This window comes from Dromaius novaehollandiae, chromosome 2 (genome assembly GCF_036370855.1).
Source record: "Dromaius novaehollandiae isolate bDroNov1 chromosome 2, bDroNov1.hap1, whole genome shotgun sequence".
Classification (NCBI taxonomy): Eukaryota; Metazoa; Chordata; class Aves; order Casuariiformes; family Dromaiidae; genus Dromaius; species Dromaius novaehollandiae.
The window spans coordinates 148,297,841-148,442,019 of NC_088099.1; the positions used below are offsets into that span (position 1 = coordinate 148,297,841).

Sequence of the window (144,179 nt, forward strand, 5' to 3'; positions counted from 1 at the left end):
AAGTGAAGAGCACACACAAAATCAAATGATCACACTCGGGCATCTTTACAGCTTTCCCGTCGTATGGAGTCTGCCAGGATTGCTTCAGTCTACTGTGTTGCTTGAAGACATCTGTCATTTTCTTGGACTGATTTCTTGGATCACCCTGGCTAAATGTCTCCTAAAGGTATATTTTGCGAGGGAACGTATTTGTGGTACATTTTTCACGCTATGTTCCTCATTTTGAGACTTGGGGTTTTTTTTTAATCATCCTTTAACCTTTACAACTCCCACACGCACTCTCGTTTTATATACACTTGCAAATTTCCCCGCGGGAGCACGTAGTGCTGCTGTAGCACACCGCGCCCTTACGCGACGTGAAGGAAACAGAGCCCTGTGTTTTCCCCTGCTGCCGTCACTGGTAATGCCACATCCCTGGCGACTCAGGGAGCCTGCGAGAGGAGCCAAGGCCTCTGAGAAACGTCCCTCTGAAGCAGGCCCTCACTGCTTATTCAGGCATTCGGTCTTTTAGAGCAACGGCTCAAAAATCAAGCACAAATTATCCAAAGTGTGCTCAGGTCGGCAGGCACACAAGGTACTCAAGTGGTCCCGCTTTCGGGAGGCCGCAAGTGCCCCAGTGGAGCAGCGCAGCGTGGCCTGCCTGGGCTGCAGCCCGTCTCTCCTGCAGGCCAGGCGCCAGCGGCTCCCAGGCCGGCAGTGTTTGATTGTTTCGGCACGAGGAGGCGAAAACCAGAACGTCGCAGGGGATGAAATGGGGCTTAAATGCCAGAGAGGCCGGACAGCAGTAACTGCCTAACTGGAGGCGCCTCACCTGCGCCCTTCCTTGACAGAAATACCTAAATTTTAACGGCTGGAGCCCTACAGTTGAGGCTCTCCCACAAATGAAAAAACGGGTGCACAACAGCACCGTCGCCTCAGGGCACGCAGCGCTCCGCTGCCGCCGCCGCCCGACGCAGCTGCGGAAAGGCCGTAGCGGCCGCCAACGGCGGCGGGAAACCCCGCGCAGCGGGGCGGGGCGGGGCGTGCCGCCGGAGAGGGGCGGGGCGTGCCGTGCCGCCGCCGCCGGAGCCGAGCCTCCTCCCCCCGCGCTGCGAGCGGCGCCCGGGCTGCCACATCGGCACCGCCGCGCCGCCCCGAGAGGCGCTCCCGGGAGCAGAGCACCGCGCCGCGACCGCAGCCGGAGCCCAGCGCGCCGGGACATGGAGCCCCGCTGCCGCGGTTGCTGCCGCCGCCACTGCCGCCCCCCGGGACTCGCGCTCCGCCAGGGCCGCTGCTGCTGCGACCGCCGGGACAGCCGGCGCGGAGCCGCCGCCGCCTAACGCCGCTGCGCCGCGGGGAGGGAGCGGAGCGGAGCGCCGCCGCCGCCGGGGCCCCTCCGCCCGCCGAGCGAAGCGCGGCCGCCGCCTTCCCGCCCCGCCGCCGCCGCGGCCCCGCCGCCGGGAGCCGGGCCATGGCGGGGCGATGAGGCAGCGGCGGCCGCTGCGCGCAGGCTGCTCGGGGAGGCGCGGAGCGAGGGGGCCGGGCGGATGTGGGGCGCGGGGGCCGCGGCGCTGCAGCTGCTCGCCCGGGCCGTGAGGCAGGCGGCGGCGCAGGGCGCCCGGCAGGACGTGGGCCGCTGGCTGTCCCGGGCCGCCGGCGCGGCGGCGGGCGGCGGCGGCGGCGGGGACGGCGGCGGCGGCGGCCTGGAGGCGGCGGGGGCCGGCGGGCTGCTGCTGGGGCCCTACGCGGAGGCGGGCGCGCTGCCGCCGGCCGGGCTGCTGCTGTGCCCGCTGCCCGAGGCGGGCGGCGGGGCCGCGCTGGCCGAGGCCCGCGGCTGGCGCTGCCCCTGCTGCCCGCCCGGCACCTGCTGGTGCAAGAGCTGCCTGAGCGTGTGCGCCCTGGCGGCGCTGTGCTTCGCCTCGCTGGCGCTGGTGCGCCAGTACCTGCGGGACCTGCTGCTGTGGGCCGAGAGCCTGGACAGCCTGGCCGGCGTGCTGCTCTTCGCCGTGGGCTTCATCGTGGTCTCCTTCCCCTGCGGCTGGGGCTACATCCTGCTCAACGTGGCCGCCGGCTACCTCTACGGCTTCGTGCTGGGCATGGGGCTGATGGTGCTGGGCGTCCTGGCGGGCACCCTCGTGGCCCACGTGGCCTGCCGGCGGCTGCTGGCCCGCTGGGCGCTGGCGAGGATCCAGGGCAGCGAGAAGCTCAGCGCCGTGGTCCGCGTCGTCGAGGGCGGCAGCGGGCTCAAGGTGGTGGCCCTGGCGCGGCTGACGCCCATCCCCTTCGGGCTGCAGAACGCCGTCTTCGCGGTGAGTGCGCCCGGCTGCCGGGGCCCTGCGCTCCGGGTGGCTTTTCAAAACCTCGTCGCGCGGGCCGGGCAACGGGGTCCTCCCGCTGCGCCGGGCCCTGAGCTGCCCCCTTGGAGCTGCAGTGGAGGAGGAAGCCCAGGCAGAAGGATGGCTTGTAAAATAGTGACCTGTGCAGTGAGGCGGCCCCCTCCCATGGGGAAATCTAGATTTTGTTCCCCTTAAAAAAAAAGAGGGGGGAGAATAACTAAAGCAACTGCACCAGCTGCTTTTGGTGGTGACCCTCTGTGCGTCACGAGGGAAGGAAGGAAGGAAGGCTCTCGAGGTGCCCCGTTCATTGGCACTGCGTTAGGAATCCTGACCGCTTTCGGGACTGTAGCGTTAGAAAGACGCATCGAGATGCCGTGCAGCAAACTTGCTCTGCAGGAGAATTTCAAGGGGTTTAAAATACCTGCGTTTTTAAAGTGGTTCGAGCAGGAGAGAAAGTTAAGCGAGCCTGCCAGATCTCTCTGAATGTCTTAATAACATTGTAAAGAAAGAAGTGGACGGATTAAAATTCTTTCTCTGGTCTGTGGATGTACATAGCAATGCATCCAGCAAAACTGTAAGTGGTGTTAAGTTCATGTACGTGAAAGAGGGAAAATATTTTGAGAAGAGCAGGAAAGTACAAGCTCACAGCTGAAGAGGGACTCAGTAGACTGGAGGGGTACTGAAAATTAGTTTAAACCTAAGTTTGGAAAAGCATTGGACTTGCTTTTCTTTCCTACTTTTAAGTTAGTACATATTTTAAAAATTTATTGTTTACAATTTATAATCTTATAATTAATCCCTGATCATTTTAAAGAAAAAAGTAAAGAAGAACACAAAGTATGCTTTTTTTGAGTTCATGCTGATCATTAGGTTAGTTTCAAACCCTCTGCTCTTCCTGAAGGCCTTATCTAAAGAATCTGTTTTTGGCTGTGTATTATGCCTCAGTTAGCTGTGCAAATGTGCAGAAATCCTTACAAAGCACACCAGCTTGCAAAATGTTTTTAATGTCTAATAGTAACTCATATATGTTTTAACATAAGAGATCACACAAACAAGGGTTGTGGTCTGCTACTTTCTTGTTAGAAACTTGCCTTCCTCCATCTGCGGTCCTGATTCTGAGTATTTTTGAAGCACTTGCTTAATTTTGACAGTTTCATCTGGTTGAAAATGAGGAGGGCAACAAATTCTGAATTTGTTGCTTAAGAAAAACTCGATGTAGCTCATTCACACAGGGTTTTTAAGGTTTCGCACACACATTGACTTCAAATTGTAGCACAGTTTAAAATTGCTGTGTGTAAAACTTTTATTTCAGATGTGTGGTGTGCTTTGGCATTAGTCTCAAGAGTGGCAATGTGTGTCCATAAAAGGTGTAGCAACTTAAGGGATATTATCATTTCTTTTTAAGTAGATCCTTTAACCATTTGTGTGTTAGGAATGGAGGAACCTTAGCTGTTTTATTTATTTATTTATATTGCTGAAGGTTTGAGGAAGCTCAGATTTGTAAGGCGAGTGCGGTGAGAGGGGAGGGAGCAGGCCGTGGTGTCTGCGAATCCCTCCAGAATCAAAGTGGCAGGTTCTGGTTTAACAGAAGACACTTCTACTACAACGTGACCCTTTTAAAGCGGGGAGAGCTGTTGTGCTTGGGTTATCTGCGGCTTGTTGGTGTCACTTGAAGCCATCAGCAAATTTTCTAGAGCAATATTGGGTCTGGTATGCAGCCAACCTGAGAATTACCAAGTTAAAACATTTTCCTTCATTTTCCTTTCCCTAAGTATTCTGCTGTGCCCACTGGGAAAAACGATTCAGCAGAGTATTCAGGCCTGTGTAACATTAAAATAATGCTATAATCAGTGGTTTATATTCTATAAATACTGCAAACTAAGTAATTTTCTTCCCAAGTGAAAGGTTTCAGTATAAAAATAACATATATGAAAATGAGATGAAACCAGATTACTGAGTATGCTAAATAACTTGGATGTTGCCTCCTAGAATTAGTTTTGGGAAATGTGTTTATTATTCCTGACTTATTACTGTAACAGCATAGTTAGATAAAACAGTGTGTTCAATTTTTAATCAACAATATTTGGTATGAACTACTATGTTACAGAAAAACTCAAAATGTTTCATGCAAATCTGGGAATTTAAAGCTGTTTCTCACTGTGAGTTAAGTTTAAGCGACGTATAGAATACTAAATTCTACTCACACAGACTGAGCTATGATTTCTTTGAAATCTGACTGAACTGAAAACTTATATTTTAAATCTCCTAAGTAAAACACTAAGGGGGTTTTGGGTGTTGTAATCATTCATATACTCCCTTTACTAGCATCTTACAGGATGAATTGCAAAAGGACTGTTTTTAATTGTATGGGAAAGAACAGTGAACTCAAGTCTTTCAAAAAGCTACACGTCTTTAATTTTCCAGAAGGCCGGCCTTTGCTTGTTTGCTCTATGAGTATTTATGCTTATAACTAAACTGGAGATACTGAGCATGCCTAAATGAGAGGGACAGGAGGAGGTGACGCATGAAGTCCAGGGCCAAGGCATGGCCTTGAGGCAAGAGGGAAATCACAGCATCTGCAGAGGCTGGGATTAGTGGGGTTTCTACAAGTTGCACGGTCTGCTCTTGCACTGAGGATTTTGGTGAGGTTAAATTGCACGGAAATACAGAGATGGGGGAAAAGGGCTTCCTAGCAGTTGGCTGGTGATCATAGTTTTCTGAAACAGGGTAAGAAGAAAATTGACAAGAATTCTTAGTTTCTCACTGGCCAGACACTAACATCTTGCTTCTTAAGATCAATCCGCTGCTCTTTGGGAAAGCACTGAGCATTAGGAGCAGCAGGGTAATGCTGTTACCTGCTTTTCTGGAAAGCCTAGGAACTTGTAAAATGAAAACATGTTCGTGTTTCTCTTTGAGTGGGTTTAAGTGTAGTCGTCGTTCCTGTAATGTGCTACGTGGGTAGCCAGGACTGGTAGCTGGGATGCTGTGGTGGCTCTCACTGAAGTGTTTCCCCATGCACAGCCCTCTCCCTCTTGCAGCTCTGAACATTTTGAAGGTAGGGCTGTAAGGAGGCATGGTATGCAAGCTTTGGCCTCCTTCCAGCTACTGGGTCCCTGGAGCTAGATTTGTGGAAACTGATTATTTCTAGTGCCTGGTTTAGCTTAGCTCAGAATTTGTATTTCTTGTATTTCTTCTTTTCCCCTCTTTGAGAGGGATATATTGTATAGAAATCTAATTTGACTAAAAATCTAAGTGTTCCAGTGTACCTCTCCGGTTCCAGAAATGCACACAGCAAAATCAGAGTTCAAAAAACATTATCTCCTTCAGAGGAATGTGCAGGCTGCTTACTGTGCTTGTTGAAAAGTTACTGGCTTTTTTGTTTTGTTTTGTTTTCATTCTGTATCTTTTTTTTTCCTCTGGGAAAGCAAGGGCTATCAGAATTGTCCTTTGCTCTCAGTAGCTAAGCCTACCTGATCTGAAACATGCGACTTTGTAGGTTCAGGGGAGAGAGATCTGTTCCAATCCCCAAAGGCATTTGACCCCCTCACAGTACCCTGACACAAACATTTATTCTTTGACAGAAATGAACAAAGGTGTCAGCTGCAAAGAATCCGCAAAGGCTGGATCAGGCAAAGCCTCTCCAAGGCTTAGTCGGAGAGTTTCTGGCTAATGCTTCTGCTACCAGAGAGGTTAGGTAGTCCTTAATTTTATTTTAGTGTGTAGTTCGGTCTGGTCAGTAACAGCATTGCATCTATCCTTTCTTTGGGATTTCATTCTTAACGTTTGCTTGCTTGAGCTTCCCTTAGAAACAGAGTCCTGGTAGAAAATTTCCCCAGTTTGGCAGAGTTCTAGAGCAGGTCAAGTTTTATAGAAGAAAGATGTCGTCCACTGCAAGATGTATTGAAAATTTCTCGGGTTTCTTAGGTGGGTCTTGGCCACCAGTGTTGCGTTACATACCTGCTGTCTGCTTCCTGTGCCTGCTGGAGGAAGGGCTGCCACTGCAGATCTAAACCCTGCAAACCAGGGGTTAAAGGGATATTGTCTACATGTTTTTTCTTCCTCTCTTATTAGCTGTCATTTTAATGGAATGCACAAGTCGCGGTGCAGTGTGTCTGTTGGCAGCCTCTCCTTCGTTTGGAAACGGTCCCTCTCATGGCCCAAAATGTCCAGTTGCTTCAGGATAGATCCAGACATACAGACATGTTCCGCTGCCACTGAAGTGTTCTTAATACATATTCAGGACTGAAAGAGGTGCCCAGGAGTGTTAAAACAATCTTTGGGAAGTTTTCCAGCTCCATTAGATTTAATGGCAGTGTCCTACTTAGCAGTTCTTGCCTCAGCGTTAGTATTTCACAGACTTTTAATAGCAGCCCCTTCATTCCCTTGGCAATAAGGGAAGTTTCTATTGTACATTCTTATTACATGGCCCAGATTACTGTAATATTAAGAAAAGAAAAAGTCTTTTGAAAGCATCTGTCAAATATGAAATCTGACATAATTACATAGTGCTTTTTCATTAGAAATCTAAATTAAACTTCCATAGAGAGGAAATGTATTATTTGTGTTGCTGGCATATATTTAAGTCTATAGGAACTGTAATTTGCAGTGTGAAGTTTGGAATTGGCTGATTGGATCTTATTCCAGTGAGTTACTCTTAATCTTTATGTTCCACTGCAGTCTCCTCCTTCTTTGCCCTTCCTTGCCCCAGAAAACTTTCCACTGGTGGTCTGTGCTTAGAGCTCTGAGAATTCAGCGTTGTGACTTTCATAGGAACCAGCATTTATTTTAAGGACAGCATGATGAAATAAGTAACTTTGCTGCTTTTCTCTCGTCTTTGACATTGTACAAAACTGTCAAGGTCAATAATTTCATGTAGACTTCTAGGTTTAGGGGCTGTTCTTAATTAGAACTGGTTTTGTTATTATGTGATCAACTGAATTGTCTGGAAGAATTCCTTAGACTGCTTATTTCAAAAACTCCTTTTTTAGGCTTATGTTATTTTTAACTCTGTTTCCTTCTGTTTTCATTTTCTTGCATAAATATCATTTGGACTGGGGGCTCTTACATTTAATGTTTCTCAATAGCTGCTGATATTAATTTAGCTAATGCTGTGTAGCTTGTTCCCATATAAACTGTCTGCACAGTATTTAGAGTGACTTGGAACAGAAGTTTCTCAGCAAAGAAAAGAAACTCTCTTTAAGTATTATTCATGTTTTTTTTCCCCGCAGATCCTGACAAAAACTATGGCTATGTGTACTAACTTGTATTTTGTTCACTAATTAAAGCATGATATAAAATATCTTTGGCAGAGGATCTTAATGAGCTATATATAATTCCCTATGTGGAGGCAGATTGTATCTGCCATTCTGTTTATCTAGATCTTATTTGACACAGTAACATTTTGAACAGATTACCTCTTTATTAGTTTTCATAGATGTAAAATGCAAAGAAAATAGATGATAAATACCAAATTTTACCTTAGACCTTCCTATCTGATAATGTAATTTATTCCTGAGAGCAAAAGCATAAATTGTAGGGCTCTATTCACCATGAAGAAATAAACATCTTAACAAACAGTATGATTGCATCCTTAGTTAATGACTTTGCATAGAGATGTTGTGTAATGTAAGGTGAAATAAAATAAAGCCCAGTAATTTTAAAATGACCAGATGAAAACTAGCCAAATAACATTTTATTGTATTACCTTAGATTCACTAGCAGTGGAAAAGTTTAACTGAAGAAATAAAAGTAATTCTTTTCATTTTTTTGCATGGACGGTTGTGAGAGAGAGAGAGAGTCATTAGTTATGCATGTTGTATTGAAACCGTGCACGGTTGTTTCTTACGTTTTCTTTTTGTTTAGATTACAGATTTGTCGCTACCCAACTACCTGATGGCATCTTCAGTTGGGCTGCTTCCTACTCAGCTCCTGAACTCATACTTGGGCACTACCTTGCGTACCATGGAGGATGTGATTGCAGAGCAAAGTGTTAGTGGATATTTTATATTCAGTTTACAGGTAAATTAAAATCATTGCTTTCATAGACTTTGTAAACATTGATGTCAGTCACCTTAGGACTGTTTTGGTAAGCATTTACTCTTGGAAATGTTGTCTACCTCTTCTGTTTGAGCGTATTTCTTTATCCCTCTAATTTCTTACTGATCTGCTGTGCCAGTGGGATTTGAGACAGGATTTTGCTTTTGGAGCGAAGCAGGCAAGCCTCTTTCCTGTAGCATTGTCTCAGTCATTGAATTTTTTCTTTGGAAATTACATCCCGGTAGGAATATGCATAAGATATAGAGAGATCTGGCACTGCTGGTTTGTCTTTCAGATTGCACAGCCTCCAGTGTAAAAGAGGTGGGCTCAGAGGTTGTCACGGGGGGAACACACGTGTCTCAGTATTAATGCTTTCTGGCTGCTCTCTGTTTGATATAAAAACTCCCTAGTCTGAGGCAGCCGACCTCCCACAGACTGAGAGCCAAGCAGATATGGCATATGGTGCTTAAAAAGTAGCAATTTAAGTGTTTGATCTGTATCTTTGTTATATTTTCAGTATATTGTGTTAAACAGAGCTGACATTTCTCTTTCACAGACTTAAAGACTACTAGATATTCAGCAAAATGGGTTTCCAGTGTATTTTTGTGTTTTGGTTTTGTTCTAATAGAAAAGTTTAATTCTCTCATACCTCTTGTGATACAAGACAGAGGTTATTTAGTGTTCTCTGTTTTCTTTTTCTGCCACAGTTCTGTCTTGTCAAGTTTTCCTCTCTTGCACTCTGTGGTCGTCTCCAGCTGAATTTTAGACTTGTCGAACCATCTCTACATAAGTCCGTGCACTACCAACAGCAAAGTAGCATGCTTAGACCCGAAGTCTGTGCAGTGTTCACTATTAGCGTTGAATACTCCCATTTTTGCATGGATCTTTTGTATGAAAGGTGCTGTAGAAATACCATTCTACTAATGGCTAAATCGAAATATCCTAATTTTGCAATTCAGTAAATCCATGAGAAGTATATGGTACCTATTCAAGGGCTTAGCTGATGAAATAATTTTTCTTTAAATCTCAGAGGAAAGCTTTAACTCAGACCGTAGTAAGCATTGAGGTCATGGGTATATCAGAACCAGGTTGTATACTAAAACCTCATCTGACAGTGCTAGCACTTTCAGATTGTGTTTGACCAGCGGTTACCATGGTTTGCAGATTTTTCAGTTGGTATTGCAGTCATTGATCTTCCTCAGTTTTTATGACCAAAACCTGATATTTAACAATGCTAAGATACAAACCTACTGCAGGACCAGTTTAACATTCCACCCCCTTCCTCTCCCCCTGCACCCCCTTGCACTTAAATGGAACATATAATTTGTAGCATTGATAGAATAGATCACTAAAAATATTAAAAATGCTTTGGGAATGTGGGATAAATAATTTGATAAACAAAAATGAAAATAAAAACTTATTTGATCAACTATCACTTTAGTCATGAAACCTCATTTATGGGGTAGTTTTCAGAAGTGTTTTCCTTTTTTCCTATTAAAATCTGTTTAAAAGTACGTTGAGTCTCCTTTGTGTATATATAGGATGCCAGCATAGCATAGTTGTAACTCAAGTAAGTGCTAGCTGGAGACGCTCAGTGTTTGGATAGGAGCGCTTACCTCCTTGAGAGCAGTTTTTAGGAGCTGACTAAGTCTAGGGCAATCTGTTAATAAAGGAATTACTTGTTCTCCCACTTTTTTTCAGACAGTGCTTTGCCTGGCTGGGTGGCTTTGATGGGTTTCAATTTAGTAAATAGCTTTAAAAACCCTTAGTGTTTCTTTGAATGTATCCAAAATAACAAATGTTATTTGATTTAGCTTTGTTCATAGCTGTCTGTGTATATATGTTTTAAACTTTTTGGCTAGGGAACTGAAGGCTGCTGGCAGTAATATTTCTAGAAACAGTCAAATTTGACTATTTGGGTAAGCTTTTATAATAGGATTTTCCCCATATATTCAGAATTTGTTGTCCATAGTCTATTTTTGACTCCTACATTGGCTAGCTTTTGAAACATATAACTGGAATTAGTGAGCAGTTGCTCATGAATAATATGGAGTAGACTTTTTTTTTAAAGAAATGCTTATAATGGTCTTAAAGAATGAGTTTGGGATAATTGTAAACTCTTTATTTGATAAGTTTATCAAATGTAAGTATGCTGCTTGCTTAATAGGGAACAATTATTGCCTTATTTTCTGGCAGTGGGGTTAAACCCAGTATTTTGTCAGGCCAAATCAGAGTTTCTAGATGTATGTTAAATACTTATGCATTCAATGCATTTTTGGATCAGTATTTCTGTAGCAGTAGAATAGCCCACTGTCTGCAAGAAAAGCCCTACTGTATAAAACATTAGAAAATACTAACAAAGATCTGCTTCTGCCAAGTTATAAATTGGGTACCTCAACTTTCGAGCAATAAGGAGTTTTCACACATGCCACCTGCAAAGGGGAAAAAAAAAAAAAAGAAAGAAGTTTTAGGGCTAAAAGCACCCTGGGAGCCTCAGCAGGAGCACAGTCACTAGATTGAAGTGAATTTCGCTCTGTGCTCCTTAGACTACATCTAGAATACCACATCCAGTTTTGGGCCCCCAAAGTAAGAAGGATGTTGATGAACTGAATTGAGTTTAGCGGAGGTGGTTGGGACTGGAGCGCTTGCCCCATGAAAAGAGGCAGAAGGACCAGGCTTTGTCAGCCTGGAAAAGGGACAGTTTTGGAGAGGCCTTTTACAGCAGCCCCCCAACACCTACAGGAGGTCACTGAGAAGTTGGAGCCAGGGTCTTTATGGAAGTGCACAGGGAAGATCAATAGACAATGGTCATGAATTGGATTGGGAGAGATTCCACCTGGATATCGGGAAAATATACTTCACCACAAGGACAGTTGGGTGTTGGAACGGGTTGCCCAAGGAGGCTGTGCCACTCCATCCTTGGAGATTTCCAAGATCTGACTGGATAAAGCCCCGAGCAGCCTGGCCTGATCTTGCAGCCAACCCTGCTTGGAGCAGTGGGTTGGGCTGGCGACCTCCTCAGATCTTTTCCAACCTGAAATACCCTGACACATGTTTTAGGTGATGGTCCTTAATGTTAGAGAAAACACAGCCCTCTCAATTAATAGTTAAGTTCAGGTTTTGACTTGGGAGCTCTATGTTCTGTTGTGAAGAAGATACTGTGTGGTTTTTTTTGTTTGTTTAAGGAAGTTACAGGTTCCAGCTACTGCATAAAACATTTTTTTAAAATGCAGAAGAATTTACTTCTTTCTTGTAAAGAGACTCTCGTTATGACACAGCTTGATTATATTTGAAGTTATTTTTTTTTCTTAAGGAGGATCTCTGCTGAAAACCATAACTGGTGTTTCATTGAGACCAAAGACTGCCTCTGCGGAGTACAGTGCATGCTAATACCATAGAATGAGTAATTTCTAAGCAAAAATTGTACAGGTTTACTCCTGGTCATCTTTTTTTGGTGAAGTTCAGAAAATCTAAGTAATAAAATTCAGAGCAAAAGTCCTGGATTCAAATTCTAGTTTTAGATAGTATTGCCTCCTTAAAATAAAGAACAACCCTCCTGCCCCTCCCCACACTCCCCCCCCCCCCCCAGCAAACACCCCAATATCAAGTACTTCCCATGCACACTCCTGTAAGTTGCTCAGACTTCGATTCTGTCATATTTTCTCTTGACATCTCGGGACCACCCGAGATATTCCACACAGAAGGGGCAAGGACAAGTAGTTTTGTTTTCTCTGCATCATCCCTTTTATCTGCTGTTTTGCAGATTGTAGATATCCGCTTGCTATTTAGAAAACAGCTCTTTTGATTTCTAGCAGTACTTGCCATTTCTTTATGGAGACACTTTTGCCAAGAGATGAACTGAAGAGATTACTTTCTAACAAGTATGTGAAAGATGGTAATGGAAAGAAGGAACCTATATTTGCAGTTTATACTAATACTTAAGTTCTGTCTGATGTCTGCTCTTAGGCATATTAGTAGCAACATATATTGATCTAGAGTCACTCACTGGTTAAGTTCATCTCCCTTTTAATGTTTTGCCTCTGAAACTTGAGTCAGTGGACGTCTTCCTGAATCTTTGCACTGATGACTTTTATGTTTTGTTCAGAACAGTTGCTTTCTATTCATGCTTATAGTCTGTATATCCAACAACGCTCTTTGTTTTATTGCAGATTGTCATAAGCATAGGACTCATGTTTTATGTTGTTCACCGAGCTCAAGTGGAACTGAATGCAGCTATTGTAGCGTGTGAAATGGAAATGAAGACGTCCCTTGTTAAAGGCAGTCAACCAAGCATCAGTGGTTCAACCACATCATGCAACAAGAGGACAGTAGCATTTTCTGGGGGAGGGATCAATATTGTGTGATTTCAAGTATTAATAAAGTAAGGTTTTGTGAACCTAAGCTATTGCCTAGAAATGTCTATGGACAATTAAACTAGATTAAAAAAACCCAGCCCCCATACCCCCCATGGCTACAGGTTGTACTGTGGCACAGAGCAGCTGACCAGCTCTTCATTTGCACAAGGGGTGACTTATAGCAAGAACTGTAAGATGGCAAAGTAACTTAAGGCGTAAATGTATATTTGGCTGCACCTTTGGTCATTTATTATGCCTGTCATGGCCTGTAGTCTGCACTTTAGTTTTTGTTTGCTCCTATAAACTGAGAAATGCTTCTATAAACTGAGAAAAGTAGCACAGAGGTAAATATTTTTCTGCTTAGCAGTATTTATAAGGCTGAATAATTATATGTGGTAGAACTTTATTACTGATAAAGATGAATGAGAAAGTATGCAATTCAATGTATGTTATTCTTGGATGTGCTTTGCTTTGGAGTTACTTCCAGAAATCTAGTGTATTATTTGCTGATTATGGGGCCATTAGGCTTTGTTTTCATCTTTGATTTTAAAAAAAAAGGGGGGAGGCGGGGAGAGAACCCTATATAAAGTTTTGGTTGAATGTATTTTTGTAAGTCATTAAAAATGTTGCAGAGCCATGCATATGTATTCACACAAGCTTAAATCCTACATTGTGGGACTGAAGTGCTCTTAAATAACATTTTACGTTACACTGTGTAATATGCAAAGTAAAAGGGAAAATATAGAAGTTATAATAGATTGCAGTGACCAGCACTACTTGAAGGCGACTTTGTGAATTAGCTGTTGTATTGGTTTTACCACCTTGGAGATTGTAACAAAGGGCTGTTCCATGTTAATCCTATTTATAAATATTTTCTAATTGTTAAAAGGACGGAGTTGCGTGTATTAAGAATTTTCCAGAATAGGGAGCTAAATCTCTCCTTCAAACCAAATTGATGGGATATTAGCAGTACTAGTCTTACATGAAGGTGGCCTTTATTTTATCAGTGAATTCCCTCTTCCCTTTAAAAATCTTTAGAAATTAATTTCAGTTTGTGTGTTGTTTTCTAAAAGTTTTACATTTTTGAAAGATGCAATCTATTATAAATTTCACCAGAGTGAAGAAATGAAAACTAGAGGTTCTCCTGGAAAAATAAATAATCCAATAATGGAGAAGGGCAGTAACGTCTTTGAGACTCAGGAATTCTGACTCCATTTTTGCAAGACAACACTGTATTGGATAATGCTCCTTTTATGCATGCTGTGGACTGTTCTTCACAGCATTTGAATAGACTGGATAAACTGATAGCAATTGTGTGCGTGTGTGAGAGAGAGAGTGTGTTTGTGTGGATAAAAAGAAAAAAATAATTGCAATGCCTGAATCTGAAGTCTTGTACATGTGAATTTCGTGTAGATATACATCCCGGTGTTCAATTGCTCAAACACACACGAGTCATCTGGTACAAAAAATAATGTAATGTATTGCTTACTTTGTAGTTACTTTGTTACAAGTTTTTAAGGATGTTTTCAGTCTTCAATTTTTGTGTTATTTTCTAACAGAGTATGACTGTGCCTCCCTTTTGTAAGGCTGTTTGTAGGATCCAAGCATTTTTTGTCTTCTTGAGAACAGAAGGCCTTCAAGGAAGCTGGGAAGCAGAGATCTGATAGCTTTTAACAGTCTTACTGGGGAGGGGGGAGATGCACGGTATTTGAATAACTTGACATCTAAACAGTCCTTGGTAGTAGAAGTTCAATTTTGTTCTTTAAATATATATCCTTTGCAGACCTCAGTTCTTGGGTCTTGTGACGTCAGGGACTAAACTAGTTAGATGAAACCATGAAGTTCAGATTGTCTCAAGAAAAAAAAAAGAGCGAGGCAATCTGTACTCACCTGGAAGTGTTCATTTACACATCTCTGCCTCTGATAGCTCCTGTATGAAAACAAGAGAGCCATGTAACTTTTTGATGGCGTTATTTGTCATCAGAGTATTATTGAGCCCTTTAATAACTAAACTTTTTTTATTTATTTCTTGGAAAGACTAGTCCTTGAATAAATGAACAGATCTGAACTTTGTTCCATCTTGCTAAACCAGTATTAGTGTTTTGAAGAGGATATCTCTTTTTCCTTCCATTTTTAAACTAACTTAAGCTAGTGTTGATTGTTCAAGAACATTTCCCAAATTGTATTTTGAAGTGCTTTTATTTCCATAACATTTTGTAACCAGAGTAACTTCACTATGTGAACACTTTTGTAGTATGGAATTAGTTCTTAAGACTTTTGCATTTTGCTTGATACTTGTAATATTTGTGTACAAGTTAATGGGAAATGTGCTTTAAAAGGAACTTTTCTGTACCATGCCAATCATAATTTTATACAATAAATTCACTTAAATTTCTCTAAGAAATATGTATTAAATTTTCAGGTTGCTACAAAGTGGTATTGGAAAGAAAGTGCAATGGAGTGTCATCTTTATATATGCGCACTTAAAGAAGCAAAGAAATGTGAATCATTTGAGTTTAAGTATTTCAAAGAAAGCTGACTAGGTTGAGGAAGTAACAAGTTAGAATTTCAGAGTGAATTATGTGTCATGTGAGTTACTGACAAGGGAAAGACAGTAAAAGTTATTTTTTTTAGTAATGTTCTTAATTCTGTTAAATACTTTAAAGGTTGGATATTTGTAGATGCCTTTTTGGTTAAGAATAAGCATATTTTGCTTATGAGAAATGTGCTAATGAACCTAAAGAAGACTGCTATTTCTGAATGTAAAGGTAGTAAGAGAAAAGTGAAGTGATTTTTTTGACTTCCTATGTAGCACAACTAAAAAATAGAACAATATGAATCCAGTTTAATAACATGTGGCAAGTCACCTTTTTTTTTTTTTTTTTTTTGGTATTGCCATGCTGGTGAAATTTCTGTGGTTTTTTGTTTGCTTGCTTGCTTGTTTTTATAAAACGTGCTAAATTACAGGTGATATAGAAAAGGGAATCTCTCTCAGCTTCTTGGCACCAGAAGTTCTACTTCTTTCTTCTTGTGGTAAGTGCAACTCTAGCAAATTTATCAAAATCTATTTTTGTGCTAAGTAGCTGGGAGGAAAATCTTTTTTTGTCCAAGAGCTTTACCTATTATAATCTTTTTTACAGATTTAGCATAATAATTCTCAACCAGCATTGCAAAGGTCAAATCTGAAGAATAGAAAGCTGTTTATATATATATATATATATATAAAAAACACATATGTATGTATGTGTGTGTATATATAGTGGCTAGTATTGCATATCTGTTTCTTTGCGTTCATTTTCAGTGTTTTATTTGAGGCTTGTATGACTTGGGTTTTGCTGGACCAGGGTTCCTGGGAGTAATCAGTGGCCTTGCCAATAATCTAGGATATGGCACCCAACATGAAATACTGTAAATGTATTTCACTCTAAGGTTATTCTTAATGACTGTAGCTAAATAGCTAAAGGAGCTCTGTGACAAACTTTCTCAATATAATAGATTAAAAAATGGTGGCAGTCCTAGCTACGTAATAGGAAGATGGTTTGGACAGGAGGGAATAGGAAATGCAGTGCAGAGTGGAAGTTGATACAAATTCTGCCATTGCTGGAAAATTGTGTAGTTGCTGTGGAAAGCAACTCTTCCCTGTCTCATCTTGAGTTCCACCGAACTGGTGAAGTGCTTGGCAGCACAGGACAGGTAAGTCTCATACACATCCTCTCTTCATGGATATTAGTATTTGTCTTGCACTGTTTTGCTGTAATGATTTTTTTTTTGATATTATTTATATTAATTTGTTAGTGATAAGCAGCAAGAAATACCAAGTCCAGAGTGTCAATCCTTCTGTTCCTTTCCACCTGTAGTACGTTATCCTTTTGTATTGCTAAATTTAAGACTACATTTTCATGAAGTCTGTGCTCATTTAGGTAACTTAAGTACTTCTTGCTGGCCATGTGACTAATCCCTGATTGGTTGCATCTGGATTCTTTGTTCATTTGAAACATTTTCAGGGCAAGACTAACTATAGCGAGTGTGCAATAGTCTTCTAACTTTCCATTTAATTGTTTAGAACTTTAGATCAATTGTGAGAGACATTAGCAGAATAGATTTATAATGCAGCTTATTTTTTATCTAGCAAAATAGAAGAAAAAGGGTTTGTTCTGTCCTGATACTGGGACATGAATGCTGTGACTTGTCTGTTTGGGAGGCAAGAGCAGGAAGAGAATTTCTGCCAAGATCTAGCACAAGGGGACTTAGACATGAGTCAAGGTAATTAGGTGTCCACTTTGGTAATGAGGATAGGAAATATTTGGTCCTGTATCTTAAGGTCAGAATAGGAAGTCAGTCTCTCTCTCTCTCTCTCTCTCTCTCTCTTTTTTTTTTTTTTTTTTTATGTATAGTCTACAGACCAGCACAATTTGCCGTGAGTGTCTCCTGTGAATTGCCCGCCTTTACTCCTCTCATCTCTCATCTGCAGGAGATCTAGAAAGCTACTAGTCTTTTGAACAGAAGCAAAAGAAATAATAGAGCACAGTGGAGTGGATGCAGTTTGGGGAGACTAAATTGATCTTAGTGTTGCTAGAACTATGAATGCATTTAGAAGTGCTGTTTTCTTCCAGCTTCACCTGCCTTTGACAGTTTTGGCTTCTTTCCAGCCTCAGGCAGCTACGTGGCCTCACCTAGAGGTAGGTCAGCATTTTCTTTTGGGGAGAATTTTGGAATGTTTGGGACCTCTTGAATTCTGAAATAGTCATCTTTGACAAATTTTGATTACATTCCTTGGTTCCAATTTTGCAGTTTAGTTTGTCCCAATGATGGCACAAAATCAGCTGAGGTGCAAGCATGTAGGTGCTAAGTGGTATGTATGCATTTGCATCTGGCCTAAGTAAGGCCTTGCTTCTGTTCAGCAAGATGTGTGAGTTTTGTCTGCTGAATTTAAGGTGTTTCCCTCTGTTCTCAGTGAACTATAACTATTTAAAACTCTTAAAGCTTGTGAGTGGGAGGAAGGAAAGGCCTGTGGTGAGGGACTGTTCTCATGGTAAATTTATGCTCTCTGTCTTAGAAATTGTGTTGCATAAGATCACAAGTATTCTGCATCTAATGTGAGAAATGGTAGGTGGTGAGGGAATAGCCTAATGAATTCTTTGTTACGACCGTGATTTTCATGAGGGAGTAACAGCATTTGCTTTGGTACTAGATGAAGCACCCAGATAGCTGTGGGATATCTTTCTTTTTTTTTTTTTTCTTTTTTTTTTTTTTTTTTTTTTTTTTTCTTTTCTCTTCTCTCCCCTTGGCCACTACTGAAAGTAAGGAAATAGAAATGATTTGAAGTTGCTGATTCTTTTGATTCTTACCTCATTATGACTGTTTCAGATGTCTTTTATAGCTACTGAGAATATTGCCTTGGAAGCAACCAGATGGCCTCTAAGAAAGAGCATCTTGGTGTTTGGAAAGCTGAATACATACTTCTGACTCTGGGACTGGCTTTTATAATCTTGGCTAGCAAAACCAAACAAGGAGTGGTGGATAGTTCTCATCAGAAGGGCAGAGGAACATTTATTGCTGTTTTTTTGATATCTTAAGAAATAGGGATTGCTGAGGAGAAGCCAGAGGTTCCTCTTTCTTTTTCAAACCAGTGTCTGAATGGCTTCCTTTCCTATTCTAAAAAAAAAAAAAAAACAAAAAAAAAAAAAAAACACCTTGCTCTGTTGGGAAATGAATATTGTATGTGTTCTCCTATGGATGTAGCTGAGATAAAGGTTAATGTTCTGTGCTCAGTGAACTATAGTAATCTGTGCTACCCTTACCAACTCCTGTACCAAATGTTCTTCTGCTGAGTTTGCTAGGTTAGGGTATTACAGTGGCCATAAAAGGACCTGTTATTGCAGCTTACCCTGTGAATTGTATCAGATTGTTGATTTCCAGTCATTTTAAAGTTGCACAGAATTTTAGGCTTTCAGAACTGTTGGGTATAGTACCCGTGTGTGTACGTGCAGCATATCCGTAGAAATTTGCAGTTTACAAGCAAAACTGTAGCATTTTGTGGGATGGATGCATCTTGGATTTGGCAAGAGTATAGTTATTTCTGTTTTTTTCAGTACGGTGAGTTGAACTATGTTTCATTGGATGTAGTATACCTCACCAACTGAAAGCAGTACCACATCACCTCAGCTGCTGTGGTTTACCAGATGTTGTACAGTTAGTTTAAACTGCAGTCAAAAAAGACTCGCTTATTGCTGGGCATGCAGCACTGAATAAATCTCTTTCTGTGGCTGGCCTCTTTCAGCTGAGGAATCTCTGTCTTTTTTTCTAGTTACATCAGTCAGTCTAATGAAAGATATTATCTCTCCTTGCAAACTGTTCTTCCTTAGATAATGTGGTTGTAACAGTGCTACTATTTCTTTCAAACAAGCTTTGAGTTAGGGAAATGGCAGGGTCTGAAGGAAGAATTCTGTGAACTCTCCAAACTCCTGACATTTGCATTAGGGGAAAAGAGCCTTGTGGTAATGAGTTTTAAAACTGATTTCATTAAGAAGCAGTTTGAGGCTGGAACTGAAAACTTGAAGGAAGGAGGTGAAAGAAAAGTTGCAATTAGTACAAGACTGTTAATAAATTTACAAGGAATTAAAATGCTGATAACTATAATTGAGAAGGTTACTTTCCACTTCTCAATAAGTTATTCTTAGGACAATGGATTTCAGAACCGAAAAGGATTTAAAGAAGTAAATTAAAACCCAAGTAGAAGAGGAAGTTGCAGAAGAATGTGTTAACAATTTAGTCTCAGAAGGTCTGGAATTGCATTTAAATGCAGAAAATGCAGACTGAAGATTACAAAATCTTAACCTTGAAGCAAGGCAGAAACTTGCTTTAATGAGTGGCAGGTGCATTACTTTGCAAATTTTCTGCTTTCCTTTATTATAGCTACCCTGATAAACAGTAAAAGAAAGATGGCTGTGTGGTTGAAGTATGGATAGATTTGTGTTATGTGGCTTTTATTCTCTTGGGGAAGAGTCTTGGGTTTCTACGTGGTGCAGAAAGACCTGAAATCTCTCTGCACTCCATGCTGACTGCATATTAGCCAGTTCTGTGACACAGAGCTGGTTAATGTATAGCTGTATTGGCGTGGCATGCACCTAAGCTAATAAGATGTACTGATAAGAAATAGGGATTATCAGCTTGGAACTCAAATAAAGGAAAGTTGATTCTGCTTGTGGAACTGCACCTGTATTTTCTGGTAATGGATATCATTAAGAATAATGATCTTTCTAGCGCTTCAGGAATCTTTGATGGGAGCACTACAGGTGCAAAGTGTGATTGTGTTTACCCAAAGAAGAGATGAATTTTCCCCTAAAAACATTTTTCACTTAGTATTTAAGTACTGCTTTATTGTGATCCAAGTTGGGAACTGCTGTCTCAAACAGATGAGACAGTATTAGTCAATTGATGCTCCTGTATCAAGCTGCTGGGTCCAGTTCATAGAATTATAGAATAAGGAAGGTTAGAAGATGACCCCTGGAAGTCATATAGTCCAACCCCTTGCTTCAGACAGCTCCAGTTAGATCAGGTTGCTCAGAGCCGCATCCAGTTGAGTTTTGAACACCTTTGAGGATGGAGGTTCCACAACCTTTCTGGGTGACCTGGTCTAGTCTTTGAACACCCTCAGGCTGAAGAATTTTTCCTTATCTGCTCATTTTCCTGTGTTGCAACTTGTATCCATTTCTTCTCCTCCTATCACTGTGCATTTCCAAGAATAGTCTGGCTTCATCTTCTCTCTGCTCTCCCATGTGCCGCCCCTATCCCCAAAAGCCATTGGACTGGACCAAAGGTTAGGACCGGCTTTGTGGGGTTTTTGATAGCGTGATAGAGCCGCTTCACTAGGCAGACAGCAGAAGTTTAAAAGGTCGTGTTCACACACACAGCTCCCCAAGTCAAAGAGCCGCATGTTTCCTTGGATTTGTTTGTTGCTATGTGGTTGTAATGATGCGCACATGCTTTCCTTATCTGCACTGCAAAACAGAGTTATTTGTGGAAGAAGAAAAGATTGGTGAAGAGACAGGCATCTCCAAATGCTGGCCTGGCTAAGTTACAGCTAGAGAACAAATAAAAATGTGAAAATCCCAAGTGATATCTCAGATTAATCTCTCTATTACTCTGCTGAATACGCATTTTTGCCATTTTATGGAGTAACTCCTTAGACATGTTCCAAAACATTGAATTTTTGGATTGTTGTGTGTAACTTCCTAAATGGAAGGAGCAGTGTTATTTATTATTTGTAATTTTCTTCCCAAATGTTCTTTTAAATTCCACTGAATTTATTAAACTATCTTTTTAGAAGTAACACCAGGTTTCCTTAACAGCTGTTCAGAGCAAAATGTTTTTATTCATAGAGATAAGCATCTACAATGACAATTAGTGGAAAATCTCTAAACACTTGCAAATATGTATTTTAGGTAGTGTGAAATTGCTGTGAGGCATTTGCAGACCCATCGATTGTTGTTGCTTTCCTGTAGTTTACAGGTAGTGTGTGTTTTCAACAGTGGCAAGAAAACTGTTAATTCTGCCAACACAAGAGAAGAAAATCATTAGCTTGGACTTTTCAAAGGACACTGAAAGTCCTGTTCTGTGTAATAGGTATTAGATACCTAGAGGCCAGATTTCTAAAAGTATTTTGGGCCCTGAAGGATGTGTATGGCCATGTATCAAAGGTCACCAAAGCAATTTGGTGCCCAGTAGCACTGACAATTTCTAGTTGGTGTTTACCATACTTGTGAGGAGTGATCTGTGTCCTTGTCCTCTGACCTATTAGTATCTGTATTACTCTGTTGTTCTTACCCAGCATTCAGGAACCTCTAGATGGCCAAATGTATCTGTGAGATGACTTTCAGTGGGGCACAAAAGGATCGGAGACTGAGTGTTGTGGTATCTTTTGAGAAGCAGCGGTTTCCAGATCTAGTTCCCACTCATTTCTGAACTCAGCAGGACTTGGGAATCTCTGCTCACACTGAATCAAAATATTGTGATATAGGCATCATGCCCCTCTGAGAGGGACTGTATCTCACTGAGTTGCCTCAGGCATGCTTACCTCTAGTTTGGGAAAGAAAAATAAAATTTGGCATTTCCTTCTTGAAATCATGCCAACTGCTAATCTAACCTAGATGTCACCATTTAAATGCAGACTGCAGAACAAGCTCAGAAATACATTTTACTTAATGTAAATCGCAAGTGAAGGGTGCAATTGTATTGAAACACTGGTCCATGAACTAGACCTACTCCCTGGTAACATCTTTAATTGCCTAAGCTAAATCCTATGGGGCTTGTGTGCCAGAGCTGTATGCAATGCAATGCAAAAGTGCTGCTATGTATGGACTTTCTTTGCTCTAGAGATCTCTCAGCATGTGTCTGAGATGATCTTGAGGAAGGTAGTGCTGACACATTTTGCTTGTACTCTTTGTACTACCTACAGGAAGAGGGAGGAGGTATGGAACAATGAGGCTAGGAAATGAGTTGTTCATGTGTGGTGCTGCAGATTAAGTAGGCTGGCAGCCTTGAGGTCTCAGGCATGCAGGCGTTTTGGACTTTAAAATATCTTTCTTTTTGGTCTGCCAAAGAAATGTACTGGCAGTGCAGTTTTAACCTACAAAACAATTCTGTACTGAGACTTTTGTGGGACTCCATGCCTCTGTGTGCAGCTTATAGGTCAAAAATCTTTTCTCAGATTCTTGTTGCAAATTCAGTGTGAAATCTGGCCCCTGGGGGTACTTCAGTGAAACTGCTTCTGAGATGATGCACTTGTCTTTGCAGGGAGGAACTGCAGGAAGGAACTATGGCTGCTAAATCAGGCTTGCAGTTAAATTCAGTAGCATCCTTAGTTTTACCTTCACAACCTCCCTCCTTGATTTGTCTTTCCAGGGTTATTTCTGATTTACAGCAAATAAAGGGAAGCACTCATTATTGAAGACAATACCATTGGATAGCAACAACTGGTGGCTTCTTCAGCTTGGGATAAAGTTTAAGTCCCTTTGGACATAATTTCTTTCATTAGTTTGCATCATGCAAGATCAGTCTTCAACTGCCGTTTGGAAAGGCTGAAATTTTGCAGTAAAAAAGTAGTAGTATGATTCATTAACCTGTATCAATGTTGTTACAATATTAACTTCACATGGATTCCAAGAACTCTATACTAGTTTTGTGTCATCTGATGTGCACTTAACTAACACTTGGAACTAACTGGATTCTCTCATTGTGATAGACTGGAACTGGAGCAGAGAAAAGCGAAAAAAAAAAATAAAAAGTAGTATTTTATAGTGTGTGTGATTACTTTATATATAAACTTAGTATTTTATCTACATATTTATATACAGATGCATTAAATCTCTAGCTCCTACTTAAAGGCTTAAGAAAATGTTTGTGCAAAAAAGAAATTGGTTAAATATTTGAAATGAGAGGGTTGAGAGAGAACTCCTCTGCTGTATCTGAAGTCTTCCCCCACCCAGAACAAGGGGAGACCAGACATATGTAAGAGTTACCTGGAGTTAAAAAACAAACAAACAAACAAAAAAACCCAGAACTCTTCACCAAATAACATCATTTTCCAATTGTTCTTCGTGTGTTTAAGTGTAATCCAAAAGGATGCAGGACTGTTCTTTAAAAACATTCCCTTTACATTTATCTCTAGAGAAAGTTAAAAAAAAAAAAAATCAGTAAATCTTAATAATCAACAAGAAGAAGAATATAAAAAGAAACAATAGTGGTTCCTCCCTTTCTTCCTCCTCCCTTTGAGTATGTGGACAAAGTCCCCAGCAGCATTTTTGGAAAATGTCAAAGCTCAGACTTAACATAATTACAGTCTGAATCCAGCACAGAGGGCTGTACAGTAAGGTAAGCTCACACAGCTTTACAGTGCAGTGGCTTAATAAAGCAGTGCAATACCCCCTGAGAAATTTCTTGTATTAAATGTTATATTCAATGAAATGTTTTTGATCATTTCACTGTGTAAATGCTGTTATTTTAATAATCAGAATAATATTTAGTGGAGAAGAAAATTTCATGAGAAATAATAATAATAAAAAAAAGTGTTGATTCATTGTGAGCTATAGACAGAAAATCCCTGTATTTAACTCTTGTGGAACATTACAGTTGAGGTCAGAAAGAAGGCAAAGCACTGTTCAGTAGAAATATAAGGGAAATCTGAGGTAGGCAGGGGACGTAGGCAGGCACCTTCTTATACAGTGCGCCTTTCGACTGTCTTCCTCCTTTCCCCATTTCCTGCTCTTGGAATGGATTCCTCGTATTGATTAGGTCAATAGCTGTTACAGATTCCCCCCCGCCCCGAAAGGAGCAGGGATTTCTGAGGATTGAGAATCTTTTAAACTCCTGGGGCAGCAGGAGTCATTGCTATCTTTTTAGTGGAGCTCCTTCTACTCTTCCAGTTTGTTCTGCTCCTGGCAACGCTGTCTGCCTGGCTTCTTGCTTGCAGCAGAAGAAAAAGAAAAGATATGGTCAGCTGTTGCATGCACCCCAAATTTGCCTATATTAAGAATATAAATTGATGCAAGACTGACCCTAATTTTTCTTCAAGAGGGATGCTTTATATTGTTAGTTCCACCCATCTGCATGCACTTCAGTAATTATCCCTCTTTAGAATAAATAAATAAAAAAAACAAGTGTCATTTGAAGTTTTCTAGTCTTGATAAAAAAGTCCCACTCATTAATGGGAGAGGTCCCCCTGACTAATTTTGTGTGGTCAGCTGGGGGAGTTCTGGTCTACAGTTTGTAATCTCCCTGACCACTCCCAAAGAGGGATTTTTGCAGAAAAACAAATGACTATTGATTATAGTAACCTTGTGGTCTGTGGCAGATGCAAGAATCAAGGAGATTCATAGCAAAAGTCTCTTCTCTTTCGTCTCTTACGTTAATGATTTATTTCAATTGGAGCTATCTGAAGAGGAACTGTACAGTTTGGCAAGTAAGCTGATGTGCCGTAATTAACGGAGAGCTAGGCTGTGACTATACTAATAAATTATGTCTGGGACTGTTCTCTGATGTTGAGACATAGTGTCACGGAACAGTCTATGTCCGTGCTATTAAACTCGCTTGTCCTCTTAAACAAGGTGGAGACATCCAAACTGCCTGTTGAATTCCCTGTATACTAACTCTCCAACTCTGCTTGAGAATTTTTTAGGAGAGTGCCAGTTAGCCTGGGCTTAAACTGTGGTAGGGACTATTTTAATAATTTAGCAGTGTAGCCAAATGAGTTTGAATGCTCAGGAACATTCCCCTTTTTAACTTTCTGATAAAGCTTTTGTGTGTTGTAAATCAATGTATTGCTCACTTTACAGGAGCAGTGCGGTATCCCTAGAAGGAATGTTTCCATTATAATGTGGTGTGTGTGAACCTGCCGAGCTCAGTCAAACTGAGGCAGATGAATCCAGAATGGAAAAAACATCTGCCAGGTAAGGTGGTGGTTCTGCCGCTGTGGAGTGCTAGAGGAAAAACTCTGCTGCTCTCTGAAGAGTTAACGGGTTTTCCTTGCTGGGTGTTCCAGTCCCATCTCATTCAGGCTGAATACCTTTGAGCTATCTTTTAACCATCTTGCAAGTTCACAGCTGTCCTGCTGGAATACGGATTCCTTCCACTGAGGACAAACCTTATGATCTGAGAAGCTGCTTGAAAAAAGGCAGAACCAAAGAGAAGACTGGCCAAATCATCTCTAAAATAGATTATGGTATGCATATGTGACATGGTAGAGCATGGTAAATAAGAAACAAATACAATCTGTTGTGGGAAAGCTATGTGGGCTGTTTCAGTATCACTGTAATCACAGCCAAGTGACACAGCCATCCCCCATGGTAACTCACATGAAAGCCACACTTAGATAATTTCCTTTATGCTCTTCACTCTTTAAATGATCTTGTTGCTTGGTGAGCTTCAAAAATTCAGATCCCCATAAAATTAAGATGCACTAGTTAAAAACAAAAAGGCCCTTCCTTTTAGTGAAAGAAAGGGCAGGCCTGCAGTTACAGTGCTGTTTTGAGAGCAGGAAATCTAAGTTGACTCTCCAGTGATTTGGGGGAAGTATCTCTGTGCTTCAGGTTGTATGCCCGTGAGAGCATGGCCTGGCTCCTAGTGCAGGCATGTCCAGCCCTCTGCAGAGTGGGTTCTTTAGTCACGTGAGGCCTCTAGGCACAGCTGTAATGATGAAAAAGTAAGAAGCAGGTATATGTAGCTCTCTAGATGGTGGGGATTTGGGGATGTGCAATTCTTTAGACTATTTAGAAAACTCTCCCTGGAGGAATAGGATTGTATTTAGTTTTCTTTCTTTCATTTTGCAAGATACCTTCTCATGGTTTTAAGTTAAGAAGAGATTGATGTTGGAAGCTATTATATGACATAGTTACTGGTAATAGCAGGGGACTGAACTCAAACAAAAGGCAAAGGAGGTCATGATTACTCCAGTGCGACTGATTCAGCTGTGTATTTATTTAGATATAGAATTTAACCACTTGTCTACAGCTCTGCAGCACTGAAATCTTGCAGAAGTATGGTATCTATATTGCCTTAAAAATGAGATGCAGCTATAAATGTATGCAGCTAGATGTGTGCTATGAAATATTCAGCACGCCGCTTCTGTACTGCAGAGCATGTTGCTAATGTTGGTGTAACAGTGTCTCATTTGATTTCACACTCAATATGGTTTGTGCTAAATGAATATGCCACATGGACAGCTGATGTCTGTCAGTAGCTGGCTTGGGGACTGAGTGGTGAGTAAAGGTAATTCAAAGAGTAATTAGATTCCAATTAGTAGCTGTTAAGGCATCTGCCTTCTCTAGCTTGTTTACCCTTGCAGTGTTATGCAGTCTTCCCAAATGACAACCCACAAACAAATTTAATAGGCACTGTATGTTTCAGATGACTTGGAGCTTCTTGCTTCCTTTTTTTTTTCTTGACGTTTTGCAAACTGAAGTATTCAGGGCTTTGGCTGTGACACAGGAAGCACATAATGAATAATTTCAGCCATGTATAAAGCAGAATGCATGCATATTGATAAGCACTATCATCTCTCATATTCTTAAATCAGAAGGCTGTGCCACAGGAATATGAAGGGAAAACAGAAAAAGCTGCTCCCACCTACCTTGTGTGCCTATCCTGCAATTAAAGCTTATGATGCATGCCCACATGCACAAGAGTTGTTATTATCTGCAGATAGTCCTGTATTACTTCACTTCTCCAGCCCTTTTCTGAATTTGCTGTATGTGCCATGATAGCATCTGAGTGACTAGCCTGAGGTAGTGATGCCTGCAAGACACTGAGTAGCTCCAACTCTCTCTGGAGTCAGTGGAAAATAAGATGGTTCATCTTTTCAGGGGAGGTCAGATCCACAGTTATGGTGTTACGAGAGCACGTGTGTATTGTTACATAGCAAACTCTAATGCCTGAAAGAGAATTACTTTGTGTTCAGACGTGAGAAATCTCTTATCTCACACATACTCTTCATAAAGCTATGAATATTTTTGTTTTCCAAGTGCCTGAAACCACTTTTGGTTTCAGCATTTTATAGTGCCTTCACTGATAACAGGACAAACTGAAGTTGCCAAGAGTATAGGTCTCCTAGTCAAATACCCTTTCTGATAGCTGGTTAGGGCCAGTAGGTTAGTAACTGTTAAGCTGTCTTTGTGCTAAGAAGGGATCTGCCTAACCCTATGTTATTTCTGGGCAGAACAAAGCATGCTCCAGTGTCTGACTGGCTGCTCTGAGCTCAGTTGCATTTGGGCATGTGTGTCTATGTGTGTGCCTTCCATGAATCACTTCATCACGATATGTCGTTCACGACACTCAACCCAGTTACTCTGAGAGCGGAGGATTCAGTTCACCTAACTGTCTCTGGTTGTTTTGGTTCCCAGCATATACTGACTAGCTCTCTGCTCTCTCCAGAGCTATGGAAGGACCCTATGGTGACTTGGCTCAGATGTATTCGAGACATAACCCACATCTGATTAAATGAATCTTGCTGTCTAGAGCTTCAAGATCCTGAGAATGATAAACCTTCTAATCATCAAGCGAAGACATGAAATTATGTAACTGAGTTCACCTGATGACTGCACAGGGTAAGTGTGCAACTGGAACTAGAACTGGTCCTTTATCCTCTTTGATCTGGATTGATTCAGCCTAATTTCTACCTATATTTCTGAACTCTGCCTGTTCTTTTAATGAGGCACTTTTGAAGGCCTTGAGTGAGCCAAAAGGAAATAGCCCCTTCCATCATCATAAGCAGGAACTCTATCTAATGTTCTAAGTAAATGCAGTGTGCTGCTACGTTTCATAGGCTCCACTATAAATAGGCCTGTGTCCCTAACACAGCAAGCTGTCCCTAAACTTTGCTGCTGCATATAGATTGCTGGCTTGGCAACCAGCTGTTTTTGTGTACTCAGACTTTGGATTCACTCAGGGATAGAAATTGCCAAAAAGCTTAATGTATGTGGAACAAAAACTCTCTGATGTAATGGGGACAGTAAAATAATTATTTAACAAAAACTATACTTTTGTAAGTACTTTCAAGAGGACTAAAATGCTTTCCTACATGTGGTAAGTACTGGCTCTCTTTTCTGATCATTAGAAGACTTTTTCTTTTCCCCTTCTATTCCCAACAATACAGTCTCAGTCTTTTGCCTTTTAAGTAACTGGACTGACAAAATAAAAAGTTGTAGTTAAATGTGTTGTTTGCCAAGAAAGTTGTTTCTACAGGAAGAAAAACTCTATAGAATCTCTCAGGACTCTCGCTTCGACAGCTTCATAGTTAGTTCATATGCTGCTATTGTTTATCAGCCACTCCTAAAACCCTGCAGGTCACATTCTTGTAATAATTTTAGCTTCAGGTGCCTACAACCTGGAACGCTTGGCTATGTCAGTATTCATATATTAAACATGTCTGGGAATGTTCTCCCTCACTGAGACCAGCTGGCACAGAATAACCGATGCCCAACTATTAAACTATTACAGCGTCCCAGAAGAGGGTGGTTGCATCCAAACTTCCTGGGAATAGTCATGATGGGAGCTAACTCCTGAAATGTGCCTGTAAGTTGTTTGTGAAGGTGCTAGTTGCCCTAGGCCAAAATAATGTTAGGGACTTTTCTAACAGTTAAATGTATAGAACGTTTCCTGGTGCTTTTTAATTTACTAGTACAGATATACCCTTTGTCACTGTCAGGTTTATTGGGTTTTTCAAACTACGGTTGATTTTTCTGTCCTTTGGTAAGGTGGTATTGGATCTAAACCCACAATTGGTGTTCCCTTATAGACATAGGTTTGGTTTGAGTATATACTTTTTTTTTTTTTTTTTTTAATCTTAACTGTAGATTTCTTTCCTAAAAGTTTTGGAGAGAATTGTGAAAGCCTTTCCTGGTGAAATCAACAACATTACCTGCTTCGTTTAGTAGGTCACTTTCAGCACTTATTATTCACACTAGTGTAGGTTAAATCAATATCAAGAGATTTCATAATCTTGCTTTTACGTATGGCTTAAGTTCCTTACTTCTAAAGGCATGAGATAACTTTCATTGTGTTTTGAACTGGTGTGTCATGTGTTAGTTTCAAACTCATGAGGCTTACTGCCTCAAAAATCTTATCAATGAATATTTTCATACACTGAAGATATCCAGTGCCCAGCTTTGGATACTTCACGTTTTCTCAGTGTCAGTGATTTAACCTTTGCTTGAGCTTAGTCTTTAGGCTTGTAACTTTGTTCCTATTCTTTTTGTTTGTTTGTTTCCTTCTACTTTTATTTCAGGATACAACCTTAAGATTTTTTTTCCAGCTCTGGATCTCTTCTGTTCAGCTGTGGGGAGACACCAGCAAGTGCAGCTTTAGGTGTTTGAGTTCTCCAGCCAACATGAATTTCTGCAGTGGGGCTTTTACACTGTTCTTAGGAAAACATCAAGGATGGGAAGCCTGGCAAAGAGCAGCGAAACAAAGTACTGTCTCCGTTTTGTTTTGGATTGCTTCGGGTGCCTTTAAAGTTCAAATACCTGTGAGTACTTCTCAGTATGGATATGCCAAATGGCTGAGAGGAAGCATAGCTTTGTAAATTGGTATCGAAAGTGTTTCCATCTTGCTGGCACTAATTAAAAAGTTTTGAGAAGTCAAAATTCCAATTAAGGAAATATCTAGTGTCCTCGGTAGATTTTCTTTTTTTGCATATGAAGTAGTAACAGCCCAAGACTTAGATCTTAAAAGGTATCTAGGTTCCTACATCTGACTCAACTGTACTGTGAGTCAGGAGCTGGAACGCCTATAAATATCCGGGATGGATTATCTTTTCTTAAGCAGGACAAGGAAGGAGTAGCTCTGAGCATTACTGTAATACAAATACTTCTTTTGCACAGGTAAAAGCTTAAATGTTCATAAAGGAGTCTCTGAATTCCTGACAATGAAGGAATAGAAGCAAACACAAAGGTTGTCTGATTTATTTATTTACTTATTACTTCTGCCTATGGAACAAAGCAATCTGGTATTACACAGTTTTCTCAGTATCTCAATGTAATGGTCACCATCTAGGGAACAAATAAGGACAAGGAATATAACATTTTTTATTCTATCTTAGAATAACCCTTTAGGAGTCTAAATCAAGGAGGCTTAAGGGAAACTCAAGATTGTTATAAGCAGAGTGAGGATTAGGCAGCTCAATGAAGAAAGAATATGCATTTGCATCAGTGTAAGTTAGGCAAATTAAAAGAAAAAAATGTCCATATATGGACATTGATTTGACTTTAGGAAGACTGATCTAAGTCAAAACATCAAGTTTTTTCTTGTAGCAGTTCAAACTTCCACCATTTCTCTTAAACTCTGAATCTATAATTGATAAAATGCTTCATGGAGATTTTCAGAGGAGTAATTTTCAGTCTTTTGATTTTTTTAGACTGAAATGTTTGGACCTCCATGTAATGAATTTAAGCTAAGTTATTTTCTTTTAGTTAAGTAGGGTTCATGCATCCTTTAGAATAGTCTGTGGATGCTGCAGGGTAAAAAACATTGTTACAGCTCATTGCTTTCTAGCATTTCGGGAATCAAGATGTTAGTGTAGATGTGTTCTTTTTTAATCTGATGGTTCTGGTCCAGTCTTTTTAAACAAAATACCATACTGCTTGTAAAAGCAGTTCCAGTCTGTAAAGGAACTTTTCAGCTGTAGCAGCATTATACATTTTCCTCGTGGCTTTTGGTATACAGACCAACTTATGATACACACAGAGATGGGGAATCTGGTAGCTTCGTTTCTCATATCCTGGAATAGCTCTTCGGGGGGCCAAGACAGGACTACAAATAAAGTGCATTTTTCAGAATAGCTTTTACTCAGGTGATGAAAAAGTGTTTTCCTTCTCTAACTTAAATGGGAATGTGCTGGCTTTAAGCTGCACTGCACTTGCCTTCATCCCATCTCAGTATCAAGACCCATATTTACCTTGAGAGAACAGTAAGCTGAGAACTGGGTGAGATGGATTTCTTACTGTGCAGCTGCATACACAAAACTAAATTAACTAATCAATGGGAGAAGCCATGCAATCAAAATTAAACATTTTGCAAGTGTTTGCATGATCTAATATATATCTTTGAAATGCATTTTTTGATTAAAGAGTAGGAAGCAACAAAAATGAGCAAAACAAAAGAATATCTTCCTCTCAAGATTGTGGATGTATTTTTAAATCCGATGCCTCTGCTGATTCATATTGCTAACAAAGGTATTTATGCAGCTACATTGTCTTTTCTGAAGAATGAATAAATATGGACAATGCAGTGTTTTAAACCAGTCATTGTTATCTTCTGTGACAGAGTAACTGCATATTTGAGAATAGTTATTTCTGCCTATATATTTTTGTGGGATTAAAGTTTAAAGTTATTTTCCAAATATTAATGTCTACAAAAAACAGGCATAAAATAAGCAGAGAATTAGAATGGATAGGAGGCTGTCAATAAGAATTATTTTGTCATTGATTTTTTTCCTCTGCAGTTGCCATTGTTTCAGAACTTTAATTTGCATTTGTTGTTTCTGGAAAGAGATCGTAAATTAAATTTGTCAGTGGGAAGATGTAAGCAAAATTTCAAGGTTTGCTTTCAAACTAGTTTTACAGAGCAAAAAATATACATGGTGCTTAACACTGATGGCTAGAGAAATGCACTAAAGCAATACCTGGTTGATATTTCTAAGAATTTTATTTCTCTTCATTTTTACAGGTCGAACTTCCACTGTTAGCTCAGAGAAATAGGGAAACTGTATAAGATAAATGTGTTTTCTTACTTGTGGAATCAAACTCTTAATGAACATTAGAAATGAGAAGTCTTTAGGTCTAACAGTCTATGCTGGATCATAAAGGTTGACAGTAATTAGTACAATAATATTACAATTAGGGCATAAAATCAGAATAAAGTATTGTTTTGCTTAATCACTCATTCTGATCTGCTTTATGGAAGATATTCCACAATAAGTAAAATCTCACCTGGAATAAAATCTCCCACTTAGCTTAGAAAATATTTTTGATCCTTTTCATGAGAGTTCCATGAACATCTGTAGAAGAGAGTCTTACAAGTACACTTCAGGCAGTTCTTCTGCTGAAAGAGCTGTTGGAGACAATTTGAAATCCTGGGGTATCAGAAATAGGTTAGATGACCTCAGTTTTTTTCCATCCTTATTCTCCAACTGTCTATTAATGATTAATCATTTCTCAAGGACTTAGATTATATCATTTATTTCTCTTTTTCCCAAGAAACTTTTGCTAGCAGAATACTATTTTTCTTTTAAAATTTGCTCTTTTCTAAGAACCATTGTTTGAATTTTTTCTGTAGAGTTCTACCTACTTCCTTTGTCAGTTTTTTCTGTTCCTATATATCAAATCATATTTTTATTACCTGAAGGTTGCTGCCTAGGTAAATCCTGTGATGTTTCTGCAAACTGTCTGGATAATGGCTAGCACAAAAATGGTGAACAATAGAAATCAGAAGATAGGTATGTGCAAGTAGTTCCAAGAGCCTATCCTCATATAATCTTGCTAACCAAAGAAATTACTTTTTGAGGGTAAAGAAAAAAAAAATGTATCCCACATATACCATTAAAAATGAACTGGGTGGCTTTATGAGAAAGAGTATTAACTACTTTTGTCCTGCCTCTGGAATTTATCTATTGTTGCCACAGAGGTGCAAATTTATAGTTGATCAGGTAGGACCTGGAGATTTGTCATGGAAAATCAGAGAATGGAATCAAACTCTAAATAGCTCTTCTGAGGTGAATGTGCTTTGCTTTCCCTCTCTTCAACCACCTGTGTAAGTCATATTTCATAATGGTTGTAGTGAAGATTATCTTTCACTGTGTTCTGTCCTTGGGATTTTTATGGTCAGTGAACTCCTTGGGTAAGATTTTCATCACCAGTTCTTTAAGCTTTTGAGATAGATAAAACAGCATGAAGGTGCTCTAGAAACCTTGGTTTCGGCTCTGAAGGGGCAGGGAGTGAGGGGGAGAGGGGTTTCTCTAACGTAAGCACTACAGAGGACAACTTCATAACTTGTCTTCCAGGTACCTCCATGCAACCCTTGTGTCTGGAGAGGAGATGGCCACATCAGCGCAGCGCGCATTGCTGTGTGAGATCGGGGTTACGCTAGCTGTATCTGTTGTAGGTAATTTAACTCCCCACCTGTGAGAGTTGAAATAGCAGCAGCTGTTCTAACTTTTCCACATGAACAGAGTGTGATCAAAAGTTATATTTGGAGTCCCTGAACTGCTCTGAGGCATGCCAAGATTATTGTTTTAGATATTCATCCAAACTGTTCAAAACTGTATATACAGTGGAGGATGTGAATTCAAGTACTGCAGTGGAGACTGTATGAATGGACATCAGGCAGACTGGACTTTTCTGCGAGTGCAGGAACAGACTTTAGGGCAACGGGCTGCATACAGCAAGTGGGGGATGCTGCTATGATAAGGGCTTGCTCTAACAAGGGCCTTTTTTTTCATTTCCATGAAAAGCCAGTGTTACCACCAAATGACAAATGAACACAAAGATACTAGTGAAGCTGAAATACTATGGGTTTTTTTCTCACAAAATGATCTGCTGTCAGGGACATATGCAATGTTAAGCACTTAAATTTAACTCCTTTTTTGAACTATGTTCTGGAAAGGCCTGCTTCTCTCTTTATTGGCAGTACAGGAAGACCAGTCCTTTAATTTGTCACCTTTCTTTCAGGCGTAAATTTGGGCAGAGTGAATAGCTCCCTCTCCCTTGTGTTGACATTATCTATCAACCTGGCAGAAAGAGTATAGAGCTTTTGGCTCCACTGGCACTTTGCAGCAATCTAACTAATGCACAGTAATTATCCTGCTGTCAGAGCAAAACTCAACACCTTTCCATCCTAAAGGCAGAGCTTTAAGGGCTAGGGTGAAACCACTCCAGATACCACAGCCAAAAAGGACTGAAAGTCACCTGGATTACAACTTCTGCTCACCACCTCTCTAACAGGCACAGGCAGAGTGTCACTTAGGATGTCTGCTAAAGCTTTTTACAGCTTATCATGGAGGCGGTAGTGGTGAAACTGGTTGTGCTCCATGAAGGACAGAACAACAGACATGTCCAAATTCCACATGGAGCTCTGTGGACCTGCTTCACACCCATGTGGGAAAAGCACTCCGGGCACAAACAGAGGCTGTGAAGTGCCAGGTGGCGGCTTCTCCCGTACCAGTGCCGTTGTATCTTTGGAGCTGCTGCCCTTATGACCATGATCAGATGTAAAATGGGTCATTATAAATCAGGAAGTTACTGTAGCATTACTGCTTGAATGCTGGTTATATTTCTACTTCACTAATTGCATTCAGCCTACAGAATTCCCCTTGCAGCTATCACTAGATATGATTCTTTGCATCTTGACATATACTGCTGTGTAGCTCACTTGTTCTGTGTAAATGACTGCTGTGTCTGTCTTAGTTATTTGAGTGGCTTGACAATGAAAATAGAAGCCAAAAGCTGCATTAGCACAACAAAGGATAATGTTCAGTAAATGCTGATTTATCCAACTGAGTTCACGTAAGTTTATTATATTTTGATAAATTATTTATTGTATCAAATACTGTAACAGAAGTAGTCCCAGTAACAGGAGTAGATAGATTTGTAGTAAATCTTGAAGAGTGGTTGGGAAACAGGGTTTTCACAGAATCAATAATTTCTCCATATTTTCTTAAGGCACACTAGTGATTTTGCATTTTATCTGGGTAATGTGCTAAACACCAGAGATGCTGAGGTAGTAATGGTCAGTAAGATACTGGTGCTGCAACAGACCACATTCCTCCTTGGTGAAACTCCACGGTGGTGTTTGCTGAACAGTGTATTCCTGTGCAGCATGCAGTGGGCTGATGCAGTGTTTTTTCCCATTAAATTTCCCATTCTATGTAAGTACGTTATCACATCTTCTAGAAGAAAAACATATTACACAAATAAATCGGAAGAGCTGACTTCGCTCACTTTTTGCAAGTACGTAAATGCCTGAGGTCTTTTATTTTTTTCTCCCTCTTTCCTTGAAGCCTTTTTTACTTTTATTTTTTATTCACTGGCTTTCTCTGATATGTGTTTTGTATTTTAATTGCTGACCCAGAGTTTAAGGCTGTCTCCATTTGAATGATTTCCTGCCTCTGTTGCAGCAGGATTCAGTCAAGGCCCTGCTGTGCCACATAAGGGTATAGAAGGCCTTGCCACAAGCGCTCCATCTGATCTGGGTTTAAGGGAGGGTGAAACAGGTGAATGAAACTAGCAGGTGGATCGTGATGGGGAAAACAGTTGGGGTAACTGCAAAGTGAGCTTTTTGTGGTAAATGGTCACCTCAGTTTCTGGCTTGTCTGATTGCTGGGATTTTTCTAGGTATTACCATTGGAAAATAAGCTTGTTACTAAACCTTGTGTGTGTAATGATAGATCAGTTTTACTGTCTAGAGTGCCTATTACATAAACCAAAGAAAAACATGAGCAGTGTTTTATTATTCACTCAGTCTGTGGGTTGCAGAGGGAACTTTGTGTTCCCTTTAAAATTGCTTTACTCTCGGTGGAGATGAATAAAAAGTCTCATATCTAAGCATTCCTTCAAATGTGCATCCTCTTTGCTTGCAAAGTGCAGAGGCAACTTCAGGTGTACCTAGTCTGTAGCTGCAGGGAATAATCACCCTGTCACCAAGAAGATTCCTGGCTTTATGGTTTGTGGGCATTTGGCACAACTATCCTTGATTCTCAAGAACTCGTGCCTGCCAGTATTGCCTTCCTAGGCTGCTTCCTAACCCGCTGTGTCTCTAGTGTGGGCTGTATGCACAATGAGGAATAAAAAATGATTAATGCAAAAAGTGTAAAGTGCTGCGGGATTAATTTTGTCACTTCATTTTCATGATACTGCACTTCGAACCCAAAGTAGTAGTTTCAGCATTCGTGGAGAATTTTGACTCTTGCTGAAGACCATCCGAGAGGTATATTTGCCCCTGCCACTGCTTGGTGCGCAAGCTGCGATAAGAGGCAGGTGGTTAAACTCATGGCTGCAAATCCACTGTATTCAGGAATGTTGCTCAAACAGCGCAGAGGCTGGGCCCAGTTGTGGAGCAGCAGCTAGAAGCCAAATCTGCAAACAAATAAAATTGCTTCCTGAGGTTTTCTTGCTGACAGCAAAAATCCAGTAGTTCAGTGCCTATGGAGTGGTTAAGTTGGTGCTCTGACAGGCCTTTTCCAACTCTAACTTCAATGAAACTGTTGGCCTAAGGCAATTTTTATTTGCTTGTCTTTTCCTCTAGAGTTACAAAAGTTTCATATTAGCCAATATGAGGAAAAAAAAACTGCCTTAACTCTATTAAACAGAGTAGTAAAACTATAGTTAACAGACAGCAAGAGTCATTAACCTGGCTGCCCAAATTAATGTTTTCTAATTTAGCAAACTAAAACACTGTGAACGACTGTGAGCACTGAAACAACAAAGCGTAGCAGTCAGCATGCATCAGCCTCAGCTAGAGCGACAACAAAAGGATATTTAAATTTTGTACTGGAAACAAAGGTCTCAAATTTCCTGGTAATGTTGAGGGTGAAAAATAGCACAGAATCAATAGAGAATCAAATAAGGGTTAGACAGCAGGTCAGAAGATGGGGGCATGCTTGTTCAGTCAGCTGCAGAGAATCAGAGACCGATGCCAATGTTAAAAAGTTTGGGTTTTTCATACATAAAGGTCACAGTATTCCCCCCACCCCCTTGGTCAATTTAATGGAAAACGTTAATGATTTGCCGTAGAACTAAGGCTGTTTCCCCCTTCCTGTCCTACCCTCCTCCTCCTCTCCCCACCCACCAAATGAATTTTGGACATTCAGGGTTGAAGCAGCTGTCTGTGGGCTGGGGAGCAGCTATGGAGCTTAGGCTGGTTGCCTAAAAGAGATTTGAAAACTCCCAGAAAAATGGAAACAAAATTTCTCTTCAAACTATTTTCTCAATCTTGGATCATGCCAATGGGAATTTTTTTTCCATTCTTTAGTAGACTTCATGAGAAAGATAAAGGCTACAGGTGTTTTTAGAGGGATATGCTAACATTGTCCAAAGCTTCCAGATTATTATCGTGGGTTTTTTTTGTTTGTTTGGTTTTTTTTACATTTGCTGTAAGAAAGTTGTTTCCCATAATAATAGTGCCCTGCTGTAGTTCAGAGAACAGGACCTAAGGGCATGCATTAAGGCCAGGTCAGCATCTACTGATGCAGAGGATGAGGTGTTCTTACTTTGGGGATTTGGCAGAAAACATTACTCATGGATGGGAGGCTGAGAACTTTGCATTGTCTTTTCCCGAGTGTATTTTCTTAGAAAAGTCCCTTCCATTGTAAGTCAGTTACCTTCAGCCAAAGGGGATTTCTCAGTAGCTGCAAACTTCCCACTGTGCTTCCCTCTACTAGCTAAGATAATAATCTTCCTCAGATTTAACTAGCTGTTAATCACTTATGAGTTGATCTTTTCCAAGCTCTGGACCAATCTGAGGGAAAGTGTTGTATGTAGGGAAGAAGAGGAAGAGTTTGCAAATGTTGGTGCTTGGATGCATATAGCTTTGCCATTTCTTCTGAAATGTAGATACCACGTGTGACTGCAGAGAATGGTTTGAGTCTGCTGGTGAACCTGTGACTTCCCACCACAGCTCCCTACATAGACCCCTTTGAGGAGGACTTCTGCTCTTTCTATTCCTAAACTGGCTGCATTTTAGAGTATTTCCTGAGGCCCCTGCCACCGCTTTCAAGCAGTAATGCTCTTTGATCAGCAGCACTCAATGCCCTCAGAGACAGGTGAGGGTGAGAATGCATTTTCACCATGTCTTGGCCTGAACATTGGCTCCAGCTAGATATGCCCGTGAGTGGCTTTTGCTTAGTGGATCTCTTTGGCATCTATTTAAGGACAGGGTTAATGCGGTGTGTCCAGATGTGTGTTTGCTCTCTTCTTTTGGTTGCGTGATGGGAAGTCTGAGAGAACGTAGGGAATTCCTTCTGTCAGTGGGCCTCTAGCTTGTGTGTCGGGAACAGCACAATTTGCTTGTGAATCTGTTTCAGCAAGGGCAAGGAATGTATTCACAGCCTTATCTGGCTAAGTCTATACTGCTGAATAAGTGAGGGCCATTGCCCTAAGGCCAACCTATACAAAATGGCTTGTGTTCAGCTTGCTTAGGGCTAGTCCCTCTGCAATAGGTGCATCTTGAGGAAAACTTGTTGGAGCAGCTCAATAAGGAGCCAGGCACTGAGCTAACAGATAAACTGACTGGTCTAATGCTCCAGCTCGTTCCACTGATCTCTCTTCTAAGGTGTTACAAGCACAGTGTTTAAGCCTGGGGCATCACGTGAAATATAGTACTGCAAGCATGGAGTGCAGTTAGCTGCTCTTTGGCTGGTAAAATGTTTCAAATCAATGCACGAATAGTATAGCACATGCTAAGAACTGAAAAGGCCTGCCCTGCTTGCAGCTTGCAAGGTTCATTTGTAGACCTATGTAGGAAATTACATACTACTCACCTTGCATAAGCAAGCAGATATTTGCAGATGCAAATTGATCAGTACTGTGACTTTTTTTTGCATGCAGGTGCACACTGGAAAATATACACGTGCCTGTTCAAGGGATGCTTTTGGTCAATACTAGTTCTAAAGATCAAACAGGAAATGACACACTAAATGTTCTCCAACAGAGAGGCAACACACGGCGTAAGGGTCTCCAGTCACAGGCACTGTGAGAGCAGGTCTGCTGGATTCAATGGGTTTGATCCAGAATTGCTGAGAATAGAAGTGGATCCCTGACATGCCTTAAAATAAGGAGCGATGCTACGTGTTTTATAAATGAAATGGTAATATACTAAAGCAGAAAACAGAGAAGAGGATAAACAGCCCATAAAGTTAGAGATTTTTCAGACAATACAAAAAGATTCCTAGAAGTCAGCAAGTAAGAACAGTAAAGCACCCAATGGATTTTTTTGGAGAAAATACAGAGTTCCCATTGCTAGTGGGTTTTTTTGGGAATGAGATTAACAAACAACTGATAGGGTGGATGGAGATCTGAAAACTATCTATGCAACTGATCCTGCTTTGGGCAAGGAAGGTCTAGATGACCTCTTGAGGTTGCTGCCAGTCCTATTTTTCTAGCCTGTGAGAGCACTATAATCAAGTCATGACTCAGATATACTGGTGGCTCTGAACACAGCTGCTGACTGTGTAACAGCCCAGTGAGTCATTTTTGCTTTAGTACCAATTTCTTACCAAAATGGACACAAATATACTGCAGCAGAGCGGATGTGGTCACTCACCTAGGTGTTGCTTGCCCCACGGGCAGCAAAGGCCTGTGTGGCAGACTGGGATGTGAGTGAGGGGTTGCCTTTTTCCCTCTCATCTGTCCCTTGAAGTGCTGTTATCCCCTTGTCGTGGTATCAAGTTACTCTGTGCTGCAACACATTAAGAATACAGAAAATCTCATTTACTAAGATATTGCTCAAATCAAATGGTCTGAGGTAGACGAGAGCTCTCCTGTGCTGTAAGGCAGTAGAAAAGCTCACCACAGATGACAGCTTCAGTTCCAAAATGAGCAGCGTGGTAGCGGGGAAGGCATGCAATGTGCAAATGCAATAACCTGTGGCAGGAAGCAATGCTGAGTAAGTTAGATAAGTTTGGTACTCTTTTAGGGTTAGGAGATTTAGGTGTGTCTGCTGCCAATGATACCAGAAATTAAAAGAGAGGGTTAATAGCCTGTCAGGTCCTGTTAGCATAGGCCCAGAAGAACGGGCCTTAGTACAGGCTTTGTTTTTAACCTACCGAAGAGTTTAGGCTTGCTTGAAGTAAAACATAAAGAGATAAAATGTTTGAAGTAAAATGCTTTTGAAGAGTGAATTCTTACCCCTTGCAGAGGAGATATGCAGTCAGTACCCTGCTAAATGCACTGGATTTTTTTTTTTCTTGAAAGTCTAATTACATCATTTTTCATCACCTGCTCAAGTGGCTGAGTAACAGCTACAGCATGTGCGTAGCAGAGGGAGGGCATTCTGCAAACCTGTGGAAGTAACTCCCATCACAATCAATAGGACTATTCATGCCAGTAACGATTTGCAGAATGAGGTCTTCACTGTCAGAGCAGAGACACCAAAATCCATCACTATTTATCAAAGTGAGAAAGAGGGCGAGATGCACTGATCGCCTCTGACAGCACTATTTTTAGTGGCAGCCTTTAATCTCATTTCTGATCATAGAAGGAAATAGGGTAGAAGATTAAATGAAGAAAAGAAACTGCTTTTGAAGCTGCAGTATAATCTAATAGGAACATAGTTACAAGTAGCTTTATGCGGAGAACTTGTGCAGAAAGTTTGCCAGTGGCTGACTGCCATTAGAAGGAACTAAATATGTGCAATGACAGGATGGCAATAGACTTTAAAACATTTTATCAGCCCAAGCAATATTGAGTTGCTCTGCTCTGGAGGCAGAATAACTTCCTGTTTGTGAGTTGTGTTACTGGATAACGTTATACTGGATAGTTAGTAGTTATAACCTGGCACAGTTCAAACAGCGATATTTCAGGTCCTCTCAGAGTTTTAAAATAACTTCTTAGTGAATGCTTTGCTTCATCTGTAACATCTGGACATGGAGTTTCATTGATTTATTTTTGATCATACTTTCAGAGTTCCACATTTTTTGAAAACTGTGAATGCTTTCTTAACGAGACTCCTGAGCTAATGCAGTCACTTCGATTTTTCTTTAATTTATGTGGTTGAACTGATTTAGTCAGTTGCTCAGGACTGCAGATCGGTGCTGTGTGAATTTGCTTTCTTCTTGGCCAGCTGACAGTATATTGTCTCTCTTCCAGCCCCACATCGATACAGCAGACTGGCATCTGTCAGCAAGGGGATTAGGAGCATGACGTGAACTCCACACAGGGCTAAAGAAGTGGACCAGAAGAGAGGCCGCTGAAGGATTTCTGATTACTATTTCAACCTAGAGGCCGGAATAGAAGTTGAGGGTCGTTACTTTAAACGGTGGCTGTTCAGTAGTGCAAAAGGATGAAAATGCTGTGTCTGTGCTTGCTCACTGTGCTTTGAGGGCACATCCGTGGAAATCTTCCTGTGGAAAGGAGAGGGAGAAGCTGGTGTGTGCCCAGGAATTGCTCTGATATGGAGCTAGCTGGGGTATGTACACAGACCTTGAAAGAGATTTTGGTTTCTGTAGCTTAGACAGAGCACAAAGCTACTTTTCCTCCATTTTGCACATTGTGCCCCATGCAGCTTGCTGAGACTGGATAATCTGATGCAACATACCTAATTCTTACAGCTGATTTGGTGCAGTAATGAGGTGCAAAATGACTGATTTTTCTGTAGTCTAGAATTGAATAAGATTAGGACATACTAATTTTTCTTCAAGTAAAGAGTTAATGTTACCAAGGTCATCAATTTGGCTGTGGGCTTCCCGACTGCCTGATATTACAGCATTGGTCCTGAAATAAAAGAAATAGCAATAGTCATTTCATCATGTTTTTATATATATGCATTAATCACTGTCATTCAACACGATAGCTTATTAATAATTACATGTGATTAATCACTGATGTTTATATTGTAACGTATTTTTCTTGTCATAAAAATGTCAAAGTTTTAAAACTGAGTCATAATTTCACTGTTAAATATAGACTTTGTGAGCAGTACCTCAAATTGGCACACGGTGGCAGGATGATGATATTTTTAAGAAGATGACTCTAAGAGTGTTATGGTAGTCGTAGCAACTAGTTTGAAATGCAATCTTTAAAATATGTTTTGCAGAGGTAAATATTTTTCATTTTGCATTTCGAGGTGCAAATTAATGCACTTTTTTAGTTAGCATTAAAGTCAGCTACATCATACAGGACTGATTTTCCAAAGTTTCATTGGAAAGAACTTTTAAGAATGTGGTACCTGGGCTTCTTGTTACAAACCTTAAAATAAATAAATAAATGCAAACAACTTAATGAGCTTTTTGTAAGTCTTTCCGTTCAGGAAGCCTCATTCTTATATATGGCAGAGGAGCTTTGTTTCCTCCCGGAAAACTGGAGACCCTGAGTTTTCCATCAGTGATGAGGAATTTTGGAAGGGGAGAGGGTAGGGGGAGCTACTTTTCATTTGCTCATACTGAAACTATCTTCTGTATCCAAAGCTCTCTGAGCTAAAAGTCAGTCAAAAGGTAATGGCTTTATGCCAATTACATCTTTGCTGAAAGAGGTGTAGATTTCTTACATTGAAGGTGAATTTAACAAAACCTAAAAATGGATTTGAGGATTTTAAAACAACCATGCTGCATTTAATCTGCAAACTGTGCTGTTTCAGAGTATCCAGATAATGGCCAAGTACTTGCAAAAATTCATCCTTAAAACAATTCAATAATTTGGTGCAAACCTTTATATTATGATGTCTGGTTGTCCTCCATACAAGTGTCTATTTAGCAGAATTTAAAAAATGATCCAGATAACCTAATCATGCTTAGGGCTAACAAACAAGGAGGGCACACTCTCTAGTGAAACCTGGGTAACTCTGAGCATTTATCCACATAGATAATGTTGCAGGACTAAGATCTAGATCTGCAGAAGCCAGAATTAATTCAGGAAGGATTTTTTTGTTTTTGAAAAAAGGACTAAATCTACCAACTGGGTAAAAAAAGAGTTTTGAACAAGCTTAAAAACACTTCAGCATTGTTTGTATGAGGTAAGAATGTGGAAAATTAAGATGTTTGACTTGAGACATTAGACTTGAGACTCTTGTGATCTCAGACTGCTGCAACCCCCACATTTCTAATGTTTTTACTTAGAAATGGCTGGAAATAGCCTAAGAACTGCCTTTCATGGTCTGGCACTGCTGATTCTCCTCTTTCAGAAGCCTGAAAGTATCTACATATTTCAGAATTTTCAAGAAGCTTTGGTTCCCATTCAGTTTGAGGAGAAAAAGGAAGGTTTTGAGTGAAGTTCTAGCTTCTTTCCTTCCCTCCCTCTCCCTTTCTCCAACCACAGTAGCCCTCATTGTATAGGATTCTTATGCCAAGTACTTCTGCATTTACCTGAAATGGACTAACTTTTCTCATGTTGTCATGTTGGCACTGTTTTTAAACCAAAACACACACTTTCTGAAAGTGATGTTTGAGATTAAATGATTTTTAGTTTTGTCTAGCTCTAACAAAAGAAAAACAAACCAAAAAAAATCTATCTAGTGTATTCAGAAAGGCTTTAGGGGAATGATGCATCTTACTTCTTAAAGAAAATCTTCAATTCTGTATATCCAAAACAAGCTGTAATAGCTATACAGTGGAGTTGCCTTGAGGCTTTACTTGGAAGTTTACTACTCCCAGTTTTCATTTATTCAATCATACATATGCATAAAACATTTTTATTTTTCAGATAATAATTTGCATGAACACCAGGGCTTTATCTCAAATGCACATGAAGACGACTCTTGTGTTGGGTCAGCTGGAAGTTATCCTCCTTTATCGTAGGGATTTCAGGTAATTAAACTCAAAGAATCTGTTCAGCTGCTAAAATCTGTTATACTCCAGATAAGAAAAAAACCACACATTTCAACTATCTATGGGGATAGATATTGCTGATGATTAAGCTGTAGCCACATGAGCTGTATCCACAATACCCATTTAAATTCAGGAAGAATGGCCTGTTCAAAGGCCAGCTTAGCTTCTTAGTGGGACATATCCACCCATAACGAATATAGAAATAGCTCTTCCCTTTCATTTATCATACAAAATGGATGAATTTCTAAGCTTTTAACACATTTCTGGAAGTTTGTCAGGAATATTGTGCTCTATGTGTGATTTAAATAATATAGGGAAGAAAAAGGAGTGAAATCCAGTTGCAGTAGAAGAGGCCTTCCTTAAATTATCATACCAGAAAGCTGATAGCTCTTATGAGTTCCAGTAAAAAATAAGGCAAATCTGCGTGTGCGCAGGGGTTCTTGAGTTCCACTATTTGACTTAAGCTTTGACTCTGCTAATTGCAGGAGAAACCCTAGTGGCCACATTCTGGCCTTACTTTACTAGTGTAGGAGTACAGATGTGTAGGACTAGTACAGACTAGTGTAGGAGTGCAGACATGAAATTAAGTGAAAATCACAGTCGCTCCAGGCATTTGAAATTGTTATCAACCAGGAATCCCTAAATGTCTGTCAGTTCTATATAAATCACGACTGATAAATGATGGCACCTCAGCTTTCACTGAAAAACTGTTTGATAATAATATAGCTGTTTTTGTTCTATACTGTTATTGCTATATATACTAATGGTCTGCACTTATTTGCATGCATCTTCCATAAATCCCTCCATGAGTCTCTCCAAAAGTGACTAACCTATGATTTCAAGATGAAAGATGGCTACGCAGTTTATGAAAATAAGCAGTAGAAACCATGTCCTTTAAGATGTTTAGTAATGTTCAGTGTACCATGAGGGGATATCTTTCCTTGGTGTGGAAAGCCGTATTCTCAAAAATCACTACAACCAAACAACTGTAAACAAAGCTGATTTCCCATCTTTGCATTCAAGATATTTGTTTCAGCAGTTTGAAGAGAGTCACCTTTTATGTTGAATGGAAAGATGAATATTTACTGATCTAAAAAAATAGAGTAATTAAAGATAATTCTATATTTTGTCGTGTTTGTTGGCATTCAGCTTTTGCTTTGCTTTAGACATTCTACCCAAATACACTAATATCTGCCATAGTAACAATTTATATACATCACAGAGTCTTTAAGAAAGTGAATTGGTAACACAAAAGGCATCCAAGATCAGGGAATGAATTTGTACAAATTTTTGTATATGTGAGGATGTGTATATATATGTGAAAAGACCAGAGTTCTGTCTTTCGAATGGAGAATTTGAGATGTTAGATATCTGGAAGGAAAGGGCGGGACAGGTGTTACATAAAATATAGTAAAAGAGAAAGGAGCTTGACAGTCTAAAGAAGAGAGAAAATAGGAAAAAAAGCCATGGCACAGTCAAATGTGAGCAGAAATAGAGAACAAAGAATCTATACATCAAGAGACTTTCCTTAGGAGAAAAGTTGGAATGGAGATGTATTTTGCAGGCTACTGTGTTGGACTAAAGGAGTCCTAAAAAGCTACATGCAACAAAGGCCTGGGACGGATAGAAGATTTTCTTTTCTTTTTTATGGCTCAGAGTTTCAAGCCCTTTTTGCATTTGGTTGATTGAGAAGTCTGAAATCTGAAGATCACAATCATCTTTTGCTTTTGTTGGTGAGAGATACAGAGCAGAGCTCATTGCATGTTGGTCCTGTTACAATAAACTGCCTTTCCATTCAGAGGAGTACGCAGAAGGCCAGATGGACTCCTTTTATCCAAGTACGTGGTGGAAATAGAAGAGCCAGAGTGTATAGCAGTATTTTCCTAGTGGGCCAAATGTATGCTGGAGTAACTGAAGTAAGCTGAGTTACACTGAATTTAGCCAATATCAAGTTTGAAACATTCTTAGTAACTCCTATTTTCTCTGTTATATTTCTTTTTGCCATATAGTCATCTCTATCTCCTACTGTGCCTTTCGACTTTTCTAAAGCATCACTAGGCCTAATCTTATTTTGAATATCTGAAAACATCAAATGCCTTATATTTAAGAGATGGTCCAGACAGAGGCATACCAGACAGCCCCTTAAAAGCCAAGCCCTTCAAGCAATCTGAACCAACTGGTTCAGGTTCAGCTGGACAGATACTTGCTGGGTGGTTGCTGCCTGAGTCCAGCAGTGATGTTCTGGGCCAGTGCTGAGGAGATGCCACAGGCAGCGCCCAAGGTGTGAACAAGGCAAGGAATTGGATGTGGAAACTATTCCCGTCAGCTCTGCCAATAATATGAGGTTATGCCTTGTTTCTCTACCAAGAGTTTCCCCAAATTAAGAACCAGCTTTGTGCAGGGGCTGATGGATACTGCATTCAAAAGGCTGCCTTTAAGGGCTCCACTAGGGAAGAGCAGTGTATGTAGCAATATATAAAGAGCTTCTGCTTTTTAAGTCTGTCCCGTGAAAAGTGGGGTCCCTTTATATTGAAGGAAACCTGGAATCTGGGCCAATATAATCACAGCCTTTCCGAGTTTACTTCTAAAATTTTTGTCAAGCCCTTCACTGCCTTTCAGTTTAATTATCGTAACCATCTCTTCACCCTGGTTTCTAGCTTCTCACCTTCCTCCCACCAACAATTTGCCCTAGCTGCTGTTTTGTCCACAGTAGGTGGCTTTTTGGACAATCAGCTGAAGCTTCACCTCTGTCTTCTTTCAGCTCTTCTGTCTTGAACAGATGCCCAATGCTTTTTTCTGCTCCTCTCTCCTCATTCTGTTTCCAGATCTCTTTTGTGTTGCTCTGTACTCAGGAGTGCTGAGACAAAAAGCCTGGGACAGAGCACATCTCCTTCACATCCTTTCTGGGAGTTCATTTATTCCAGGAAACCTGCTCTATTGGTCTTACCTACCTTTGTTTGGTTGTTTAATATGAAGCATTTCCTCATCAGTGTGAACTGCAATTAACATGAATTATACGACAAGCCAGTTCTGCTCTGATTTTCTCTCATTTACATAAGTGTTAAGCTGTAAGCAAATTTTGTCTTCCAAGTGTTTCCCAAGCTTAAAGGTAGATGCTTTTGAAAGTCTTTAATGGCTAAGGACACCAGACTCTTAGAGAGAGATGCTGCTGTATGAATCTAATTTACAGTTTTTAAGATCTAGACCTTACCTCGTGGCCATGGCATACAGTAAGCTCAGGGAGGAATCTGGGTTGGTGAGGGGCTTGGCATAGGCAGGTAAGGAATGTGCTCAGCTCTGGCCTATGTGATGCTGCGATTTTGTCTGGAGGCATCCTTCTCTCCAAGCCACGTAAACTCAGTGTGCCAGTGCTACACTGTCTTCAGCCTTTAGCTGACTGCCTACCACTCAAGAGTGAAGTGTGTTTTGTATGTAGATTGTGAAATCAGTTTGTGCAGCAAGTCGATCTCCTTCCAGAAGACAAGTACTATATAAATGTAAGTCATTTCTGTTGTCATTACCCAAGGATAGAACAGGATGAAAATATGCAGATATATTTTTTAGTGCTGGTGTAAGTACAGTGTTCCATAAGTCTACTTAAATATAATTTGTGTGGCATTGTGGTTTAGTTACAAGCAAGAAGCAATGCAGATGATTTATGTATCTTTTAGTTCTGTTTTAATTCAGTGCTATTAAACTAAGCAAATTTCAGATTGGAGAGAGTGAAATAATAGGATAATTTTAAAATGCACAATAACATACAATGAAAAATGAAAATAATTCTGGTTACTTAGAGATATGATTAAAGTAACAAGCAGCAGTAAAACTCTACCTGCCTCTAGCTTTTTCATCTGCTTCTACCTTTTCCATCCTGAGAGCCCAGAAGCCTGAAAGCATCATAGAAACGGTTTATGAAAAATCTGTGAAGTCCATCTACTTCTACAGTAGGATTATTCATCACCACATGTTTGAGACCACCGTCTCACTTGCAAATTGTTCAGTCTATCCAGTCCTGCTATTGAGAAGATGTCTGCAGTTCAATCCAAATTGTCTGTAATCATATTGCTTCCTTTCCCTTGTTATCTGAGTAGTTCCTCCCCACCCATGTGTTTAACCTCTCTGAAATATTTGTGGATGGCAATCATATCCCTCTGAGTCACTGCTTAGCTAAGCTGTATGCATTTTGAGCTTCATTTTTTTCTCATGTAAATCTTTTCAGACATTTAACCATTTTTCTCCATTTTCCTATGAAATCCTCAGCATTCGCTGAAGTCTTTAGAAGACCTGCCACTGGCTGAGCAGGGGAATGGACCCCAGGCATTACACAAACCTGTCTTTTGTGACCCATGTGTGTTTGGAGCTACACTATAGAGCTATTCTCTTAGCTAGATATGGAGACAGCCTGTCTCTGTTAAAAGCCAAAGGCCAAATTCTTACTACCTGCAGCATGCCCAAGGTAAGAAGAAACAGTCTCCAGGAAAGAATTTGTCTTAAAGACTTCAGTGGTAGAGCCATGATTTTATTAGATTACTGATGAACTATGTGTAGTCTGATGATGAACTGTGTGTGAGCTAGACTTTCTTGCCACAAGGAAGTTTTTTCATTTTCAACATTTATCATTCTGATTTGGAACAACAGTTTGGAAATGAGAAATGTTCTGTGGAATGGAAATTTTTTGGAATTTTTCCTCAGGAGAACTAATACAAAATGACATTTTTAAAAATACTGGGGTCAGGGAACTGACTCTTGGCCAGGGAAGGAGCCCAGGAAACCAGGCAGTATTTGAAGCTAGTCAGCACTTTCAACCTCCCCCTTCCTAGGGAGCCTGGTGACCAAAAAGCTATCCTTCGTGAAGGCTAAGGAGCCTGGAAGGCAAGGCAGGTTGTACTGGCCTCCCTGCCTGCTTTCCATCAACAACTCTGACAGGTCCCCACAGAGTGTTGTTATTAAATCAAGTCAGTATTTACAGCCAAAAAATGTTTGTTGGAATATATTTTTAACAAGCTCTAAGTGTTCAGCTGTCTGCATGATAGACAAGTCCTTTATAGGAAATCTTTCATTCCTCATTCCATTAAAATCTTTTCAGTTTGGCATGCCAAAATAACGCCATCTCAAAGATTAAAAAAAGCATGCAGTTGAGCAAATAGTCATATAAAATCACTTATTACCTTTGGCTCCCAAACTAATTTTAGGAGAAGAGAGTAATGCTAAAATGCCTAACCAAAGTGGGGAGTCTATAGGGCAGTGCAACCTACCCAGATTTTTAAAATAATAATAAAATAGATGAGCTACGTGATTTGATATCTGGGCTTATTATTTGACAAGTGACTGAAGCTGTATAAGGACAAAGAGAGAGAGTGAAAAATTGAAACGACAAGGCTGCTGAGGCTCTGTGTCAGATAGAGTAACTGCAGGAAACTGCTGTAGTGCACATGACCATCCAGCCCCAGTATGCTTGCAAAGTAGAAGCACTTGATAAACCACTTGGAGAAGACATTAATACAGACTGGCATACTTATTTAATTGGCCTACATCCATAGCAGTCCTAGCTCTCACAAAAAGAGCTAATGCCTCTTACCTTTCTGCTTTGCATTTGTTAAGGAGCTGCAGCCAACTTCTTGCTCCTAGTTTTATCCAGACTTTCTCATAGATCTGAGAGTGCTGCCCATGACAGATTGGAAGTAAATGTAATTGGTGTTGTAGTGAAATGAGGGAAACAGGGCAGTGTCCCAAAGTCATGGGAACAATGCTTGTAAACAGAAAGAGGAAAAAGTTCATATTTGTTTCCTTGGTCATGACTAAAAGGAATGCAATTTTATTTTCAGAGGTGTAGGATGAACACTAAATTAATGAATTGTATTGTAGCTACAGCATTTTATTTATTTATGTATAGATAAACTTTCATACTTCTTTTCCTGTGTAGCTTATAATGTATTCCTACTTTACCCCCCTATCATCCCAACTTAGTTGATTATGGAAACTGGCAGCAAAGACTGTGTGGTGTACCCTAGCGAAAGAGCATTTGTGATTGGGCCAGAGGAGAAGACTGGAGGATGTAGCCAGGAAAAGGTGGCTGGATTAGAAAGCATGATGAGGTCTGGCTAAAGCCATGGGAAAAAAGTGCTGGTAGGAGGGGCAGATGGAAAGGGTAGGACTAGGCGAAGTCCAAGACTATGGGGGCCCTTGAGCCCCTGCAGAGGCAGCAACTTGGGAAAGTCTGCTCCAGAGTCCTTTCAGGACAATGCTATGTTGTTACTGTTTGTGGACAAATGACTTTGCATGGTTCATAATGCTCCAGTAAAGTGGTGTCCATCCTGGCAAACCAATGGAAATGGAAATGGATATGGATACTGATGGAGATGTCAGAACCAGCAGAAGTCACCCACCCTAACATCTTCAAAGAGCATCGTGTCCCAAGGAGGAGGTAGTGCGAGGTGGAGAAGGAAGTTAGATCTTGCCTTTGTCGATGGGTAGTAACAGAAAGTGGCAACGCTCTGACCATCATCAGGTGTGCCCAGCGCTTAAAAGATGTGACCAATTCAGCATGGAAATAGGTATTCAACACGTATTTGCTTTTAAAGAAATGTTTCTTGGATGGGCAGAATTGTCTGTGGGTGTGAACTGTTGCTCAGCAAAGGTCTGAAATGCTACAGCTATCACCCACATCAAGGGGTCTGGTTATGTGGAACAATCTATTAGTAAGTAACAGATGTCCTACTGATGTCTTGCCTTTCACTAGTGCCTTAGTAACTATCTGTTAGGATAGTCTTACTTTGTTATTCTGCTTTTACATCCTCTTTCTCCACCATTTTTGGGGTAAATGGCAATCTGATCACAATGTTCTTGGGTACAGCAACTAAATTAGGCCCTGCTGGTAAGATGAAAGTGGAAGATCCTGCCAGAGCATCAGTGTGTTGCAGAATAACAGCTCCAGAAGCTGGCAGTTGTGCCAAAACCAGGAATGAGAGCATTTTGAGGGCATCCTGGTGGAAACTTAGGTCACTGTTGGTTTCATGTCATCCAGAGTCAGTTGTCAGGTGACTGGGCTTGAGCATTATTGGGGGCAGTCAGGGAGTCTGATCCTTTCATTATTCCAACTTCAAATCTGCAATCCATATATCTACTTCTGAGTTCTTAGTAGTACAGTTTGATACCTATGCTTTGACTTACTCAATTAAAGTATAAAAAGAGTCTTTAGAGGAAGAAGAGAGAGGCTAAAAAATTGCAATGTATAGAACATATACAGTTTCTAAAACCTGACAGATTTCGGAAAGAGAGATAAAAGCTGCAGTGTTGTTCATTTTATTCTTCCTCCCCATATGAATTTTTGTATCTTTCTTTTCCGATGTTAGAGGTGGATGATACGAAGCCAATTCCTACCCAATAACTGGGTTAGGCACTTTTCATTTTTTATTTACCTAGCAGCTACAATAACAGGAACCCAGCTGTGAACGGACCTCACTATGCTACTCCAATACAAATGATTTCTAATTGAAATATCAATAAACATTCTACTTTCACATCATCAATGTCCATTCTTAGGAACGGTTACTTATTGCTCACAAACTTTGTAAACGTTTGAGCTCTTGAATCCCACTACTCAGAAATTCTGCAGCTGCTACTGTATACACCTCTCCTCTAAATGAGCTGAAATAGGTTTCAAGTATCATGTCCTTCCATTCATAAAAGTAGCAGTTAAAAATACATTAAGGAAACCGTATTTTGGAAACAGATATCTTATACCTTGGAAATTTATTGTTGGCTTTTTTTTTTTAGTAGACTTGGAGTACCTGATTGTCTAATAAACTCAGAGCAAAATTGAAATTAATTTTAGCCTCCATACGTTTTTGAAATAACATACAAAACCGCATTGATTTTGTTTGCTTCTGTTTGCAAAAAAAGTTTGCTTTCCCTTGAACTTTAAGAACTGGATGGTTACTGAAGTCTATCTACACCCTTTGAATAGTCAGAGCAAGACTTCCTATCTTTTCTGCATGTTGATAAAGATACTCAAGAACTCTCATCAACTATGTATGCAAATAGGTGGGTGAAGCTGGCATTTAAACTACTGTAAATTACGTAACAGCTACTAAAGAAATGATGAAAAATATGATGAATGAAGAGCTATGAATTAACATTTAGAAATTCAATAAGCTAGGTGTTCTTTGTGAATGAGTATGAAAGGTGAAGAGGAGATATTTTTAAAAGCTATTATTGTATGTCAGCAGAGTGTGTGTCAGTGAAGAATTTTTTCTGAGAATGCCTTAACATCACAGCTACAGTAATTTGCCTTTAGCTATGTAGGAAAGACCAGAGTTTTTTTCATTGGGAAAGTTTTCAAAGCTTCCTTTTGCCTGTCTCCAGACACATTACCTGGCGAAAAGGGAAGGGGGATCCTAGCTCACTTGAATTACCTTAGGAACCACTCCAGTTCCTGAAGCCCTTCAGGAAAAAAGCTCAGAACAAAGGCTGTAGTGTGCCACATGGTAAATTTTGCATTGGGGTAATCATTGATAGCTGTCCTGAAAAAACACATATATTAAAAGGTCAGAAAATAAAAATGGTTCCTGAAGGTAGGAGTTAAGTAGACTTATTAAAACACAGGCTATCATAAACACAAACAGCCTAAAAGAGTGAATTCATATCTACTAAACCCATCCCTGTTGTGATCACTTCCTGCTTTGTCCTGAGGATGTGTCCACTGGCAGAAGTATTTCAGTAAAACAGAGGAAGTTTGCTGCTAGAGGGATCATTTACTGCAGTGGTAAAACTAAAGAGCCTTTCAGCCTACAGTCACTAGCTTAAATTCCAAGTAATACTGCATGTGTGATACCAACACATGGTTGTCTAGGGACTTGAAGCAGCCTGAGCTCCATGATACAAAGCATATCACTGCAGCTGAAATGGAGACAGGGACTGAGTGGGCAGGTAGCCGTTTATTCAAAGCTATGGAAGATGTAAATCATGGTCCGAGAAGCATACACTGTCACTGCTTGATTTTTATAAATGCTGAAGAAGGAAAATGCTTGAGACTTTATGGTGCGATCCACTGAAGCAATGGGATGACTGTGGGGCACCTCTTCCACCTAAATATTCAGACAGGATTTTCCTAATTGGCATTCGCAGAGCCTCTTGACCTCTTTTGCCAGCAATGGAAGGCTGGGTAAGGGTTATCATCTCATTGGTATATTTCTGTAATATAGTTGAATCCATCCTTCTTCTTAATTCAGTTGGTAAAAATTGCATTTGTTAGCAGAGGTGAGTCTTCACTCTTGGGGGGACCATATCCAAGGTTCTCTTATTTCTTATGTAGAAGGGATAGCAGAAGGGATGGACAAACTATGCAGTACACAGTCTGTGCAGCTTCACTGACTAAGCTATGTTTAATAACTTTCACAGGAGATACCAAAGCATCAGTCTCTGAAAATTCACTTAAACAGAACAGTCCACATAGACCTTCTCCCTTTCCTCCACTCAACTACAATGATAAAGTTTAAATGCTGGTGAGGGAGACCATGTGGCCAATGGACAGGCAAGCTCTAACTGTTCATATGCTGGCAAAAATGGTAAAATATATCTTTAAATGAAGAAACTGCAAAAGTGGAATAACTCAGAGACAAAATGGTCTAGCCAGAAGCAAAGGTCTGAGAACTAGCTAGTGGACTTTAAGAAAAGACCACCTTTTTACCACAACAGTCAATGATTCTACTTAAAGGCCATTTGCTGAATGGCATTATCCTTCATATTGCTCAGGAGTGTTTTCTGCCTCTAGATCAGTTGTTCACTCATTAATATCTGCAAGTCTTTTTTCTGGATTGTTGAGCCCATCTTTCTTGCAAATGATCTCAACAGTTGCACAGAGAAAAGATATGACAATGTTATGTTAAAACATACACTGTGTAAATCTAGTGATGGCTTGGGGATTTTATTGGGAAATCTTTTGATTTCTGACTGAGTTTATGAACTTGATATGTGCAGAGCTGTCATGACTATTTTGCATCTGGGACAGTGGATTTCTCCTGTTCCCTCCACTTGTTTACCAAGGCTCTTAAATCCTTAGGATATGAGAGGAAAGCCAATATGCAGGGCAGAGGCAGTTACAGGATACCCAACAGTAACACACTTCCCTCTTCTAGGCAGTGCTCAACCATGGTTTATTGCTACTATTCTGAGCACAGATACCATAAAAGGTAAGTTTCCTACTGGCCTTCAGAGATTTCCCTAACATGCTCTGCAATGACTGATCCCAAGAACTTCATTGTGTCTGCTGTACCTCCTATGAACCCAGGAAGAGATAAACAAGGATAGGTGTTCCTAGGTGTACTAGGACAGGTAAGGCTAGTGTGAGGTGGGAACGTAATGCTGAGATACCCAGGCTCTCTTCTCTGACCTAATCTTCAAGAGAAGAATTCAAGGAAAATAAAATTAGTCATATGCTCCCATTTTTTTGTATGGAATACATGAGGGAACAGGCTTTCTAAATTCAAAGGTGGAACAGCTGACATAAGAATAGCTAGAAGCTTATCTTCATTTGTGGCCCTGGAGATGAATAATGATTGATTTAGGATGTATATTCAGTCCTTAGTACATAACATGAACTGCTTGAGAGCAGATGGGATGCAGGTTTACAAAATCTACTGGGTGGCATGCACTGGGCCAGTTTTGCAACATCCTTGTTATCACTCGTGAAAGCAGGCCTTTGTACGTTCCCGTAATTCAGCAAAGCACATGGTGAAGCCATTGCCTGTGTCTCCTCCTAATCAGAACTACCTCCAGGACTAAGTCAGGTCAAATGATGAAAACCTCTCCCGCAACAAAGGAGAGAAGAAGCAAAGAAAGACAAACAGGTAAATTTTTTATTGTATGTTTAACTGCACTAAGTCTATTAAGCTTGTAGGTAGTGAGTCAGACTCCTCAGACTCCTGGGAAGGGTGAAAGTTGAAGGAAGTGGGGAGGCTATAAGCCCTTTGGTACAGAGTACAGGGACAGTGCGGTGAACGGATGGAGCCAGGGGACACCAGTGGCAAAAGCTTCCTGGTCTTTGTGGTTTGGGTACGTGTGCAACTCACCGAAGAGTAAAAGCAGGACTAAATGAACCTTGAAGAAGCACTGTCTGGATACCAGCCCATCAGGCTGGTGAGTGTCCAAGAGAGAACACTCCTCAAGGACAGCACTACAAAATGCTTAAGAGGAAGAATGGCTAGAACATAAATTCCTACCATCAAAGGAATAATTTAGCAAAATAAAGCTTTATAATTTTATCAGGTGGTCATTCACTTACTCTCAGTGCAAACAATAGCCATTATTGTAGCTTATTATTCAAGATTAAAAAATCATTTTCCATCAAGGCACAGGGTACATGCTAGACATGAGTTTTGTCATCTCAAAAACCCAGTGAATTTTGTGAAAATGAGTTCTTATGAAATATCCTCTTAGTTCAGCTATTATCTTTGGCTGTAGCAATGACTCACTTGCTCTAAACTGAAACCCTAGAGTCAAGCTCGATCTATTCTCTTTCAAACTAAAAGCAGAATGCTAGCATGATCACTGCAGCTGCTTGCTTCCATTAAAGGCAAAAAATTGTCATAAATGGCAAGAAGTGTACCACTGTCCTGCACTGTCAGTGCCTAATTTGACATATTTTGTATTTTCTGAAGTAGGCTGATTGTCTGCGTTAGTGCTACCTTACAGTTCCTAGAGTTTATTTCCAATACCTGTCTTCAGATTCTCAAGGTTGGCTGTGATTTGATAACGTATTTAGAAATGTGAATGTCCTTGTCTATGCTAGGCAAACAGTCCTTTTCAAAGTCATACTAGCAAGTCCATATTAAAACACAACCTTCTTTCCTAGTTTATCAATGGCTATTCATGAGGAGGGAAGCAGCAGAAGGGAAATAGAGCTATAGCTACCCCTCCAGTATGGCTAGTGAGATTCATAGGAGCAACACTATGGCTCTTTCAGCTCCTCCTCAGAAACGGACCTATATAACAGTAACCCACAAAGCTTAAGGTTTTTCTGTGGTAAGGGTCTTTTTCTGAGATGAATCTGAAAGAAATAGTAGCCCCCATTGGGGGACAGCAGGAATATTTGGAGGATATGTATTTCCATTTTTCTTTGGTCCACCTCTACCAAGCAGCAACATTTTCTCAGCATTGGACATTTATAGAAGCAACCTAGCAAAACAGAGTTCCCTTTCTCATTGCCTCTTAAGCCATTTACTTTATATCTGTTGCAGGTTCTTAAGGGTCAGGTGCACATATCATTCATAAAATGACTATATATATATATATATATATATATAATTTTTTTTGAATGGGCTGAGAATAGACAAGTGTAATTAGCTCCCCTTCAAAAAAACAAAACAGAGCAAAAAATACCCTCGAATCCTCCAAAAGCTTTGCTATCCATTGTAGCAGTGCAAGCAACAGCAGAAGAATGAATGTGGTACTACAGAACAACTGACAAATAATTCAGATCTATTTACTTAAGGAATTTTCAGTAGTATTTCCGCTTCTTGTGAGATATGAAACCACAGAAAACTTTCTAAACAGCAGTGTAGCAGTGAATATGCTCCCTCAGGGAACAGTCTTTTGAATTCTTTACAGTGGCTACTTTAGCATAGCTGTACATAAAATGGGTGACTGTTTACGGAGTGAGCTGGAAAGCACATCTATATCAATAAGAGTTGACCCTTTGACTGTTCTTGAAAACCATACTGGTAGCTAAGAAGCCATATAAAATATTGTGGAAACCTGCCAAGATAAAAAATTCTTTTTCATCCCTTTTTCACATTGGAAAAGCCATGAGAGAATAGACAAACTGTAATCAAGTGATCTTTAGTTATTCAGAATGGAAGAAATTCCTGGCTGATGCATTTACAGAAAGACCTTAGAACATCAGTGTACTAAATCTAAATGATTAGAAGCATCTAGTACTATATCCTGTGAAAAGAAACTGTAGTATGCTGAGATAATAATGGGAGAAACTCAGCAAAAAAACCAGCCCATACAGAGAAGTTACATTACATGCTCAGAGAGGAGCTAGGAGTTATTCAGAGACACTGACCCAAGGCTTTCTGCAGAGCTATAGAAATGGACAGTTGCAAATCTAGCTCATCAAAGAAAATATGGATCCATGTGGGGTGCTTAGAAACTGTGATTGTACTCTTTTATGTATAAAGGTCACCACTAAAGTTATGGTAAGAGAGAGAATTTTGAAAGACATTTTCTGAGAAGAGTGGGAACAGAATTTGAGGCCTCCCTTAATTTTTATGATAGGCTGGGTACCAAGAATAGAAATTTAACCTGACATGCTTTGAAAGTGATCCTATTTATAGGTCAATAATTTAAAGACTTAAAAAGCTTAGTCCCAAATGCTCAAAGGCGTGGAGCTAGAAATCTAAATACCCTTGAGGATGTTGAGTCCATTGCTCAGTTAAGCTATGTGCATGCTTGTGCCAGATTAGCTAAGATGTGTATGTAAGACATACATGCTCCTTATATTATTTTTCGCTGAAAACCAGTTTCTTCCATAAGAAAGTCCCTCAAGGAAAACTCCTTTCAAGAAGAATTTCACCTCTCAATGCCAAGTAGTAGACAGTTTAAAAAAAAAAAGTGGTTACATCAATATTTTTTTATACATCAATATTTCAGTAAAAACTTGTAATTTTATTCTCATCCCATTGTTGTGCAGCTGATCTTTTTATCTATACGTTACACAAAATACCAGATCACTTTTGGGCAAAATTCAGGCTTGAGAGAGGTCAGCCTCCCAAAGAGAAGAGCCTCAGAAAGCTATGGACTCTTGAAATCAGAGAATTATTAAGGGTATGATTATATTGATGGAACAGATTATGGTAGTCTATATGCATTCATGTACTAATACACACATCAGGAATCATATGAAGGATGTTTATGGTTATATAATATGGTATATGGTTATTTAATAGAAAATTAATTAGCTATTGATACCAGAAGCATAACAATTGATACAGGAGCAAAAGAAGAAATGATTTTCCCATCCTTTCCAGGCAAACTCTGTGTTCAGTCAAGCATCAGCCCTTATTTCTTCAGATATCATTTTCTGTTTCTATTGTTTACTGGTAGGTAGCAGTAACTGTGGAATCTGGAAGGTTATTTTTATATTGGAAATGCTCTTGTGCTTCCACTACTGTCTAACCTGCAGGTGAGTCACCGATGCTGGTAGCTGGATGATTTCAGTGCAGAGTTGCTGTACCTAGTGGAACAGCAGGTTGCACAGATACAGAGTAGAATTTCTTTACAGAAGTCTGTTTATTAAAGATTTCTGTTTATTAAAGTACCATAGCTAGTTCAAAGTGCAAAATAAAGGTGCAATACCACAGACATACACAAAGGAGCATTTATTTCAGTTCCATGTAGATGATGTGTATCGTAATTATGTTTAATCCTGGAGATATGACAGCCATATCTAGCTCATTGTAATGGTAAAAACATATTAGTATACAAAAGGGGGAAAGAGTTGAAGTATCTGTTTAGGATAATGGAAAAGTACTTATTCTTAGGAACTAGAGTACATCATTCCTTTTTACTTGGTAAGAAAAACGCTGCACCAAGTTTGAACATGTTTGAGTTTCGAATACAGCTGCTGCAGCATATGCTTCTTGCAAGTTGTTAGTGGATTTAACAAGCATGTGAGTTTGCATTTTAGATCTGAAAACCTTCCTAAATACTTATCATTTATTCCTGTTTGAGTATAATGAAGACTCAGATCATTCATTTGCCATCTTTTCCCAGTGTGGATGTGACACCTTTCCCACCTTCAGGTGTACTACAGGATACAACCAAGGAAACTCACTGGGCTGGATTCATTAGAACTATCAAAATGTCTGCCATGAATTGAAGGTATTTCTCAATGACTTCATATTAATTTAGACACTGCCATACATTACTCACTGAAGGCTAACTGTGGTTGTGTGGGTGGGAAACCAATGTACATAACTCATATGAACAAGTTGTGATTTTCTTACTTTTGCCTTATTGTGACCACACAAGATAGACTCTCCAGTTTCAGATAGAACTGTGGTCTACATGGCAATGTAATTCAAGTCCCCAGTGTCAATATGTTTTAGAGTATTGTTGATGTCCAAATCTTTGCAGAATATGTGTGGGAAAAACAGATGGGAATTAGAGCAAAGGATTACAGTGATCCAGAAGTATCCTGATACACTGAAATAATCCTTTGTGCACTTTGACAATAAAAATGTAATCCCTACCAAAGGACAGAACCTTTCACGCTAGGCAAAGAGAGTACTGCATACAAATGACAATAAATACATTAGAGATTTCACATTCATCTCAAGTTTTAAGAAAATGCCAAAAATTTAGCTAGATCTAGATGATGGTGGAATGACTAAGATTTTCTCTAATGATTAAACCTGAAGCAGTCAACATTTTGGCTTCTGTCTAAAGCCTCCCACTCCCAGGCAAAATAAGTATTTTTTTCCTATCAACATATCCTTAGTCTTCAACCTTCACATTAGCTAATCTTCCTCCTTCTGTCTAAATGCATGCAAGCCGTCCCTTGCACCTGTGGTGTTCTTACAGCAGTCCTTTTTATTCTTTCAAATATGGAGAAAATACTATTGAAAAGGTATCCAATGTTAACAATTATAGGTGGAAATCATATGCATTTCTGTGTGTATTTCTGGACACACACACACTGTGAATCGATGCTGAGAGCTCTGGAAAGGGACATGGGAGCAGGAAAGCAGACTGCTGGTAAACTTTGCTGGTTTACCCAAATTCTGTGAATAGTAGATTTTAGATGCCTTGTTACTGCTCACTGTGACATGAAGTGTGGAAACAAGCATAAGGTACATATGATATGTGAGCACAGAGCCCAGGTACTCTCAAAACAGGGTTTAAATAATCCACAGACCCTGAATGGTGTTTATGAACACGGGTGAGTATAGGAACAATCCTACCTCACTGTTGGTAGAAAGGAAACCATTTGAGACCTTTTGAATCTTACTTGCCTGCTTGACAGGTTGTCAGATATTTGTCATATCTATAAGGCACAGAGAAACGGCAAGCACTTTCTTTTTTCATGTTTCCTTCCTCTAAACAGAGGATCTGTTCTGAGATAAAGAATTACAAATTGGAAGTGGCGTAAAACAAGGGAAGTGGCCAAAACCAGCCAACGTGGTTTGAAAACATCACGCTTGGAGAAATAGCCTTTTCAGCCTGGAAATTTTAAGGTTAAAAATGGAAGCAATGGTGAAAACAAATGGAGTATTGCAACTGCTGTGACAACACCCCACGTCTGTAGGGTCGTGTTATGCTCTGTTTCTCTTTACTGCAGGCACAGCTTTGCTGGCAGGTTACGGAACAAATTTCCAAGCCAAAATGTATTATTTTTATGTGTTGTATCAAAAAATATTAGAAAGAAAATTCTGTGGTTTTTTTTCCTAGATGATACATTCTGAAATTAACATACTTTAAAGATTTTTTCTATTAGAAAAATTGTCAAGATCTGTGTATGTGGAAAATATTACTCTATGTCAATTTTCCCCACAGAAAATCCTTTCACTGATTTTTTTTCCCTCTGTCCAGCTGTACAGTTAACACAGTTTACAACCTAATCTCATTAAAACCTGATACTACTCTGAGGGTTAACAGAAGTTTTATTTCTCTTTAAAAAAGTAGCTGTGGTAATTCTGGCACCTGCAGAGGAGTGCTGTGTAACTTAGAGCAATAATTTAAGAATACTCATACTAAAATGTAGAACAAATCATGTAATTTTGTTTAACCCTTAAAATCTTTCACCAAACTCATGTTATTATTCTACAAATAATCCAGTCTCTAACTTTTCTACATTTTAATTCTTATGTTTGCGTATATCATGCTGCTTATTTGGCATAGAATGGAATTTCTTCCATTCTGTGTCATTGCAAACTCATTGTTTCTATGCTTTGATAATATTTTGTGGCAGCAGTTGCAAAATGATCCCGTATTAAGCCATCTCTTATCCTTATTTACTCATTTTTCCAGTGAGTAGAAACACTTGCATGAGTTCACACTGACTTCAGTTAATCTGTATGCAGATTTAAAACATGAACTTACGGATGCAGTGGTTGGCAGTATTATTTCTGCAGTGTTAGGTATACAGAAAACTTTCTAGTTTTGCAAACAAATTCTGCTGTCAGGGTTTTATTGTCTTCGTAGAACAAGCATGTTAAAGTTACATTTTAAATAGACTTTAAGACTATAGTTTCAATGCTTTCATAAATGGCTTAACATATTTATAAACTATTGCTGTACATTGTACCAAATTTTCTGGCATGCTGACCTTATCATATTTGTATCCTACTGAATGTTTTTAAAGCAGTGCACAATTAACAGAAAACCTAGAAAGTATTAACTCCTAAGAAGAATATTATGCTCTGCCTTTGTGTCAGCTAGGCAGAGATCATTAACTGACTCAGTTTGCTACAAGTGGGAGTTTGTAACAAAGAAAAGGGAGAAAGAAGAACCTCGGCAAAGGAGGGAAAATTCAGGTGAGGGTTTGGTTTTCGAATGATGGAAGAGCATCAAAGTAGCTCATCTTATCTCAGGTCCATATCAACAATATGTTTTCATACGTGTGAAGAGAGTCTGTGATTCTTATTAAGCAATTAAAAAATTCAAAATCTTCTCAGAACAGAAAAAATAGCTTGCAAAGCTTTCACTGTGTTGAGCCAGGGCCCTCCAGTCATCAGAATAATATTGAACTGAGAAATAGTTATATGAAAACAAGACATTTCTATGTCTAAGATTATTTATGTATGTACGTTTTGTATTTTCATATGATAAAAGAGAAATGAGGAATTATGTAAGCAGAGCTGCACAGAACTAGCTTTTGCTATGTAAAATAATGTTGATGACATCTCAGAGTTTTAAACAAGAAAGGCTGCAAGGCAAAAATGTTAGTATGAATTATTTTTGTAAGAGAAAGGCAAAAATATATTCGAAACCAGAATCAAGCTGTACACCTACAATGGGAATCATGTTACTGAACATAAGGGGAGCGTGAACACAGCCACCCAGTGCCTTTGGATGCCCTGGCATACTCAAGACACCTGCAGAACTTTGGAAAATATGACACCAGGCTTATGAGAGGCCTGCAAACTTCTGAGGGGGTAACTGGAGGCCAAATGGCATACCTGGCCATGTCTAGTGTGGCTGTAGAAACTCCTGCTGAAACAGCTGAGCCCCTCCCTTGACATCTAGGAGTTAGATGCCTCAGTCTGAGCTCTTAGACTCCCTTCAGGGTCAACAGGCAAAAATAGGTATCTTCAGAGGTTACCTTTTCTCATCCTAAAGTAAGTCAGAGAAATTTCCACCTGAAGATGCCTGTTTGTCTCTGCTAATGATAGAGTCCTTCAGTGACTAACTCAGACACATAGACACGTATAGCTGAACTCATTTTCCCAAATCTGAGCTCCCGGTGCCATGCAAGGTGCCCCAAGTCTTGCACCTCACGTCTGGCTGCCACCCAAGAAAGGTCTAAAGCCTTCCTTGGTCCTGCTGGCCAGCCCCAAGCAGTGGCCTTGGTTCAGCAGCAGGAGGCCAGGCAGGAAAGCCTGGTGCGTCTGGAGTGGCTCTAGTTGCCTGTATGTCAGCCGCTGAACTGAGCTCTTGATGTCTACTTTATGGTGAGCCAAATCACTGTGTAGGCACTACTGACTGTATTGACTAGATTTCCACTGATTTTTAACAGCATCTTACAATTAGCACATGTGTAGACACTGACATGTAGACACATGTAGAAGGTCTGAGTCTTATCCCTAACTTTAAACATTTAGTTTATGTGGAATTAATCCTGGTCCTAAGAGCTTCTTTTAACAAAAAGACTATTTCATGGCCCTAACTCCTCACCCCCAAAATAGTTTATGCCCCTCCTCAGAAGAGAGAGTTGTCCAGATGTAAAGACGTCGGCAATGCCTCCTTGAAGAGGTGGGAAGGGAAAAAGAACTGGCTGATGCCCAAGATGAACCCAGACTTCAAAGTGGGAGCTTCTGTAGTTTCCTTTAGGCATGCTGGAGTCAGACGATTTATTAAAACCATGAGAGAGTCACTTGTCAGGGCTTCCTGGGACTCTAAAAGGACAATGCCAGCAAGGTATTAAGAGAAAACTTTCTTAAAATACTTTAGAACTATATTTAAGATACTTAAAGAACAAAGCTATCATCTTGCTGAATACCTAAACTGAACTCTGTTTAGAGCACTCGGAGATACAGAAAAATTTAGAAAAGAGAGAGAAATGAAAGGGTCAAACTTTATTGTCTTTATGTCTTTTGTAGAATCCTAGGCACAACTGGGGCATAATCCACACACCATCCATTCAGTGACTAGTTTTGCCTTCACTACTTTTTTTGCCACAGTGTTATCTTGACAATGTCAGCTATGGTAGGCACATACAAGCTGTCTCATCCCTGGGGACTCTGTCCAGGACTGACTAAAGTACTAAAACCCTGCATTCAAAACAATATGTTGCATATTCATCACCACAGTGCCATGAAGCATATAGAGCAAAGGGAAAAAAATCAAACAAACCAAAAGAACTGAGACTGGTCCTTATTTATACGTTTATCATGATGGGGGAGTGTGGGGGGATAAAGAGTCTGTTTAGGTTATATTTGGCTCCAGTATGTTTGGTCCCTTCCAACAGTCCTCAGTAGACAAGATGAGCACTTGTAGAGCAGTGCTTTTGCTCCTGCACGCCTCACACCCCCGGGGCACCACATGCTGTCACTCTGCGGGAAAGATGCATGACATGTCTGGTTGGCTTGTAGAAGCTGGCAAGGGCTGAAACATACTTAGAGCAGATGGTGTATTTGGACACTGCCAGAGCCTAACAAATCTCTACCGACCATACGTACACTGAAATTTTTCAGAATCTCATCAGTTGGTCAAATTTGGGTGGATTTTCATGGGGTTAAAAAAGGCGCATCCCTGGCAGCACTAGGACTCTTGTCAAATAAGTGCTTCAGTATACAGAGCTGCTTGATCTTCTCCGTAAACAGTCATGAATTTTAAAAACCTTGTAACACAGGCCTAGCATATTTCCCCTAACTACAGCAATGGTTCATTCCCTTTAGCTGAAAATTTTCCAACAAAATTCAGCCTGAGACAGGACCTGATATAAAAATTTGAATCTGAATAGTTAAAATTTGGCATATTTTCAATGAGAAGAAAAACAGGTTGTGTAATGGGAAAATTACCTACCTATCTAGAGAATTCCCTACAAGTAACATCTATACTATTCAATAACATTTTCAAAAATCGGCAGTTGAATATTTTGTTTAATTAAGAAAATGAAGACATTTCGGCATCTGAAAATACATTTAAAAGATGGGAAAACAACTACTGAAATTCTCTGTGGACTGGTAAAGTGCAGATGAGTTGATTCCTATTGGATTCCCTTAATAGAGTGTTGGAATCTGAAATTCTTCAGCCTATTCTTTCAATGGGAATGAGACCTGAAATGTTCAGGCCACAGAAAAAAAAAAAAGTCACACTTCCAATATTCTTGCACACAGAATGTCTACAAGAGTAAATAATAGCAATAGTGTCAGTATTAAAAATAAAATCATCTCCTTTTCAGAAATTTTGATTGTTGTCCACTTAAGATATTACTAAATTAATCTTGGAAAACCCTTCAGGCTATTAAACAAATTATATTCTGGAGTTAAGTCACCAAGAATAATTTCTAATACTGAGTATCAGATGAAGAAAATAAACTAATGATTTTATTTAATTAAGAAACAATATGCATACCTATGCTATCTATAGAGCGTACTGCTTCCTAACTGTATTACCTGTTTGAGGCTTTCCTTTTATTGATTGTTGGTTGCATAACCTCTAGCAATAAAAAAAATTAGTAGTCTTATTCCCATCTGTCTGCCTGGCTCAGCTTTGTAGTAACATGTTGGACTTTGGTGGGGTTTTGGCCACAATTAAAATAGTGACCTCACTGTTTATAAAGCGTACTGTAAGTTTGGGATCTATCTGGAAGTCTCAAGGGCGATTTAAATCATTGATCTTCCTTCTATTTCTTTTACCAAGAGTCAACACAAGGTCACAAATTTAGAAAGGGATTCAAATTGCGAAATGTAGTTTCTCAGACTGCAACTTTCATAACATTTCTACTTTTATATCTTCACAGATGAGCTGTAAAGATCAGATTAGGGATGAATTTCTACCTTCCTTACCCTAACGTTCAGAATTATTCAGAGAAGAACCAAATCCAGGGTGATTCTGGATCATTATAAATTCAGAGCTGGAATGAACCTGAAAGGATGAGCTATCCCAATTTCTTCACCAAGGCAAGTTCAGCTATATTGAACCACTGTCAAAGAGATGAGATGTAAAATTTATCAAAAATGTTGGTGATGGAGATTCCACAATCTCTGCAGGCAATAATTCCGGTGTTTCACCACCCCAGCCATAGGAAAGCTTTTCCTCATGGTTTATCTAAATCATCCTTGATGCACTGTAAGCCTGTTATTCTACAAGCATGGACAAATATGTTTTTCTTACTGTTGCCATTAATATGATAGAAGATAGTCCTAAACAACATAGCCACCTAGTACTGAAAAGGGTTCCCAGTTTGTTTGGTTTTTCACTTTATTTTCTTGAAAAAGGAGCTTTCCATAGTAGATTTGAGGTTTATAAGCTTTGATCTATTAAAACTGTTTGCATTGTGTTGCTGCAATAAAAATGGAGGGAAATAATGCACTTGTTTGTCAGATGGCTATATGTAGTATGACAATAAGCAGTTTTGAGTTCTTGGGACTAAGTGCATGTACTGATTGGGTCCTGGTCATGTACCGGTCCTCTCTTGGCTGCGCTATGACTATATGGTGACCAGCAGAAAGAATGGACCTCTCAATCTATACAAGGTCTTAGACACTTGTGTTGCTATTGTATCAGGAAGCTTCTGATATTTTTTTAATGTACTGAGGTGAGAAATAGGATTTGGAATGATATAACTGTTTTGGTTTCTCATTTTTTACATTCTTTATTAATACAAAATAAGGCTACTTAATCAAAGTATTATTTTTATTTGTTTTCAGGTTTTTACCAGTAAGCATTTGCTGAACTTCCAAGACAATGGGGTTGCTTGGATATTTGGAAAATTTTTCTGGACCAGCAAATTTCTCTTGTTGACAATTTGCATGTGTTTTATTGGCTTCTTAGCTTACAAGACATGCTATTAGTTTAATTGGGTCACTCCAAGCTTCTTGGCAAATTTAAACAAGAAGAACTGCGTCTGTGGTCATAGAATGAAGTTTAAGTATCCCTGATGGACAGCCCTTTAATCTGATTTCTGACATCTTCCTAAAAAAAGTATTTATGTGTCCAGTAGACCTATTTCCTTCTGCTTAAACCTAAGAACTTCTGGTCAAAATATACTATTCGCTCCTAAAGTAAAGCATTTCACATCTGAAGGAAGAGGAAAAGATGACACTAAATTATGTATTTTGCACCTTCTTACTTTAAAATAGTCTGTGGGTTTGTACTTTAAAAGGCTCTGAAAAGTGGAGTTCTGGCACAACAACAGAATATCAGCTTTGGGGGAAAATTATGTTCTTTCTACAAACTCAAACTTTTCTAGATCGTGCTGTTCTTCAGGGAAGAAAGTCAGGAGTGACAATAGGGCTTTTTTTTCCTAATGGCAGATAATGTTATTAAAGAACAAACAAGTTGTTATAAAAGGCACTACATAATTGCTGTGAGATATAATTAATCCAGTATCAATCCTTAAAGGTTGTCCAGTAATAGATGGTTCAGAGAAAGATGTATAAGCTTTGTAGTAGGCAGAAGTGGTAAATTCTTCTTTATCCTGATCTAGAAGAGTTAGGAGTTTGATTTAAGTTCTGAACCATGAAAGTTAGTATTTGTTCCAGAAGTGCATTGGCATTAGCTATTAAAACTCTGTCTGTTAGCTATACAACATGTTCAAGCTCCTTCTAAACTCAGTTAAATTCCTGTCTGCATCAACTTCTTTCATGTACAAGTTCCACCGTGTTTATACACTTACTGTCAATAAACATGTTTCCTCTTATCAGTTTCGATTTTGCCACAGTGGGCAAAGTGTTTTCCAAATACAACAGAAAACAGCTCTGAAGAGTTCACATCCTCAGCTAATACAAGAGATGATTAACAAGAACATTGGAAACTCCTATTAAAAGGGCAAATGTGAATCATTTTGAAAAGGTTCCAGTTATGTAAAAGAAGACAGGTGCAGGGGGGGACAGGAAGGGGTCAATAATTGGACTTAGACAATATAAAATGAGTCATTATACTGGAAAACACAGTATAAATATGAAAAATGATCTTCTGTCTGAGGTGAAGTTGCAGAAGTTACAGCCCACTTGCTTGTTGTAGAAATGAATGGTGTCTTTGAGGTGTGATCCAGAGAACTGGGAAGACAATTCCCAAGGCTGACCAGAATGCCCTTCTTGTTTCTTCCATAATTTGTTATTACAGTCTTACCACTGTGGTCCATAAGAGATAATCTGACAACAGAGATTTTGAAATCTGAAGACTAATTATATGTTACCAGCAGACAGTGGAGTCCTGCAGATTGACAGCAATGCAGTTACAATTAGAATCTAGTGCAGTTTCAATGTATTAGCAATGTCTTTTCAAAAAGTGTAACACAGAGACGGTTTGTAAGAAAGGCAACAGTTTGCTTGTTGTTCCTTGATGACTGAAAGAAAAAAAAGCATGATGTATTGAAATATGCTAAGTAAAATAAGTAAATTAAAAACTCCAATATAATTGCTTTCATGTTTTACTTGCACCTCTGGAAGAAACCAGAAATAAGTCAAGTGGGGTGTGGGAGTATCATAAATTATCCAACACCTTCTCACAACAATAGCTTTTCCTTCTATTGACAACAACAACTAATAAAGGTATTGGCAGTGAGGCTTTTTATGTGGAATGAGGGTTGGGTGTATAAAATAAAAGGTTGGGAAATGGGTTTAGCAGAACAGATTTCAGTTAAATAAAGTGATGCTAAATGTTTTTTCACCAACTTTTATACTAGAGATTATGCGGAGTCAGTCCCATGCAAGTCAGTGGGACTTTGGATACACAGCTACAAGCCTTCATAAAGGCTCAGGCCAAATAGCAGTATTGCAATATTTATTTTCCTATTTCCTGAGCTTTGTTAACATACCTGATCTCTCAGCTGATGCTGCTTTCAGTAAGAGGTGGGACTACAGATCAGGGTGCCTTCCAATCTGAATAATTCTGTGCTGCAAGAACTGCCTCAGTGAACCCAAAATGCTCAAGAACTGTTCTTTTCACATATTCTAGTTCCCCTCAGAAAGAAATGTAATCTTCTATTACTTTGAGATTTAATTTTACAGTAAGATTGCACATAGTTACTAAATAGTTACCATTTATCCTTTTAACTGATTGTGAATATACGAAATAATGCAGATAGTGTTATGGATTATCACTGAGACCAACTTGGCAATCTGCTTGTTCCAACTTCTATAACATATCTATAATGCTATTACTCATTAAATTAATATGCTTTTTACACAATCTATTTATGTCATGACATATTTTCATTAGTATTTCTTTTTATAAGGACTTCAAGAATAAAGTATGACTACTTCATTTCCATGAACAGCTCTCCAAGGTGATACAACCCTGTGAAAAGTGAAAATACAGATACCCAGACACTATGCTGGCTTTTACTTGAATACTGGCTATTGCTGTAAAATTTCTATCAAGTACTACTTCTATTGAAAAACACTTGCCACTTAAATATAAGATTTTGAATAGTGTTCAGAATTATTTATTTTAATGCCTTTAAACTCAAAATCCAATAGAATTGTCAGGGAAGTTGATTTTCTTCTCTTAAATACTTAATGGTTGCTAAGGGAAAGTTCCACCACTCTGGAAAGTCTAGGAAAGCCACGATCCATGGCAACCTACAAAAGTGATTTCATCTTTTCTGCATTATCTTGCATTATTTGTCTTTTTATTCCATAGGGAAACCAGTTCTGATTGTCTTACAGGGTATCTTGAAAGTGTAGCTAGCTACTTTTGCTTCTGTGATATCTGTATCAGCAGAGGTGTTGACTCTAAGTGGAACTAAAACCTGTCTCTTATAGCAATGATTTTCAACTTTATCCCATGCCTCATTTCAATGGCTTTACAGTGACTTGTAGACGTACAGCACAGCTTTATCACTCTTGGGAACTACTCTAATTGCTGCTAGCTGAAACTTAAATCCTTCAAAAGCTGAGTTCAGAGTTATCTTATTATAATTGTATATTTTTATTTAAAGAGTAAAAGAAAAAACTGCTATCAACATTGCTGACAAGTGAAAGCAAGCATGGCAATGTGTATCATGTTAGCCCATTCAATCCATAAACTGCATACTGCCCAGCTACTTTTTAACCCTGCCTGTCTCTACAACTTGCCTTTTAATAACATCTGAAAAGAGTAATCCAAAATTAGCTAATATGAAATACATTAAAAAATCAGAAAATATGGCTGACCTTATCTGTGCGAGAAGTCCTGATGAAATTAAAAGATTTCTATGTGAGAAAGCTGTTGTAGGCTCATATCCATTAAAATGCCCTTTTGATTATTTAATTTATCTTTATTTTGAAGTGCAGAAGTAGGTAGATTCTCTTCTGTGGACTTCCCTTCAAAGCAACCATTCACAGAATCGCAGAACAGTTGAAGTTGGAAGTGACCTCTCGAGATCATCTAGTCCAACCCCCCTGCTCAAGCCGAATCACCTAGATCACATTGCACAGGACCTTGTGCAGATGGCTTTTGAATATCTCCAAGGAAAGAGACTCCACAATCTCTCTGGGCAACCTGTTCCAGTGCTCAGTCACCCTCACAGTAAAAAAGCTTTTTCTCATGTTCAGACAGAGTTTCCTATGTTTCAGTTTGTGCCCATTGCCTCTTGTCTTATCACTGAGCACCACTGAGAAGAGTCTGGCCTCATCCTCTTTACACCCTCCCTTCAGATACTTATACACACTGATGAGATCCTCCCTCACTCTTCTCCAGGCTGACCAGTCCCAGCTCTCTCAGCCTTTCCTCATATGAGAGATGCTTTAGTGCTTTAACCAACTTAGTAGCCCTCCGCTGGACTTGCTCCAGTAGCTCCATCTTTCTCTTGCATTGGCGAGCCCAGAACAGGACACGGCACTCCAGATGTGGCCTGACCAGGGCTGAGCAGAGGGGAAGGGTCACTTCCCTTGACCTGCTGGCAGTGCTCTTCCTAATGCAACCCAGGATATCATTGGCCTTCTTTGCCACAAGGGCACATAAGTGGCTCATGGTCAACTTGTCGTCCACCAGGACCCCCAGGTCCTTCCCTGCAGAGCTGCTTTCCAGCCAGTCAGTGCCCAGCCTGTGCTGGTGCATTATTGTACTAGAGCTACACCACTGGACATATTCTGGAGGGAAGAAAAGGCTACACAAAGGGGCTACATCAGAGCCTGATGAGATTTTGTGATCCACTGTGCTACCACTCCACAGAGTGACCCTCAGAGTCCCACAAACTTTGGGCCCTTCTCAGCCCCAGAAAGTCCACTTCTAGGCGCTCAGCAAGCCTTTAAAGTTATGCTAATGACTCTTGCATGTGGACAGAAGTCAGCTTTGAAGCAAAATTCAAGTTATAGCTTAAACTAATAGGGAAGTGGAGACAATCTTTAGCAAGGTGTTGGTTTTATTGCTTTCCGGTAGCTTCCTAAAGAGAAGTAGAGCACAACAGGGAGAAAGTGACCAAAAAGCTGTGTTCCCAACATTTCTAATTACATAGTGATGAACACTACTTCATTCTTGATCTTTGAGAGCATTCTAGTGTTGAATACCTTGGAAAGCTTGAAAAATTTTAAATAATTCTACAATAGCATGTAGTTAAATGACATGAAATTTTATTGGCCCTTGAAGTCTTCCTAAAGACGCATTTACAACAGAAAAGCTATCTACTGAAATGAGGTATTGAGCATAATTAATTTAATTTTCATATGCTACAATGTTCAATAATATATACTTGCCTTTTAATGCATTTTCTAGCACAATAATAGAAGATAAGTTGAACCAGTAATATAGACATTAAAGAGCAAAATGAGTCAGTTCATACAGTGTGCAAGGTGCGTGTGGTATAGCAGAAGCTATACTGTGTACAAGAGATACTTCCCATTTTAGCAATATTTGTTTGTTGACATTTTTATAGCAGTTTCACTGCTTAAGGAGAAAAATTCTTGGAAGCACATACTTTTACAGGATAGAATTAAAAAAGAAAAAGAAAAAAAGACTGAGAAAGAAGGAATTACCACAGAAGAAAAAACCTGAAATACAGTAAGATCATATAATTAAATAAGAGAGCACTGGATAAAATGACATTCCCCAGAGAGTCCTTAATCTCTGAAACCACGGAGTCTTGCTTTGTCTGGCAACCAAAGAATTCTGATTTCTCTTCTGTACTTTCCTGACACAGCTTTGCTGGAAGGCTGAAGATGACCCTCCTTTATAATTAATGCAGAAAAATTTCAGTCTAGGTGGTAAAGGTGCTTGCACAGAGTGGTGAAACTGTAGCTTGAAATTCCCTTAGGCTGAGGAGGGACGTGAGTCTGACTTACCCTTTTCCAGGAAGTTTGCTACAACCAGCAGGCTATTACATAAAAGAAGACTTTGAATGGCTCACTTTTTTTTTTAATATGTATGTATATATTTGTGCATGTACTATATATTTAAATAAATATATATTTTTATATATACAAAATTTATATATTTTGAATATATATAATTTGTATATTCAAAGTAGACTGAGTTCAGCTTGGCTCTTGGAAAGAAAGGACAGACTCCTTGCAGGAGTTCACAGCTGTAAATGTTAAATGATCCCCCTTGAACTGGGGATTAGCACTTGTCTGTATCATCATCTTGCCTTAAATCATCCCAGCTTTACAGGGCTGTTTTGAACTAGCTTACTACTAGTTCAGGGTATTGGGTGTTTGAGATCTTATTCTGAGCTAACTTTCTCCCACTATACCTGTGGCAAAATGTCTAAGGTAGGCTTCCCTGTTTAGAGGTTGGATATCTATAAATCAGATACCGCAGCATCTGACTTAGAAAGCTCTTTATTCTTTACCATATCTTGGGGAACTTGGAAGATCCAGTCCAATCCTCAGAGATATGGGACAGGAGGGGAATGGGATTAAATTAATTATGATTGTGTCCACTTCCTATATAACACTGCAGCAGGTGGAGTGTTGCACTGGAATATATGGAATAGCCTCATTTGTTTCCCATAACTGGTATCTATTGAATTGTTTGAGACTAAACTGACATAAAATAGAATATGGTCTTCTCCTATTTTTTTTTGCTCTTTTATACATGTTCAAAGACTGAAACAAGGAGCAGGTTGCCCTGGGGTGAGAACCACTCAGGGTCTGCAACAGAGTCTTGCCAGAGGAAAAAGTGGCTCTGTGTATATGACTAATTTTATCACATATCCAGCTGAGCAAAGGTTGAGGGACAGACCTGAGCCATCCTGAAAGAAGTGTTTCTTTGTAAGAAGAGGTAGAACAAAATGGAAGAAGAGAGAAAAACAGGCAACTGTTGCAAAGTTAGGAAACTTAACTTTCAGCCTTCTATACCATTTTGGAAGAGAGACTTCCTTGGCTCATGTGAGATCCCTCTGGAAGGAACTTGGCACAGAAAAACGTGCCATTTTGAAGATACTGAGGCACTATCATATATGCTAAGGCATCTGTCCCGATCCAATATTGGGAGGGTTTTGTTAGGATCCCAAGGACGAGATTAAGACGCTAAAACCGGTCAAATATCGTACAACCTTTTAACTTTATTTTCCATGAAGTGGGGGGAAAAGGCGGGGAAAGGTGAAGGGGAGGCGAAGGGAAGAGGGGAACAAGGGTAAGGGGAAAAGGTAGCAAAAAAGGGGGGGGGAAGAGAGAGAGAGAGAGAGAAAGAGATATCACCACTTGTGGATCCAGCGGCGTCCCATTGGTCCTCTTCACCCTGGGTGTCTTGGAAAAGTTCGGAGCCAAATCAAGGCAAATTAAATAAATAAATTATAATGACGCGCGTGCGGTAATTACAACTCGAGCTGGGTGCCTCCGAGGAGGGACCCCGAACAAACAAATCCCTGGGCAATTATAACTTTCCAGCCTACGCTCTCCACCCCTCAAGCAGTAATTCAGACCAATAGTAATATTCAGGCCTGGGGTCTCCTGCTCCCTCTTGGGTCTCATCGCTGTCCCTAGGCAGGCTGTTTATCTTTACTGTTGCAGTTTCTGCTGACAGGTGTGTTTTGATTCCTCGGGTCCTGCCCTTGTCTCTCAAGGCCCTGACAAAGAGGTGTTGTTCCAGCAATTAGCGCTGCCCCAGCGGTGACAGTAGGTGTTATCTCCCAAGGTCCTGAGGAAGGGGATATAATCCAGACCCCGAGATAGTCCAGACCCACCTAATTAACACTGTTTCAGCAGTGAGGGGAGGCTTTGTTTCCCAGGGTCCTGGCGCCCAAGCAGGCCTTATTTCAAAGCCTTCACATCCTCCCTTTCGGAGTGTGAAGCACAGGAATGCAAACTGCTTGTAACTCCCTTATCATTCCAGTTTGAACCAGCTCTCAGGCCCCTTTTCTTACTGAACTAGGTAAAAGTTCATTATTTTATCCAAGTACGGCCTAAGGCTTCAACAAATTTAGCTACTCATGCTAAGCAAGTTTTATATTAAGTTGTGCTAAGCAGCTGTAATTTACAGTCCAGGTCCCAAAGTCTCTGCCCGATCTGGTCTGGTTCAGCGCAGGCTCGGTGTGTCCCGGGTGGTCGCAGGGAGACCGTTTCGGGGGTCGCAGCAGCTCCGTCCTGTTTCCGCTGGGAACAGATGGCTTGTTCGGGGTTATGGTTTGCTTGCACCTTATGCACCAAGAAATGTTTAAGGCAAAAGTTCACTCATCTGTCCGCCACAGCATCATATTTTTTTGCCTAGTATATTTTACAGCGTTGTTTGCTGGCTGAAAGATGTTACGGTAAAATACAGTCATGGCATTGTTCAGTTGCTCCTCAGGGAGTCCCAATGCAAAGCAGAGCTTTTCAGTAGATTGTCATTTGTTTCATTATTTTGCTTCACAGTACGAAAAGCTCTCTGGCTGAATGACACACTTTTGGCTGACTATTTGACTGACTAGCTGCCTGTTGTTACTAGCAGAGTAACAGACTTTTTGATGGATAATGATGTGGCTTTTTCCCCAGCAGTATGTATAATATAGTATGAAAAATTAATATCTGTGTTGCAACATTGATCTCTTTTATGGTTCCAGAACTGTGGCTACAAGTAAGAACCTTCTCATTACCGGAAAGACTTGTAGCCCTGCTTATTGTTGACATTGTGTTGTATTTCTCTTTGTAAGTCTCTGCTTTCAGATGCTTATAATTTAGCCAAACTTTCCCCTGCGTTGAAGTTTCCTGTGCTGGGTGACTGCTCAGGTTGATTAACTTTTCTTTTAAATTTTAGGTAAAATATTGTGACCTTTTTAGTTATCTAGACTATGGAAAATAAAATATCCCTATAAAATAGGGATAACTGGACTCTCTCAACTCTCAAGGATTTTGTGAAAATCCATCTATTCCTGGCTGAGTTGATGTGATTGGAATGTGACTTCTTCATCATATGCTTCTTGACATTTCCAAAAATCTTTTTTGTTCTGGAGAGAATCAAGAGTTTTCAAAGGTTTCCTAGGGATGGGAAGAAAGAGGTGAGAGAAGAAAACCTATCTGAGAAGAAAGTTGAATGGTCACAATATCAAGCCAAGGGGAAGATTCAAAGTCTGCACCACATCTAGCTTGACGCGTGTTCCACATGGTGTAAGGAAAACCTTGAATCTGAATCTCCTTTAATCAAGTGAATGTTCAGACCACTGGCATATTAACTGGTCTTGCCTGGATTTCTCACTTTTTTCACCTCCAAATTTTGTACCGAATCCAGTAAAATTTTCCTTCTGAAAATGTTAAGGAAACTGAATGATTCCTGCGGAAAGTCCAAGTGACTTCTCTCTTTCTGACAAAACTTTTGAAAAATTCCTATCTCTCTTCTATGAACAGTGCCTAAAAAACATCAGTAGTGAAACTGATAGTCCTGCCTTCAGAGCAGGGCTTAAAAAGAGTGACATAAATAAATGACTCAGGGCCATATATCAAACAAGACAGAAAGCAAAATAAGTAATAGCTGCTTGTTAAGTAAGTATCATCCATGCTGTTTACTAAATGTGGCAGAAAGGCCTCTGGAAATAAGAGTAAGCGGGAAGGGAAAAGAGAGGAGAGGAGAGGAGAATGTGTTTGTATCATTACAACCTCTAATTTAATGCACAGGCACAAGGGAGCAAATTTTAATCCTAGTATTTCTTCCACTTTGAGTAGCTGACAAGTTAGTAATGTGCTTTCAGTGCATGTTTTTGTGTAGACAAACTTAGAACATCACAGCAACTTTCTACGTGCATGCAAGGTCAGCAGCAATACCCCATAGACCTCATATCTTAATGAGGCCCGGAGCAGTGCAGTGTTTGAGGAAAGGGTGGGGAAATACATATGTTAGCAGGAGCAAAAAAGTGGAATGTTTAGCTTTAGGAGGTGATAGATTTTCTGTGAAGGATAAATCAAAGTTGTTTACTCCCTAAATTGTTTGTTTAAATGTTAAATTTCTTTCAGGTGTGAATTAAGATAAAAAGTGTTGTGAAAGTGTTGAAGAGGAGGAGCTTCAATGGCTAGCAATGACTGCTCAGGTACAGAGCCATTTCTAATGAACTGGCTTGAAGCAGCCACAGGGTAAGTTGTGGGGGTTCAAACAGGGAGATACACCATTGATCTGGGCTCCTGTTAAACCACCTGTGAAGGACTGCTTCATAGAAAGCAAGCCTGCTCTCCAGAGGACACTGTGGCTTATTCAAAGCTCCCTTATTCTCCATACTCTTCAATACCAAACCTCCCAAACAGGAGCTTTCAACTGTCTTCCTCCTGGAACAGGCTTTTTCCATGGCCTGTTTAGTTATCTTTGAAAGGTTACATGACCTAATGAAGTCAGGTGTGCATCCTGCTCCAGAGCTGGCTGAATGTGCAAATCTTCAACACACATCAGAGGATTTTCTTTTATTCCTAAAGACAAAGTGACCCTACATTTTAGAGATGGCACTGCTGATAGGCACAGTGCTATCTTAGTCATTTTGTACAGAACATCAGAAAAATCATCGCAAGGCCAAATGGTACTGTTGTTTTCATCATATATATGGTGAAATGTATGGCCATGTATGTGTTTGTGTACCTATATATATATATATATATATATGCACACATACTTTTTTTTGCATTTAATAGGCCAAATGCATCCTGTCACTCTAAGCCAGGAAGCAAAATTCCAACTTGTTTCCCTTATTTTTTACTTTCTACACTTTCTTCTTTTTCACTCCTTCAAATTTCTGATCTTACCTTCTCTTCTGACTTCTACTATAATTAATCTTTCTTACCTGCTGCGTCCAAATGTGTGCTAGGCATGTAACCAAGTGCTTCTCATATGGGACAACTACAGCTTGGAAAACTGAACACAGAATTCATTCTGTAAGATTTTGGTTATGTCTACAAAGTGCAGTGCATTCTGTTTTAGAACACAAAGTATTTTCTCAGTCTAGCCTGCAAAATGAAAAACACTGCATTAGCAGGGCAGTGACTGTATTTTTCATTTTGCAGATTGAGTTCAAAACGTTTTCTGTTTCAAAATGCCACAAAAAGAAGAGGTACTTGGGGAACATAAGCGCTGAGGAAGTTGTGAGAGCAAAGCTTCTTGCTTTGTCTGGGAATGCTCAAGGCTGAGGAAGGAGTAGGGCAGCAGGTAACAGCAGAGGGTTGTTAGACTCACACTTTAGGCATGAAATTCACTTTTCTGGTCCCCCAAAGAACAGAACATGTTATTGTTGCTCTACCCCATCCTAAGGACTCCACAAACATAGTGTGCAGTAAAAGAGAGTTACAGCAGTGCCCTGCTGTAACTTGCGGGATGTGCTTTTGAGCCTGATGCAGCTGAGGCATGTCTGTCGGGAGCTCTGTGTACAGGCACGATTGCAGGTCATTCTGCAGCAGCACACATCTGGTGCAGAGGTGCCAAGTCTCATGTGTGGAGTGCAAGACTCATACATCTAAATCCTGTATTATCCTCCCACTTACTCCCTTCCTCCTTCCTTCACTCTTACTATAGCTAATTCACATGGGCTGCCAGCTTCGCAGCCTCTGCCCTCCTCTGTGGCCTGACATATAAAGCCAGCAGTGCGAGGCACATAAAGGTCCCAGAGCAGCAAAGACGCTGTAATGGAGTCTTGAGGCAGGAGGGAGGATGAGGGGAGATCAGCCGCGTCTGCTGAGTGTCATCATTCATGCCCTGAAACAGGCCTATTCCTCTACATCACGGTGTAGCTTCCTAATAGAGGAATATAAACTATCCTCTCAAGGAGTCAGCACTGGTGTCCTGATAAGCTATCAGTTCTTGGTGCACACTGTATTACCATCCATCACAATGCTAGCCTGAGGAATTAAAATAGGCATGCAGAACTGCCCTCTCTGGTCTCAGTTTTGATCCAAATGCCTTCCTATGTTTCTATTTCGGACCGTCCGAGACAACACTCACACATTTTCACTTCAATATACATAGTTTTCAATGCCGTGACCTTGCTCCCTAATGCTGTTTTCTACCCTCCCTCTGCCACTGCCTTAATCTAGAGGAGGTTTGAGGCTACACTAACTCATTGATTCAACTCCTTATTTAATACAGGTTTTGATACATTTGGCTTAGAAAAGCTTGGGTGTAGAGCTCAGCTGGATCTTTCACATACTAATAGAGAAAGTTTGCCTCTGTGTTTGAAAGCAATCAAGCACCCTCTCCTGTCTCTTCTCTTCCTGCTTGTCTAGTCTCAGAGCTGGCAGAGTCTCTCTACATACTTGAAGATGTAAGAGAGTGTTTTGGCACTCTTTTGGGCACCCTCTGAACTCAGAGGGGTCTTTTTTCCTGTCAGTCTGTAGTCCTACTAATATAAATACCTAGTTGTTACACAGCGCTTTTCATTCATTGCCCTTCATTGATTGCCCTCCAAGCACTTTACAAAAGGGAAGGGTATCATTCCCTCCCCACTTCTCTCCCCTTTGCTTGTGAGGGAACGGGGACACATGAGGTCAGCTGGTGTTCTCCAGGTCACCTGAAAAGCCATTTGCAGCTTTGGGAATAGAAGTTAGGTCTCTGTATTTCCGTTCCAGGCCAGTGCTATCCCCTGTCAGATGTGGCAGTCTGGAGTAATGGCTGGGGCTGCCTGCACAGGATGCAGGGGAAGGCTTCTTGAGCGGGAAGAGTGGAGGAAGGGGTAAGGGCTACTGGCATGGTGCCAAATATGGGACCTTTACTATGTGGACAAAGAAAACATTTAGTTAACCTCCAGCATGCCTGAAAAATTACTCATTGTTGGTTTTAAGCCTTTGCTGCATTGCAGCAATGTAGGGAGAGAAGTGGCACCCAGACATCCCATTCTGTGATCTGGCTTTCTTTCTTCCTTTAGGGAACGAAGCACCTTCAGCTAGGCGCAGCTGAAGTCTGACTTTCTGTGGGGTTTAATCAAATCAGAGCTTCGCATATCAAGGGGGAAGTGTGGGAGAAAGGAAATCCAAAGATGAATGTGGATGTATTAGAAGACAATGGCCCCAGGAAAGGTAGAATCTACTACAAACAACCGAAGAGGTCATATTTACTTCTCACCTACACACCCATAGCCTTTAGGGTTATGTTTCTAGAATTATCTCTATTTATGGTCTGGTTTATATTACTGACATAGACCACTTTATAATTAAGGGAGTGATGAGTCCTAGCCTTGGTTTGCTGACAGATTTGCATGGGAAATCTAACTCCTGCCCTCGATTATCCCCAGACACTCACCCTTTATTTTCAAGTTAGAGTTCATCCAGTTCCTTGGGCACAGCTGAACTACAGCAGCATTTTACAGGCTTTCTGACAGAAAAAATCCCCTAAGATTGCTCACAGAAAGTTTCCCTCAAAACATAGCCATAGTTAAACCTGAGATGTGTGCTGTCTCCAGGGAGTTTTGAGCATAGCCTCTGAAAACAGACCTGCGCTTCTCAGAGTAACTCTGTTAAGTATGCTGTATTATGTGATTATTTACATAGAACATCTTTCACGTAAACTATCCTAGGATATTTTGCAGAATTAAATAGTATAATTACAGACTAGGAAGCTCTGCTGTCAGACGGTCTTCTGAACCAGGTACTGATGTCATTGGTAAGCAGTTTGCACTCTTTCTCTAAAACATTTAGGCAAGTTTCAGAGTCCAAAGATAATCAATACATAAGCAAGTGAAAACACAAACAGGGTAGATGTTCAGTGTCTGCTTACAAGCTAGATTGTTGGATCTTCTCTAACCTATTTTTACAGAATAAAGATCTAGATTCAGTACAAGTCTCTTTTCCATCTGCCAGTATATCACTGTATACCACTGCTTAAAAATGCTTCTTCTTTTGGTTATCTCTTCACTTTCATTACTTCTCTTTTCCTCTGTTAAGTTCTTCTCACTGTCTGCAAAGTTCTACAATGTTCACAGCTCTTTGCTCTTATTCTTGTCCTACTTGTCTACTCAATCCTCTTTACTAAGTGACTTTTTAATAGCATTCTTTTGTCTTACCACTGTGATGTTCCTGTAATGCGCTTTAGGGAAAGTCCAATCACTTTCTAGGTAGGGCCAGCTGTCTTCAGAAACACTTTTACTGTGAAACATCCTCAATATCTAGCATAATGGAAAATGTTTTCCTAATGAGGAAAACTCTGTAGATTGTAAATTAGCCTTCAAGCCAAGACTATGAAGAGAATTCATACTGTCTGATTTTAGGTATCTTACTTGGGCAGTGGAATTAAGATCCTAGTGCTTCTGTACAGCAAGTGAAACTTCCAGGAGGTGCTTCCAAGTGCTCAGCCATTCCATAGGGAAATGTTATGATTTCAAAGACTTAAGGCTGTATTTGACCCCTATAGCTCCTAGGCACTCCCACAAGAGAGAACATGTTTACAGTCTATAGGCCTTGGATTAATCCTCCTTTTCCTTGAATTTCCTATTAGTTTGATGGTGATTTAAAGAGGTGCTATAAAAATAAATTCAGGAATGTATGTGAAATGCTCAGGTTCTAGAATGAGAGGAGTCATAAAGCATCTAGAGCTACTGAATGGTTTAGAGCTTGGAATCAATGACTGTTCTGCCTGCTGTAATATGATCTTTTAATCAGTACTGTTGAAGGACTAGGATGTAGTAATGTGGAGAATTTAAAGGGACTTCTTAATGTACTGAATATTCAAAATCAGGCAGGAAAGTAGGTAGGTTTCATTAAAATCTATTCTCTGGCATGTTTTTTGTAATTAGGTGTAACAAGAGACTCATAGTTAAGATGTGACTGTTTTTCCAATGTGACAGCATTATAATGGCCAGCACAAGAGCCACTGCCATCCAAGAGAGCATTTAGAGAAAAGAAGCAATGTCAAATACAAATTAGACTAACCAGACTTCGTACGGTTCTGCACAAAATCATTATTAAATTGTTAGGTAGATTATCACTAGGTAGATTAAATTTAGAAGAAAGAAGACAGCCACCTCCCAAGACTAAGGAACAGTATTTTGATGGAATCTTCAGTTTCAGACTGTCTTTGAAATAGAACTAATTCTTGCTCCTTAGTTTTATTTGTTTTCCTGGAAGGACATTGAATTATTTCTCCAATTAAAGACCCATCTGGTGAGAGTAGGAACTTCACTGATGAGCGTGTGCTATAGGCCTCTGAAGTAAGAATGTTTTTGGAAGGGTTTAAGGGGGAGACATAGCAGGTGGTTATTTGCCTCACCTGTGTTGGAACTAATTGATCCCCCATATCCTAGCTTAATGTGGCTTTTATGGAGGAAACAGAAAATCTAACTGAAAAGTATATCATTCAGCTGAAGAGTATATTGTTCAGGGATTACATAGCATTTCTGGAAATGTCATTGGATTTTCAATAGAGTTAGAGATACTTGACAGTTCTTCAAGAGAACACTACTAAAGGCACAAACTGTCCCAATGCAGGATAGGAATGCAGTAAGAGATCAGGTTAGTTAAATCACGAACTCATCATTGGCATCAAGTCTAAGAAGAGAGAAAGTGGAAAATAGATCAGACCACTAAATATGGATATAAAAAAACAACCTGAACAAGTAGGAACAAAATCAGAAAGATAAAGGAAAAATGAAATATAGTTATGAGGAAATACCAGTAATGACAACAAATTCTCAGTGCCTTCAATATTTGGAGCAAGAAGAAGACCAAAGAACATACTTTCCTGCTACCTAATGAACAGGAAAAGCAACTGACAAAGAACACAAAGAAGGCAGTAGTGTTAAATGTGTTTTTGAAAACGTCTTCACTGGAAAGGTCGATTCTGAGCTAACACAACTGTGCCCAACAGCTAAGGGGCAAGGTCTCGGATATGGAAATATGGAAAGAACAAATTAGAGAGTAAATTAGGTAAATTAGATGTTTTCAACTCAGCCAGGCCTGACAAATTTTATCTTAAAATGCATTAAGAACTGAAGGAAGCCTCTTGGAACCATTAGTAAGTTTGTGTCCTTGTGGAGAATAGATTATTTACAAGGACCTGTCTTTGCTTAGCAGACGAAAAAAGGATCCAAGAGACCAGTGATCCAGTGATTGTTCTATAGTCAGTTTAATTTCAATCCCTGGAAAAAAATGTAGTGTAAAATTGAACTAATAGAAGCATTGAAAAAATGCGTTATATCGAAATATGGCACTGTACTTTTGGAAAGCTGTGCACCCATTGAAAAAGCCCAGAGGAGAGCCACAGGAATGTTCAGAGGTCTGGAAAACATGATCTATATGGAAAGAATGGAAGATTTGGGGTTATTTTGCTTTAGAAGAAAAGACTGAGGGATGTCATGATAACAATACGTTTTAAAAAAGAAGAGAATAATTTGATCTCTCTGTTCATGGTGGATAAAAGTAAAAGGGCAAAAAATATTCAGGTTAGATATTAAGATGGATTTTCCAAGAGTTGACTGGGAAGGTTGGAATCATTTCCCAGATTCCCAGAATTAGCTCTGGAAATCTTTGCAGGAGGCTGGGCAAACATCTCTGAGATGACGTAAATATCCTGCCAAGGGGAGTGGACGAGGACTACATAATCTTTAGAGGTGCCGTCTAGTTTTCTGTGCTTCTGGGGAACTACTCTCCAACTAAGTCTTCCTTTTCAAATAGCTCAAGAAGAATAACATGCGCCACAGTATATTTTTCAGGAACGAGCAGATGTTCAACAGTTCCCAGCAGATGGCTTTGCTTGTTTTGTTGTTTTCAGGTACTGCCTATTTCCAGGGATTTAAGAAAGAATTTTTCAAGGAATATAAAGCAAATTGATCAATTTTGCAATTCACTCTGTTATCATCTATAATTTCAATGCTAGGAAGAACTTTTTGCAAACTTTGGTTAAACATTGGTGGGGTAGAAGGAAGTCTGTTATAGTGAGCAGTTCTTATCATGGTCATAGAGTAATTAGTTTTTCTTTTAGAGACTTCTTTTTATTTGTATGGGAGACCAACAGTGTGTTTCAGCATCTGCTGTTGCAGAAACCTATAGACGTAACAGATCATCTTGTTTGCTTAGAGTTAATACATGCAGTTCTTTGAAGAGCAGCTGTTTGTGCATGTGATTTCCATGTACTTTTAATGTTGCTCAGAGAGCAAAGATGCACTATCAGTTTGAGCTAATAAAAAGTGGTGATCTTAAAGCTTTGAAAGGATTTAAAGGACTAATCCCACATTTCAAAACAAGCATGATTCCAGGCTAAAACAGTTACAGGCAATGGGACTGATATTAGCCTTACAGGGCATGCAACAGGTAAATGAGCTCAGGACTGGGCCTGAGAAATACTGGACAAAATCACATAATCTTACAGTAGATTTTCTCACCTTAATGCAACAGGGACCAAGCCTGCACTGGTCACCAAAATAAAAATATAGCAACAAATCACAGGCTGAAAACAAAAGCTAAGCCAAAAGGGATTTTTTTCTCTTGGTATCACTGGCCACAAAGTAATATGGACCCCAGAATATGAGCACTTCAGATGATAGACAACTAAGTTTGAAGATTTTAGTGATCATGCTACGGAAAATAAAAACTGCATGAGTGTTAATCTCTATCAGGCAGATGAAGAAGTTAATTACCTTAAAACAGAATCTGAAAAAATTATCTGAGGCAGAAAAAAAGAATATTTTTTTCCGAAGAAACAAAATCTCCTCAGTCCTTGCTTAGCTTCAAGATGCACATTTTTTGCCCTTTAAGGCCATTTCCTTTTTTAAGCCTTATTGCCATGGTGTTACCATGGCACCGATCATGAACTGAAAATGCTGTGTAATATAGGTTATTTCCAGTCACACTCGTGCTGAGATTCTAGCAGTCAGTCTTGAGCAATTAAAGGAGACAGGGTCTAAGGCGGACTCGACAAACGTCTCTAACCCTAGGGGTGGTAAAAACTACTGGCATTTTTGGACTGCCTGTTCTAAACTTACAAAGTGCATCAGTATATACAGTGTCATTACAGATATAGCATAACATGGAGTAAATCAGTCCATTTATAAATGCCATCTTTTCATGGAATTAAATTTGTTACTCAAGAAGACAAAGGTCAAAGAACCAACCCCATTCTCAAAATACATCCCTGAATCCTGAAAAAAATAACTCTTCTGCTCCCTATTTTCCCAAAGCCATCTTTGAGTGGAAATGATCCATCTGTTTTGGCATTTGGACAGAATATCTTCTGCTCTCTCAAATATTGAAGCTAACCTTCACACACACTGATTGTGCTTTGCCCAGTGAATGATACCAGGACTAAAGAAAGCCTAGAAACAACTGGCACCAACACCCTGGCAGTCAAGTTATTTAAGTGTTCTAGGAGGCAGACTTTGTCTTCGACTGCTATTCTGTCACGTTACACAGGTCTCACTCATACCACTTTTGCATTAACTCTAGTATGTTATTTGCAGTGGTGTTGGTGGGATCATGTTCAATTCCAAACTGGGAAGACATTATTATTTAGTGCTGTCATATGAGTTATAAGCAGCAGCAGACTTTTCTTATTGGTCTTTATTTTGGTAATGTCAGTTCTATGCAAAAAGCTTCACAGCAAACCACCTTGTGCTCTTCCCCAAAGATTAGCACACTTAGGCTGAAATAAGTCTGCTCTGGGACACTGGTGAGTCAGTGATGTCCCTTCTGTGTAAGAAATGAGTCAAGGCCCCAGCATAGCCTCCTAACACAGCAGGAGGTGCTGCCCCCCGAGTGTGACAAAACACACAGGAACTTTGCATATTAAAGATGTGGAGTGCTACCTGCCCAGACAGAACATTAATATAGGTAACATGGACAAGCTTGTACTCGGCTGATTGCAGTCTAGAGCCATCTTTTTTTTGTATCTGTAGCAACTATATCATTAGTCTTCGTTTCTTGGGGTCACTGTCTTCTACCACAGAGTAGCTTTGGTTCAGTAGAAGTGAAAAAGTCTCCATTTGACAATTCTGCTCAGAGAGATGTTGTGCAGCTTGATGAGATAGTGTTTGTAAGAAAATTGAAAACTGTAAATTGACAACTAGATTAATTTTCACTTTTTCTCATGGTTTTATTGTCCATGTTTCCAGTGCTCACATTTGTGTCTGGTGGAGTTTTTACGGTGAATGAAGAGATTTTGTTCTCCAACATGTATCATGGCAAACAGAACAGCTAATCCACAGAATTAACTAGTCCCAGCCTAAATGTAAACTGTATCCTCACTAAAGGACCTGTGAGTAAATCTGCCTGTGAACAACTGATTAAAACAGAGCACTAGTTTCCTGCATAAATAAGATGGACTCTAAATTTCCAAGTCCCAATGAGCTAAACTTCAATATCACTTAGCCCACTGGTTTCCTAAAACAAGAGGGACCTTCAGTCAACCTGGAATTCTGATAGGTACTCAAGGTAAGGTGCAGGATAGGTCCCATGAAAACTAGGGATGTTATTGCTCCCTGTTGCTCTTTGATGTCACCCTAGTTTGTGCTTTTAATTTGGAAGTAGGTGATGTGGATTCTAGGCCCTTCTCTTATTTTTATTTTTCCTATGCAGTTGAGATGCCCTGCTGATAGAGACCTAATTTGAAACTCTCAGTCACTCTCCTAAACTCTTGAGTTAACACTGAGTGTGGCATTTCCTACTGGCTACTGTAGGCGTCACTCAACTCAGCAACTAAACTTTTTGGGTTGTTCTTCAGGGGTGCTGTCTCTCTCCATGAGATGTGTAAAGTGGTTGTGCACTTAAACCAAGTGGTCTAGATCCTTGTTCTGATGCTAAGAGAATAGATTTTGGGCACTGCAACACCTAATTTAAGCACTTAACCTGTGAGTCTGGATTTTGTCCTGAATACTCAGCAAAATGTGAGTGCACCATGACAGCTTCAGCAGTTCAGATGATTACTGCCCAAGCAAGCCTAACTCAGAAATGACTTGATCTCTTTTATTCCTCAGGAAGCTGGTTTTGGGTGAATTCAAAAGGGATCTGACCAGACACATAGCGTGACTTTTAGGAGAGCCATCAGTGCGTCTCAACTCTGCACACTTTTACCTTAGCTTCAGGGCTCTTCTAATATTCAAATATACTTTCCAAAAACACCTGAAAACTGTTTTAAAATTGTTATTAGGATGACCTTTCTTGGTGTCTTATTCAGTTCCTCATTTCTGTTAATGGGATAGTTTATGATGATGTTTTATCGTATCCTATTAGTTTTTTATTTTTTATTTGTTACTGTGAAATGCTATGTAGTGTCTTGACTACCTTTGGAGAGATATCATGAGAGCTGAAACCACTGCATCTAATTCCGTTGACATTGACCACCTATCCTTCCATCCATCCATGTCATGGCTTGCCATGACTCACCTTTTTAGGTTGGTGCATGTGATCTGAAAGATGTCACTAATGTTACTATGCTGGCTTTAGGAAGCAGGACCAAGAAGTCCTGCTTTAGCCCATTATTGCTTCCATATCCAACACTGTGCATCTCAAATAATAGGTGGGTGTCTGTTTCCTGCAGTATGGCAACCTCATGACCTCCATACTTTAAGGGCAGCCAGAATTCGGACTACTTCTAGACCACATCGTCCTTAGGGCAACCTTGGAACCAGCGTATCTATGCAATACTGGCTGTGTTACATTACCCAGAGGATGGGGATGTATACTGATGCATGTATCTAATGTATACTAGTGTAAGCATCTAAAAGTTGGATGTCTAACTGAGCAAGTTACTCCGTTAGGGTTTTTGGAGAGTTTTGTTCCCTTTGGAGTTTTTGGAGAGAGAAAAGTTGCTGCATCCAAAGAAAGGTATGACCTTCTGTGGGTTGCTTGAATTTGCTCACTCAGTAGTAAGTGTTCTATTCTGCTTTAGTTCTCTGTCAAATTTAGTAAGTTGAAATGGCTCATTGAAAGGCCTCACAAGTGGTGGGGCCAGAACAACACAGGTAGCAGGAGCACGAGGATAGATGTGTGAGGGTATAGGACCCCACACAGGTGGGATGTGATTGGGTTAGCACCCTGCATTTTGGACAGGGCCCATTTTGTGTGTGGGCCCATATTAAGGAGTAACTCAGACTTTCTTTCTGGCATGTTCTCAAGTTTACTCAAAGCCTATATCTGTGTACTGGTTTGTGTTCAAAGACTGTAAAGGTGCTATGCGAGTTTAGGCTGAAATCTCAGTCGTGTGCTCAGAACGCAATGATGATGTCCTCTGAGTATTTTTGCTTACCACTGGCTGCAGTTCTCCTGGGGAGACAGTTGTCCAGATCCCTTTGCACACCTGAAGAGGACTTATTTAAGATCTTTAAGCAGTTCTCAGACAACTGCTGAAAATCCAATTTTATTCATTTAACTTGTTCATCCTCTCTTCTGAAACTCCAGTGTCACTCAATGCCATAGCTAAATCCTATGTCTTTATGAACCTTATTCTCTGTTTCTTTGTGTTCTTTTTTTGGCTATGATCACACCAAAATTTTCCAAACTGATTTAAAAAAGCTGCTATCTTTGCAGATGCAGGCATCTTTGGTCTCAAAGTTCTCAAAATCTGTTTTCAAGTGTCTCCTTCAACACTGATACTCTGTTTGTATGTCTCTTTCTGTCCCCGAAGGCATTTGCAAAACACAATTTGTAACTTTTCTACTCCTGGAAAGCAACATTGATACAAGATCAATTGAATGTCTACAAATCCAATGAAGGGAAAATGGACAGTCCTTCTAAATGACTGATGCCATTCCTGACTTGCTGGTAAGAGCTCTGCAGAAAGCCTACTGGTAGATTTAGCAGTATTTTTGCCACGGTATCTGCCTGCCTGCCTAAATCCTATGATCCTATGCATGTAGTCAGAATTGAAATTAATCTAATGTTTTGCTGCAGATGACATTGGACCAACTGCTCTCTTCATTTACGCTCGTAAAAGTCTAAAGCAACTTTAGCAAACAAAGAGCACTTTTATTCTAACTAATAGTAAAATTCTCATCTTTCATGGAAAAACAAAGCATATGTGTCCAAGCAACCTTTTATAATAGCAATACAGAAAAAAACCCTAATTCTACACACTAGAGTACATAGTTATACTAAAGGATTATAAAAATGATTTGAGGTTCCTGCCTTTCTAGTTTACTCTAGTTTCTAGTTGTTCATATTAAGTCTGGGGATAGGTTTTCTGTCAAAATATGTAGTAAAAGATAATTGCTTTGTTTTTTTTTTCCAGCTATTTTTTCTTAGACTTTTAAAGCTAATTACTTAATGACAGGAGTCAAAGGCAAGTCAGTAAAACCACTTTCTGAAGAAAAGTTTCAACAATATTCTTTTCTGTGTTCTTCTCTGGCTAAAAATATTAAGAGATCCTGATGGATATATAAAGAGAATGGGATGGAGATGGGTGTGGAGCTGAAAGATATTTCAATAGAGAACTTTTTAATTCATGAAGATCAAACATAATTATGCATTATAACTTCATTTTTTTAAAGAAAAGATCCCAGACAGACCGCAAATAATAACGTATCACTAATGCCAATATAGACTACTGACTGTCTTCCTTCTCTGGAAAAAAAGCAATATTTTACACTCAGGATGATGTGATATTCTTTCTTCAAATATAAGCCATAACGACAGAATCACAGAATCATAGAGTACTTCAGGTTGGACAGGACCTCTGGAGGTCAATTCATCCAACCTTGCTCAAAGCAGCAACTACATCAGGGTTCTGAGGACCTTTTCCAGCAGAGCTTTGAGTATTTCCAGTGTTGGAGGTTTCACAGCCACTCACTCTGTGCAACTTATTCCAGTGTTTTACTACCCTTGTCACAACTTATGGCTGTTGCCCATTGTCCTTTTGCTGCTCCCCTCTGAGAAGAGGCAGGCTCCATTTTCTTTATAACCTTCCATTAGGTAGCAAAGCTGGAAGTTGTTTTCACAGATCAGCTAGTCTATGCCTCTTTTCTGAAGGAGGACCAAGAATCCTGAGACTTCTCCTGACAAATATTCACTGAGACAGTCTTTAAAGCTTCCAGTACCTAGGATTCCACGGTTTTGCAGCTTATTAATACTTGTTCATCTTTGGGGTTAGGAATGTCTTACTTAATTTCTAACCTATATGTTGTCCTACGGAAAACTAAATGTTATTTTTTCCCACCCTGGAAGTAAAAACCATGTCTCTCCACCCTTTTAACTATATTTTCTATACTAGCATTATTATCCTTGTTCTCCCCTCACTTTCTGTTTTATTCCAAAAATAAACTGAATTCCCCCTGCCTTGATGGATAGATCACATCTTCTAAAGCCTCTCACCATTCCTACTATTCTTCTTAGTATGACTGCATCTCTCTTAAAGTTTAGAGCCTCAAGCTATGCGGAGACAAAAAGATTAACTGCTTCATAAGTTCTGCAAATGACACGCCTGTTCATGTGGGTCAGCATTTGCTGTGTTTGTAACATCATTGCATTGTAGTTCTGTCATATAGTTCATGGTCCACAAATGACTGATGCCTTTCCTCCAAGGTGCTGTTTAACTGGTCTGTCTGTTCTTGTATTTGTGCATTTGTCTTTTTCTTTTTCTTTTTCTGAGTTGTTTTTTGCTGTCTCACTGAATTTTCTTTTGTTGTTTTCAAAACCTTTTTTTTCCAGTGTCAGGTGGCTATCTTGAATTCTAATCCTGTCCTCGGTGGTGTTTACAGTCTGCCTTCTGCATTGATGTCTACATGGTTTGTAATAGCTTCTATTCCATCAGCTCGTTCATTAATCCAAATGCTCATTGACACTTAGGAACTCAGGCAAGTGCCCTAATAGATCTCACTTGAAATGCCATGCCAATTTGGCATGATCTAGTACGATTTCCCCCAGATCAATTTGTTGCAAAGCCACGTTTTGATAATTTAATCTAGATCACTTTTCTCTTATTTCCTTGGAAAAATATTAAAGATAGTGGGCTCCTAAAGCAATATTTAGGGGGAAACAGAGATGCTGAGGTCCAGATCCTCAGTCCAGACAACTCCCTCTCCCCTACTGCCTGAGCCCTGACTCGAAGGCTCCTACCTCAGTATTGCTGCAAAGTTCCCTAGCACCTAGACCCCTCTTCGAATGCTTAGGCTGAGTATCTGGGTGCATAAATCCATTCAGGATCTTGAAATTAGACACAGGGATGCACACTTTTGGAGAGGATTAATTGAGGTAGATATGCTAGAAGCACTCTGAACATGTATTGACAGCATCTTACCCTGAGGTATTTTTCCTTCTGTCATCATAGTTATGTCCTTTCCCTCTATAGTAATAGCTCTGTGACTACCACTCTTCTTTAAACTTTCCTGTGTCTTCACCATGGATTTTGCCAATAGAGCAGTGTCAGCTCTATGGGCAATTTTCTTACACCTCTAGACAATGTAGGCGTGCCAGCAAAATCCTGTGGTGGAGATCTGGCTTCAATTTCTTCAGCTCTAAACAATGTGTTCGCTTCGAAAAGCCTTCTCCCTTCCCCTAGGCACTATATTTACACTTGTCATTTGAGTGTGACTCATACCCTTCTGCCTCAGCCGCATCTAATCAGTGGCTTATTGAAAAAAATTATTTTGCTCTGACTTTGAAGAGCCATGTGTCAATTCACACTAACCACCAATTCATGCACTAACAACCAACATGAAGAGCAGTCTAGACCAGTCAGCCACCATGTCCATGTTCCAAATAAACCAATGCTCAAATTGTAGATTTGCTCTGAGCTTGCCCAGTTGAAATGTTTTCCCAGCTCTGGAAAGGTTTGCTTATATCCTCCAAAGGCAGCAATGAAGAATGAGGCTGATGTTTTTCTTGCTGAGAGCTTCTTCCGTGCCAGGGCAGCAGAATCTAAGAAGCAAATATGTAGCGCAGGTCTGGGAACAGAATCCTGCCCTGACAGTGATGATCTCCTATCTACCTTGTGTAAATGAACTCCGGGTGTTGACAATAACATTTTAACTCAGATAAGGAGTGAATTTTCAAAATGAAAACTCCCATTCCCATGTTTTGTCACATCATGGAGCAGTCTTGGAATGCAGAAACTGGATTCCTTCTGGCCAAAACCAGAACGCAAGATGAACTCTAGGAGTGCACCTTCACTCCAGTTGCTAATGGATGATACAGGGGACCAAATTAGAGTTCGTTCAAGAGGAAAAAACCCTGAAACATGTACACTGTGGCCACTGGGTTGTCAGCACAATGTGTTTCCCTCAACAGATCCATTTTTTGGAGGCTACACTACTTGCTAGTGCAGAAATAGGTTTTGTCTCTTTTGTTGTAGATCCCTTTCCACCGAACAGCAAGTTGATTGTTCCTTGGTCCTGCCTACTTCCCTGTCCCCAGCAATATGTTCCTGCCCTTTGCCTAGCATTGCACTAGTGCTTTTCTGAGTGAGTTCTTTCAGGGAGTTAAGACACAGAAAAACTAGTCACTTTTTTTATAGAGGTTTTTAACCCTAAACCCTTCTTCCCTTGTTCTTTAAGAAATATGGGCCACTAAAAAAGAAAAGAATTGTTCTTGTTCTATGCCAAAAAGTAATTAAAAGAGGCTGTGTGTCACTTTCTCTTTGGTAGCATAATTTGAAAAACACATCACAGCTCTACAAAAAAGTATGCTGTAAACTATCAGAAATGAAATTGCTTCACTGGAATATATATTTCAGTGTGTCCATCAAAAAGGTAGAAAGAGATTGTGACAGTTTGATGCCAGCATGGAAATATATCACAATCATGGGAATTCATTTAAACTACATCTTTCATTTTAAAGAGTGGCCAAACATGGCTGCCTTTTGCCATATTCATATTTTCACAATGCTTACAGATTAGTGAAATGCAACTGTGTGGAATTTATGAAATATGACAAGAGAAATGGGATTCGTTGTCTTGGTAAAAAGGACCCCGTTCAATGTAGGTATGTCAATCAGATTATGCAACAGTGAAAGAACAATTTCTTTCCTGCTTAAGGAGGCTGGCAGCATAAGTCTCTAGAAATTCAGTAGGCACTTGACATGACAACATCAGGATTTCCTGCTCACAAAAAGTGTAATAAATGGAAGAAAGACAGTGATAATGTCAATCACAAACAATAACCTCGATATAATTTCAACATGCCATTGGCAGCATACTGTAAAAAGCAATGAGCTTAAAATAATTAAATAGCTCTCCAAAATCCAAACTAGTAAACTAAGCGGTTGTTGGGGTAAAACAAAATATTATATACAGCTTCTTTTTTCCTGATTAATGCTGCTTGCTTTAAAAGTCTGAGATTGTTAGGCTTCTTTTTACTTAATGGCTTATTGAAGAGAGTAGCAAAACCAGCATCTGAAAATGCAGATCACGTAAGGCAAAATTCTATAGTGGTGTTATTTGGTGAATGTGGATTGAAAGGGTGAGTCCAGGAATTTTAAAATCCATCTGAAAGTTGATTTTTTTTTCCAGTGGAAAAACAGTCTTTTCACTAGTAATTATTATTATAATCTTAAAAATAGAACAAGAAAAATAACAACAATAAAGACGCTAAGACATCAGGAGAGATTAATTAGAGTTACAGAGCAATGTGTCACAGTTTCATAGTTCTATTTTTCAAAGATCACTTGCATTTTTAGAACTTTACATTTCAAAAACTTGAAGCAGACAGGTTTTGTGTTGAGCTTTGAAGTCACAGAGATTTTTCTAATAGTGCAGTTCATTCTTCTTTTAATTTTGAAGATAGATTGGAGCAAACTCTACAAAACTCATTACGAGCCAAATATGCCTTTCCATCAGCATCTTCTCCATTGCATTCCCTGCTGGCATGCATCTCTCTGCTCATGTCACTGCGAGCCTCGATTCCTAATTTGGCCTATAACATGGGCCAGATAACCCTATAACCCTATCTCACACAGGTTTGAAAAGGATGAATAGAATGCAGATAATGAGGTAACATGGTAATGAGGTTAGCGCAACAGTTGTAATAATTCCATGACACATTCTGAGCTGCTACAATAAAAAATTGTCCTACTTAGTTTTTCAGACTTTTTCTGAATAAGGTATTGTCTCAGGTACCTGCATTATGTACATCTTTCCAGTGATGGGCTTCTCAATGATGAACCTCCTTCATCTGTCTGAAAGTAGAGAGTCCCATAATGTGAGTACTCAGAAAAGATAAATGGGTTATCTTTGTTTGCAGTCATGCAACGTAAATGAAACAGGCCCAAATACTTTTGGCAGTATCAAGAAACTTTCTCTGATGAGCCTGAAACTCAATAAATGATTTCAGTGAATCAAAATAGCTTCTTCAAACAATTGTCATTTGCTCCCTCAAAAGTATGTACCAACTCGAAAAAGGGTAGTGAAAGGCCTATGTGCTTGAGTCTTTTGCTGAAAACTTACTAACCTCAAAGTGGGAACTGATCCAGCTGCCTAGGCCATCCTTTACAGCCTGCATCTCAGTCAGTCTGCTCTTCCTAACCTGGCCTACAAGCTACATCTCCTATGTGCCCTTCTGGAGAAGAGCATTAACTCTTTATTTTATTTTATTTTATTTTATTTTTGTATTAGGTCTTGACAGGTGAGATATTTACTCCCTCTAATACTTGGAAATAATTTTCCAAAGAATGTTCAGCCCATGGTTCTCTTTCTTTCTTGGAACTATTTACCTTATGATTATCGTTTTTCTTCTTTTTTGTTTGCTTTAGAGCTTCTTTGTGGTGTCCATGTGACAGAATAATATCAAGTGATTAACTAAATTCAGTTATGCATAATATTCATAGAAATGATATAGATGTAAGCCTCTAGTCTGCAATTATTTCTTGAGTGATGAGAGGGCATGCTGTGGTTAAAATCTAATGCACTGATAAACAAATTGCAACTGTCATGCTTTGATGCAATGTAGATGCAATTGGCAGATGCAATGATGCAATTGGCAGCATCTTCCAAAACTGAGAGTAAGGCTATTTTCAACAAGATTTTGAAGGGGGACGATTCTAATGGACCAGTGCAAATCACATAGGAAAGATGGAAATTGATTTGGTCGATTCAAATATAGAGGGTATGATAACAGAGTGCACCTTACAGGCACTTCAATCAGATAATCAGCCTTTACATCAGAGTGCACAACATACAAAAAACTCACATCAAGCCCAGAATTTCTAAATGTGGTCAGTAAAGCTGAGAAAAGGGGGATGTTGCACAAAGGATGCTGAGACATGTTCACATGCACAAAGATTTATTAGTGGAATCTGTAGCTGATGGCTGATGGTGAGATACAGAGAAAGAGAAAGGCAAAGGCAAAGGAAAAACTCTCCCCAGTGGTAAGCTACAGAGTAGTGATGGAGTCCCAGAGAAGGACACTCCTCAGGGAGAATCTGTCCAGTGCAGCAGCTGGTGAGGATGAAGATAATGAGGATAATAATGATTTTTGCCATGCTTTTCATTGTGACCTGCTCAAACTCCCTATTGTTCCCAGTTTTGGTGCTACTGGTGCTGACTGGAGTATGCTAATAGGGTGCAAATTTTGCACCTCAATATTTTGTTAAACTTCTGTGCACATATATTATTAGAGAATGTTTACTGAGTATTGACTATTACTATTATTATTATTACTATTCTATATTTCATTATTCACTATTCCTGTATATGATAAAATTCACAAAACAAGAGGTAACAAGAAGAGAAAAAGAGGAGTAATTCTCACAGCAGTGGCAGTTCCTTCGCATGAAAATTTGCCATAACGCTATTGGGGTTTGCAGGTACAGGGCCGTCAGAACAGCAACACAAGAACAACAGTGGAAAAATACCACCACAGAGACTCTCAAAAACATTGCCACAGCAGCTTGGGTGAAAGGATATAAAGCTGGGAATAGCAGATGCTTAGCATTACTAAGGCTAAGGCAGTAGGGTGCCTAAGGCACCATGCAATAGTAAGTGCCATCATTTTGTTTAATTTATTTTTCACATTTCATACATTTGAGAAATACCAGTTAATGCAATAAAAATTCCTGTTCCAGCTGTACCTGAGCTTAAAAAAGTGTCTTTAGCAGTTGGCAGCTATCATTAGCAGCTTCCCTAACTGGCCATTTCAGCCTCAAGTGAATGTACAACCTCATCTTTGCTGTGGTGCCTGTAAAAAATTACAAACTTACTTTGCCAGAGCATTGTTTTGTTGAGTTGTTTTGACTTGTTATCTCATTGTGGCCATGTATCTGTTTACTATAACTTATTGCTTTTAGGTTTTTTTGTACACGTATTTTAGAAAGGGCTTAAGGCAGGGAACATATTTTTACCATGCATTTGCAGAGTACAAGCACACCCAGGGCTGTAGGCAGTACTGCAGCACAAAAAATAAGATACTTTGGTTCTCGTAACATGTATGAAAGCTAACAGAAAGCAGTTCAGATTTACATGGTTGAGTATTTGCCCCTACATAAGCTTCTCGACAGTCTTTTCAGCCATTATATACACTATTTATTATCATGGGTCATGAATGTGCACTGGAAAGATTGGTGGGTCTGCTCTGCAAAATGCAAGAGCAGGGTGCTGCACAAAAGTACAAAAAGTATCTCTGCGTTCTTTTGTGGCCTCCACTTGGTCATGCCAAATGTTCTCTGGTGAAAACTAGAGTCAGCAGACACACTAGCTTTTGTCAAAGATGTAGTGCTAAAAACTGGTGGGAAAACTGATTTTAAGAAAAAAATAATTTAAGTTCTTACTGAGATTCCTCTTTAAAAGGATGAGACTTTTGTATAACTTGCCATTTTCATGCCAGTGCTGAAATGTTGAATATGATGACTTCTTTTCACAGAAAAGTGACCTTTCATGCCAAAATTTTTAAAGAGTTTGACATTTGGATAAGAATGAGGTTCAAAAGGAAAGTGGTAAAAGTGGCCACAAATGAATATTTTTTAAAAGGTTTTACCTTAATGGACTCTAATGAATGTAAAGATATGCAAAACTATTAGGCAAACGAATCCAGATGAGACAAATTAGAATAAATTAAAATATTGCTCAACAATATAATTAACCTTTCAAAATTGCAAGAGAAACACAGTAATAATGCTGTGCTTGAGTTAGTTCGATAAAATGGGACTACTAGCTCTGAAAAATAGCAAGGGCCAAATTCTACACTGAAAGAAAATTTTGAAAATCTTGTAGCTTTGGAGGAATCCTCTGACTTAGCAGAGTCCACATGGAAACTGCTGCAGGAGCCTCACTCATTCTGTGGTTTCTTCCCTGAATTCCTTGGAGGGCAGTTTCTATACAAGGGCTCATACCCTCAGAAACAGCACTGAGAATCTAGCCCACAGCTTCCTGTTTATGCTTCTTCTCAAAACCTAGATATTTAAAAGCCTAATCATTTTCTGAGCTGGTTGTTGCTACCGGTAACAAAATTGCATGTTTGCTGTGCATAAAAGCAGAAAGCTTAAACCTAGCCTTCTTTCATAACTAGTGCTTTACACAGAAAAATGGCCTTGCACCCTGTAATCAGAACTGAATATTATATAAAGGCTAAGCATTTCCATAAATTAAGGAAGAGAAGAATGGGACACTCTAGAGTATTTTATCACAAAAGATGCTAAAGCACTTTATATACAAAACTTGAATTTGTCGAAGCATCTCAAGAGGGTTTGGAAACTTCTGGCTCACTTGGCAAGGCTGGTGGAGGGAATGCATATGTACACATCTTTGTATGAGGGGGTGAAAGATGTGCATTAACTTCAAAACTGTGGTAAAATGAACAGTTGTTAAATCATATTAGGCTCACAAGATGCTGTAACTATGGTTTTCTGTGGAGCTGCCCTTTTCTCTCCCTCCACATCTGCATTCTAGTGTATTCTGTTTCTTCCCCTCCAGCTCTCCCTTGGCTACAGCCTTGTTACCTCCCTGTCACTCCTCTGCACTGGATCTTCTTCCACTTCATCCTCTGTTTCCTGGAAGCTTTTCCCTGTGAGGGAAATATCACCTCGCTATAGTGAAGTTAGCCTTTTTACTCCTCTTCCCATCTTCGGCACTAGCAATGAGAGCCTTGCAAGTCCTAAGGAAACCTGCTCTCTGTTTCTGAGCTTTGCACCGCAGCATCCCAAGCAGCAAACGTAGGATAGGTATTCAGTGCTTGAAGCCCAGAGATGGAGGGTGCTCCTTGCAAGGGGAATCTACAGGATATACCTATCCAAGAAATTCTAGCCTGGCTCTGTTGATGCCTATGAGTTTAGACGCAGCATGAATTTAGAAAGTTTCTGGTGAGAACAGGAAGATAACTGACACCAGGTGACTCCCCCTAGAAAGACATTTAAATTTCTGCTCCAAAGCTAGAAATGCTCTGTGAAAATCTGGCAAGAGTTCTTCATTGCTCTTCATTGCTTTTTCATCAAAAATAGCCAGACAGTTCGATGGAACTTTAAAAAAAAGAATTTTAAGAAAGGTCATCCAGAAGCAAAGAGACAGCATTGAAAACTTCTACTCAAACCGTTAAAGTCCACAAAGTTGTAAGCAGCTGACAATGCAGCTGAAATGGACAGGTAACCTTTATTACCACTAGTGCTATCCGATCCATCCGTCATCTCCAGAGCATCGGCACCAGAGGAGGCAACCAAGCCAGAACACAGCACACTACCACATGGTGTGTTTCACTAGCCATTTATCACTGAGGCTCAGTAGAAAGGGCATGACACAGTTGAAATGTGAGGCATCTTGGAATGGATATTCCTTTCATCCTGGCATTTCTTTTCTTTGGCTGTTTTCCCTCTTCTTTCACTATCTGTTTTTTACCATAGAAGAGAACCAGACAGCTGAAAATGTAATTTAATATTATGACTTACCGTGTATGGAGAGCCCTAAAGTATTAAGAGGGCACGTTCATTCATGCTCATCAGCTCTGCCTACTAATTCTAAGTCTTCAGTCAATGGTGTAGAGGCTGTTCTGGAAAGAAATTTTTGTGCTTCTGTGCTCGAAAAAATGGGCAATGAGGGGATTTTTAAGGAAAGGTGGACCTACTTTGGTCAGCAGTTGAGTTTGGAGCAAAACACACCAGAAGGCTGAAGAAGATGGATAAGAAGCTCAAAAAAGTGCTGAGCCTGCTTTGAGTTATGGCTTAGAATAGAGTAATGGCGATATCTGCTCAGACTTCTTTGCTCCACATTACTGCCTTCTGTTGGGGAGGAAGCCCTGGAGACTTCTGTTGGAATCATATGCAGAAACAGGGTGGTAGATGGGGCTGAACATTTTCATCAGAATGCTTGAAGCTTATCATACTCTAAGGAGAAGTCTCATCTTTTGCTGTTGGAGGTACAATACTTGCAAATAAACAACAAAAAAAAGAAGACTGAACATGAAGTTACTCTTCACCAGCTCCCTAATAGCCCCTTAAAACTGCTGGTGACCATTGAAAGGAGAAATTAATTTGTTATCCTCTGCAAATACTGCAAGTACTGTGGCTGGGGCTGTTGTTTTGCAAAGGAATCAGCTGAAGCCTAGCAAATTGTGAGGAAATTGTGACTGCGTTACTCGGCTATGATTATTTGTGTGTGTGTGTGTGCGCGCGCGTGCGCATGTGTGCATGCTGCTTCTGCTCTCCATCAGCTGCTCTGAGAGTGTTGTGTCTGCCTCTTCATCTGCTTTATGAAACATAGCGAAAAAACATTCCAGCTGAAAGGAGGATTAGAGTATGTCTTTCCCCTGCCAAGTCTGCTGACAACAGCAGCGGAGAGTTGTCTTTCTGCCTGCATTATAGGATCAAAGGATACAAACTCAGGAATGTCAAGTCTACTTTCTCCTCAAAAGAGCACCAGGGAACTAAGAAAAGCTGTGTAATTCTGAAAATAAATAAAAAAAAAGAGTGGGAAACCGTTGAAATGACCCCTGTGGTAAACCACAGTCTGCCCCTTATCTGTGGCAGAAGAGACAGCATGCTAGGAGCCTAAAGTATCTTTACTCACTCCACAATATGTAGCAAGGGGTGTGGGACTTGTGTTCGCAGTTCTGACATTAGCTGAAAAGTGCACCTGTTTGTGTTTCAGTTTTGCTATCTCTAAATGCTACATTGCAAAAATATTGTGAAAATGAAGGGGTAATTTTTTTCTACAAAAACATGAAACTATGTAGGGAACAATTCTCCATTGCTATTTTCTAAAGAAAAGCAGACAACTATTTGATATTCCACAATATCCATAAAAAGCATAACAGCAATTCCAGGTTAAATCTTATGTCTTATCCCATATCCAAGGGCACTCTTGCTTTTGGCCTTGCCCAAAGGCAGCACTTGCCTTCAGTGGGATGTCTGATGGTGTGCAGCCATAAAAGGACAGAGTCCAGCTTTCATGCTTGGCTGTACAGGCATCCTTGTAGCTCAAGGTAACTCATTCTCAGGGATGGAGCCAACCCAAAGGCGGCTAGACAATAGGCCTGCAAGCAGTCAACTCGTGCTGGCCCTCAAGGGTAAGGGTGATTATAGTGATTATGAGAGAGAACAGAAGGGTGTGCAGGAAAAGCTGAAATAATCTTAAGAGACGAGACTCTCTTAAGCAACTTAATGTGTCTCTGTAGTTGGCCTTCCTTTGAGCAGTATATTGGACAAGACAACTTCCAGATGTCCCCTCAGAGCTGAAGTTTTCTATGATTCTGTTCAGTGACTCTGCATAACCTGATATGAGCAAATTTATTGCAAGAAGTAACCTTGGGCCAGCACTTTTTTAATGTTCTTTCTTCTTGGAGAAAAGCATTCATTAACAGTGAGGCCTTTCTCAGCCCATCTGCCTAAGGCTTGTACTCAGGAGTTCTCAATCTATGACTGCATCAACTGAGCTGCAGGTCTAGCACCACAGCGCACAATTTTGCAGCCAGACACAGGTTAAATACATGCAGGTGTCTAATAGTATTGTCTGTTAAGAATCCCCTTTCTCTCTGGTTCCTTTCAAATTTCCACAGTAAATTGCTGACAAGTCATCTTAATGAGCTTGTAAAGAAGAGAAGATCAAATAAGTGGAGAGTATTTTAAAATAAGACCTTGGAACAAATGAGTATAGAGCGTGATCGCAGAACATGAATTCAACCAGGGGAAATGATGTCACTTGCAGGCATATGTCATCTGCCAACACTTTTCTTCACCTTCTATGTGTGGGCAGGAGAGGGTGTGTGGGAGGGAAAGGCAGAGCCTAGAAAGCCTAGGAAAGCAGAGTTTGCAGTATTTGGCTTGTGGCCTCAGATGGTGAAGATGCATGAGGCTGTGAGCTGACCCAATAGCTCATAGCCATTCCTGCTCCCTCCCCTCTCCCTGGTTACCTGCTGCCGCTGTTCAGCTGGGCTGGCTCTGGTGCTTGCCGGATGCTTCCCTGGTCCCTGCTCCTCATCAGCATGGCAGAGAGATGACGCTGCAGAAAAGAAATGGGTGAGGTTACTGGACTGAATCAGCTCCATGAAGCAGCCAACAAATGTTATGACTGCTGCAAACCTGGTGGGGGTCTAGAGGGCTGGGAGTGCTAGGAGGGAGAGCAGAGCAGGGGAGAGACCCCACATCCCCCAGTGGCAGTGAGCTCCTAGATCACATCAGCTGCTCCTGGGGCCCAACCTGAGCATCAGACACAGAAGGACAGCAGATTGGCTGAAAATCCATGAAAATAACCCTCTCTAGACTCCTGTTGTCACCCTCCCGGAGCGCTCCTTCTTTTCTAAAGAGAAGCATCAAAAATTTGCACTAAGACCTTATAACTTCAGCCTGTCCAGATAGGAAATGATATTCTAATGTCAAAAATTCCTTTCCCCTTCTACCTTCATGTAACTTCAGACCAGGAAATCTTCCTGATGCTCTTTTAAAAATGGAAGAGTGGCTTGTTTGGTTCTGCATTTGATTTCTGCCTTTCCATTACCTCTTTCCTTCTAGAAAGTTGTCACCTTTCCCAGGAACACAGCAGACTCTAAAATAAAATAAAATAACAATTTTAGTATGTTCTTTGGAAGCAAACTTGGAACTGATGTCTTCTAAAAGATTGGGAAAGGTGACTTAGGGGCATTGTGAGGTATGTTTTTAGAGAAAATATCTTCGTAGATTTACTTGCATATAAAGGGGGGAAATAATTAATAAAATTAAGTTTTGTTATGTTTCTAACATAATATGTTAGAATTTAAAAGCTATTAATGTTTTGTTTATGTTCCTATAAGAAACAGAAATTATAGAAAATGGATGTTCATTTGCACAATGTTGAATTTGTAATGAATACCCATCACTCCTAGTGCTATAAAGCGCTTCAAAGTTTTAGTGAATTAAATTGTTTGGTCATGGGAATATTCCTGATCCAATAATTCCAGGAAAATGTCATGACCTTTTCTAGACATGCATGATTAATAAGCCTTGAAGTTCTCACATTATAAACCAAACAAGCTAAGACAATCAAAGTCCAGTCCAGTCATCATTTGGGACTTAAGACATCACATGGCACTTGGCACTGGCCCCTTATGGTGAAGGTTGCTTTATATCCTCCTGCTACAAATTTAGTTGGTTGCAGCTTACTCCTCTCCATGCAGCCGATTATCATGTTGAACCAAGGACAGGGCTGGGCCACAGACTTTTCCCTCTTTTGATGGATTATGCCCATTTATGCCCATTCAGAATAGCGGGCAGGTCACACAGTGGAATTCTGCCCAAGCAGAAGAGAAGAGAGTAGCATTGTGTTTCCACTCCCATCCATATAGGATAATGAACTGAATGAGACCTTTAGTATCCAAGCTTCCTGACCAGGAAAAGAATAGAAAAAATCCCTATAAGAAACCATCTTAAAGATTTTTTTTCTTGACATAGGTAAACAGTATCATCTAACAGTGACATTAATAAAGGAGGGATGTTGGGGGTTGGACAAAAAACATGGTATATTGACAAAAACAAGACTGCATGACTGGAATTCTACTATTGGGAAGATGAAATCATTTCCATGGTAACAATGAATAAATAGAAAGTGAGGAAAGAGTGTGACTCAAACAAGGATTGCTCAATCTATCTCCTAAGTGAAAAAATGTTTTAAGCAGGAGAAGAGAGAAATATAGCATGTGTAAAACATTACAGTAAGCTTGATTGCTGCATGCTTAAAAGCCTGTCCAAAGTCAGTGTGATACAACAAAAGATAATAACCCTCCTCCCCATTTCATCATGAGCTAGGCAGAACTGTCCTACCAAAAACAAAACAAAACAAAAAAACCCCACTACTTCTCTGTGGCTGTAAGAGAAAAAAAATTTTCTTTGTTAGTTGACACTGGTGAAACCAGACTTCCTGATCCCATGTAGGGATATGTTGTTCCCCTAAACTTCCTCATTTGCAGTTAGCATATTGTTTGTACATTTGTCAGGACGCTGTTCTGCACAACTGCCTCTTAGCACAGCAGTATCACTAGATAGGTGATAAATATGCAATTTGTTTTTCTAGCCACAACTGAAGGAAACTTCACTTTAACTTGAACTCGAATTTTTTATTCTTTTTATTGCAATGAGGAGATTTCTAACTTTCATTTCACTAACTTTATTTCACTTCATTAGGCAGGTTTTACTGTAGAGACATTTCTGCTAAAATAACTTTGTGTACATGGATATTTTTGTTATTCTTTCTTCATGGTCATAAATGTGACCTTTTTAGTCAGGTACTACCATTATATACATACCATTTAGTCAGGTACTAGCATCGGTGCTACCATTAACTGAAGCACTATGAAATGCTGTTATCTTTTCACTTATCTGTAGAGTTTTATCCACAGGACCATTTTGAATAAGGGATCTGGAAATCTACTTAGCATCTTCCTATAATTTTCAGTAACCACTCTTTGTTCCACCTTGAGAAGTTATGTTGCAAGGCTACATACCCTGGGAAAAAAAATCTGTCCCAGTAGCGCAATAATATGCAGTAAGTTTCCATCTTAGATGCTCCAGATTGGCAAAAAAAAAAAAAGGGGGGGGGGAGGGGTTGAACCTTGAGGTGCTTGTTGTGAACCTGGGATGGAAAGAGACAGTGAAAACACTAAAAGTTCATCCACCCACCTCTGCCTGCAGCTGGGGGAGCTGCAGGGAGCTCTTAGTAGGTAGCTGCTCTCTGAAACTGCCTCTGTGCAAACGTTCAGTTTGATAGTTCCTTATATCAGGATTTTCATTCATTTGATATAGTGTTTCACTTGTTTTCCACAATGTTTTGTGAGAGCAGGAGTAGCAGACAATTCACAGAAACGACATCTGAGTGTTCAGGGACATTGTACCAATGGGAGCACCCAGAAGGCCAAGTTAAGCTGTGGCATCACTGGATTCAGTGACCCTGAGAGCAGCTCAGCTGTTGAACTTGCAGACTTACACCAGGACTGAACCTGACCAGTGCTAACGCTGTACCTTTTATTTTGCTTGTGTTTTGCAAAGTGATTAGCATCCAAAATTTGGGTGTTTTTTTTTTGTAATTGTATATAAATTAGCAACTTTTGCAAGACTTACAATTCAGGCAACATCTAAAGGCTCATTAAAAAAAAAAAAAAGGTATTTCATGATTCTAAATATGAAAAGGTAATGGCAGATCAATAGCTGGTGAAAATCAATGTGTCTTATACAAGGATATGTACCAGCTGGAGACCTATCCCTGACTCTTCCGATATATCAGTCATCTTTCGTCTTGGCATAAACTATTCCATTTTACCACTTCAAAACCAAGATTTTGCGGCTGGTAAGTGCCTGACTCACTGCTTGTCAGAGCCACTACTCTGTCCCAGACCTGTGCCTTCCAACTTTTGCCCTCCTGTCTGTTCAGTGGGTGTTTTAGCGGTATCCCATGTTCTGGTGCTGTGCCTTGAGGTGTTCCTGATCCGTTCTAGGCCCCATCTCAGGTGCTCCTTTCTGCAGCTCCTAGCGCTGCGGTTTCAAGGTAATGTTCTGAATAAGGAGAGGGGACTGGTTTGTGGGACGTTCACACCAGTGGGAGGCAGAAAACTCAGCTGATCATCTGAGATATGGCAATAACTTACTGTTTGAGATTGTTACTTAATACCTCAGAAGTAATTTGGATCTTTAGTACCGATCTTAATCTTTCTGGGTCTTGATTCCCATTTCTGTGAAACAGGGGTAGTAATACTGGCTTTCTTACCAGGGATTTGGTGTGGTGTTATACAATACTTGGGAAGCACTAGAGGAAAACTGTCTTTTAGTTCTTTGATTCCTGGCTTTGTAGTTGAAGCAGCTTTTCACTAGCACAGCTATATCTTTGTCCTTTAAAATAAAATAAAATAAAATAAAAATCCCAACCTGGGATACTCAGGAAGGTGTATTTCATTTTTCATTGGCTTTAAAAATACAGCCATCCAAAACAAACAACTTGTGATGTTGGCACTGATCTACTGCTGTGCCCAACTCAACTAACCCACTGCTGTGGCCATTTCAACTGCCTTTGAAGTCATTTCAGCTGGCAGCGTTCAGCACTGCCACAAAGAGGAACAAATGGAAAAAAAGTGTTAATGTGGCCTTTTAAAGAGTGTCTTTCACTTAGAACCATAAAACACATTAATTTTGTCCTTGCTGGCCTGTTCTTACTGTTTTATTGTCTCTTGAACAAAATGGCTTCAGGAGAACAGGAACAGCCAGGTGTTTTCCAAAATACATTATCAGTATGAATTAAAAGGTTATAAATAACGTGAAAAATAAGATGAAACTTTTTAAGCACCTTTTATACACTGATGATGTTCTGGTATGGAGGGGGTGTGAGAGATGCAAGACAGTGCGATATCATTCCTTCTTCCAAAGTTCACTATTTTAGTCTAAGGCCTCTGTTCTCACGTATAGCTAAATACCAATTTTGGAAATAACTTAGTTTCCTCAGATGTGTTCAGCCTGGCCTGAATTTCTGAATGTGTCCATGTGACAACAGCAGTGCCTTGATCCCACATGGCCCCACACCCTGCCATACTGGAGGGATGACCTCTGTCTGTATTAGCTGTTTGTCCAGGTTTAGCATCACTGGGTTTGTGAATGTTCTTGTTTTAGGTGAAAGCAATGACTTGCAAGTTGTTTGCACTATCTGATCTTCCAGCCCGCATGCTTTTCCTTGTTTCTTTGCTATCTCTGCTCCTGTTTCCTTGTGCTCTTGTTAAGATCACCCTAGCACTGTAATGCTCATGCCCTCATACCTCAGTTGCTTTGCTGAAGCTTTGCATATCTACCGAGAAAGTACCTGTAACCTACACTGCCTGTTTGGCATTCTGTTTGCTTTTGTGTGTATGCTGTTGCTTTGTCCTTGTATCTACTGCCAGTCTGAGCTTTACCAACCACGTATTCTTAATTAATATCACATTTATTTTGAAGCTCTTCCTGTGAGTCACTGCTTGTTTCCTCCGTGTCGTGCATTTTCACTTGGCTTTTCTTGTCTGCAAATTTTGGCATAATGATTTCCCTAGCCATAGTTGCAAATGACTCAGTATGTTGAGCATTAACTATTAGGAAGTTATTTTCCAAAAATCTTCCTTTACATTTTTTATTTCTTCTGTTTTGTATTTGTGCAATTTGCGCATACTTGGCACTGTTTTTCCTTGTACAGTTTTGATCTTTTCTTCTTGGAGAATTATTTTTCTCTGCATCTGTATGAGAATATATTCACTAAGTTTGCTTTTGCCTGGAAGAGTCAGTGTAGGTTCTCTGTGCTTTCCCATACAAGGTCTCCTCTTTCCTTATTACTAGTCTGTCATGACCTATTTCATCTCACAAGATCTAGCAGTTGCATGAATTGATGACTTGAGTGGTTTGGTAACATGATGATTGAGTATTTCTGCAGATTCTTGATTACATTCCTCAATGTGATGGAGCATTTCTAAGATTTGTTTGTGTTTTTCACTCTGTTGGTCATATATTGCATTCTGAGTAGAACATGTGATAGTGTGATTGCTCTTATTTTGTTTTCTTCTTTTATCCTGACCTCTTTACATTTCCATTTGTATTTGAAATTATGTATGATTTCTAATTATATCTCTATTCAGGCTCATCTGGTCTATATATGCGAACATGATCATTATTTATCTTTTGTTTTGTTTTCATATTTCTCTATTTGTTTTTTCATTCTTTTCAGTCTCTGATTGCAGGACTTGAAAGACCTGACAGATTGCAGTTTCTGACATCATTTTCAGGATTTTAACCCTGCAAGTAAAGAATGATGTGCAACATTCAGCCCTTGTTCAACACTCTAGCTGTGCATTCTCAGTAAGCAGCTGCTGAAAGCACTTACTGTTCAGTGCTGCTGAATTAAAAGACAAATCACAAACACCCTGGCAATCCTTGAGATTCATAAACCTGGAGACAACTCCTTGTGAACAAGTGCTCTTGAATCTTTCTTGCTGGGGCACACATAACTAGTATACATAAGCCTTATTCATAAAGAATCCAAGCTTCGGTGCAACCTCTCTCTAAAAAAGCCTCCATGAAGTTGTGTTATCATTTAATGTCAGACGTAGCAGCTTTGGCTCCAGTCTCTGGTGACAGCTAAAGTGGCAGCCAGAAAAGCCACGAGATTTTAAATCCTTCTCGACAACACATGAGATCTGACGCTTCTACCACAGACTCTGAGTCCTTCCTAAGGGGCTGCTGGGAGTTAGAAGATAAACCTCCCCAGAAATGAAACTAGAAGTTGTTAAGAACAGTTCTCTCTATTTTTCAGTGGGGTGACACTGTAAAAACAGAAATTCCTTGATTCTATTTCTTTCTGAACAATCTCCCTTAGCTAAAATCCCTAATGGTTGATGATTATCCCCTTTCTGCTATGTATGCACAAAAACTGGACTCCTACCATGGCTTTAGAGACAAAAGGCTCCCAAAATGGGCTGCACAAACCTTAGTCCATATCTGACTCCACAGACTGGAATACAGATTTGCACAATGCAAAAATGAATGCCTTGGAATAGAGAACTTCTGTTGTAGAGGAATAAAGGAGCTAATGACACCATGTTCCTCCACAGGTACAACGGTGAGGGGAAAGAGTTTCCGAATACGCAATAGTGCCATTTAAAAAGGCACTTTATTTCATAAAAAATGGGAATTATAGAGAATACTACTTAACCATGAAATTGTCTTCTGATAAATTTATCTGAAATTTATGAAACTCTTTCAGTCAGGAAATATATTCTGTGCTGGAATCCAAGTTACAACAAAAACTCATCCTTCACTTAACTTAAAATTTTGAGATTATTCAACATATCATTTGAAGCTGCTGCAGTGTAGTGTAAGGCCCATTAACTTCAAGCTCTTTCCGAAGTAGCTGTGATTTCCTGAAGGCCCAAGTAATTTAGAAGCTTGGATCCCATATTCAAAGACATGTAGGAGCCTTAGGCCCTTAATTTACAAAGTCGTGATGTGGTTTATTACCCAAGCCATCCTTAGAAATGAAGCATAAGCTTCTACATCTTTGGAGACTATTACTCTAAATCAATGTGCACGTACTCTTTTCTAGGATACTAGGGGTTCTGGGAGGACCAGAAGTTAGGCAGCTGGTCATGAGTTTCTGCTACCATCCATAGGGAAGAAAAGGTACATTCAACAGGTAATTTGTCTGTTCCATCCAAGACATGATCTGACGAAGGCGATGATGTCTGCCTTTTGAAGATACCTTCTCTCTATTAACAGCAGCTGCATTCCAGCTTAGACCAAATGCCTTTTGAATTGACTGAAGTAAGATGGATTTCACCCTTGGTCATTTCTGTCGCGTTGCCTGTTGGTAAAATCCAGATATCTTATCCACCTTACTGAGAATAGTGTTTCTTCCTTTATCACCATCCTCCTCTGGATTTGGTTATTTTTTAATGCCTACTTTCTCTGAATTTAACTACTGAGGCCTACAGGAAAGATGTTACATCATGTCATCTGTGCAGACTCTGAGAGTTCATGACTCGCTTTACCATAAAGTGCAGGAGAAGGAAAAGCCATCTACAAATCAAAACAATTGCTCTATAGGGCATGACAATATGTGGCAATGGCCTCCTGTTTAGACATTGACTTTCATACTACCTATGAAAGCATGTAAAGCATTCACAGAATGATGTGGGCATTGATTAGCTCTCTGCAGCACTGCAGGTTATCTGGACAGCTATTCATCTTGTTTGGCAAGTGATTTCAAAGGGCTGTAGCTGGAACCTTTGGGGCCAACCTGGCAACAATCAAGCCTGAACACTCCTGAAAGGTACCAGAAAGAAATGTGCAACTGGACATTTTTATTTATTGACCTTAAACCCCAAGGGGTGTGGGGTAAACAAATGAGATGTAACTATTTTCTGCTCCTTTCCACTCAAGGGCTCATGAAGTCCTTGGACCTAATTAAGATCTCTGAGGTGGCTGTAAGACTCCCTGAGAGTGGAATAGCAGCAACATGAGTCAAATCCTTAATTTTTCCTGTGGTGTCTGCTTTTCCTGGAAAGGTTTCATGGTGTCAAGCAAACAAGTCTTAGCTGAGCTGTTAATACAGCTCCTGTATGTTTTCCCCTATCACACTCCTGCTGCCTCTTCTCTGCAGGTTACAGTTCCCTTAGGAGGGGCATATGATCAGACCACGTGGCTGCATCTGCACTGCCATATTGACATCCCAGAGGACTATAACATTTCAGCTACACTAAAGAATGGAGAGAAAAACTCTTATGGTTCAGAGTGGACACAAAATCTTCTCAAACGTCCCTGCTGTGGTGATGCGAGAGCTGAAGAACTGGGGTAACTGCTTTTGGCTTCTCAGCTTATCTGCTGCTGCACAAGATGACAACACTTGGAGCAAATACATACAGTGATCTTGCTGTAAGACTCCTGGGGAGTCAAAATGCCCCCATGGGCATACAAATGGACACACACACACACATAACAGCCTCCGTGCACCACAAGCTACAAACAAACAACGCAATTTTAAATGACCATTTTTCTCACAGGAGCAATCTACCTTACAGTATTACTCAAGATCTTGCCATAGAAAGTGACTGGTAGTGTCTAAGCTGAGTGTCTCACATGAGATCTAAAACATGTCAGAATACAGCGTATTCTTCCAGTAATTTGTACTCCCTCAAAGAAGTTTCCATCTTTTATGTTTTAGAGGCTATCAAACTATACAGCAATGCGCCTTAGCCCAGAATTTGAAATGTGCTAATAATTAGGTTTATTTGGACCCCTTCTTCACACAGGAGATTTCTTCTTGTTATGGTTGTTGTGTAAAGAATAAAATGCTCCACAGTTTGCAGGTCAACTTGCAAAGATCAGCTCCAGTGCCTGCCATCCCCACGGTGCACAAAGGAGAAGTGGGTTTCTCATCAGCTGTTGCAGTTCCTGTCCAGCTCCAACCGTAACCTTTAAAAAATGCCTTGAGGCACAATTAGCTGCAGCACAGTTTGGTTTGGCTTTGTTTTTACTTGCCTGAGACTTCAGAGAGTAATAGCCCTTCAGACTACAGGGAGGCAACAGGAACAAACTCCTTGACCTTTTATTCTCCTTGTGAATCATTTAATGGAGCAGACTTCTTGTGAACCTCTTTAAAACACTGATGTGATGCTGCCTGTTCTAAGTCTTTGCACTACCATTTCAGCATCCATCAGACATGATTTAAAATTACCTTAAACTACTATGGATTGTAGCCTTAAAGGAAAGCTGCAGTATGGCAGAAAATCTCTCTTAACCATTAAAAAAAAAAAAAAAAAAAGAGAACAAATTATTAAGAAGTTTCTTTGGAGAAGGAGAGAGGATGAATTTGCACATGAAATGTAATCAGTAATTAATAACCACAAAATAATTTCCTGCCTTTTTATAAGTAGGTAGGCAAAGACAGACATCAACTGGGAACCCAGGAAGAGATTCTCTACTATACATACCCCTGAAACAATATTTTAGTACTGCTTGCTGTTGTATATGCCTTCCCTTAGCTGTTCCTATTAATCTTTCTTACCAGGTGGTTCCCAGTAATTGAGACATGGCCTCAGTGCAGTTAATCTTATGTGACCATTATGATACTAAGGATTTATAGAGTTCAGAAGAAGATTTTGCAGAGATCAAAAAGTGAATCCCACTTTAAAAGAAGTTGCAAAAGTTACCGGGAATTCCAAGTACCCAGCATAGTCTATTTGTTTTAACAGGGGTCACTAACCTTTCATGACAGTCATCTTGTACCTTTTGGGATCTCTAGAACAAGGAGTGGAATCTCCAAATTAGGATGAAATTCACCCCTCAACAAAGGTGATTCTTTGCTGCAATTATCAAAGGTGATCATTTACAGCAATAATCAGATCTGCAGCTATGACAGCTCAGAAAGGAGAATACAGAGATGGCCTTTATGCCACTTTAGCCTTGATTCACTCTGTGTCTGGGGAAAAAAAAAAAAGGCTTCTGTACTAAAATTAGACTTTTATTGGCTCTCTGTTCAGAGTTGAATTTCTATCAGGAGATAGATATCTAGAGATATTGTCATATGCTACTGTTGACCTGGGTTACCTTTTCTAGACAGGAAAATGTTTATCTGTACTTCAACTTTACCTTCATTTTAATTATTCCTTTGGATAATTGCCTCAGAAATGCAATATTCCTTCCCCTCCCCAAGAATATGAGGTGATACAGGACGTTAATACCAATGGCTTGTACTGAGGTTCGAAAGTTTGAAGTTAGTTCTAAAAGTTATTAAAGATGTTCAATGATGAACAATGTTTTTTATTGAGGATACTGAAGTGAGTATTTAGGTATCTCCATTTTTAAACTGAAAGCTTCCATTAAGCTATATAAGGAAAATTTCTATCAAAAAGTTTGAAAAGAATCACTCTGACTGCGTTGATGTAACCAAACAACCACGAGAGAACTATAACTAGGCCACGCAATTTCATTTCATGCAGATTAATTAAGAATTCTAATGTTATATTACCACCTTTTCATTTTTGTTAGAATTCACTTTGTTTGTAAAATATCCTTTACAAATATCTTCTGATAAAATGTTTAAACAACCCTTCTCAGATTTACTTCGTACTAAACGGCTCAAAGGATGCACAGACTCCACCGACCAGCAAGAGTTGTGCTAAGTCCTGTCTCTGAGCCAGCCTTCCCTTACTGCCTGGCAGGGAAATACAGTTTTGTTTCTGTAATAGCAAATTCGCTGCCCTCCAGCGGTCAGTTTTGTCAGTAACAAACAGTTTCCACCATCACTTCAGATGTGTTTAACAGACAGTACTTCTCTGTTTTCTTGTTGAATTTACAACTGTGTCAATAATATAAATAAAATAGTCTGATTTGGGGCGCTCTTCCGAAGCTTGTGTGCTTAAAGTGCTATAGTGGTTTGTTGTCCGTCGTAAGTATTTGAGGAAAAAAACAGCACGATGCTCTCATACTTTCAGATCGAGGAACAGATGGCAGGAGAGTGAGATTATCCAATTTTAATTCTTCACATTTATTTTGTAGGCTTAATGAATATTGAGCAGTGCTGGCTCCAGTAAGATGCACTGAATATACTTAACAGCAAAGACTGCTTACAGGATGTAAATACAGTTAACATAACCACAGATCTCAAAGCTGTGGTTTTATACATCTGAACTATATATCTGTCTGTATGTTTCTTTTTCTCTTTTGCTCTTTAACTTCATATGTGTGCATAGCATTTGAGAAGCATCAAATTATGTTTCATATTCTGATCAGTATGTTCTGTACAAGGGAGCATTATCAATATATATTAGGTAAATGTCCCTACATAAAGAATTGATAGAAGAAACCTTACACATTTCCCTTGCCACAGTAGCTCTTTTACACTTTTATCATTTTTTCCATATAGAAAAATGAGTCTTTTAATTTAGTACTGAAAGCAGGAGATTCATGTGGAGGACAAATGCTACCAACTCCTGTTTGCTGGCTATGTTACCTAGAGACTGGCTGGGTTGGAGAGGAGCAGGGAGCAGATTCAGATCATTTTTACATAAGCACGGCCACTGAGCTGACTGCAGAGTGAATTGGGGCCAGGTTCTTTTCCCTGGGACTAATTATCCTGCTTTTAATATGTGAAGAACTTTCATGTGTATGTAGTATCTTCCATGTGGGTGTTGCCAAGTCCACCACACATAGGTTGCCCTCAGCAACCCAGAGCTTTAGCTGCTGAAACCAAAGACCTGGGCTATGACAGGACCTCCCTGCTGCTCCCCAGCCTAGGCCACCTTGTGTGAGGCAGATTCGCCGGAGCAGTACTAATAGCCAGTGGCAGCTGACACAGCCATCAACAAGAAAGGAGTAAAGGGATATGTTTCCCACAGCTGGGGGACACATCAGAAAGGGGCTGGCTTTGGAGTCTTGGAAGATCTCCTTGCACTGAACTAATACTTTTGTCACCAGATACAGTGACATTCTTGCAGCTAATGTTGGTATGTTGCTTCAGATGGTCTGGCATAGCATGGGTTTCATCATGCTAGCCTTTAATTTAGTTATAACGTTAAAATTGGTTGCCTTCTAGAGGTAATGAAAAGCGATGAGCACCTCTAGGAAGGTGATTTATTACACCAGAGTAGAAGTGTCAGAATACCGAGCTGCTTCCCTGCCTGGATTCACCTCCCTCTTCGTGGTCTATCGAATAATTTGGACTCAACAGAAGAGCTGGTCACGCAGTTTTTAGATTACTACAGCTAGATGAGAGGAAGACAGAGAACAGTACCCCTGGGAAATTATTTCACTGATTTACTCAGTACTGAACACACAGGCTTGAGGGTCACCTAGCAAATCGTGATACAAAAATGTAGGTGTTTACTAGTGGGTGCTTACCTGTATCCTGGGTGCTTAATTGCCCACTGTGGTCCATGGAGATCTAGACAGCAGAGCCTAGGGAGTGATGCAGCTCCTCCTACCATGGACACTTAGTGAATGATCATCTGAATCACTCCACTCTGCATCAGCTGGACTAACAAGAGTTTCATTCACTGTAGTAGGAGCTGAGACAGCTAGAACACATGTAGACACCAGAATTTAATGTGAGCTGAATCCCATCCTGCACATATACAACAGCAATACAAGGGAATAGGGAGTAAAATAAAAAATCAAATCTACCAGAAGCTTAAAAACCCTTTTATTAGGTACTATGTTACTTTCCAAACCTGGAACTTTATTAACAAATTGGTATCAGTATACTTAGAGAAAATATTGTCAGGAAATTTGTTTGTAGGGGCATCATGTTGTAACGCCTCACCCAGGAGATGGAATCAGCAAGAAAGGGTCACATTGCTTTTTCCCTAGCATGAGTTCAGTCTATAGGATAATTTCTACAGCAATCCTAGGAAAAATTGTACTTTCCAAAGCATCACTGCCATATTCAGCCAAACCAGGGAGTGTTTTTTTCTACTTCCTTTCTTTCTGACTCTTCCTATAGTTTCCTATGGCTTATTTTATGAGCTCAAGTGAAAGTTTAGCCTGAGAAAACACAACTTTGCTGAAGACGGCAGTAGCTTTAAAGGTACGCAACAGTCTTCTGCAGTGAAAGAATAATCTCTGTCTGTAACTGTCAATGAGGTTCCCTTTGTATTCATATCATCTGTGAAAAGAGAGAAAAGTTTCTAGGTGTGGGCATTATACAAGCATCTATCTTTCAGCCATTTTTTTTCCCCTTGTTTCATATCTGGTGGCTATCATGTAAAGACAGACAACAGTTTTTCCAGATCAGGATAATTATATACCATGCCAGATTTATTTCTATTACATCATTATACTGAAAATAAGGCACCAAATCATATTGCTTGCCCTGGAATGACACAGCATTACTAAATTGCAAATGATTGCTGCTCCCAAGAAATGTAAGGTAATATATATTATTTCCAGCTGGAAGAGCCATTGTGGATTCATACAGCTATTTTCACAGTGGGAACAACAACAAAGTAGCGTGAAGTAACAAGATCAAATGCATGGAATCCACACCAGCAGGCAAAGCCTACCTGTTTTCTAGCAGTCCATTCACTGGGAACTCTTCATTGACGTTTCTGTCTTTTGACAGTGTAGATCTCTTCGGTGCAGTCTGGGTCTGAGGCAGATTATGTACCAATTTCTTTTTATCACTGAAAGCATCTTCACCAACATTGTAAAAAAACCCAGGATGCTACATATTGTAGGAAAACATGTTTTTAAGCCAGAGTGTCTTCAAGTACCAACTATCACCAGTAAAAAGTTTGAAGTAGAAAGGAGTAGGGGAAGCATGCCCTTGCAGACTGAGGCTAATCCTTTTGTGTCTGCCTTCCTGGCATTTCCTTTGCTTCACTGGAGTTTGTGTTGTGCTTAGAAGACAGAAGCCTAACTAGAATAGTTCAGATAAATCTGCTCTCAGACACTTCATGCTGCCAATGTTAGTAGCAGAGAATAATTAGTATAATTTGCTTGCAAGGGGACAAAGCTTTCTGTACCATTGACTGGGTCAGAGGCTGTAACTCTTAGTGGAGGAAATGGTGCATCTGGGGTGGTCCTGTCAGGGCTGGTTTGAATATGGGTCACACGGGTTACTTTAACACAGAGGAAAAACAAGTCAGGGCTGCCATCCTGCAAGGAGAACTGCCCAGAAGAATCATCAACCTTCAAGAGGTTTCACTTCACTCTCTACAGAAACAGGGCTTAAATCTTCAGACAAAAGCTAGTGTTTTCAGGAAAGGACTCAGCAAGAGCCAAGAGTTTCTTTAATGTTACACAGTCCTTTTTATCCAAGTGAAAAAGTTAACTTTTGCAGTGCATGCAGCTCAGTTCCTACAATGTAGTTAGCTTGTGAAGTGTTTCATGCACAGTGTGATTGGTAATTAAAGGGTTTGGTGCCTTTACAGATGAACTTCTAATGGAGGTGCAGATCCGCTGGCATTTGGCCATGCACAACAGACATTTCCTGGAGCCTTTTCTGCACTCAATCCTTCTGCAACCTGTACTCCTCCTCCTAAGTCATTTGCCTTGCAATTATCTGAATTTACTAACACTGATCTTTGGTGACCTTTGGGAAACACTGCAACACCCAAGGGCTTCCCCAAGTTTTCTGTGGAAAGATGCCAAATGGACACCTGCCTAACAGACTGTGGGCCTACTCTGTCTATTGTTGAGGATTATTACAGATTTTATGAGTAGGTCCTTGTGTGCCTGGAACCATTCACTGTTTTCAAGAATTCATGCCTCTATGCTTCCAAGGACAAGTCTGGAGCCGTGACTAAGACCTTGGCAGTATGGTCCAGGAGAAAAGAATAGACTAATAAAGACCAGAACCTTTTCCCAGAGGCAGTATGTCTGTGGTTGTACAGCATACAGAGGTAGCCACGTACTGCTCTGGCCATACAACATCTCTCAGGACTGAACCATCTTTGTAATCCTGCATTATTGTTCTAATTAAAAGCTCAGGAAAACATTACCAATAAAGGAAGTCCTTTATGATCTACGTTTTATGGCTATGTAGAAGCAATTTGTCTTCACTACAGTATTTAAATATTTAACCCATTATAACTGATGATTCACTCTGTTTTAATGGTATTAATGATGAATCATGTTACTAGGAATATATTTCCAAGAAATAAGATAAAAATTTAAGAAACTATGTTGTTGATTCCTTTTATCTACATGAAATACATGTTTATTTTACTAGCAAAGTCAATGTATTATGCAAAAAATAGACATAGTGGTTAGTTGTTGTTATTATAGTTTGTTTTCTCTAAACCTAGAACTTTCAGCAACACAAATACTTCAGCATAGTAGAGATGTTATTGCAGTGAAGGTTTAAAGCTATTGGGGAGAAAAATCTTTTTTTCCTGTTATATCTTAAAGACTATTATGAGGAAAAAAGCACCTTGGTAGAACAGATCTTGTATTTTCTGATCTTTTGTGCCTTATTTTGAGGGAGTTAAAGTCAGGAACATCTGTTAGAATATTATTAAACACAGCTTGACAGTAATCTTAGATTAATTAACCAAATATACATCACTGCAAGTGAAAAGAGGATCCCAGCCTTAACAGAAAACATGGGGATTTTTTTAAATTTTGGAATCAGGTGAAACTGTGCTAAAAAACAAGACTAATTTTAATCACTGTAGCTGTTGAAAGAAAACGTCATTGGCAAGAGGGTGAGTATGCAAATAAGATTTTGTTTTGAGGGAGGTATTTGTTGATCAAAAAGCTTTTTGTGATATGATCTCAAGATTGTTATGTTATAAAAGCAACACTTTGTATTGGAAAATTCTTCATTTATCTTGTGTAGAGTTTTCTGGTCATAAATCAGTGCACACGCTCTTCTGCAGGGGAGCGATCCAGCAATAGGAGCCATGCTTGAGAATTATACACACTAAGTGGAAGCTAAGGAGCACTGGATGCTGATCATAAAGAGACGTAGTTCACAGGAAGATCTGTGCTAAGTAATGTGAGGTGAAGAATGGCTGTATGTTAAAAAATTAGGTATTCAACTCAATGAAGCAGGCTGTGACAAGGACTGTTCCCCCACCTGACCTCGATTGATATTTTCACGCTAAATGGTTTCCTCCCATTTGAAATCAATGGGAAGAACTTCAGGCCACTTTTTCCCCACACTGTGTATTTATCTAGCATTCTTTACAGTCAAGAATTTTTATTTTGATGGTTAACATTTTCTGGATGATTATGCTGGATTTTATATAAAAGCAATTTGTTCAAAGAGGAATAGATGCATGTCCAGCCATGTAACCATTCTTAGTAAAGTGGACAGGTAAGACTGTCACTAACTCAGGCACGAAGCAATACTTCCTAAAGCTAGGTGAGGTATCTTGCTGTCATTGGGTAGGCTGAAAAATTAAAGGATTCCAGTATTTTCAGCATTCTCATTTTAAGGGCTTATTTACCCAGCTATTTGCCTGGGTAAAACTAGTGACTATTGTAACGGAGTATTTCTTATTTCAGTCCCTCGTAGTGGTGCCCACACAATGGTAAAGCCAGCAACATTGGCCTTCAGCGCTCAGGCTAAGGGGACGTCTCTGGTTTCCATGGATACTGAATCTCAGCGCGCGATGAGCCGAAGCCACAAGGACTGGAGACAGAGACACAGCAAACCCACAGAGCATCCTGCACATTTCGTCATCCTGCAGCTGGGGGTTGTGTCCTGTCTGTGGACGGTCCCGTCTCTAAAGCAAAGCGATGTGTGCCCAACTTGCTCCCTGAGACCATGCTGGTTTGACCTAAGTGCATGTTCTCTGAAGACACGGGGTGACATGGTGTTGTTTACCCTCAGTGTTGCTTTTCCTGATTAGTGTGTACCTCACTGGAAAACATTAACGTTTATGTACTGAATCTAGGGATAAACTTCATAATTCATGTGTTAAATCTAGAGGTCATCGCAAGACTTCAGTGAGGACATCACTTGAAATGAAGGACTGTTTAAGAGTCTCTATTTTCTTTGCCTTAATTGTGCATCTTTAATTCATGAACTTGTTTTATTAAAATGGCTGAATTTCTTGAATTATTATTTTAAATTCAGTAGTCTATGTGTCTCAAACGTCCTCTCTTCATTTTAATTAATGCACAAGAGTTTGAAGGATTTAAAACTGTAACAGTTGAAAGAATATTTACATTAAGTATTTTAAAAGTAACTTTTCCTAATTGTGAATGTGGAAATCCAAAGTTCTACAACAAACAGTGTTCATTTAAAATATTTTGTTTTTCAACGGCTAGTAAGTTCACTCAGCATGGCCTGAGGAGTCCATTTTACAGTAAAGGAAGTCTAAACATTGTCAGTGTCAGCCTGTTATTTGTGGCATACAGAAAAGTTATCTGGACTGTGCAAGTGTGATTAGCTGAGAAAGGTAAAAGCTCTCAAGCATGTAATCAACTGGACTAAAGAAGTATGTATGTCTATATGTATGTGGACTCGTAGGAAACTAAAGCTGGAAGAGATGATGTGGTTTGGCTTACGGGACTGAGGCAGAATGAGACCTTCCATGGAAAAGGTATTACCCATCTCAAAAGTCTTTGGTGATGGAGATTCTACATCATCTTTTCTAGCCTTTCCAGTCTTTCTATACACTTATCATTAGAAGTTATTTATATGCTAACTTCCATGCAGCAAACCTGCTTATGATTAAACTCCACTCAACTTTAATACCAACCAATACTACAAACTATTTCTTATGAGTCACTAGAGTGAGCTCATGAGAACAAATCTAGCTTCCAAACAATAATAATTTCTCTTGTTTTTCTCAATGTGTGCTGTTTTGCTTTTTGTTTGTTTTAAAAAACTTCATAAATGTTGTTTAAAAGAACAAGTTGCACTGGGAGTACCTGGTTTTAAGTGATAGAATTTCTAGAATAGGCAGCTGAAAAACTTGCTGAACAGAAGATTATAAAGGGAATATCTGAGAGTGTAATGCTAGGATACAAAAGGTGCCAGGATAAGTTGCATCATTGAAGCAGTTAGAGGTTGCAGAAAAATTCAAGTCAAATAAAGTGAAGTATATCCAAAGGTACCAGTGAATCTCTACTGAAAATATTTTGTCTAAGTAGGAAGAGTACATTATCTATGCTACCAATCACCCAACCAAAATCATGACAATGAGCATGGTACAGAATGTTAAGGGAAATCAGAGAGATTGTGATGGCAGAAAACAAACCTTAAGTTGAGCTACAAGAAACAAACAATGCTTTTAGACATCATGAGTGACAGGGCTATGAAGCAGCTGGTTAGAAAGTCTACAAGAGGAGAAGCATATTTTGACTGAGTCCCGAGCAGCGCACAGGGTCTGGTTTAAGATATAGCAACTGAAGACTAGACCTACTTTATTACGGTGACCCGGTACTCACATTCACCATCTTTTTAGAAAGTCAAAACCAAAAGAATCTAGCAAGGGCATGTGTTAAAAAAAGGGATCTGAATAAAAATGAGAGCGTTTCTTGAAAGAAAATTACATAGAACAGTGAATGAGGAAAAGAAAAACCCTTATAGAAAGCATAAAGAATGTTTAATGAAACCGTAATAGTGATTCAGAGCTTATATAGTCTTAGAGTTAGGACTTCATACAGACCAGACACATGCGAAAGGTGTAACATACAGCTGAAGAGTTTTGCACAGAAAATAGCCGTTATGCTTTTAGGTTACTTTCATAACTAAACTAGCAGAAATGGGACCTGTAATTTTCCAGAAGTTCAACCTCTATTTAAACATAAATGCAATTGTTGCTTTGCAAAATCAGAATCACTGCCCTTTACAGGTTACAATGATTTTATTTTTTTTACAAATAGTCATTACCTTTCAAGGTATATTATTTCAAAATACAACATTACAAGAAGGTATCTCATGAGTATAACAGATACCAAAGTTTCTATAACTTATTAGATACATGACAGCATTGTTCCAGTGGGAATGACAGCTCTAAATTTAAGTTTGTTTTCACAGTTTTCTGTCTTTTAGATGCAAACAAGGAGGCAACTGTACACACATAGGCACGCACATTTGTCCTTATATTTCCTCCTACTGCATTTCCAAGGAGAGCTAATGGAAACTGCATTTGGGTAAGGCTAATCAAAATAGCCATTGCCTTGACATTTTATTGGCACATACTGGATAATTTATTCAATTAGTTATAGAATGGTGCATCTATTTTTAATTTAGCTTGTTCTAAGCATCTAGTAAGTAATATCAGCAGCCCACTAACCCACGAAAGCAGTATGGCTGTTTGCTTGAATAAGATTCAAGGGTCAATAAAAACAAAAATAATAATAGAACTGCTTGAAAAAAGGCATGAAGTTAATTATAGTGCTACGAAGAGGAAAAAGACTGCAGAATAAGTACCTGCTAAATTAGGACTCTCATTTCACATATATCCTGCAGGATCCTTATACTGAGCTGAGCAAGAGTACTTCAGTCTAAATGAGTTGACATTTACTGACAAGGACCCTGCTTTAATAAGAGGTCCCTTCCTATCTCCACATCTAACCTTTGCTTATTGGTTTTCCCTACATACATCCTGTCCCTTTTTATAGCTTCCCAACATATGATAAAAGCTCCTTCACCTGTTGCTATTTAGCATCACTATCTGACCTTACAATCTGATTTCTGATAGCTAGAACAAACAGGCACAATCCTCATAAAAAAAGGCAGGAGGGACAAATTTATTTTAAGAAAAATTTGAGTAAATTGGGTAAAAATAAACTGGGTAAAAATAAACTGGGCTTTGCTGTCGGGAAGGACTCTTGCTGCTCACATCTCACACTGTTAGAAGTAAAACCACTCAGAGACAGATTCTCATCCCTGCTCTGGTTTCTAAATACTTCTGTGACACCAAGATCTAAGGCTGTAGGCCCTAGAGCCTGCTAGAGCAATCCTGGGTCAGCCATTGCTGTCCCAAACTGTTCCCAGGCATATCTGGGAGTTTGCATGGGTAAGAACCCCTCCTAATAGCACTTTGGATGCAGCCAGAGATGGACTGTAGGCAGAACACAGGCCAAAAAAAAAAGGACATACCAGTCAGGGCACTGGAGTGGAGAGACAGGGATCCCATCTGTGGACTGGCATGGAACTTGAGCACCAAGAAATGAGCATTATTCAGCATAGCTAGTCTAGTCTGTGTGTCAAGTGATGGAAACACTGTACTGTTAATATAATGCACAAAAAACCAAGTATGACCTCAAATTATGAGATCAGGTTGAAAGTAATGAAATTAAAAGAAAAACACTAAAATAGTTCATTTTGTTTTTTTCTCTTAGCTTCTAAGTTGTAGACTTCCTGCAGATTTTTTCTATACTCATAAGAGATAGAAATTCGTTTGACAAATGCAAGCTGAGACTCTTAGATAATTACAGGTCTCCAAGCAATATGCATACAGGAGCTGACAATGCTACACTGCATCATCAGTTTTAAGACAGAGCAGCAGAACAAGCAGAGAATCTCGTTACCCTGCTGTATAAATCTGTGAATCAGCCACATCTTGGACTGCAGTCCTGGTCCTCCAATCTCAAGAAAAGACAGAGTATAACTGGGAAAAATTCCGAGCACAGTGACAAGGATGTTCAAAAACATGCAACGCTTTTCAAAAATATGGAACAGTTTCCATAGGAAGAGGAGAAACTAGGCAAACTCTAGTGTAGTAAAGAGAGAAATTGGGGAGAGGGAGAGTGAGGAGACATGGTACATTTTTTCAAAATGGAACAGAGTGGTGCACTGGGAATGATCGCTCATGCTCTCTGCCAAAGCAAGACTACAGGATATGAAGAGAAATAAGTGTGTGGCAGATTCAAAGCAAATGAAAGGTGATTCTTCACATGGTGTAGTTAAACTGTAGGATTTTATGGGTGCTATAAGTCTACATGATTTCAAAAGATAATTGAACAAATTCATGAAAGAAAAATCCATCAGGGTTATTAATTAGAAAGACACTATCTCTGTCTCAAGGAGTACCTGGAGCCAGAAAAGCATTCTATTGTTCATCATTATATTTTTGACCTTTTCTTTTTCTCTTCCCTAGGTGTCTGCTTTTGTCTGCTTGGTGACAGGATACTGAGGAAAAAGGATAAATCCCTACCATGCTCCGAATCTGAAGCCTTTATTTTGTTTCAGAGCTGCCCAAGATCATGAAAGGGGGAGGGCAATCAAAAGACCCTTCGAGATTTTTTTTCCTCTGAAAAGCCACTCCTGACTTAGTTTCCCACAGTTATTTCAGTGATGTCCACAGAATTTCCTCTGGTGATCAGAGTCCTTTCCCCTCTAGGAAACACTGAGGGTTGCTAGGGTACCTCTAAGTGACAAGATGTTCTCATGCATTCAGCCAGAATTAAAGCTCCTTCACAGTATTTTTTCATCAAATCCCTACACCTGTGATAGTGCATTTCTTCTGACAACCTTGAAAAATTCCACATTTATTAGACTTCAGCTAATTCCAATCTCAAACTCACATGAATTCACTCTAAGTTGTCCTGGGGGTGCTGCAGAGCTTGCTCACACTGCATGCATATAGCTAACCTCCTCCTGGGTCTACACGGGAATCCCACCTCTGCCTTGGACTGAGTGGTGTTGAGAACTGAACACAACTGATTAAAAAACACCAAACATGCTCTAGAGGGATTTTAACCTGCAGGGTTCAGGATTTTACTCCCAAGAGTATCAACCATTTCTCCCAATTTTCCTCTCCACCTAGACAGGCAAGTAGTTCCTCCAATCACTCTAGAAGGATGCAAGCTAGGAAGCATCCCCAAAGCTCCATGGACACCTTGTGTGACACTAGCTTAGCATGAGTGCCCAGGTCTATGCTTCCTTGAAGAGACCTTGCAGGTCCCTGCCAGCAAGGACAACTCTTAGGGACGCTGCACCCATTTACTAGCTGGACCAGGCATTAACATTTTGCTTTGCTAAGGCACCTGAGACCTGATTATTGTTCAACATAGCAAGTGCATTTCCTGGGAAGAAAATCAATTAGTACACATAGATACCTGCGCAGTTGTTCGTAAAGTAGAGTTACAGAATTATGGCAATGTAAAATATACCTGACCTAAATATTCAGAGTGCTCTCAAAGTATGTAAAGTCCAGCTGGGAGTGATTAGGTAGATAAACTGGTGCTTATCGGTGAACTCTATTCCAGCACTTCCTCCACCACTTTACAGAAGCACCGTTTGGCTTTCAGTCTTCAAACATATATTGCTTCACCTAAAATTAAGTCCTCTGATTGTCTCAGTCAGTATCTTAGGACATATTTGCAGTAATTATGCCACTTTGAAGGCAGCATATAAAAATAATTTTGTGCTATTGTATATCTCTTCACAGCCATCCAAACACCATTAAAAACGATCAGAAGTGCATTGCATTCGCAGCAACAATACAAATATAAAATCTCTCCAGCACAGCAAGTACTATTGAACAACTAGCAGGAGTCCTCCTGACTAAACAAATGCATTTTGCACTTCTAGAGCAATCAAATAGAAGTGCACACCACCGAGGGAAAAATAGAAATCTTTAATAGTGTTAATGAGCGATATAATAGAAAATATTCTATAATTACTTCAATAGCTACTTTACAGAAGAGAATAACATTCTTAAAAATCAGCACTTTCAGTGTTGTACTTCTATGCCTCCACAGCAAATTATTCATATCTTTTTTTTTCTTAACTGAAATTTACTGTCTTTGTCACTTCAGTGTCCTCTCGTATGGTCCAGATAGCCACTTGCTGAATGCAGGGTTTGTAAATCCTGTTGTTTTACCACTGCTATCTAGATTAAATTAAATACAATGGTGAGGAGATATTAAAACTTCATAGTTCAGCCCTGGACCTAGCTCCACTATTCCTTAGCTGTTGGCATATTTTGGATAATAATATGTTGCCCTGGATATGATGTAATCTCACTGTGCCAGAGACCAAGAGAAAGAAACAAAGATCAAGAAAGCTGGGGGCTGTTAGGGGCCTTGGGGTGGACCGCCCCCCCCTTCCTGGGTGGCCTTGGCTGGTTGCCGCTTCTGCCCAGCAGGCAGTGACCGAACCTCTTAGCATCAGCAACACCCGGTAGCAAGGACGTGCATGGCTCAAACACCTTCTGCTCGTGCACTGAACCAGCCACCTGATAATTTCTTCTGATGACCCGTCATTCTTGTATTGTAAGGGAGTGTAGCTAATGTCCCATGCTCGTCTTCCCACAGCCCTCCCGGCCCTACAGGCCTGCACCACTTCCCTGCAGACATTTCTTCTCCAGCTGCTTTAGCTGGTCGAGCTGTGGGACGGATTCCTCCACGGGAATGTTTTCGTCGCCTCATTGCACTTTTTTTTCCTGCAGTACCCCTTCTGAGACTGTGGGAGACACAATCACACACAGTTTGCAAAAGGGCGATGTAAGTAAGTAACATTAGTGCTGGTAATGATCACTGGTGTCATACTCGCCTCAAAGCTACTGCGAGGAGTACCACCACCAGAGATATGACTGAAACTTCAGCCCAGCTTACTGACAAAGCTGAATTAAACACAGTGAGTAAGATTCAGCATTAAGTTTAAGTGGGTCCTGGTTTATCTGTGACAAAAGTAACCAACAAAACCACCAAAATACTTGGAAAAACTTGAATTCATCACAGAATAGCTGAACCTCAGATGTTTTAAATAACACATGGCTCTCCATCATCAAAATACACTCAACCAAGTTCATAGATGTTTGCTTCGTGCCTCATTCAGAGACTCTAAGTAGTATTTTCACTGTTGAATATTATCTTGTAATCGAGATGTGGTCATGAATATTTTCTTAATTTTACCCATCAGAGTTTTGTGATATTATTTCCTGTGCTTAATTCTCCTTGTGCCTTGTTAATCAGGTAGAAAACATTACATATCTAATCTATTTCCTAGTGTTATGTCTATTGCTTTGTTTTCAGCAGCATCTGTGTAAGGAAATAAATACTCCAGTCAGTTGTTTATGTTGGAGGCTGGACTTCAAATGTACTAACAGAAGCTTTCAGAGCCTGCCTCATATGCGTAACGTGGTCTCATGCAAGAGGTAGGTACAGCTATTGCATGAATGACTAGCTCTACTCAGCATTCGCTTTGTTTTCAAGTTGTAATAGAGAAGTGTTTCAAAATTTGGACATACAACATTTAACAACGTGATGAATAAAATGTAACTTTCTTGTCTATTTTCTGAGAATTGTGAAGAAAGAAAAACATCCAAAAGTTATTGCAGAGGTAAATCCAAAGACAATACTCTCATGAGGGTTTTTTTTTGTTAATCACAAAGCGCTTTAGTGGAGTCAGCTTAGCGGTGGGAGCAGGAGTTCTAATTTTGGTTCCACATGGCAGTGGGCAGATCACTTCTGTGTCCTCTCTTCCTCATCTATAAAATATGGATAGAGCAATAATGCATGCTTAGGCTTCATGATTTACCTTATGTTTGCATAACACTTTAAAAATATTAGGAGCAACGTAGAAATAATATATACTGGATATATTATAGAAAGCAATACATTTAATTCCAGCACACCCTCTTGTTCTATATTTTATTGAAATATAATTTGTGATTTTTATGTAATGAGAGGAAGATTACTATGTAGCATACTAAGTAAAAATGTGGCATGAAACACTGTAAAACAATAATTTCCATCCCAGGAGAAACAAAGGTATTAAAAGATGCTCTTATAAGAAATATAAACCATTAAAAAGTTGGCAGGGTTTCTTTGAGCATAATTGCAACAACGCTTGTTTCAAAATGCATATTACATCTGATTCACCAGTATTGTACAACTAGCATGCCTCTGCCTATGGGAAAAGAAAGCCTGGGCAATAATTTAAACTACTTTAAATTGAATATTTAGAGCTGTTATAATTAATTGTGAATCATTAGTAGTAGTTCAATTAAAAAAAGGAAAAACAAAACAAGATTGTTCATAACAGAAGAAGAAATTGCTGGAGCATCCAGAGATCAGCCAGCATGCATGTAGTACAGGAGGAAGAAAAAGAAAAAGGTGTAGTGCAGCCAAAATTATGTTTTTATATGAAAACTCAACTTTGCTGTCGTACCCCCAGTGCTGAGTCCTACCTTGGCATTAGTGGAGTCCCTCCCCACCAGGACCTCGTCACCCCCAGTAAAGTCTTTCTGAGCGCTGCCTCCCTCCTGTGCTGGGCACGGATGGCAGGGTGCTGGTGAGGGACCGCGTCAGAGGGCAGGCGAGTGGGGCGCACGGCAGCTGTGCCCTGGCCCGCGCGGGCTCGCAGGGCGTCCCCGGAGGTGGGCGCAACACCAGCGCGTGGCAGGCGTCCCGGCGCCGCAGAGCGTGGCGGAGGGCGAAGTCAGAGCATCTGTCCCCGCGCGCCAGCTGCCCCCTGCTTCTGTTGGTGAAGGGCGAGTGGGGAGCACGTACCGTATAGCTGTGTGCTTCAACCCTCCCTTTCGTGAGAAGCATTTTGGGGTGAAAAAAGAGCAGTCCGTGGTTTTGTGTTGAAAAGCAGGCTCGGCAAATAAGTCACAGGGTTCTCACACACTCACGTGCCTACACAGTAACCCTCAGAGAGGATTTTGATGTCTGTCCCCAAGCTCACAGACAGGCTTGTGGCAACTGAAATGGGGCATATGGAAGAAAGGTCTTTTACAAAGTAGCGGCATACCTTGTTTTCCAGTGTATAACAACTAAATACTCTTATCTCGCTAGCGTTATCCTGGTAATCAACAACTTAAACTTACTTTATATGATCTTGTTTTCCTAAAGCTCCATTGCATCACAAATGTGTACACACACACACACACGCGCGCGCGCGCACACACACGCACACACACTACAAAATTTTCTACTGAAATTCCCATTGGCTGAAAAGCATTAGAGATACCACAGATATCCTCCATCACGTCACTGGAATTCATAAGAGGGAATGGGAAAAAAATTGTAAGTAAGTGTATGCATGTGATTCTCGCAGAAAGTTTTTATCCTTGATGTCTCCAACAATACAGGGAGATGGGGACATTTGTCAAAGGGAGACTGGAGTGTAGCAAGACGAGTAAAAGGATGGGAGGGGGTGTGAAGTCAAGGTTAAATGCAAGAGTGAGGAGAGGCAACCGTGAAGGCTGGTTATACATTTATGGGGATATATGTTTATATGTAAGAGCACAGTGAATTCAGAAGACTGGCTGGTGTTTTGGTATGAGGGTGATTGCAGTCCCCATGAGGGGAGGAGCTGCTCCTGGAGCAAGATCTGTGCACCATGTTGCAGCCTATCACTGGCAGAAACAGTTACTGTCTGGGCTGGAGGCAGATGTCACCATCCAAATTATCTCTGTTCACAGACAGAGTTGGAGGTGGTGCCAAGGGGACATGAGCCACTATCTATTAATTCCTGCCTGCTGGTAGGCTCCCACTTGCCTTTCCCTGTCTGTGGCCATACCTCTTCCCAGCAGCCCTAAGGAAGGTTGTTCCTAGCCCTACAATTTTAAAGAAAGCATATGTCCACAAGCAGAAGGGATGTTGCCATGATTTAAGCACCTGTTGATCAGGTTCACCCCAAGCAGAACACTACAAAGTATAATGACTCACTTCAGATATAGACCTTTTCTGCTCGTCTGTTCTGCCATGGCTCCCAGCTCTGTAGCGTGGGAGGACCTAGAAGTCATTTTGGTTTCCCTTCCCTTCTCCCCTCACACCCAGGTCCTTGACAAATCTGGCTGCTTCTTTCACTGCAAAATATATATATACAATATCAAGGCACATTGTCCACTTTTCATTCATCCTACTGTTTTCTCCTTTCCTCTTCAACAAAATTGAAGCTGCCAAACTTAGTGTAATTTCTTATGCATTGCTCTAACCATGACAGCTCTATGAAATCCCTATATCTTATCTCCCTTCCTACCATTCCTGGGTCTGTTCAAGATTTGTAAACCTCCCTTGCTCCTTGTCTTTTCAGCCTAGCCCTGCTTTCTGTCTTGGCCTTCTTTCCCAGCCCTGGACTTTTTCAGATAGTCCTGTTTGTCAGAACAACTTTCCATTTACTGTCCATCTGGTTCCATCCTTCCATTTGTTTGTTCTTAGGAGCTTCCCACCATAAACCCTACTGTATCCTCAGTGCCTTTAGACTAGTGAATAAAACAGGGTGGGGATCCAATCTGGGCTTGGTATGCTACACCTTAAATACAGCATAGCCTGTTAGGTGTTGCAAACCTATGGGTCACATACATTCTTTGGACCTCTATTTATCATTTGTACAATGGGGATTTTTTTTACCTCTTTTTTTTTGTTACGGAGTGGTCCAAATCTTATCAGTGGTGGAGGCCAAGAATTCTGAGTCTGCATGAATGCACAAGATAATGTTTCTCCCTGTCCTTTCCCTTACTTACAGGCAGATGCAAAATTTCCATTGAAGCAAGACAGTACCATCACATAGATGGCACCTAGGCCACAGCCGTCAGCTGGACCTGCTTGGATTGACATGGTATTAAAGTAAGGGCCGGCTGTGTCTCTGCCTTTTCTCTGCCTTCCCCACCTCAGACCACACCGGGTCTCTGTCTGTGAAGAATCCAGCACACTGGAAGCATGAGCCCTGCCAGGGAGCTGGGGCTAATGTAACACAGAAAAAAAATTCAACATTTTAGTGGGATGAATCATTTTAAAACTCTATGGAAGTGCACAAATAATTAAGTTGGTTTTGACTGCTTATTTGTTTCTGCTTTTTCTTTTCTTTTTTCCATGGCCTTTAGTATTTTCAGGCAATACATATACAGATTCATCTCCTGTATCCTTCTAATGCCAGGAAAACTTAATATGCTCAAGTAGAAATAATGTCATTTAGGTATTGAGCGCTGACTGAAATCAAGTGAAGGAAATGAATGTGAAGCCCAGAAAGGCCAGCTGAAACTTTTTCAATTCATCTGCTGTAAGATGATACCCTTCCTGATATATTGTTGAAACTGCAGAATCTGGGGTTGAAATTTCTTTGATTTTTAATTCCCAACAGCTCTTTCAACTCACCATCCTTTAGAGTTTATTATGAGTGAATAGCTAAATCAAGTATTTACAAACTCCTTTTGGGACATTGACAAGTATTAAAGGTTTGGACAGTGAAGCAGATTTAAAATGTTTACAGATGCACCATCTGTGGCTAACTAAACCCTGTGCAATACCATATGTGAAACCAATTCAGATACAGTATAGACCCAAACTAGGAGAGAGAGCATAAATTATTGGAAGCAAATATTTATCAGAAGACAAATGAATGGTAAAAATGGCACTGAATGGAAAACATTACAATTTGATTTCTTTTGCTGTCTAATGAAGACCCATGTTTTTCTGGACTGGATGATCACCAGTGTTTCTGTATCTCTGGGTCCCTGCAATTCAAGCCATGCACTTAGGTTTCTTTGGAAAAGCTCAGTATATTTATCTTAGGTCTATTATACCAGCCTCCATCATGCATTTACTAGAATCTCAAACACACTTTTGATGTGGCCCATTGCTGCATTTTTCACTTGTGAAGGGTCCCCCACAAGCATCTAATAAGCTACAGCATGAGAAAGCTGAGGAGCTTGCCTGATGGACGTGAGAGAGGTGACTTGGATGATATCCTCTTCACCTTGTTGCAAGAAATGTCTAAATGGAGAAACTATTATGCTCTGTAAATGGATGGGTCTATTTGTTGTCCAGCTACACATCTGGATTGTTAGTAAATAATCACCATTCTCCTTCCAGTTTGGTAAGAGTAACTTTAAAACTATCCTTACTCCTGCTTGATTCCTTTTCCTCCCTCTTCCTCTTGTAAGGACTGACTGATGTCCTGACATTATTCCTGAACCCACAGGGGCACCCACTGAACTAGAAGCCCTTGACTGAGCATGCGATTTGGAGAGACACTGTAGGCCACTGTCAGGTAATTTTTTTCCATTTTTGGTTACTATATATAACGAGTAAAACTGTCCAAAAATGACTGATACCAGCATGTGCACATGTCTCCTGATACAACCACATTTCTAATTTGGAGAAAAGGTCCTCTAATGAAAATGTCAGCAAGTTTGATGTGGAGGAGCAAGAGAGATTTTTTCTTCTTCTCTTTTAGTAAAGATAGAAAAAAGATACTGGGAGGTGGAAATTAGCAGTGTGGTGCAGTATCAATGAAAAAAAAACACATTAAAAAGCATCTGTAAAATGTTTTAGTCAGCAGGTTGGAAGGCCCAACTTGGATTTAAAATGGAAAAAATACACTGAAATAATTAAAGCTTGTGAGTCCTATTTTTCTTTCTGTTGTTATCAGAAAATGGTCTGTCTGCTTTACAACATCCATATAATCAATGACACATCATCTGAAAATGGGATGTCCTGATGCATTGGCTGAGAATCACATGGCAAACAAAATGTCAGTGGATCACAGCATTCAGAAGGATGCCATGAACTTATCAATAAAGATAGAAGCAGAAGTGAGTCTCACATTCAGAAATGGGGTTGTTAGCTAAAAAGCATGAGAACCCCACTTTACAAAAGGGAACTATTCAGAGCTCTTCATCAAGATTTTGGAATGGGGTGAGTAATGGCCGTTGAGTAGTGGCCTTTTTTTTCTCCCAAAATACAACACTACTGTAAAATTAAGGTCCAATTTGTCCTGATACATGTGAGATACATTAGCAGGAAATCAGCGCAATGACCTTCGAGGTAAGCATCCATTAGCCATCCTGCTGCTATGTCCCTGAAGTCACAGGGGACAGTCCTGAGCAGCCAGCGTGCCTGTCTGCTGATCCGAAGGGATACACAGCTTCTTCCTGACAGTGGGAATATGGGGACTATTGTGATCGACAGGAGAGCTGAGCACAGCCTCCTGCAGGGGAAGCGATGCTGAGATGCTAACTGAGCCTTATATATCCTGATCAATGCTCAGGATATCTCCTGTGCAAGTCAGTTGGTGGGACAAAAGAGATTTTTATCCTTGATCCTTTCCTTTGTGGAACAGCTCTTCCAACATTTCTCAACATGAGAGAGATTGCAAATGAAAGTAAACCTTGCAAAAATTGCTCACCTGCAAAAAATAACAATCCAGCTCAGTAAACCTCATACCCTATCCAAATATAAATTACTCTTATAAATTACTGCTTAACTCTCTAAATGTTTATGATGCTTTTCCTTATTTATTAAATTATCCAGATTTGCAATCATAACATATTTTAATGTATTGCTGCTGTAATGGTTAGACTTGGCATTAGAATTTTTTAAATTAAAGTAAAATTAGTTCTTATAAATATGTTTCCAGAGACCAGTGAAAGGGTTCCTTGCCTGGCATATTGCTTAGTCATGTTTACATACAAATGTTATCTAGAAATTAGAGAATACAAGAGCCTAGTGAGTGAAGTCTTGACTAAAAATGCAAAAAGAACCTTGACATTTCCAGGTCCTCAGTATCCCCAAATTAGGGGAGTGTCCCTGTAAATTCCTTAGCTGTGTCAGGTCCATGGAACGGCTCAAAAAATAATAATTTGCTATATTAGGTCCTTTGGGCAAGGGATGACCTATATTTTGCATAGCTTTAGAAGAATTTAAGCAATTCTGCCAAGATAGGGGACAAGAAACTTGCAGCAGAGCCTGACTTACAAGATTCCTGCAACTCTCTAGGTACCTCTCAGGTCAACCCAAATTGTCCTAGATGCCTAAGCTGCCTCCCACACCCTCTGGAAGCTACTTGGTCTGAGGACCTAGGAGCTTGTCTTCTTCCTAAGTGCCACTGAAAGCCAAAGGTCAGGTAGAGAGATGTTTAAGAGTCCTCAAAGGCTTAATCCAATAAACAAACTGTAAGCGTAGCTAAAATTTATCAATATGTTTATTTAAAAACCTTCCTGGAGCAGCACCATTCATCTTTTGCCAATGTCCAAATGGTTCGAGCACTTGCCTTAGCCAAAGGAAACTCAGTTAGGCTTTCTCTTGTCAGAGGGATTGGTATCCAGACCACATACACTGACCATAGTCCTTTCAAGAAAAGGTACCTTCCGCAATATCTGTTGAAGCTTGGTCACTATGCAGTTAAGACTGAAAACTGTGGAACTTAAAGGAGAAGAAGAAAAATCAAGTGTGCTTGTACTATCTAGTGGTGAGGCATTCAGCCAAGGTGGTGGAGTCCAAGGGTCTCTTCCTCCTGGGTTTTTCTATGTATATTATACTAGATAGTCACTGGATTAAAAGACAGTTACAGGATAGTGAATGTTTTGCATCATTTTCTGAAACTGCTTTTCTGAAATCCTGTTGCCTTAATCAATAGGTTCTCCTGCATGGCAAGCAATCTGAAATAAAATGATATGTTTTAAGGGGTGTTAATATCTACCTCAGTTATGTTAAGTTATTGTTTTTCCTCTTCTGCTGGTATATTTGAATGTTCAGTCTCTGTCCCAGCATCTTAAAGGGAGCCTATAGGGAAATACATGGTGCTTGATAGCTCATGGAGTCCCGGCGCTGACATCCAAGGAAGTTCCATAGACTGAGCTATTCATGGTGCCTTAAGGTCACAGACAGGCAACAGCCACACTTTGCAACCAACTGCAAAAATAAGAGAACCTAATGAATTTTTCAGAAACAGTTAAATCTTATGGTAAACAACATGATGGTCAATTCAGAGGAAAAAGGCCCGAGGCTTGTAATTGGGGGGAAGGCAGAACAAATACTTGCTTTTATATTTAGCCATCCATAAAAAAGGGTTTAGTCCTAAGCACGATTTCAAGCAAATCAAAACCATTGATTACTGTTGGCTTTACACACAGATTAAGAATCAGGTCTGGAATAAGGCAATAAGAATATAACAATATATCCAAGTCAGGTGTAGGTATTTATGAACATCTTTCAAGCAGATGAAATCAGAAATGATTTGAGAAAAATCCCCACCCTAGTTTCCCTTTGGTAAATGAAATTTTTAGAAATTAATTCTGGCTGTATAGTTTATTTTGAAGACATGACCTCTAATCAAGCAGCTGCAATAACAAGACACCAGATTAACAAGTGGTCAGATTTGGTCTTGTAATAGACATGCTATCAGGGGCAAAAGAGTGAAAAGAAGGTCAGCCATGAATAACCCAGTCCAATTAGCAGGATGAGAATCAAAATCCTGCAAAATGTAATTAATGATTGTGTTGCCAGCTTAGGACAGAGCACAAATAATTGAGCAAAGCACCCTCATGATGCTTAGCTAGTCTTAATAGCACACAGTCTAAGAAGTGCCAAGAGCTTCTCAGCATTTCATATTCAAGCATCAAGATGACTCAAAGTTACCAGAAATGAGAACAGGGCACCTAATGAATGTCATTAGAGAGACAAGCCAATGTCCATCAGTTCAGCACACCCAAGAACATATGCCCATCTTTGGATTCAGACTGGCAAAATCTTTACCATAACTGCTCCCATTCTATTTTTACCCTCTACAGCCTTGTGTTTTAGCAGGAGGAAAGGCGAAAGAGAAGAGGAAAGGGAAACTTTTCCATTAGGAATGGGCTGAAATACATTAAGTAAAGGTTTTTATCATGTCTGAGGGAAATAAGACCAAGTGCCAGCAACCTTACGGAAGCTATCAGCATCATTTTAATTTAAAAAAAGATGTAATCAGTTTAAATTAGCACCTGGGCTTTTAAAATCCAAAATACTTTACCAAGCTGTCAAAAATTTTATATTTAATATTAATTTGACCAGAAGAGGCCAAAGGCTTTTTTTTTTTTTTCCCTGAAAAGAATAATGAAAAAAAGTGACTTATTTCTACTACCATTATTTTTTCAGGCCAGCAGTGAGATATGAAGGGAAAGAGAAATGTTAACTATGATATAGATTATGTCCTAAGTTTCTCTTTAGCTTAATTATTGTGCTTCTGAAGGAATATATAGGTACTTCCTGATGCTTTGAAATATTGTATACTTACCTGACCAAGGCAGAAAGCCTGAGAGGACAGAATAGTCAGCATAAAGCAGATAGCTGCCACCCAAGAGATCACTGAAGGAAAGCTGTGTCCAGACTGACGTGGCAGATGGCTGTATTCCTGACTTCCCAGCCAGAGTATTTTTTTAGAATCACCTAATGCTACAGCCAGCACACCTGTGACTATCAGGGCCAAGGAACCACTCCTGATGACCCCCTGATCATAGACCCACCAATAACCCTAGCTTTAACTCTGTTCCTTGGCACAGAGTCTTAGAAGAGATTTTTGTCTTATTATTTTAAACACTGATTTTCTTTCTGATATGACCATATTGTTTTCAATCTGCATTTAAGTAAGAAGCAAACTGCTCTGTGGGTATTGAAATTAATAGAGTCTGATTTTATCTGGATGTGGGTCTTCTGTCATCTTTATCAACTCACTGTCATAAGCCTAATTCCCCTTACTTTGTTTCCCCTATGCTACTCCCTTACAAGAAGAGACAGCAAATGCTCCAGCTAATCTGGAGCTTTGTGGGTGCTAATTGACAAATGACCTGCTGCTGACCTGCGCGAGTCCTGCTTGGTTGACTTCTGTGCACCATCCCAAGCTGGGGCGCTGCCTGGGATTTTCTTTCCTTAATCAGTCGGCAGTTTTCAAAGAGCTTCTCTAGAAATCCAATCACGTCGAGGGGTTCTGCCGCTCCGTCATACATGGTTGGCACTGAACAAAAGTTTCAAAACAATTTACCTGGAACAAAGGTGCAAATGGATTATATTAGCGACATAATAACTTCATAACTTTTGTTATGTTAAGAAACCTGACTAAAAAAAAAAAAGCAATGAAGCTAGGTAAGGGACACTTGTGTAACTGTATATACAATCAGAAAAGGTTTGTAGGGAAAGAGGGAATCAAAAATATGCTGAGGTAATTTTAGATGCTGGGAGAAGTCAGAGAAGCTTTGACAAATTATACATAGAGACATTTTAAGGAACACAGAGGCTCACTGGTAAATAGGAAGATAAAATTGATGACAACCTGGATGCTGATCTTTAAAGACAGCATCTAATCGATTACAAAATATTAAAGGCTTGGTTAAACCAGATACTGATAAAATGAATTCTAGATGCTATCAGTGGAATAAATGTTAAGAGAAAAAAGTCAAAATGTGTAAGGATGATAGAATTATAAACAACAAATAGCATAATTGGATGTAAAATAGCTGATGCTCTAAGACTATTACAAAATTAGTAGGTTTTGCAAAGATAGGAAATTAAGTAGTTAGATTTTAGTTACTCATTTTATAGAACATCCCATGAATACCTGAAAATGAATTTAAAACCAATTGGATCACATAACTGCGAAATTTTTTTGAAGGATGATTAATGCTGTGATAAGCAGCAACTGATCTAATTATTGGAGGATGCATATAGTTTGCTTAAGACTATTATCAAGATCCTGAAACTTTCTTTTGAGAAGAAAGTGTGCAAGGAAAAGCCTATATTTCAAAGTTACTCCAAAACAAGAGGAGACAAACTAAAGCCCATTCTATGTCAGATGTATGGAGTCTGAAATGTAAGTGGCAATACGAGTGGGTTAGTGTTTGGAGCAGCTTGATGAGAGGAAGTCCATATTCTTTTGTACAACGTAAAGATGTTCACTCATGGTATCAAGAGACAGCATATCATCCCGACATAGCAATCAACACAAGTGAGCAAGATCCTGATTATGCATAACATGGATGAAGCAATGGCCAAGTAAATCAGCAGAAACAAAGAATAATGAGAACCCAGGGCCAGATGACTGAAGATTTTATTATATTGGAAGTAAGTCACAGATGCATGAACGGAATGTCAACTAACTCAAATATTCATAAAAATGTGGCTATGGGCAGCATTTAGGTGTGCTGCACAAATGGGATCAATTCTGCTAGGCAAAGGCATGCAAAAAATATCTGGATAATGTCTTACTGACAGGCACATTTAGAAATTCACTGTCTGGTTTGGGCTTCTTCATGGTGGCTTTAGAGAGAAACATCCCCACAGGGCTCTGTGCTTTGTTCTTTTCTCCTCTCCCTTTTCATATTTTTCTGATATCACACAAATTGAGCAACTCTCTCCATAGAGATAATTTATAGATACAACATTTTGTATATATCTCAATTAAAATCTCAGCCTCTCTCTTTGACATGTCCCTCTAGATATCTAGATATCATGTCAAGGTCAGCATAGCTGAGACAGGCCTTTGAATCTCTTTCCCCAATCTTTTTCTTTATTTTCTTCCTGTATCCCTGTAGTCAACACCAGTAACCTGGTCTGTTTCTCAGGCCTGGCAGTGAGATATTGTCTTGGCTCTGATTAACCCTCCTGTTCAGATAAAATCTGAGTCTTTCTCTATAGCTCTCGGTCTCTTATATGGTTCACCCACATAGCTGTAACTCTACCCCAGCCTTCTGGTGACTTGGTCAGTTCAATATCTCTGCCTCTAGCTAGACTGGGAGAGGCAATCTCAGCCTGCTCACAGCCATTCCCCATGGTCACTGCCTGAGCCTACTGCTTTGACAGTGCATTTTTCTGCAGCACCCATTTCTTGATCATATGACATATGATGAGCTTACTTTCAAGGCCAACAGGGTATACTCCTTTCAGGTCTCCCTCTCGTGGTACTCATAAATACATCAGAATACCTCATCGTCCTCCTCCAAATTTCTCTTCTAAATTTCCCTGTCTTGGTGATTTCAACCCCCCCCCCCCCCCACCCCACCCCAAAACAAAAAAACCCTTGATGATAGCAAAGCTTATTGACTATTACACTGTCCAATACTATGTCATTACTCCCATGTGCTTCAATATGTGTATTCATACTTTATCCTAAATTGTGTCATCTTTGAGTTGCAGACTCTTTTTTGTGTGTATATTTGTGCAGCACTTAGTACAAAGAGGTCCTACACACTGATGGTGTTTCTAAATTACACAGGAAAAAAAATACAATGTGAGTGTGCACCTGGAGTAGATAGCTGAGCAAACAGAAAAACACGGTGACCCAATGTGCCATGGACACTGCATTTCTGGAGCAATTACACACAGCACAACACAAAATGACACTCTGTGCCTGAACTTGCTAGTGGGTCAGTCTAGGGTTTTGTACTCCCCTCTTCATATATAAACGAGCATTTACTTGCATGTTGCTGACCCCTCCTGAAGGCACACTTAGGGTCACTTATGAGGGAGCTGCACTGTACCTGGGCTGGGTGCTGAGAGCTCCCTGCCTTCTCCTGGGGGCAAATAGCCCTGCGGTAGTGCTGGTACCCCAGGGCTGTGCGAAACTTCAGCTGCACTTCTGCCCTCTGCAAAGCATCTTGCTAAGGGTTTAGTCCTGCCCTCTTGTCTGTATCGAGCAAGTAATCCCACACTTTGACAATGCCCCAAAGCATAGCAGAGCCTGTACGTCTGTCCCGATCCAATATCGGGAGGGTTTCGTTATGATCCCAAGGACGAGATTAAGACGCTAAAACCGGTCAAATATCGTACAACCTTTTAACTTTATTTTCCACGAACTGGGGAGAAAAGGCGTGTGTGTTTGGGGGGGGGGGGAGGCGAAGGGGAGGCGAAGGGAAAAAGGGAACAAGGGTAAGGGGAAAAGATAAAGTTGGAAAAGGAGAGAGGAAGCTAGCTACCACCACTCCGAGGCCGATGATGTTCCGCTGACTCCATTCGAATCACAGCTCAAGCTGGGTGCCTCCGACGAGGGACGAGGAGCGAGGGCCGAGAGAGGGAGCGGGGGGGGGGAGGGGGGGCAAACAAAGAAAGCCCTCCGCAATTATAGCTTTTTCAAATTAAGTTTTCCCACCCCTCACGTGGTAGTTCAGACCAATAGTAATATTTGGGTCTGGGGTCTCCTGCTCCTTATTGGGTCTCCTCACTGTCCCTAGGTAGGCCGTTTACTGTTGCCGTTTCTGCTGACAGGTGTGTCTCCATTCTTAGGTCCAGCCATTAGCTCTCAAGGTCCTGACAAAGAGGTGGTAACTCCAGCAATTAGCACTGTTTCAGCAGTGCACAGGAATGCAAATTGCTGGTAACTCCCTTATCATTCCCACCTGCAGCAGCTCTGGGCCCTTTCTCACTGAACTAGGGAGTGCGGCCTAAGGCTTCAGCAAATTTAGCCACTCATGCCAAGCATGTTTTATAGAAGTTGTGCTAAAAACGGACAATAATTTGCAGTCCAGATCCCAAAGTCTCTGCCCGATTGTGGTCTCGTTCAGTGCAGGCTTGGTGTGTCCCGGGTGGTCGCAGGGAGACCATCTCAGGGGTCGCAGCAGCCCAGTCCTGTTTCCGCCAGGGACAGATGACTTGTTCGGGGTTGTGGCCTGCCTGCACCCCATGCACCAAGAAATGTTTAAGGCAAAAAATTCATTCATCAGTCCGCCACAATGTCTATGCTGTTGACTCGGCTGTGCTGTGCACCTTGCAGGACTGCTAATGTAAATTGGCAGAGCCCCATAAGCAACCACTGGCATTGCCCGGTTTCCCAGTTTGCTTGCCCGATGGAAAGCAGGTCCGTCCGCCCTCATGGCAGTCGCCGGCTTGGATGAGAGCTGTTTCTCCTCCCAGCTGTACAAAAATACTGAGCTGGCACACGCTATACTGCAAAAGATGGTGATACATATACAACAGTGATAGTCCTACAACAAATTTATTTTGACTGCGTGAGCATTAACTTTGATGACTGCTATTGTAATTGTGCGCACATCGGCTGATTTAACTTTCTTCTTTCATTAACTGACCACAACAGTGCTCTCTAATTAAATTTTCTCTCTTGTAACTTTGTGTTAAAGATATGAACTAACCATTTTGTTAGGAGTATCTGCACCTCACCAGGTTTGCACTCATTCTGGGTTTTTGCACGTTTCTGTTTAGCAGAGGACAAATATAAGTGCTTTAAAACCAGGCTGGAATTCTTTTCCCTTGTGCATCTAAAATTTACTGCACAGTTTTAAAAGAGTTGAATGTAAATCTGAAGGAGTAGTTCTCACTAGCACTACTGAGAATGTACTTTCTGTGGCAAATCATTTTAAAATGTTGCCCTTGTGCGTGTGTGTTTTAAACACAGAGACTCAAATAAATCATCCTTTTTTGCTGATATCTGGACAGTCAAAGCTGATTTTCTGACATGTAAAACTCTAACAGCTTTCCGCTCTTTTAATTTGTTACATATGCTTCATCCGATGCTTTCCATATAGAAGAATGTGTAACTGCTGTAGATATTATTATGCCCTGTGACCCACAAATTCAAGACCTGTGTCCTCTTGTATTCCTAAAGTGAGAAGTAATATGTATGTCACTTGTAATAGTGGTCTTAGTTAAAGGGTCTTAGTTGCTGGAGAATTTAGCAAATATACTCTGTACATTATTCTGGACAATGAGCTGTAGGATTTTGGAAACAGCTCCTTCTTCTCTGCTTATCATTTTGATCAGTTAAAAGGGCTGTCCATTTTGTGCTAATCTCCCATCGACCCTTACTAGATCAAAAGACTCCAGTTGAAGATTATATTGCAGATTAACAGAATGTCAGACAAATGTTAATTTGTATGTTACAAAGTCAGTGTCAGCGTTCACTGTACATTGCCAAGGCCCTTGGTGTGGGGATGAATATGATTAAGAAAGGAAAGGGAAGAAAGCTTGAGATATGGCTGTTTTTGTCTTCTTCAAACCACAGGGCTGATGTGAAAGACTGTCCCTACAGCTCTGCTCAGGGGACAGAGATGGAGAGTTTACACTTTATTTGTTCATACCATGACAATGCAAAAAGAACAGAAAATATAATTTCTCTTCTTTTCCTAGTGCACACAATCTAGGAGTCAAAAACAGTTCCAAAACTTGGATGTAAAAGGTAAGATCATAGGACAGAGCAATAGAAAGTCAGAGTGGTCTTGCAGAGTGTTTCTTAGCCTATTTAGAGTCCACCCCGTCTGAATCAATTTAGGATCAGTCTTTTAGAAAACATTGTTCTGAGGGAGTGGGAGTGCAAAGAGCAGCCTGTCATGCCAGAGTATCTGTACTGAGCCCCTTGGTGCTTCAGACGTGATAGCTACTGGGTACACCAGAAAACCAGGAATCAGAAGACATAGCTGATCTTTGTGGTAGTTTGTGAGCAATAATTTCAACTGCTCGTTAACACTCCAGTTTCTGCTCTGCCTGGTTATGATGCTGGTAGACAACCACATGAACATGAGCTACCCATATGAGGCTCTAGCTACAAAACACTTCACATTACCAGCAAAGCAGTCTCTCAGAGGACCATGAGGATGGTTTTGCATCTGCGCATGCCAATAATGACATCGATATTGGACACAGCGTCTATTTGTCATGTCCCTGCATTGTAGAGGCTGTGGTGGAAAATGAAAATGTTTAGAAAAAAATTGCAAAATGATTTACCACGTGACACATGCCTGAGAGAGAGAGACACGTTCAATGTTTATCCAAGAGAAATTAAATGACTTGCTTTTTGTCTGTGGATATCTATATGAGCAACAGACCTTTGATAAGGTCTTCTATTCAGGGGAAGAGGATATCATGAAATGAAGCCTAGAAATAAAGCAACTAACAGTCTGTGTATTCTCCATCACTGGAAGCCTTGATTCAGGGTTGACTATCTTTCTGAAAACTCTGGAGATTTGGAGATGTCCAAATAGAACATCTTGAGAATACTTTGGGTGTTCCTTTCTGTATCTATTTTTGCACTGTCCATGGCCTGGCCTTTTTGTTGAATTTGACATTTTACACAGTGCTTTTGCACATCAGAAGCATATGCAAGACAGAGTATTTCTCAGCCAGGCACACGATCCAAGCAAGCTGAGCCACTACTTTGTACTTCACTGAAAAGTGTTAGAAACATCAGAGTAGGCATGTATGAGGAAATCTGAATCATCAGGCATATCTTGCCTAGTTTGTGGCAAGCTTCAATTTAATTTATATGATAAAGAAATATACATATACATAAATATTGCATAATATATGTCATATATTTTATAATATATATCACATAGTTCTATAATATATATAAAATAACCATCTCTGATAGTTATATTCGTAGTTTGATGAATTTTCATACATACATACTTATCTACATAACAAATATCTATACGTATCTTCTATGTATATTGAATGTGCCCTTCCTATGATTTAATGAACTGCCTTCTAGATAGTTATTTTGTAAGACAGGAAGAAAAGAATTTTCCATTCTCCTTTCTAAGCTCTTCTTTATTTGCATATACCTTTGTTATCCTTCCTAACTCATCTTATTTCCAAAGTGAACAGTGTACCTACTTGTGTAGAGGCAATGGAAGCAAGTCATGTTATACAGAACCTCTGTTCCTGTTATATCCATGATATGTAACTATTGCAGTAACCTCAGCTTTCTGGAGAAGGAGTGTGGCTGGAAAGGGTAAATATAGTATTGAAACATTAGAGAGCAAGGTCTGAAATAAGCAAAATCTCTGTGCAATCCTGTTCTGCTCAAACTTATTCTATAAATGCCTATATACATGTATATATTTTGACCTTCCTTCTCATTCCTCCCCAAAAAAGCAGATAACAACAGAGTAAATTCAAAATCTGCTCTGTACATTGTGACAAGGGTTGTTGTTAAGTCCTGACAAACTTTCCCCTTTCTAGTTATGAACTGGAGTGGGCTTGACATTGCCTCTTTTTTGTGATCATATATCTGTATCTTCAGAGCTAGAAGCCCTGCAGCAGCACACTTGTGAATATTTTCTTGGGTAATTATTTTCCCTTTTTCCCATTTTATCACCTTTTCCCAACTACAGGTTTCAGCTACCTTCAGCAGAGACCATAAAGTGATTTGGAATGCAGCCAGGGGAGATGCCATCATCATCTTTAACCTCAGCAGAAAGGATCGCTTTGATTTTTGCTTGTTTACTATTGTTGCTTGTTGAATTCAAGTTATCTCTAGCAGAGGAAAGCCAGGAAGAGGCTGTTCACATGTACTACAGGCTGGTCAAGCTGTTCCCATGTATTTCAGAACTGTAGGCAATTGCTTGGAAGTGAGGCTGGAGTTAATTCAAGGTTAAAGGTTCAGGCCCCCGCAATTCACTACAAGCTTTCAATGAGCAGGCAGGAGGGATCATGCTGGGTTGCAGTTCTTGTTTCATTTCTATTTTGCTTGCTCTTTATACAAGACACTGATCCATTCTCTTCTGGACCTACCAAGGTCCCAGAAGAAAAGACACGGCTGCTAACTCCTTCTTTTTGTTGCTCTTGGGGAAGTTTCCTTAGCTTAACAACACCAAAAAAAAAAAAAAAAAAAAAAAGCAATCCAAAGTTGACTTCTTTCTGAAGCCAAAGTTGACTGCTTTCATGAACTGGCTGTCTCTGAATTCAGACAGTCCTCTACGTTTTTCATCCCCTTTCTCCCTACATCTTTCATTACCTAAGTCAAAAGCTAGGTAGAAAAACATACCACCTATAATTGTATACTCAATAATATTATGTTGGTCAGTATTTAATGTGATTTGAAAACTGTAATAAAATTACAGTTAACATCTATACTCAATCACTCAGTGTAGTTTTATATTATGAAAAGTCCCCAAAACATACAAGATGGAGCTATAAATTATAACTTGCACTTGACAGGCTTTGCACTTCTGGTAAGTGATGCTGGAGGTTGGGGGGGGGGAAGGGAGAGGACCTAGTGGTTTAGAATAATGGATTTTAAAGCAGGCAGGGACAGCTGTGATAATGTAATTTGAACTTCTGCATAGGACAGACCACAGATTTCCACACAGCACTGATTAGACACTGGACTTGCTCCCAGCCAGGTAGCCCTAATAGTTCACTCCTTTTTTCCAGAAAATCAGCTATTCTGTTCAAAGCTCCCCTGCATCTTGTGTAGCTCTTTATAGCAGTATAAAGCAGGGATGAAGGGAATGCAAAAAGCTCTCAGTCTGTGACTTCAATGTAGCATTACAGGCAACCCTAATGCGAATGTGAGGGTTGGAGTGATGTCGGGTCAGTGTAGCACCTATCCCAAGAATTAAAGTGGGGGTAGCCATGGTCACTGCTGTCTGCTGAAAAGACTAGTTAAGATTTTCAGCACTAAGTACCTAATCCATCATTAGGCTCCTCAGTAGTGGACCAGTTTTGAGCATGCTTAGTATTCCAGGAACTGGCATCCAGAAATGTTGTGAGCGAGGAGGGATTCATGATTCTCAAAGCTAAGGTCAGATATGGCAGTCGTGATAATTGGCATGTACACCTGCATAGCCCAGGCCAGAGACCTTCTCCAAAGTCCAGATCAAAAACAAGTGGACACATAGGTACTAGTGCAAGTCCAGGACTGAGTGATATTTGCATCAGGCCAGTGACTTCTTGTAGAGTCATGGCATATGTTTCAGAAAGTTGTCCCATCTCAGTGCAATGCATTCAAATGAGATAGGGAATCCAAGACACATCTCAGCTAGCTGTTCCAATGTTTAATTTACTTTCCTGAAAAAAATGGCACTTGGTTTCTACTCTGAACTTCTCTATCTTCAAACACCCGGGACTGGATTTAGTTTTAGTTTCTTCTGTTAAATTTGGAGCTTTTCCCTGTAAATGTAGTGTAAATCATAACTCAGTTATTTCTTTGCAAGAAGTACTGCAGATAAAAGTACTGCAGATTTCAGTTTGGCTTCTGGCTCTGCCATAGACTTTTCCTGTATGACCTTGGGCTACTCAATCTCTTTTTATCTCAATTCATTGTTATAAGGAAGAGATTACAACAATTCCCTTATCTAACTTCTCTATCTATCTTACTTGTCAAGATTGAGGGCTCCCTTGGGCATTTCTCTTTTCTGCATCTTGACACACACTCTCACATGAAGGAACCATTATTTGGGCTAGGGTTGGTATATCCATGCTGGAGTAGTCCCTAATAAAAGTCAGTTATTCTTTGCATTAAACATGACAGCATCTTTATAGCTTTCCTTTTAGTTCTGTTGTAAATTTAAGACACAGAGCAGGTAGCTGCAGCAAGTCTTGATTACTGCAATAACTTCTATTCTCCCCCCACACCATGGCACTCACCCCGCAGTCCACGGAGGCATCACATTGTCAAGAATCAACATCTTACCAGCTTCCTCCACATGATGTCTGAGAAGAGCTACTTGGATTTGGGTCCTGCTGAAGAACATCTTTTCCAGGGGAGGCAATGGAGAGGCTAGAAGGGCTGTAGCCTCCTCACTAACCTCAGCTGGGCCTTGTGCACCTGCCCCTGAGTAACCCGTCACTTCACTGCACAAAATAGCAGAAGCCTACCCGAAAATATTAAACTCACTTTTGAAGCAGGTAGATATGTATACAGACAGACATACAACCTCTGGTGACTGTCTGGGATCTTCGCCCTCGCTTAGTTGTAATCAGTTTCTGAATGTCCCTCTAGATCTCTTATTTTATTGTTTCTCTACCTGCATGGACAGTAGAATATTTTTACCAAATTCCCCTCAGACTTTTTTGATATATCAGATATATCAGATGCATTAAGCAAAGCACATTTTTGTTAAAGAGACAGTATTAAAAAAAAGCAAAGAACACAGAACATATCACAGCACCATTATAAATAATCCTGAGAACATATTATAGAGATTTTTATAGGACTTCAGTGGTAGTGTTGTCACAGGCGTGTGGCTGTAAGGAGCTAAGTGAGATATTATGCTTTATTAGGCCTGCTCATAAAGCTGGGCACACAAGCCCTGGCTTTTTTAATTCTGCAGGTCTCGTTTCTTTAGTACAAGTAATCTAGAAGATACTGTCCTGATATATTACCTCTAGATGGCACTATGTGCCAGCCTGGCTTCAGCACGACTTCAAACTTTTCCCTTAGTTAAATGGATAAGGTTTGTGCTTCGTTTGGGATTGTATGCAGAAAAGGAAAAAGTAAGCAGAATTAAATTTCTGCCCTTCTTGGCTGAAATGGCAAAAATTCCCTTGTTTAATACCTACAAGTAAAAGAGCAAAGAAGTCTTCGATCAAGGTGTTATAAAATAGGCCATATACATATATATTTAGATATCTGTAAAGTGCCTATTTGTTTGTGTGCACACAGATTTACTCTGACAGGCTGTGCTGTTAAAGCCAATGCCCCAGAAGCCTCATCATGTGAAGACGTATTGTTATGAGCTTGTGCTCCATTTGAGCCTTCTGCAGTCTTGGGGAACAATGCTTGACATGACACAGTTTATCAAATCAACTACTTTTATAACTTGTCATGGTACAGTTTACAGTTTGCTTTTGTGCATTTATTGTTATGAATTACTTAAAGTTTTAGGTCATTTCTGATTGTGGATGACTTGTGAAACTCTTGACAGCAAAGTCATATCTGAACACCTAAGCTGTTTGGACTAGTTTTGATTGTATGCATTACTCATGGGAGGATCATAGTTCTTTGAACCATGTGGATATTTGACTCAAAGTTTCTAATTTTCAGTTCACCAGCATTCCCAGGTAATTTTCCATTTTTTATTTCTGCAATTATTTCACTTACAATTTATTTGCTAGTGTATTTAC

General features: G+C 40.0%; 1 protein-coding gene and 1 long non-coding RNA gene across 2 annotated transcripts; both read left to right on the top strand.

Annotated features, from left to right (window-relative positions):
• The first annotated feature begins 1,403 nt into the window (after window positions 1-1,403).
• On the top strand, window positions 1,404-15,101 carry TMEM64 (transmembrane protein 64). The gene is made up of 3 exons (XM_026099820.2): window positions 1,404-2,288; window positions 8,178-8,333; window positions 12,521-15,101. The coding sequence occupies exons 1-3, from the start codon at window positions 1,527-1,529 to the stop codon at window positions 12,713-12,715; spliced, it is 1,113 nt and encodes a 370-aa protein (XP_025955605.2). The 5' UTR covers window positions 1,404-1,526; the 3' UTR covers window positions 12,716-15,101.
• A 14,184-nt stretch (window positions 15,102-29,285) lies between these two features.
• Window positions 29,286-65,062, top strand: LOC135327628 (uncharacterized). The gene is made up of 6 exons (XR_010388031.1): window positions 29,286-29,723; window positions 33,255-33,355; window positions 41,053-41,371; window positions 43,600-43,703; window positions 58,500-58,607; window positions 64,912-65,062. It is a non-coding gene; the product is annotated as an uncharacterized LOC135327628 (long non-coding RNA).
• Window positions 65,063-144,179: the final 79,117 nt, after the last annotated feature.

Excerpts from the sequence above, each read along its gene's own strand:
- TMEM64 (XM_026099820.2), top strand. The coding sequence starts at position 1,527 with ATGTGGGGCGCGGGGGCCGCGGCGCTGCAGCTGCTCGCCCGGGCCGTG. Across the intron at positions 2,289-8,177 it reads TGCAGAACGCCGTCTTCGCG|ATTACAGATTTGTCGCTACC; the intron begins GTGAGTGCGCCC and ends CTTTTTGTTTAG. Across the intron at positions 8,334-12,520 it reads ATTTTATATTCAGTTTACAG|ATTGTCATAAGCATAGGACT; the intron begins GTAAATTAAAAT and ends GTTTTATTGCAG.